At 40.5% G+C, this 104592-nt stretch overlaps 4 protein-coding genes across 12 annotated transcripts; all 4 read right to left on the bottom strand.

Annotated features, from left to right (window-relative positions):
* Window positions 1-7742: 7742 nt before the first annotated feature.
* Window positions 7743-23943, bottom strand: mybl2a (v-myb avian myeloblastosis viral oncogene homolog-like 2a). Of its 3 annotated transcripts, XM_084427971.1 has the most exons (9): window positions 23674-23859; window positions 22320-22391; window positions 20678-20763; window positions 20380-20482; window positions 16524-16595; window positions 16322-16414; window positions 14848-15068; window positions 11852-11999; window positions 7743-9947 (listed from the first exon to the last, which is right to left on the bottom strand). In XM_084427971.1, exons 3-9 carry the CDS (start codon window positions 20755-20757, stop codon window positions 8193-8195), a joined length of 2472 nt encoding a protein of 823 aa, XP_084284097.1. In that variant the 5' UTR covers window positions 20758-20763; window positions 22320-22391; window positions 23674-23859; the 3' UTR covers window positions 7743-8192. The 3 variants fall into 3 exon arrangements, with proteins under 3 accessions (XP_084284097.1, XP_084284098.1, XP_084284099.1); XM_084427972.1 differs by lacking the exon at window positions 20678-20763 and having other exon boundaries at window positions 23674-23943; XM_084427973.1 differs by lacking the exon at window positions 20678-20763 and having other exon boundaries at window positions 20380-20544; window positions 23674-23847.
* A 7724-nt stretch (window positions 23944-31667) lies between these two features.
* On the bottom strand, window positions 31668-40607 carry sgk2a (serum/glucocorticoid regulated kinase 2a). 3 transcript variants are annotated; one of them, XM_084429134.1, is made up of 13 exons: window positions 40415-40607; window positions 39565-39700; window positions 39425-39480; window positions 39208-39265; window positions 38918-39001; window positions 38380-38511; window positions 36863-36975; window positions 36744-36780; window positions 36565-36651; window positions 34427-34522; window positions 34176-34331; window positions 33999-34088; window positions 31668-32472 (listed from the first exon to the last, which is right to left on the bottom strand). In XM_084429134.1, exons 2-13 carry the CDS (start codon window positions 39580-39582, stop codon window positions 32311-32313), a joined length of 1089 nt encoding a protein of 362 aa, XP_084285260.1. In that variant the 5' UTR covers window positions 39583-39700; window positions 40415-40607; the 3' UTR covers window positions 31668-32310. The 3 variants fall into 3 exon arrangements, with proteins under 3 accessions (XP_084285260.1, XP_084285262.1, XP_084285261.1); XM_084429136.1 differs by having other exon boundaries at window positions 39565-39690; window positions 40415-40567; XM_084429135.1 differs by having other exon boundaries at window positions 39565-39795; window positions 40415-40556.
* Window positions 40608-44778: 4171 nt separating this feature from the next.
* On the bottom strand, window positions 44779-81944 carry l3mbtl1 (L3MBTL histone methyl-lysine binding protein 1). 2 transcript variants are annotated; one of them, XM_084429114.1, is made up of 23 exons: window positions 81897-81944; window positions 80402-80559; window positions 79918-80084; window positions 77962-78088; window positions 74422-74578; window positions 74166-74289; window positions 74022-74070; window positions 73426-73508; window positions 73086-73190; window positions 72857-72992; window positions 71986-72077; window positions 71742-71893; window positions 70856-70932; window positions 69172-69257; window positions 65423-65533; window positions 63259-63397; window positions 63060-63159; window positions 60946-61140; window positions 59189-59238; window positions 51367-51411; window positions 50717-50874; window positions 50010-50072; window positions 44779-45623 (listed from the first exon to the last, which is right to left on the bottom strand). In XM_084429114.1, the coding sequence occupies exons 1-23, from the start codon at window positions 81941-81943 to the stop codon at window positions 45489-45491; spliced, it is 2556 nt and encodes an 851-aa protein (XP_084285240.1). In that variant the 5' UTR covers window position 81944; the 3' UTR covers window positions 44779-45488. The 2 variants fall into 2 exon arrangements, with proteins under 2 accessions (XP_084285240.1, XP_084285241.1); XM_084429115.1 differs by lacking the exon at window positions 51367-51411.
* Window positions 81945-84293: 2349 nt separating this feature from the next.
* LOC311302960 (uncharacterized protein) lies at window positions 84294-90483 on the bottom strand. 4 transcript variants are annotated; one of them, XM_084429132.1, is made up of 6 exons: window positions 90270-90483; window positions 90031-90056; window positions 89447-89599; window positions 89244-89366; window positions 88278-88304; window positions 84294-85259 (listed from the first exon to the last, which is right to left on the bottom strand). In XM_084429132.1, exons 2-6 carry the CDS (start codon window positions 90035-90037, stop codon window positions 84439-84441), a joined length of 1131 nt encoding a protein of 376 aa, XP_084285258.1. In that variant the 5' UTR covers window positions 90038-90056; window positions 90270-90483; the 3' UTR covers window positions 84294-84438. The 4 variants fall into 4 exon arrangements, with proteins under 4 accessions (XP_084285258.1, XP_084285257.1, XP_084285259.1 ...); XM_084429131.1 differs by having other exon boundaries at window positions 90278-90464; XM_084429133.1 differs by lacking the exon at window positions 90031-90056 and having other exon boundaries at window positions 90278-90483.
* Window positions 90484-104592: the final 14109 nt, after the last annotated feature.

Genomic DNA, 104592 nt, shown 5'->3' with positions numbered 1-104592 from the left:
AATATCCCCAAATTCTGACTTTTTCTCCCCCAGAACTGCGGGTTTATATCCCCAAATTCTGACTTTTTCTCCCTCAGAATTGCGGGTTTATATCCCCAAATTCTGACTTTTTCTCCCTCAGAACTGCCGGTTTATATCCCCAAATTCTGACTTTTTCTCCCTCAGAACTGCCGGTTAATATCCCCAAATTCTGACTTTTTCCCCCTCAGAATTGCGGGTTTATATCCCCAAATTCGGACTTTTTCCCCCTCAGAATTGCCTGTTTATATCCCCAAATTCTGACTTTTTCTCCCCCAGAACTGCGGGTTTATATCCCCAAATTCTGACTTTTTCTCCCCAAGAATTGCGGGTTTATATCCCCAAATTCTGACTTTTTCTCCCTCAGAACTGCCGGTTAATATCCCCAAATTCTGACTTTTTCTCCCTCAGAACTGCCGGTTTATATCCCCAAATTCTGACTTTTTCTCCCTCAGAATTGCGGGTTTATATCCCCAAATTCTGACTTTTTCTCCCTCAGAACTGCCGGTTTATATCCCCAAATTCTGACTTTTTCTCCCTCAGAACTGCCGGTTAATATCCCCAAATTCGGACTTTTTCCCCTCAGAATTGCGGGTTTATATCCCCAAATTCGGACTTTTTCCCCCTCAGAATTGCCTGTTTATATCCCCAAATTCTGACTTTTTCTCCCTCAGAACTGCCGGTTTATATCCCCAAATTCTGACTTTTTCCCCCTCAGAATTGCGGGTTTATATCCCCAAATTCGGACTTTTTCTCCCCCAAAATTGCAGGTTTATATCCCCAAATTCGGACTTTTTCTCCCTCAGAACTGCCGGTTTATATCCCCAAATTCTGACTTTTTCTCCCTCAGAATTGCCGGTTTATATCCCCAAATTCTGACTTTTCCCCCCTCAGAATTGCGGGTTTATATCCCCAAATTCGGACTTTTTCCCCCTCAGAATTGCGGGTTAATATCCCCAAATTCGGACTTTTTCTCCCCCAAAATTGCGGGTTTATATCCCCAAATTCGGACTTTTTCTCCCTCAGAACTGCCGGTTTATATCCCCAAATTCTGACTTTTTCTCCCTCAGAATTGCCGGTTTATATCCCCAAATTCTGACTTTTCCCCCCTCAGAATTGCGGGTTTATATCCCCAAATTCGGACTTTTTCTCCCCCAAAATTGTGGGTTTATATCCCCAAATTCTGACTTTTTCCCCCTCAGAATTGCGGGTTTATATCCCCAAATTCGGACTTTTTCTCCCCCAAAATTGCGGGTTTATATCCCCAAATTCTGACTTTTTCTCCCTCAGAACTGCCGGTTTATATCCCCAAATTCTGACTTTTTCTCCCTCAGAATTGCGGGTTTATATCCCCAAATTCTGACTTTTTCTCCCTCAGAACTGCCGGTTTATATCCCCAAATTCGGACTTTTTCCCCCTCAGAATTGCGGGTTTATATCCCCAAATTCTGACTTTTTCTCCCTCAGAACTGCCGGTTTATATCCCCAAATTCGGACTTTTTCTCCCTCAGAATTGCGGGTTTATATCCCCAAATTCTGACTTTTTCTCCCTCAGAACTGCCGGTTTATATCCCCAAATTCTGACTTTTTCTCCCTCAGAACTGCCGGTTTATATCCCCAAATTCTGACTTTTTCCCCCTCAGAATTGCGGGTTTATATCCCCAAATTCGGACTTTTTCTCCCCCAAAATTGCGGGTTTATATCCCCAAATTCTGACTTTTTCTCCCTCAGAACTGCCGGTTTATATCCCCAAATTCTGACTTTTTCTCCCTCAGAATTGCCGGTTTATATCCCCAAATTCTGACCTTTTCTCCTCCAGAATTGCGGGTTTATATCCCCAAATTCTGACTTTTTCTCCCTCAGAATTGCCGGTTTATATCCCCAAATTCAGACTTTTTCTCCCCCAGAATTGCCGGTTTATATCCCCAAATTCAGACTTTTTCCCCCTCAGAATTGCGGGTTTATATCCCCAAATTCTGACCTTTTCTCCCCCAGAATTGCGGGTTTATATCCCCAAATTCTGACCTTTTCTCCCCCAGAACTGCGGGTTTATATCCCCAAATTCTGACTTTTTCTCCCTCAGAACTGCCGGTTTATATCCCCAAATTCTGACTTTTTCTCCCCTAGAACTGCGGGTTTATATCCCCAAATTCTGACTTTTTCTCCCCCAGAATTGCGGGTTTATATCCCCAAATTCTGACTTTTTCTCCCTCAGAACTGCCGGTTTATATCCCCAAATTCTGACTTTTTCTCCCTCAGAACTGCCGGTTTATATCCCCAAATTCTGACTTTTTCTCCCTCAGAATTGCGGGTTTATATCCCCAAATTCTGACTTTTTCTCCCTCAGAACTGCCGGTTTATATCCCCAAATTCTGACTTTTTCTCCCTCAGAACTGCCGGTTAATATCCCCAAATTCTGACTTTTTCCCCCTCAGAATTGCGGGTTTATATCCCCAAATTCGGACTTTTTCCCCCTCAGAATTGCCTGTTTATATCCCCAAATTCTGACTTTTTCTCCCCCAGAACTGCGGGTTTATATCCCCAAATTTTGACTTTTTCTCCCCAAGAATTGCGGGTTTATATCCCCAAATTCGGACTTTTTCTCCCTCAGAACTGCCGGTTAATATCCCCAAATTCTGACTTTTTCTCCCTCAGAACTGCCGGTTTATATCCCCAAATTCTGACTTTTTCTCCCTCAGAATTGCGGGTTTATATCCCCAAATTCTGACTTTTTCTCCCTCAGAACTGCCGGTTTATATCCCCAAATTCTGACTTTTTCTCCCTCAGAACTGCCGGTTAATATCCCCAAATTCTGACTTTTTCCCCCTCAGAATTGCGGGTTTATATCCCCAAATTCGGACTTTTTCCCCCTCAGAATTGCCTGTTTATATCCCCAAATTCTGACTTTTTCTCCCTCAGAACTGCCGGTTAATATCCCCAAATTCTGACTTTTTCCCCCTCAGAATTGCGGGTTTATATCCCCAAATTCTGACTTTTTCTCCCTCAGAACTGCCGGTTTATATCCCCAAATTCTGACTTTTTCCCCCTCAGAATTGCGGGTTTATATCCCCAAATTCGGACTTTTTCTCCCCCAAAATTGCGGGTTTATATCCCCAAATTCTGACTTTTTCTCCCTCAGAACTGCCGGTTTATATCCCCAAATTCTGACTTTTTCTCCCTCAGAATTGCCGGTTTATATCCCCAAATTCTGACTTTTCCCCCCTCAGAATTGCGGGTTTATATCCCCAAATTCGGACTTTTTCTCCCCCAAAATTGCGGGTTTATATCCCCAAATTCTGACTTTTTCCCCCTCAGAATTGCGGGTTTATATCCCCAAATTCTGACTTTTTCTCCCCCAGAATTGTGATATCATCTCGCAATTGCAAGAAAAAAGTCAGAATTGTGAGACAGGCCTAAAAATCCTTAAGCATACATAAAACGTTATAGTTTAAAGAGTAGGCTATTTCATGCTTTAACTGTAAAGCTATTATGCCCCTGTGAACTGCAAATGTGAATATTATGTAGATCTATAGTTTACATCAAACCCATGCTTTAATAGCAGAGTAATTCATCAGTCCAGACTGTGGCTTCGGCCATAACTGTGTGTGTTTATCTGCACAGGGCGACAGCATTCACTATCAACATGAAGACCATATTTTTTATATTACATTTCTGACATCTAAAGGCACAGCAAGAATTCTTTTCTGTTATCCCGTAGATTTTGACCATTTTCCACCACTTGTTTTGTTTTTTTTAAATGCATTTTTATAAGAACAACTCATAATTTACATACAGGAGTACATATAACCATACATGTCAGGGGGGAAACGAAGGAAGAAAAAAAAAGGCATTTTACAGAAAAAAAAAAAACTTTTGTAGTTTTCCTTGCTTTTAAGGTTTTACTTTTGGATATTGTTTCTAAATATATTTTAACATAAATTTCAAATTGTTCAGAATTTGGCTTTTTTTATTCCATTTGAATTTATGAATATAGCAATGGGCAAGTATAATAATTAAATCAAATATAAAGAAAATATTTGTATCACCATCAAATGAAAAACAGGGTAAACTCAATGAAAAATGTAATATGAAACCTCTTTCACTTCATTTGTGATGTAAATTTGACTAAAATCAAGATGTTTTTTTAAAAAGACGATCCCAGTGAGTAGTACCAGCAGTATACAGTCCAGTTAGACTGAAGAAGGGAACGCAAGAAAATATTATTACATCCAGAACTTGTGAAATCTTGCCCTGCAACTTAATACAAGTAAATTCTTCAACTGTTTGCAAAGAGCATTATTATTATTATATTCTAATCGCCTCTAAAGTTCCCTAGGAATTGCATGTAAAACCAAAGAATATTGGATCAAATGAAAAGTTACAAATATGAACAAATTCTGTATAATTGTATAAAACACCATCCTTTTTGATCAACTGTTTAACCCCAATAATTCCTTTTTCAAACCAGTTAAGAAATATATTGATTTGTTTCTAACCCTTATCTATTATTCCATATGGTACATTTATGGGGGGAAATTATGACATAAGAGTCCATGAAAGTAATGCTTGTTTGTGGAAACTTGCAAGTTTAATTGGTATTTTGTTGATATCATAATCACATTTCAGTATGAACTCTATACCACCTACTTTTTGAAATATGAAGTTAGGTACTGTATAACATACTTTTCAAAATGTAAAATAATTTTTGAGCCATTTTATTTTGAATATGTTAGAGATCTTAAAACCCAAAACATTGAATCCTCCTCCAATTTTTGACCTACAAATATTTTGAATCCTTAAAATAAAAGACTCCTTTGTGTATTAGTTTGTTGGACATTATAATATTAATAATAACAAAAATAAAAGAGTTTGCTGGTAATGTGTATAATAATTAAAAATACTTTTTTCCTTCAAGTTTATTGTTGCAATACCTTTCCATTTAAAAGCTCTCATAATAAATGTCAATGTATTATTAATTAATAATAAAAGTATTTTGACACATATAGGTTGTTCTGTCACTTAAGTTAACGACAAGTTGACAAATCCTGTGAACATTTACTTTTTTAATAAACTTTATTTGCATTAGTACAAGGTATACAACACAACAAATACAAAGACATTTCTCTTTTAGGACCAACATTCAGGAAAACCGATGGTTTTTATTTTATTTGAGGACTGATCCATGCATCTGTCAGTCAGCAGGTCTTGGCCAGCTCGGGCTTCCTTCAGTGTTTAACAGACTGAAGCCACTGGATCATCAGGTGTTGCTGCTCTCACAACCGTAATCACATAAAAGCTTTCTTGGCACTCGCTGGCTCAGCCTGTACAACTACTGTGTCCAGTTCAGTTACGGCTGAGCTGACCACAACACACTTTGCGACCGATTTTTCTCCTCTCAATGTGATGTGAATCTGAGAGAAACAACTTATTGGACGAGAACAAAATGTAGAGTGGACGTTGCAAACTAAATGGAGGCGGATCTTAAAGCAAGTTTGCAGTCAGTCATGGATCAAAGCTTTGCCAGTACACATTCTCAGATGAGAGACTGACGGCGTCTCCCATTGGATGCTCAAGCGGAGCGGAGGCGGCGCAGAAGAAGAGCTGGAGCAGAACACACACCGCGAGCTGAACCGCGACTCGCTGCCGCAAATACAGACGAGTGTCGGCCATTCTGCATGCTTTTAGGAGTTCTCCTTCAGCCACTGTTTCATTTATGATGGGCAGCAGTCAGCTGTGATGCCACTGTGTTCCTACTGTCCCACACATATGCACATAACATGCTGTGTTTATGTGAATATATATATATATATATATATATATATATATATAAAGGGCAGAATGCTCGAGCAAACCTGTTTTTTGTTGGCCATCACAGTTCGGGACAGGATCATTATAATTAGATAGGGCAAAAGAATAGGCGTGTTTGGCGTGCTGTCCAGCAGAGGAGTAAGGGGGCGTGTTTACTCAGGAGAGAGAGTGAGCCAATCGGCAGTAGGGGTGTGTGTTTACTCAGGAGAGTGAGCCAATCAGCAGAAGGGGCGTGTTTACTCAGGAGAGAGAGTGAGCCAATCAGCAGTAAGGGGCGTGTCCACTCAGGAGAGAGAGTGAGCCAATCAGCAGAAGGGGCGTTTACTCAGGAGAGAAAGTGAGCCAATCGGCAGTAGGGGGTGTTTACTCAGGAGAGAGTGAGCCAATCAGCAGTAGGGGGCGTTTACTCAGGAGAGAGTGAGCCAATCAGCAGTAGGGGGCGTTTACTCAGGAGAGCCAATCAGCAGTAGGGAGCGTGTCCACTCAGGAGAGAGAGTGAGCAAGAGGGAGATTTGAAGAAAGACTGTAGAAAGAGAGATGGCTGAGACATTACAAATAGGGATCTGCGCATCGACTAATTTGAGTCGTTTAAACAGAAGTTTTGTAAGAGACTAGTCTAAAAGTAAGAGACTTGTGTATATGTGATCTATTTGAGCACTTAATGTATGAATCAAACAGTCAAATCCCATGATAAATGCTGCACACTTGGCGAATAAAGCTCATTCTGATTCTGAAGCTGTTCTTTTCTAGACTGAAGTGAATAGGCGATGGACATGTGCGTGCGTCGGCTATCACACTTACATACATGTCCTGAACATGGTTATGCTCTGCTCTAGAGGAATTATGGCAGTTTGAAATGGCACAGCTCACATGAAACTTCTCCGTTTTATTTCTAATTCAAAATACTCACACACCTCGTTTATCTCGAGCGGCCATTTCTGTGCTCTCCGTGACTGACACGAAGAAAACGCATCTGAGGTAAAAAATAAATAAATAACTAAAATAAAAAGATTAGGCCCTGCCTCTTGAAGTATTATTTTTCCAAGTGTTTTATTTTAATGTGCTATTTAAAATGCTTTTAAATATAAATGTAGCAAAGTCCAAGGCGCAGGGAAGAAGGGGGAACCAGTGAACGGTAAATCATTTATTTATTTATAATAAATAAAACGAAAGTAAACAGCAGGTGCTTCACAGCCGCCACTACATCGCAACTCAAATGTCGACTATTGTTTTCAGTGTCGACAAGTAGCAGCTGTACCATTTAGTCGACTAGTCTTGCACATCCCAAAATTACACAAGATAAAAGCTCAGAGGAATATCACTGGAAGAAGAAGGTTATGATCAGGCAAGAGCTTTAGGGCCTGCGTTAATATTAGAAAAGCTTTCCAGCGCTGGAGAGATGTTAGACAGCGTTATTTTACTTGGCTTCAGCTATGGTAAAGGCACATCCACTCTTGCATTGTGTGTTTGTGCACTTTGGGGCCGGAGCAATAACAGGAGCAGGTGTGTGTGTGTGTGTGTTTGGCTTGATTTCAAACATCAATAATGTTTCTCAGAAATCGCTCACTGCAACTTTAACCAAATGTTCACACTTATTTCCACACAATGGGTGTCTTTAAGACAATCATGTGACTGACAGAATCATAAAGAGGTAGCCAGACGAAGCTTGCAACGCAAACTGATTTGATTGGAGTCTGACAGGCAGGTCATATATGTGACCCTGGATCAAAAACCAGTCATAAGTCGCACGGGTATATTTGTGGCAATAGCCAACAATACAGTGTATGGCTCAAAATTAAAATGATCGATTTTTCTTTTATGGCAAAAATCATTAGGATATAAAGTAAAGATCATGTTCCATGAAGATATTTAGTAAATATCCTACTGTAAATATATAAAACATTTATTTTTGTGAGTGAATGCAGCACAATCGCCAACATAAATGGACAACTTTAAAGGAGATTTTCTTTGCACCCTCAGATTCCAGATGTTCAAATAGTCGTATCTCTACCAAATATTGTCCTATCCTAACAAACCATACATCAATGGAAAGATTATTTATTCAGCTTTCAGGTTATGTATAAATCTCAATTTTAAAAAAATGTACCCATGTGACTGGTTTTGTGGTCCAGGGTCACATATAAGCAGATTATCCCTCATTCAGAATTATGTTAAACAACGATTTGACAACCAATGTAGTTCTAGATGTCAAAGGTTTCAAGATCATTCAAGTTTCAGGTTTATTGTCAGTGGCATGCTCATGGAAAGTCACTCAATTAAAAAAAATCCACTGAATCAAAAAAAAAAAAAAAAGGTACATTTTCTATCTGCCAGTTCCCAGTTCCTCCAAGGCAAACAGCTCAGACTTCACTCGGCTGCAGTCGTGCTGTGCTTCCTCAGATGCTCTCGGTACAGCAGAAGTCGCTCTGTCGTGTGCTGCGGTAGATGGCTCCTTCGGGCCCGCACAATGCAGCACGCCAGAGGAAACAGTCTCTTAAACCCCCCTGAAGATGCTGGGACGGCCAACCATTTGCGGCAAATGCTCTGCAGGCGAGGGAAGCGGGTCGCTTCTTTCCAGAAGGTTTGAACGGAAACATCTTCCTCGGACAAGAGCTCTGATAAATACTGAGTCAGCTCAGCGGACTGCACATCAACATGTTCTGGTCTATCACGTCCCATCTCTTTTGCGGCTTCACTCAGTGCTGACTCCACAACTAAAGAGGCACGGTGTTTGGAAGGCGTAAACAGTGTGCTAGTCTTGAATTTCTCTTTTCCACTGTCGAAGGGTTGAAGCTTGATTCGTGGGTCCAGAACTGTGGCTAGAATCAAATCTCTTCGCAAAATAAGAGGTTGGAAGTAAGAGCGCAGACCAGAACGGAGGGATGAGCAGAAAAGGCTGAACTTTGTGGTCTTGTTCTCAAGGGTTTTATCAAGTCCAATGATAGTAGGGATGATGAGGGACAAGGTGACGCCGTCTTCCTGAAGCGCTTGGACCACCTCTTCAAAAGGCTCCATTAACCCAACAAACTCCACGACTTGATCACGTGTAACATGAACCACAGGTGGACAAACGTGGCAGCAGTTCGCCTCTGTGTGGGCTTGATTCACGAGGGTCATCACCAAGTCCCACACTGATTCCTGCATTATTTCTCGGATGATGGTGATTGTGGAGTTCCAGGTGTAGCTGCTGGTGCTGAACGTGCCAGACAGCGAGAGCTTGCATTTCTTTGCGAGAACCTCAAGCCAGTAGGCGCTGCGTCGAAAAAAAGACACCACACTTTGCACCTCAAATAGTATACGCTCAACAACTCTGGACTTCTTTATCGCCTCCTTAATCATGCAATGCAGGAGGGTAGTAATACAATCCAGATGTTTGCTGGAAGATACCTCAGCTATAGAGAAATCATCTATGGTGGCCTGATCATCTAGAAAACTCAATAGTTCATCTTCATCGGGATCGTTCTTCTGTGCAGAATACATGATCTTGTGGTCACAGAAAAGATCGTGCGTAGCAATAGTGTTCTTGGCCTCATGGATGATGCTGTAACCAATGTTATGGGGGAAAAGCCCATAGCTTAGAAGAACGGATTCGATTTCTGCTCCGATCTGTGTTGTAAACTGTTTACACTGCAAATGGCGAAAAGCCACAGTTCGCCTGTGAACGTTCCAGTCGTCATCAAGAAAATGCATCTGAACGGCAAGAAGAGGTTCTGTATGTTCACCAGCCCAAATATCAGCAGTGATGTGAACAGTGTTACGGCCTCCGCTCGACGACACGCAGTTCCTGAGCTGCTGGATCAGCTGTGGCTTGATTGTCTTCTCCACAGCGTTATATAGTTGTGAAGCGATCGTGCGCTGCGAGAGCTGAGGGTGTTGAGGACCCACTGAAGTCATGAACCTACGAAACCCACAGCCTTCAGTGAAGTTTAGCGGTAGCATGTCCTCCGCAATCATTTGCAAAACATCATCTACAAACGCTTTATGTTGCGAGTCCACAATGGAAGGACTTCTGGAGAAAGAGGGTGAAGCTGAACACGGATAGAGGGCTGGACTTCTGGCCTTCTCTGACGCTTTCCTCTTCATCGGTTTCAGCCTGGGCAATGGCTCCGGTGTTCTTATGGACTGGGGATTACAATCAAACATTAAAATCACAAGTGCAGCCAAACACATTTACTTTTAATTTATCCCAATTACAATAGCCGCTTTTCCACTGTCTGGCCAAATCGTTCTGTTTGCTTAACCGTTCCCTTCCATGCCGATCCGGTCCAGTCGGTACGGATAGCTAAAACGGATGTAATGTAACGGAGCTCTTTGGACTGTAATTACAAATGCGTCAGTCGTTGCCTTGTTAACACAAGAGTTTTAACGGTCATCAGCATCGTAAATGCATTTTTAAACCTATGTATGTATATTTATAACACAATACTTAGTATTATATTACCTTTTGACATCTTTCTCTCTTCTGACTGCTGTTATCAATCGCTCTCTATTTTTTTTCCTTCTTTTTGAAAGTTGTGAAAACACTATTGTGGAGTTTTTCTTTTGCTATTTGAGCAAATGGTAACACAAAAAATATATTTAATGTATTCTCTCATTCATCGATATGGAATTTTACCCAACTATGACGACTTTCGCTTCTGAGAAACCCGGAAATGTGAAAAGGGTCTAACAAAACCTTGATTTTCACCACATAGGGACTTTAAAGGGTTAGTTCACCCAAAAATGAAAGTTCTGTCAGTAATTACTCTCCCTCATGTTGTTCCAACCCCGTAAGACTTTCGTTCATCTTCGGAACACAAGATATTTAAGATATTTCTGATGAAATCTGAGAGCTGGCTCACTCCTTCATAGGCTTCTAGGTAATCGATATCTGCTGCTGGGTAATCGATATCTGCCATCCCAGAAAGTTAGTAAAGACATCGTTAAAATAGTCCAAGTGACTACAGTGGCTCAACCTTAAGTTTATCAAGCGACGAGAATACTTTTTGTGCGCAAAGAATACTTTTTGTGAATAAACGAGTTTATTCAACTCTTGATTTTCTTCTGTGTTTCTCTGAGTGAGTTCACGTAGTTTAACAGCGCAGCGCTTCTGTGTTGTACAATAATGAGCCTACGTTCTGACGTACAACACAGAAGCGCTGCGCTGTTACACTACGTCAACAGCTTAGGAGAATGACATGGAAGAGAAGAGATTGTTGAATAAAGTCGCTATTTTGGGGTTTTTTTGCGCACAAAAAGTATTCTCGTCACTTGATATACTTAAGGTTGAGCCACTGTAGTCACTTGGACTATTTTAAACATTGTCTTTACTAATTTTTCTGGGCCGGCTGATATCGATTACCTAGAAGCCTATGCAGGAGTGAGACAGCTCTCAGATTTCATCAAAAATATCTTAATTTGTGTTCTGAAGATGAACGAAAGCCTTACGGGGTTGGAACAACATGAGGGAGAGTAATTACTGACAGAACTTTCATTTTTGGGTGAACTAACCCTTATATAAAGTATAAGCAGCATTCATATTTATTTGTAATTTATTAAATATTTATTAAAATAATTATAAACTATATATATATATATATATTATATATCGGCTTTATATCGGCCACCCTGCTCTCAAAGATATCGACCATCAAAAAACCTATATCGGTCGACCACTATGATCTTGCATGTGTGATGAAAACAGACATCCGGCATCTCCTCCTTTAATGCTTTCCTTTAACTGACTGCATAGTATCAAAAGCACTTAAAAAATAAACACAGATGTGTATGGTTATGGTAACTACAGAGCTACATAGTTTTAACATTTGTCAGTTTCTTCCAGTATCGTCGATAACCTGACTGCTGAAATCAACATCGGCCACTTGTGAAATATCATCGATATATACAATAACATCATCAGATCGCCTAGCCTGACTGACCACAGTAATTCAGTCTGACTAAACTAACACAAATGAAGAATTCTGCCAGATCTACTGCTAATCACACTGGATATTAACACAACAGTACAGGGTAAAGATACAGAATACCTTTTCATGACTTGTGGAAGCAGAGCTTTCTTTGAGCGTCAGGTAGATTCCAAGATCACTCAAGTCAACATCCTCCATCTTATAGACGCCCTTGTCCATCTTACGCTTTAAGGTTGAATACCAATGGTTCTTTATGGAGTTATCAGTCCTGTCAAACATTACCAGTAGGAAACTGAACTGAGTACAATGCCTTATGTTATAACAGTAATTACAAATAAAGATAAAATAGATGACAATACTATAAGCATACCTGCAAACTCAGAAGGTCTGAAAAAGGTGACACATTTTATAACCCCCATCTCCCCCCGCCCCCCAATTTAATTTTTTTTTTTTTACTCTTTTGGCATGGGCAAGCCTTTCAAGGGCCCGTTTTCTCTGTTTTGCCATGTGCCACTTTCGGGCCACACGAAAGGTGGTATCTCCTGGATAAAACATCTATTAACCTGTTAATATAATTGATTTTAAAGTTTGAACATGCAATACAGATACAGATTTAACTACTGTGATTTAAAAAATATCTTAAAATTAAATAAAACCACTTTTCCTAAAGTAGAACACAGTCTTCTTTTCAATTAATGATATATGCATTCTTTATAACTACTTGCATACATCATTCTTTATTCTTTCAAGCAGACATATTTAAATGAATTAAATATAATTAATCCTTATTAAAGCTATTAATAAGTAGTGAATGCTTTTCTTTTTCTTTTGTTGCTTGATCAATATTAAGGACACAGACCGCATGAGGTTTATTACCCACTGTCACTTTAAGACATCGGATCATTTCCAATGACATGCGGATCCAGAATTGCACTGATGCACATCCGAACTGTTTAAGACATAACCGACATATTTTATGTGAATACTCTCCAAAACGGACATTTAGACATAATGTTGTGTGTATTTGTCCATTCAGACACGAAACAGAGCTCAATTCAGTACTCGCGCGCTGTATAGGTGTCTATGGCTGCACGGTTCGGGTCGGGTGTGTGCGTGCGCACAGAAAGATGAGACATGAGACATGCAGCGCATGCCAACTCGTGTCCCGCTGGGTACATCAGCACGTTACAGTACAAATGTGCGCGTCTACTATCAGTTCTGAATGGATCGCTTCTAGGGCTGTGACGGTGGCAGTTTTTTACCACCGCGGTAGTAATGGACCCAAATACCGGCGGTGTTGCGGTGGTTGGGGGGGGGGGGGGTGTTTAAAAAAAAAAAAAGAAACAACACACTAAAGCCTGAAAAGCATTGAAATAAATATCAGTAAATACTGGTAACTTACATAATATAATAAATTTGAATCTATAAAAAAAAAAATAAAAAAAAACTTTCCACACAAAGGTGCGTGATAAAGCCTACCGCTCTGCGCTTTGAGAGGGATGTGGACACGAGCAGGAAAGAGACCATCGATCTCGTTTCTGATATCCTCATGTTTTCTACTTGTAAAAGGTATGAAGAGCGAATTTTATCTTCCACAAGGGCAAGGCATTTAAGCTGTTTGCGCGCTGCCAGAGAAAGCAAAACTAAAATCACCCGCGCGTGTGAAACGCGCTTTACAAAATTAACTTGACGCGCCTTACCAATTATCATATGTCTAACAAGCACAAACTGTGTTAAAAATAATTTGACTTACAAGTAAAAATGTTGGCTATCTGTATACAGCGTTTTTCTACTTTAACACAGTAAAGAATACGAAAATAATCGACCTAAAAGCGAACAAAGGAAGAAACGTTTAACGCGTCTTTGGGTGAGACGCGAGTGAAGATTTGGGAAAAGAAAAAAGAGATTCCATGCAGGGATGAGTCACGATTTTTGAATATTCGATTAGTTGATTTAATTATAGAATATCTAATGTTCTAATGTCTGTTGTGCGATCATTCTCTAAAATAAAATCTCCATGTTCTGGTGCTGATGCGGTGGTGACGAGTTCATGTAACCGGAGGGTGACGCAGTGCTGCAAATAACGCACATAACAGCTGTCACAAAGAGCCGGCAAAAGTAATGATTATGAACGTGTCAAATATAGCAAGAAGACATTTGAATTGTTTATTAATAAAGTGTTTTGTGTGTGTGTGTGTCAGTGTCGAGCTGCAAAGATGAAGTTGACGATGCTCACTCTTGCAGTGAACGCGCCTGAGAAATGCACACTTCATACGGAAAACATAATATGCTAGTCGGTTTATTTTCGTTTTGAATTGTTTTGTTTAAAAGTAGATAATTCAAGCTTTCTATAAGGAATAACTAATGGAATATTTTTAAATTCGCTAATAATCGGGTGACCAGATCGCAAACCAGAATTCAAAGCCGACAAAGCTTAAGTTTATGGGCTCATATAGGCTACAACTCTCTCATTCGTCATGAATTCAAACTTTTCCATGGCTGCGATATAACATTTAATTGCTAACCTATTATTTCTTTTGTAAACAAAGCTTTGTGTGTCATAATATTAATGTAAAACAGCATTCATATACAAAATTTTTTTTTAGGCAAAACACCGCCGGTACTACTCAGCCACCGCGGTGGCGCTTTACAACCGCGGTGGTGCGGTTGTCAAGTTTACCGGCACAGCCCTAATCGCTTCCCAAATCGTCACTATCTAACATTTTCGTATGTTATATCAAACAAATGTCAATAGATTTTCTATTGCTGATTTCTATGCTGATCTTACGTTAGCTGAGTAGCCGACAAGCTTACTTTCCATTATAACGTTAATGTTAAACATGTTCACTAACTTGAATTCATCCGCGGAAAAGCTGCAGCAAGCTGCCATAACGGCAGCTTGCTGCAGCTTTTCCGCGGATGAATTCAAGTGTTTTTGGCTTGACTGTTTTTGGCCAAATGACTCGCGTGATGACACTCTTCGGATCTACACGATTCACGTGGATGACATTTTTCCATTCAAAACGGCGATTTTCTCAACACTAACTATAACAATACATATATATATATTTAACAATACAAACAAGACTATTAAAAAAAAAAAAAAAAAAAATTACCTTCCAGGGAGAAACTTTGCAATTTGTGCCCAGCGAGATCCCAGAACACAATGGCATTTAACGATGAGAAGATCCTCGTCTGTTGTCCAGGGTGTCTTGATCACAGAAGGGTCGAGATGATTATGCCACCGCTCTCTGCACTGTTTGCCCCGCCGCCCTTTTAGGTGCTTTGCAATCGTGCTCCACTTCTTGTCACCAAACAAAGACACCAGCTGAATGAGCTACAGGAAGAGAAGACAACACAGTTAGACAAGCTTTTGACAAGATGATCCGTTTTCTAAACTGATGCCTTCAAGACCAGTACTTCTAAGAAAACAATGAGGATAACCATGAACGCTCCATGCATGTTGTGCAATGGTGTCTGATAAACACAGAAGCAAACTGTGCCACTCAATGCCATACAATTTAAAGGGATACTTCAAGATTTAGCATTAAGCTTTGTATTAGTAGAAAACCTGTAGTATTTTCGAATTACCGTGCTTTCCTCCCTCATATCCCCCTGAGACGAGAGATTTATGTATTTTTTGTCTGGAAAAAAATCCTCAGATGACGCAAAAAACGTAATTTTGCGTCATTGGAGGATTTTTTGGCCAGAGGCGAGACTACAGCCAGTAGGAGGGGCTGTCCCGCATGTGTTCAACCATAGAGGGTGGGATCTCACTCACAGAATGTACACATAGTGTCAGCCATCTTTTGGAAGCTAAGCTAACAGGCTCTTGTTCTGTGGAGAAAGCTGAGTAGTAGGGGTTACCATCCTCTTTTTCCCAGACATGTCCGGCCGTCGAGATCGTCCAAAATGTCCGAGATTCGGCTTTTGCTTTCTGCAGTCGCCATTCATTGTTTACATGCACACCTTTTGTTTCAGTCTAACTGAATTCATTCTGATTGGTGAATCTGAATGTAGTGTTTACATGAACGCTAAACAAGTGATCGGTTGATGTGCGTTTTAGCATTGCTAAGAAAATACCCGCTCCTCCGTGAGAGATACGAGACTCAGTAATCACGCCACCGGCCTCTCATCGTTCTCCCGCGGCCGTCAGCCTCGTCCTGCTCGCCACAGTAAACATGATGAATGGCGACTGTAGAACGCAAAAGCCGAATCCCGGACATTTTGGGCGATCTCGAAATCCCGGGCAGACTCGTCACGGAGACTCACTAGTAGCCTAGTCTTGTTGTTTAACTGCGCTCTCTTACCGGTAGGCGTGGCTTGGGAGTGGCCTCCTAGGGCAGCGAAGCAAGTGCATTCTGGGAGTTGTTGTCTTTCATCCACATAAGCCAAAAATACATTTTCTGGCTTTTCTTAATCTAGAAAGCTCCAAATTCAAAAATAATTTCACATTTCTTCTACATAAATGAGCCATTTTAAATACACATTCATCTTTCCAGAGGTGAAGTATCCCTATAAATATAGGGCAAGTGACACAAAACCGTGCCCTTTTGTCCAGCTCTGATAAATACCCCAAACAATGCTCACCCTTTCATCTTCTTCTTTGGTCCAGGCTCCTTTAACGAGCTCTGGGTCTAAGACAACGGTGAATCTGTTTTTACATTCCTGTGCCGAGCGCCCCTGCAATAATACACAATTCCAGAGTTACCACAATTTCTCAAATATGTACAGTCACAAATATCCACATAAACATTTGAATATTTATGAATTAACATTTTAGATCACTTGCCGGTAGGTAGCCTGCAATCAGTTCCCACTCCTCCCGTCCAAACCTCACCACAAGGGCTGCGAGACTTTCATCCTAAAAGTTAGCCATAAAACACAAACACTAAGATTTGTAGCACATTATAAGCAATATAACGATGGCATTACGAAAAAAAAAATCATAGTTTCAGGCAGTGTTGGGAGTAACGCATTACAAGTAACACTTTACGTTACGCAATCACATTACCTTTCCCAAGTAACTAGTTACTTTTTCAAATAAGTATTTCGTTTTCCCATTTATTGACATATTGAGAGAAATCGTGAGTGAGTGTTGAGGTGTTGTGTGCGTGAACATGATCAGATGGTTATTGTAGATCTGAGTTATTGTAGACTAAATGTGAGCATGCATTTACTCATCACACTTTCACAGAAACAAGATTTAGTATTCCTCAAATAAAATAAAAAAGTGAAATGCAAACTCAGAATATTACGTAAACCTGCAATAATTAAATGTTAAATTACACAAATATACTAAGTATTTAATCTCACTTTATTAACCAATGTCTTTGCTGCTGACCTTCGATGATCCAATTCAACAAAACTGATGAGTAAAGGCATGTTCACACCGGGACGAATTTCGCGCGCGATATTCGCCGACATTTAACGCCTCGTGACTAAACAAAGGGCGCCAATGTGAGTGTGCACACCGACGCGAAAAACGGCACGCGTAAAAGCGTCATTTAAAAAAAAACCGTCTCGGGTTTGGTTTTTTGGTTTGACGCGCCGCGTCAAAAACTATCTGACCAATGAGATTGCTGCTTTTGCTCACATGTCTAGAGCTTCTGAAGTTACAGTAAAACACAACTTGGGGGCGCTCAAACACAAAACGGTCTTGCCGAGCACACATATGTAACGGCGAAGAAGATATACGCCAAGTAGCGTCTACACTGCCGGGAAGAAATAAGACGAGGAAGATGCAAGGCAAGATGAATGTAGAGCTGCTGGTATCGTTGGTGTCGGAACATAAAGAACTATATGACAAACGCGACAGCGGAGTATTTCTGTTTTACATTAAGCGTCATCTAATGTCAGGGAATGAATTTGCATGTTAACTCGGCTCATCGTCAGCGAAAATCGCTTGGGTGTGAACACAAAAAACGCGTTGAAAACCGCTGGCGAATAACGTGCGCCGATATTCGCCCCGGTGTGTATGGCCCTTTAAAATGACTTTAATTAAACATCACATGTGTGTTTCATTTTGGGCTGTCACGATGTTAGATTTTTCACACCACGGTTATTGTGGCCAAAAGAATTCACGATATCGATATATCGCGATATCTATAGAATCTATGGGGGGGGGGTTATATAGTTTTATATAATCTATAGTTTTTCTTTTTTACCCAACAAACATAAGGATACTGATAAACACAAGGCACATGCATTTTTACTTCTTGCGTACTCAATCTATGGCAAATTTTTGTGAAGGAAGACAAGCATGTGAAGTTTATCTGGTTTCAAACTGAAGCCAAACACTGTCTGAAGGTTTCCTGAAGAACTGAAAAGCTCTTAAACTATTGTTGCACCAGCGCCAATTAAGTCATGCAGATAGCAGATTTGAATAAAAAAATCAAGTGCAAATACAAATACAAAAATAAGATGAGTAAAGAAAACGGGGTTCTTAATTTTAATAATCACCCTTTATTAAATATATGAACACAGAAACCCCCTGTTAACAGTTAATGTCACCTTTCCCATTCCATGATGACTAGTAAAATAATAGCCGCGTCGCGTCTATGACAACTCGAGGTATTGCACACCGGACACGCACTTTCTCAGTTTATGGCCAGCAATATCATTATGTTTAAGGACATTATGGAATTGAGATAATGTCTGTACTATGTTATGATTATACTGTACAATTAAATACAATAGTTGCTGAGTCTGTGATCTGAACACTTTTTTCTGCGCTCTGTGTCGCGGCAAGATTTTGAACACGGTCCTGAGCCGTTGCTGGGCGCCGCGGACAGACGCCGAATAGAACCGCGCTGTGCTTCTCGTCCGGTGTGTGTACACTCATACAGAATGTGTTCGAATTTTAAAGACGTGGCGCTGCGCTTCTCGTCCGGTGTGTGTACACTCATACAGAATGTGTTCGAATTTTAAAGACGTGGCGCTGCGCTTCTCGTCCGGTGTGCGACCATCTCTAAGGTCAAGGCTCGAAATTGCGACCATTTTGGTCGCATATGCTCCTGAAATTTAATCTGTGCGACCTAAAAATATATTTGGGAGCATTTGTGCGAGTGCAAATAATGGTTGTGGTGCGACCTGTTTTCATTTCTCTAAAAAACGTTTGTAAATTACTTCACAGTGTGTACCTTATGTGCGCTGATACGCGATGGCCGGACCGTCATTCTATCCAACGCTATATATATAACCAATCCCGGGGTTTTTCCTGCATTGATTTTCTTTGGCGGCCGCCAAAGCCTTTTGATCGGTGCGTGAGTGACTGCTGCGCTTGACGAGAGAAAGCCCCGGCCGCGCGCGCGCTGTCTTGCTCTCTCTCCCTCGCGCATATTAATCAAAATCATTTGACACGATAGAAAAAGGGTGGAAGACCGAAGTTTCACGTGGAGCATTCGGAGATTTTTTTTCTCCTAAATTACCGTGGAGTGTGAATTGTGCTAAAAAATAAACTACCGGGATAATCACACAACGCTTGCCGTATGCTACACGTCCACTAATGACACGTCCGATTCGCAAACTAATGACTCATTTGAACCGATTCACTTTAATGAATGGTTAAAACAACTGATCTGTCCAAAACACTCACGAGACGTCTGAATCGGTGTATAACAAATCGGTACCACTTTACAATAATGTTCCACTTATTAAATTCTAGTTAACACAGTTAACATGTACTATTAATAAACTGCACTTTGTTAATTTGTTAACCATTGTTAAAATGTTAATTTCAACATTTGGGCAACTAATAGCCTACATTATTGAATTTTTATTTTATTTTATTTGTTAACATAGTTAATGCACTGTGAAGTAACATTAATGAACAATGAACAGCTGTATTTTTTTTAACTAAGATTAACAAAGATTAATACAGCATATTAATAGCAATAGAGTGCCAAGTGCCAAGCAAAAAATGCAGGGACAGGTGTGTGGCAAACAAATCAGGTTCATCAGGTTCAATTATTAAGGCTTTTAATCAGCAGGATACGTCAAATATAACCATACTGTCTATGAATATAACACCGCATACACCATCGCCAAAGAAGAGCTTGCCTTCACTTAATTTATGTCAAATGACAAATCATGTGCCAATATCATCGGGGTGAGATGATATAGAGCCAGAAGACCAAATTTCAAATCTTGGCCACAGGATGAAATAAAATCTGTTAATATATAATTTGTAGTTGTGGTGCTCCTTAATTTTTGGTGGGTGCTCCTAAATTTTTGCTGGTGCTCCTAACTTTTTGAAGTTGGGAGCACCAGTGCTACCAAGTAAAAAAGTTAATTTCGAGCCCTGTCTAAGGTGCTGTTTTCTTTGAAGCCGAATAACTCTGTTGTTAATACTGGCGAGCTCAGCTTACTTTTTTCGGGTGTGGACAGAGTGTTTCACTCTAGCTGCGCGGGCGCGGACGAGCGCTGCGTCTAGAAAACGCCAATATCGCCAATACCGGTATATTGTATTGCTCTAAATTAACACAATGTCGATATTTCATACTTTGAATATCACGATTATCGTCAATACCGGTATATTGCGACACCCCTAGTTTCATTTTTAGTTTTTAATCACTGAAGTAATAATGTTGAACTTTCTTCTTGGCAGCACAATTAATTAATTAATGATTTAAAGTGCTTTAGCTCACCTCTTTTGAAGTCCATTTGCTCTTCAGTCGTTCGCTATCTTCATCAATATCAGACTCCAGATCAGTCACACACTTGGGGTTAAGACTTAACCCTTCCATTACACTACACACACAGAAATGAGAATCAGCACACCAAATCCTTGCTCTCTGCTTCCAGCTGTGTTTCTGTTGGAAAGTGTGAATTTGTCCAGTTCAGTTTCCTAGATTTGCAAACAGGATCCAGAAGTGCATTTAAATATTTCTTCATGCACCACTTGAGCTGAACTGGGATGTTGGGCAGCGATCGGCGGGACCTAACTCTGCAGGACAGTGAAGAACGCTGCTATACACTTCTGTCCACCCTTTAACAGACTGGGATGATGCATCTCCACAGGTCATGCAGATCTAGACAAAGGTTTTTATTTATTTAATACACATTTTTAATGCTATACTTTGTTTTAAATGTAAATGACAAAAAAACAAATTAACGTTTCTAAATATAACGGCTGAGGGAGTGACAGCAAATTTGACATCTTTCTCTGTTCTGACCAACGTTAATAATCTCTCTAGGGATGGGACGATTACCGGTTTCACTATAAACCACGATAAAATGTACTGACGGTTAGTATTATCATTTAAAATTTAATTATCATTAAAACCGTGTTTGATTATCGCGATTTTAATAACTCACTGTAAATCCTGTCCAGCCAGCAACAGTGTGAATGGAATGGCGGAAGGCAGTGGCCGTGCTCGGGAGATTTTTCAGCCTTTTAAGAGGACCAAATCTGAGGTGTGGTCATATTTTGGCTTTTTCTAAAGTCCTGAGTGAAACTTAATCGAGGATGGTCACTACAATAGGGGGGAAACACTTCAAATCTGCCCAGTCGTCTTGTGTGACCATCACACACTGTTTATAGCGAACGCAAGGCAAGTTAACTTTGACCTCAATACCAAAACTACGTCTGGGAAATAATTGGGCACAAAATGTTGTTTTGAGTTGAAATATTTTATCTCACTCACTTGAAATAAACGTGAAGCTTCCGCGAAGAAAAGTGTCTTTGAGCCAAAGACGAACGAACAAGTTCAAACAAGACTATTAAGAGGGACATTTAAGGGATAATAATGTATATCATTGTACACTTATTACATAGATTTTTTTTACCACATAATTACGGGGACATTTTGAATTGAGATTAATGTTTTAAATCTTACATGTTTATAAATGCATTTTGTACAGCGTACAAAACAATCGTCCAAAAACGGAGACGCAAGACGGAAAGTTGTATTTGAATGAAACGAGAGAGCTCGTCCGTTGCGATACATGGATGTGCGCTGTGTTGTAATGCGTTGCTATTGACGACGGTCATTATAAGGAAGGAAATGCCACAGAATATAATCTTGCTTAAAAAAGTGCATAGAGCTGCTTGTTTTATTTGTTGTTTGTTGAATTTCTAATATAAAACTGTTTTCAGTGTGAGCATCAGTTCTTTTTGAACACTTTCATCTCGTTTTAACAAAACCGTGATAATATTGATAATCACGATAATTTTGGTCACTATAATCGTGATATGAAATTTTCATACCGTCCCATCCCTAAATCTCTCTATATGTTTTCCTCTTTTGGAAAGTTGTGGAAACTATCACAAATTTTTTATTTTGCTATTGGAGCAAATGCAAATAATACAATTATATTTGCTGTCATCTCCCATTCACTGCTATAGAGGTTTCCCCAACTATGACGACTTCTTCCGCGCGACGGGAACCCCAGAAGTGTAAAAAGGGTCCGCACACAAACTGCTCCAATGAGAAGCGGGTGCAGAAAACTGAGTGATAAATGATAGGCATATTGTTTTTGCACAATTGAATGAAATATATGGTTTTGATAAGACATGCAAACAACTCGTTAGTGTAAAAGAACAGAAAGATACAATTAAGTTAAACAAAGAGAGGTTGCAACTTACCTTACTTTCCCTTTTAAACAGCTGCGCTTTTGAAGAATGACTCAAATGAATCGGCAGACTAGTATACTGGACCTAAACATTTGGAAAGAATCACTTTAGTACAATAAATAAAACTTTCCAACACTTATTTAACACCAGATAACACAGCCATTGCATGAAAATAATGATCAGCTTACGAATATAGGAACATTTTTCAATATCACTGCATCCAAGAGCACCAATACACTACCATTTATTCTAGATACAATTCATTTTGGTAGAATTAAACAATACTACTAGAAAGTAATGATAATAACTAATTCTCAGAGGGTTTTCTCTGGGGTTTACAGTATCACGCTGTTGAAGTTGCTATGGTGCGTTCATGTCCTCCTGGGAAGTCGAGTCACGTCTGTCGGAGTAAGATGGCGGTGTACCTTCTTTTAATTAACTACACAAAAATACTAAATGACGAACATAGAAATGTGCATCAGGTGTGTTTTGCTTTTATATGTTTTTAATTAATTTATGAAGCCACTTGTAAACTTAATCATTCCAATTAATATATTATAATGCTATCATATTCTGAGCAGGAAATTAGCTTACTTTGCTGTAAATAGAAAAGCGTGACAATATCACTGCTAAATACCTGTAAGTATTGTGGTATCCGCCATGTTTCTCACGGACACGCCCCCATTATCGTGAAGATCGGGGCTTATGGAAAATCCCGAGATTCCCACTCGTATTTACGACATTCAACTGGTAAATACGATTTTCCGACATGACTTCAACTCACCAGTTCGGTTCTTCTCGCCGCATTGCATTATGGGCACAACTACGACCGTTGGTGAACATTTTTGCATATTATGAATCAAAAAGATGCATAGATAATAAAAGACAACATGTATAGTAAATAAAATTGTTTTAGGACAATACGACAAAAGAAAACACACTAACGTTACACATAGAGTGAGCGGTTTCCGACAGAGAAACTTAACGTTAATGATTAGCATTTCTGGCTAACTTAGTTCTGAACCAAACTAACCGAAAAAAGTACCATTAACCTCACGCTGTAGTCGATGTTTTCGTTTATAATAATGCATAATTTAATATCAGTCTACTAAAGATCCCTCCTCTATAACACTGAAGTTGTTCTCGTATATTTCAGACACCAAAATAATCCGAGGAAACTTCGACAGTTGGTTCAACGGCTGCTAACACGAGCACTTCTGCTGACAGACTAACGTTAGGTGATCTGAGCATCAGTTTGTGGACAGAGACACTGGGTTGTCATTTCTTCGGATACAGTGGGAGAACATTTCCAGCAATTTTAACAGAACACTGACTTTTGTTGAAAACTGTTGTTTTACTTTCTTACCCACACGCTTGCCAGGACATATCTTCGCTGTTTTGCAGAAGTCTTAAATTTCTCCGATAGTTCAGGAGGCACCACACACTATTGTACGTGTAAGATATGTGTGTTTGTTATGAATAATCGTCTGCAGACTCTGTGTGTGCGCTTCTAACCTCCAACTGCTGCCTGAGCTGAGCTGAGCCCGCGCGCGCGGATCCTGTGTTCACGCGCGTCATGTGTGCGCTCAGCATTGCGCAGTTGCCCCGCACTCTAGCCTCTCCTCGCTCTCCTCACACCGCAGACACATGGGACTGCGTAGACAATACGCAGAAGAGGCTGTTCGCGAACGTTCATAGATATAAACACTAGATGTCGCCTTGTGGGTCTAAACATGCGTCAAAACCGCCGCCATCTTTGAACAGGGGTCTTGCCATAGGAAGTAGCTAGGTAACGCTGCTATCTCCGCCTATACTTCAATTTTATGGATGATACCGGACTTTTGTGCTGCGTATGGATGTTCACACGAACGAAATCTAAACCAGACAGCATGGGATTAGATTTACTCTGTGGATGGTAGTAGTCAAGTTGTTTTTTTATAAGTTCAGTGTACATTTCTCTGCTTGGAGGAAGAAAATGAACTGTGATTCTCGCACAGCTAATGAACTGTGAATATTCTTTAGATATTATTTGAAATAACTCTTGTGTTTAAAATGTACAATATGCAGGAGTTGATCCTCAATACCCACTTTTGGCTGTGATGTGCTGTGTTGTTCCTAACTTTTGATTTTTTACCGATTGTACTCAAACCTTTTAATGAAAAAAAAAAAAAAAAAAAAACTGTAAGTACAGTCCTAATAGTATGCTGGTCCTCTCCCTGTCAATCTTCAAACAGTACATCCATGATTATTATACATAGAATTCCGCAAATCTTATGTAGGTTTTGCACAAGGACAGTGGGCTCAAGGGCTTGTTTCTTTCCTTGCAAACTGGGGATGGAGGTGTGGAAGGACACTGAAATTTGTGAAAATGTCAACTGTTTAAATCCTTTCTTTAAAGTGAATTTCGTTTTGTATAAATTGTATCTTAATTTTAATAAATTTTATTCATCAACAAATTGCTTGTTGATATAATCATGGAGGCGTCCGCGCGGTCACTTACTTATTGCACGTTAACTGGAGCGCATCTCATCCTAACTTAACGAAACTCAGCCTATGCCTCACACAGACAAGAGAAATACATCAAATACACAAAGCTTAAATAGTCTTTAAACGAAATCATTTAAAACGAAAGAAAAAAGCTAGGCTACTCTCTGATTATGTAATCCATTATGTGCATTTCTCTCTCTAGGCGCGTTCACTACGGAGATGGCGATCGTCAACTTCATCTCTGCAGCCGAGTCGACACTGTCAGAAGTTTATTAATAAAAATCAATGCACGCGTCACCGGATTTACAAATGCACTTCTTGCTTGTTGCACGCACACATATTATGTCGAAATAACGAGATATTATGTTGAAATAACATTATTCTTAATAAAACATCTTTTAGAATATTTGATTGAATGCTGAATGTTGCGCTTGTTCAATTTAATAAAATTAAAAATTTAATTGTGATCATTAAAATAATTGAATATTAAATATTTAGTGGCCAAGTTTTGCTCATTTATATATGTATTATATAGCAATAGTTTATTCTAAGTTTACTCAAGTGGAAGAATGTGACTAATAAACGTAGGCCTACTAGCACTATGCATTATATTTTGAAAAAGAAGTAATTATCTTAATATCAAAACCTTAAATTTCCTCTGGACTCAATGATAAATACATGACTGACCGTTGGAACGAACCATAAAAACTAGAAAATCGCATTCATGACGATTTATGGTGATTTTATTTCCGTTAGACCTTTGCCTACATTGACGCTGATGCATTAAAGAGGAGGGGCTCCCCTGTTCCAAGATGGCGGCTCTATTGACGCATTCGTTCCAATGAACTGCCGTATACAAGGCGACATCTAGTGTTTATATCTATGGCGAACGTTAACTGCCGAAATCGGTACATGTAAATTCGATGACACAGAATTTACCTTAATTATAAGGCAAGACATCCCAGGTGTATAGGGTAAAAAAGCAAAAATGAACTAAATAAATATCATCGTTTTTCACCAGTTGATTGATTATATTAATAACTGCAAACATATTTGTATTACATGTTCTAAAAGTTTATTTTTAAATATGCAAACGAGGCGTTGTCTATTTTGCATACATTTCCAGAACAAAATTATGAACATTGGATAAAGTCAGATTCAAAATTCTTGTTTCATTTATATATATATATATATATATATATATATATATATATATATATATATATATATATATACAGTCAAAGGTTTTTAGAGGGAATTTGGGATTTTTCTCACTCCATAAATCAGAAAAAACTGTTAACAGCCAGAAATAAATACATTTCCACCCTTTTTTTTTAGGAATTAAATGTTGTACAAAATCAGGAAATTGTATATGAACAAACCCCTCTGTAAAAAAACCCCTTCAGAATATAGATAAGTATAAAACTGTAAAGTTTGGTGAATGAATTGCTTCTGAGGTGGGGATTTCTGGCTCAATGTAGGAGGAAAAACTCATTTAGGGAAAACGGCCTTCATAGATATATACTGTAATGAAAATCTACAGACGCAAATATATAAAGTGCTCTAAAAGATCCAGTTAAAGGTGTATTTTGGATGTTTTCTTTCTACTAGCCCAAAATCTCAAAATTGACAGATGAAAAACCACTGTTTTTGCCTGTAGTGTCTCACCTTACGTGCTTTATATCAGACACTGGAGTCTGGAGGACACAGTGATATAATTCTCTTAGTGTTTATACATTTATTCAAATTATTCAATTTTCCATATTCACCCATAATTATTATTAATTAGGCTATTAGATTATTTCATAAAGACTGGATGGAAAAGGGAGTTTGGGCTGTAATGCATTTAATGGATGAAGATGGTAATATGTTAAGTTTAAAATTTAGTTTGAATTGTTCAGACAATATTCTTTAGTTGTCAAAGCTATTCCTGTAGCTCTGAGAAATCTAATTAAAGGTATTTTATAATATTCTTCGGTAATACCAACACCTCTGGATTTGCTTATTGACAATTTGGATGATAAATGTAATATCAAGGTTTTGAGATAACTTATTACCAAATAATATTTCCCTCTTCCTGATAAAAGAAAAGTTGTATCTCCAAGGTTTTCAGAAGTTGACACTATCAAAGTTAGAACCAAATATTTGTCATTTCTTTTGTTATCTAAAATGAAAGAAGTACATTTCAAAACAATTATTGACATTTATCCATGTAATGAAATTCTAAGGTTTAATTTGGATAGTAATGTATGTACATTCTGTCAAAAAGATATTGAATATCATGGACATCTTTTTTTTTTTTTTTTTTTTTTTTACAATTGTACGATTGTTAAGTCCTTTTGGGACAGATTTGAAGACAAAAAATGTAATACCTGCCTTTGACAATCACATTGTTAAATTTGGTGTCCTTTTGGACAACAAAAATATAGAATTTTGTGTAATAAGTTCAAGTTCAAGACCTTTATTTGTCCCAGAGGGGCGATTAGTTTTGCTGCAGTAGCAAAGAAGTTAACATACAGTAGCCTACATGACAACAAAGCAACAACAAAAATATATGATAAAATACAAGATCAGATAAATGAATACCACACACATTTAAAATTTGAGTTCAGTATACCTTATGTGCAGACGTTACCTCTTTTTCACAGAGTTAAGCAGAGAGATAGCAGAGGGTACAAAGGAGAATTTATATCTATTTGTTTTGGCGGATGGCTGACTAAAGCGGGAACCAGAAGGCAGCATCGTAAATTCTGCATGCAGGGGGTGACAACTATCAGACATGATGGATTCAGCCTTTTTAAGTACATGTTGATTGTAAAAAAGTTTTGCCTATACACAAACGTAGATTTGTTAAAGTTTCTCCATGTTTTGAGGCAATTCAAAATGTTCACATTTTATTTCAATCCTTAAAACAATTAAAAAGGAGGAGTGCCTTAAAACTCTCTAAATTACTGGCAGTACATATGGATAAACTCCCCCTGAAATGTAATTTATTATGTTATAATGTACATGTTTTTGTATTTGTATTATTTATTATTATTTGTTGTTGTTGTTATGTTGTTTACGATATGCTGCTTGGTCTTATTATTAATGTGTTTAACAATGATAATATGTTAATGTTTGTTATTTTAAATGATTTAATAAAGTAAAAAAAGAGTTTTGTTGTACTGATATGGCTTATAGTGACGCCTAGAGGCGTGGATGCAGCATCACACACACAGAGGCGGGACCGGGGAGTGTTGTAACACCGGGCCAGTTGTCAAGTCAAGTAAAGTCACCTTTATTTATAGCGCTTTTTACAACACAGATTGTTTCAAAGCAGATTTACAGAGACAACAGGAAATGATTGCAGCAAAGATCGTTTTTGTCAATGTCCAGTTTAAGTTCAACGTTGATTCATTTCCATTGTAAAAATCATTATTTATTAATTTAGGGGCCGTTTACACGACACTGTTTTCAACTGAAAAACAGAAAACTTTAATGAAAATCTATAATAATACCTAACAATAATTTAACTGATTTGAATAATAGGAATGTATAATTTTCTATGTGCAGGGTTGGGGAGTAACGGGAATACTGGAGCCACTAGATGTCTGTATAGCCCTTTACATAAATATATATTCAGGCCTGTGTGTATATTTTGCAAATATTGTACACTGGACCAAATTCTTAATAAAAAAAAAAGTTTAATATTTTTTAAAAATTATATTTCTTATTGCTTGACTTTATTTATATACGTGACCTTGAAGTAATCCAAAAGTAATCAGTTACATTACTTTCATATTATAGTACTTGGATTACGTTACTGAATACTTTTTTTATGAAGTAATTTGTAACTGTAACGGAATACATTTTTAAAGTAACCCTCCCAAGCCTGTCTATGTTTAGGCTAGGCCAAAGAGATGTGTTTTTAGTCTAGCTTTGAACTGGCAGAGTGTGTCTGCTTCCCGGACAATGGTAGGAAGACTGTTCCAAAGTTTTGGTGCTAAATAGGAAAAGGATCTACCGCCAGCAGTCGATTATGATATTCTAGGTATTATCAACTGGCCGGAATTTTGAGATCGCAATAGACGCGTAACTATAATGCGTTAAGAGCTCACTCAAGTACTGCGGAGCTAAACCATGTAGTGCTTTGTAAGTAATCAGCAATATTTTAAAATGTATATTATGTTTAATAGGGACCCAATGCAGTGTTGACAGAACCGGGCTAATATGGTCATACTTCCTGGTTCTGGTAAGAACTCGAGCTGCTGCGTTTTGGACCAGCTGTAGATTATTCATTACAAACTAATAAAGTAATGTCTACACATAACAAAGGACATATTTTAGACCTTGTGATATCTAATGGATCTTTTGTGTCTCACTTGTCTACCATTGACTTGGGGTTGTCTGATCATCTGGCAATCTTTTTTTTGATATGCAAAGACCTGTTGCCAACATTGACAACTCCTTTCGTATTTTGACATCAGGAAGATCCGTTGACCCCATAACTTCTCTGTTCTTATTGATTCTTCATCAAGTAGTTTCTCTTCATCTGATCCTCTGGAGACAAAGGTTTCTTTGTTCAATTCTGTTCTCTTGTCTGGCCTGGACTTATTTGCTCCTCAAAAGTCAGGCACTGTTTCATTTGTACGTCCTGCTCCTTGGTATAATGAGGATTTGCGTATATGATGAAGTCATCTTGCCGTAAAATGGAGCGTCTCTCAGGTCTGACTGTTCATCAGCAAGCATGGAAAGACTGCTTACAAGAATATAAGGTTGGAATTACTTCTGCCAGATCTGATTATTTCTCTAAAATTATTAATGACAATCAAGGAAACTCAAGACAGCTTTTTAATTATTTTAACAAATTGCTGAATTGTAATACTGTTCACTGGTTACTGCTCCAGATCATCTTTGTAATAAGTGTCTGGATATTTTTGGCACCAAGGTTGATCATGTACGTAAAAGTTTCTGTGCTTCTACTTTATTGTCTTCTTCTGTTGAAATTATTCCTTATTTTTCTGGTATTATTTTTTCTAAATTCTGTCCACTTGACTCTTTTTCTCGTTTAGAGGAGGTTTCTCAAATGAAAGCAGCCACTTCTACTAGATCCCATCCGTCCTGGTCTGTTTCAGTCGTGTTTAGCTTCTCTGTGTCCTGAGCATTATAAATGACTCTCTGTGTACTGGGGTTGTCCCAACAGCTAAGCTGTGATTACCCCACTACCTAAAAAGACAAATTTTGACTATGAGAACCTTTCTAATTTTCATCCCATATCTAATCTCCCTTTTCTTGCCAAAATATTAAAGCGAGTTGTTGCTTCTTAGTTAATTTCTCATTTAATAATAATAATTAATAATAATTCGTTACATTTATATAGCGCTTTTTCTGAGACCTCAAAGCGCTTTACATATGGAAGGGGGGGATCTCCTCAACCACCACCAATGTGCAGCATCCACTTGGATGATGCGACGGCAGCCATATTGCGCCAGAACACCCACCACACACCAGCTTACTGGTGGAGAGGAGACAGTGATGAAGCCAATCAGTATATGGGGATGATTAGGAGGCCATGATGGACAGAGGCCAAGGGGCAGATTTGGCCAGGATGCCGGGGTTACACCCCTACTCTTTTTCGAAGGACATCCTGGGATTTTTAATGACCACAGAGAGTCAGGACCTCGGTTTTACGTCTCATCTGAAGGACGGTGCTCTTTTGGCAGTATAGTGTCCCCGTCACTACACTGGGGCATTAGGACCCACACAGACCACAGGGTGAGCACCCCCTACTGGCCTCACTAACACCTCTTCCAGCACCAACCTGGTTTTCCCAGGAGGTCTCCCATCCAGGTACTGACCAGGCTCAACCCTGCTTAGCTTCAGTGGGCAACCAGTCTTGGGCTACAGGGTGATATGGCTGCTGGCATTCATTTAACTGAAAAGGCTCTGCAATCTGGCTTTCGTAAAGTCCACAGTACAGAAACAGCTGTGGTCAAGGTCACTAATGATTTGTTAATTGCTTCAGATTCTGGCTGTCTTTCAATTTTGATCCTTCTTGATCTCAGTGCCGCTTTTGACACTGTAGATCATTCTGTTTTAATTACTCGTTTAGAAACTAGTCTCTGATACTGCTGTTAATTGGTTTATGTCCTACCCCAATGATCGTTAAGCAATTGGTTGCCATGGTTTTAGGTCTGAGGTTGATGTTGTACAATCTGGCGTCCCTCAGGGATCAGTCTTGGGCCCTTTGCTTTTTAACATCTATATTTTCCCACTTGGCCAGGTTCTGAGATCACTTGGTCTAAAATTAAATTTTTATGCAGACGATACTCAGATCTACATACATTTTAAACCTAAGGAAACTGTACCTGTTGATTTTCTTTCTAAATATATCTCTAAGATAAAAGAATGGACAACGCAACATTTCCAACTCACCGGAGTAGGTTGTAACAATGGGACTCTTTGTGTTTGACATTAACTCAGATAATCCGTGATAGTGTTGTACATGTCCAAGTGAGTTATATTTGTAGCAGACAAATGTAGCTACCATATCGTCACCTTCCTAAAATAATTGGCCAAGTCATTTTTTCAGGTTTCTCAGAAAACACAATATATCGACGATCGTCTTTCAGAGGTTGAGTAGATCTTCGTTCTTCTTGATGCAGCTGCCACCTTGAAAAGCTTGTAAAATTGCCTAAGTCTCATTGTCTTTTGACTTGGGCAAAATAAAACGGCCAACTTGACATTGGCCATTATACTACAGGGGTGGAACTGCATGATCTGTTAAACTGAGGATGTGGGTGATTTGTGCCAAAAAATTACACAAATCTCTCTCTCTCTCTCTCTCTCTCTATATATATATATTTGAATATATATTATAATTTATAATATAAATTTTAGCAAAGATTTTATTAAACTTTAAACGAAAACATGTAACAATATTAGCAATATATCTGTTTAGCTACAATGAGAAAAAAAATATATTCTGTATATTTCTCAGTGGTATTACACTTCTCAAGACATGTTAAGCATTAATACATGATTTCATAAAGCACAGTCATATAATGTTCACATTTATGGATCATTCATAATATAGATTTGATTATGTGACATTTTTAATAACAGCAGAAGAGTAAGTTTTGCACAAAATGTTCCAAAGCAAAACAGTTTTTTTCCCCCCATGCTCGTTTCAGTAATCAGATAAAGAACATTAGACGAGGACGTTGCCAACCTGCAGATCCACAATCCCTAAGAGACGAGCAAGATCAGAAATCTAGACTTTTACAGATTTTGCAACAAGCTGCTTTTCCAGTGGTGCAATCAACAAAAACATCTCCTGCAATGTTCCTTACACAACGAGCAAGAGTGCAACGCACACTGATGAAATATTCCCTTTTATTATGAATGCAAAATGAGCGAAACTCCTCATTCAACAGCTGCGATTCCTGCTTCACAGCTTTTACCCTGATTTCAGTGCAGTGTTTCTCCACAGTCGTCCAGAAACGTGCTCTCGATGAGCTGAAGGTGTCACCGGTCAGAGGAAGCCATCTTCCCCGGAGATGTAGGAGAAGCCGTTGAAGGCGCTGGAGCTGCTGGTGGCCAGGCTGGGCGTGGGCTCTGGCGTTCGGCCCACTGAGTTCGGCACCATCTCTCTGGTGAACTCTGGGTCAATGTGCTGAAGGTCTGCAGGGCCTCTCTGGAGAAACACGCCACATGGCTTTATACACAGATCGCCTTCAGTGCCAGACGGGACAGAACTGAATACGTACATAAAGTAAAGAGGTGCACTAAGGCCACGTGTCCACCAAAGCTTAGCTGTGGGCGCTTGAGAACGTGTTTTTTTTCAGTTGAGACGCTTTGCTTGCTGGTGAACGTGATTTCACCAAGTATCCGCAGAAGTGTTACTAGTATCTCATTTCACAGATAGTTTATTTCTGTGTTGTTTCTATATAAAAATGGCGATACAATGCAAAGTATTGGTGCGTTCATGTCCTCCTGGGAAGTTCGTATTTACGAGGTGGGAAGTCTTAGTCTGATCTTTCCCACTTTCGTCGGAGCAAGATGGCAGAGTACTTTTTCTTAATTAATTGCACAAAAATACAACAAGGTTCTTAAAATCTACTTCCAGAAAAAGAAGAACAAGGAACGTGCATCAGTGTGTTTTGCTTTTCTATGTTTCAATTAATTGGACTGTAAACTTTATTGTTATATTGTTATATTATAATGCTATCATATTCTGTGCAGGCAGTTAGCTCACTGTGCTGTAAATAGAAAAGTCTAGCAATATCACTGCTAAATACCTTCAAGTATTGTGGTATTCGCCATGTTTCTCACGGACACGCCCCCAACTTGTACAGATCGGGGCTTAAAGCTACACTGTGTAGGATTTTCTCCCATCTAGCGGTGAAATTGTTTATGACTACCAACTGAATATTACTTTCTAGCCCCTCCCATTCCGAGGGCGTTTTAACTCCTACGGTGGCCGTAATATTTCAAATCTGCCGGCAGTCATGAGTAATCTCCCCCTCGCATTCGTCACGGTGCCACTGAGTGTCAAAACGCGAAAGGCGAAGCTTGAATTTCCAGGTATGTCCCTCTTTGGCTAATGTATTTTCAAGATGGATGCGCAACATGGCTGCCGCCATTCGAGCGGCTCGCTCGTATGTATTCTAAATGCCAGATTCTACGCTTACGAGAATACTTAATTAGTTGGTTGAAGTGATTACACATTAATGAGAATGTATAATTTTGAAAGAACAAAGTGTTTTTTGCTAAAAATCAACTTAAAATATTACACAGTGTAGCTTTAAAGAAAACCTACTGATGACACTGTTCATGTGGCGTTCATAAATACGATCTTTACGGCATGACTCGAACGCGCCATATTTGCTCTGGCTCTTGTTTTAAATTATTTTGTTCTGTTTTTATGCTTGTTGTTGTCATCTGTTGACGTTGTACGAGGAGAACGTGGCGGTTGGCCGGTGTGGAATTTGCCCCGCTCCTCCTCTGCTGTGATTGGACGGCTGGGTAAAAAGTGACAGTGATGAGCGCTGCGTTTCGGCGACCGGTGAAAAACGATGAGTGGCGTTTTAAAAACGTGAAGCTCCCATTGAAAACAATTGTTGGAACAATATGCCAGCTGCGCTTTGGTGGACAAAATGCACTAATAATCTCTTTATTTGGTACCCAATAAAGACCCAGAGGGAGTTTGTAAGAGCCTACCACATTGGGGTTATACGGAGGCGTGATTCGCTTGTGGTAGAGGTCGTCCCAGTTTATGGGGGCAAAGAACAGATGATTTTTAATCTCCAACTGCAAGACAACAGTTGACACATTAACTGTGACTCTTGGCCTGATAAACAGTTTCACAATGACAAAGACATCCAGATGGTCTCTCACAAAATCTGCAATGGCTCCAATGCGCCGGTGCTGGTCTTTCTGCAGGAGTCCGTGGAGCAGGTGACACGAGGCCTCGGACTTCCCCGGGGGCAGGTGGAGTGGCTTATGCAGGATCGCATCGTACATCTCAGACACATCCCGGCTGTAGAATGGAGGCTGTTTGTCACAATAATCCAAAAAGAAATGTGATTATAATCCATTACGTTTGGGCTAAGCTAAAGTAAATATGTTGAGCCGATCAGTGAACTTACCAAGCTGTAGAGCATCTCATAGAGCACAGCTCCAAGACACCACCAGTCCACCGTACGGTCATACGGCTCTTTCCGGAGGACCTCAGGTGCCAGATACTAAGAGTGAGAGAATATCGCATGACTCTGGGTCACGTTAAAGTCCCTGTAAGGCAAGTCATTTCAGTTGGCGTCCATCTCTGAAATGCCTCTTTTAGGCAGCTGTTTCAGTCATGCTCCTATAGACCTTATTCACAGCAGCGCCATCTTTGATGATAAACGGGAATGAAAGCGAGGCTGTGAGCGATAGGCATTCATCTCTTCAGTGGGTTGTACTGTTATTTAATGTGTTTTTGGATTGTTCTGCTGACGAAACACTGCAAAAATATCTTTCATAGAAATTTCAGTAAAAAAAAAAAAAAAAAAAAACCCTAGACAACATGAGATCTAGAAAATTAGTGATCTGGGAGTTTTATACAGGTTTTTTTTTTACAGCGGATGCTTTTGAAAAGACAGTAAGTCTATCCCTCACAGCCTCGCTTTCATACCTGTCATGGCGTCGCTATGAATAAGGTCTGTCTCTTTGAATGGGGAAGCTGTTCACTAAGCTTATGATTAAATTTCATATTTGAAATCACTAATGAAATCAGACATCTGTTTCATACATTTTGTTTTGACGTGGCAGAGGTTAATTTTCACAACGAGTGAGAAAGGTTGACATTGAGCAACTGAATCTCCAACCTCCGGGGAATCATCCGTTTTAAACAAACCCTGAACAGAGGAGAGTTTTATGGCAAAAAGAGAAAGCGACAGAGCTCGTAATAAAAGAAAAATCAACACTGGCTTGGCTTTTCTGAGATGGTGAGAACTGAGGGATTTGAAATGCGGTAAAAGAGACGCTTGAGAGATGGCGTTTTTATTACTCAACAGCTGATAAAGGTATTTTATTGAACAGATAAATTGCAAATAAATGTAGATCTCTAACAGAGTTGATTGTAAAGCATTATTTATTGTGAAGGGTCATATTCATCCGCTCAGACACGCAGAGCTGAAGCACAACCAAACCAATATTCTCCCACAAAATGCATGTACTTTTGTTTTTAACTGCTAGTGGGCCAAAAGTTACATCGGCTACGTCTGAAACCTTACACAGCTGACTTGTTGCCTCACTCCCTTATAGGCAATGACTTTGCAGGCAGCGTTTGCACACAAAGGTTCCTCGCAAGACTGATTTCAGACAGACTTCTGAGGCAGCGTAACGGTTTAATGATCTACAGCAAAATAGAGCGAGCTTTGGTGATAACTAAGAGAATATTTTAATTACTACAATATAAATTTCTCGCTAGAAATGACATCAGAAGTGGGAAACGTTGGTCAAAAATGTACATTTACACACAAACTGACCAGGAAGGAACCGCAACTTTCAGACGCCATCTTTCTTTTTTTAGCTCAACTGTCACAGTATAGAAAGCACAGGATTGTGGGAAATCAAAGGCAGCGAAGGATACATCTACGCTGCCTTCAAAACTCAATCAGATCAAGGTATCTCAGGAGCTAACATTGGATTCGCGTTTGTACGTTTTCGGATGCAGCTTTTAAAGGGGTGGTTGATTATGATTTCACTTTTCTAACTTTAGTTAGCGTGTAATGTTGCTGTTTGAGCATAAACAACATCTGCAAAGTTACAACGCTCAAAGTTCAAAGCAAAGGGAGAGATTTGCTTTTAAAGAACTCGTTTTTTAAGGACTACAACAAACGGCTGGAAGGGACTACATGAGCTTCCTATCGGGTTAGTGACATCACCAACTATAGAATTTACATAAACCCCGCCCCCGGAACACGCAACAAAGGGGGTGAGTCCAAGTTGAGAAGAGGTGATAGGATTTGCTAACACACAAGCTGTTGAAGCTCCACCCCCTGTGCCGGGAGCAGCAGCTCATTTGCATTTAAAGGGACACACACATAAAACGACACGTTTTTGCTCACCCTCAAAAAGTGACAATTTTAACATGCTATATAAAAATATCTGTGGAGTATTTTGAGCTAAAACTTCACATACACACTCTGGGGACATCAGAGACTTATTTTACATCTTGCAAAAAGGGGCATTATACCACCCCTTTAACTCAGGATAAATAGGTGAGAACAATCTTGATTCATACCTCTGGAGTGCCGCAAAAAGTTGTGGTGGTTCCTTCTGGTTCTATGCCTTCTTTACACAAACCAAAATCTGTTAACACCACATGGCCCTGAAAGAGATGAGAAACAAAAATACACACTATCAAAATGTATTTACCATTGTGCATATGCTACGTGAATTCTAAATGCATATTCGTTTTACCTGGTAGTCTAATAGAATGTTTTCTGGCTTGAGATCTCTAGACGGGAGCATGAAGATATGAAAGTGAGGTCAGGCCAACTGTAAATGGGATTATAGTGAAAAGCGTCCCAGTTACTGACCTGTAAACTATATTGAGAGAGTGAAGGTATCCGATGGCACTGGCCACCTCAGCTGAGTAGAAGCGAGCTCGCGCCTCTGAGAAACAGCGCTCTCGCTGCAGGTGATAAAACAGCTGGAGGGCGACAAGAGAGGACCTGCTTTTAACACATTCAGGCCATTACGCTGCTCGTTTCCACCAGGGAAAAATCTGTTTACAGCTAAAGTTTGTCTGTAAACATAAGGGCATATCAAAATATGGTCATTTATAATGTTGTGCCAAATCCTACCCTCTGTCATACACTGCCAAAAATGCTTTTCTTACTTAGAGTTTATGGGCCCTATTTTAACGATCTGAAACGCAAGTATCAAGCGCGAAACGAAAGTAACTTTGTGGGCGGGTCTTGGGCGCTGTTGCTATTATACCGGCGGGATAAATGACTCTTGCGCCCGATGCAAATCTAAAATGTGTTGGTCTGAAGTAGCTTCATTATTCATAGGTGTGGTTTGGGCGTAACGTGAAATAAACCAATCAGAGCGACATCTCACATTCCCTTTAAGAGCAGGCGCGCTTGTTCCATGGCGGATTGCTATTATAACGGCGGATTTGCCAGACGCACGCCAGGAGCGGTTCACAGCCGAGGAGACCGGCGTTCTCGTCAGGGCCGTAAAACACAGAGAAGTGACATTGGGGACGGAGAAACACACCCAAATTAGCTTCGGTTAAACAGGCGTATAATAATTTGGGTAAATGTGTAAGCTAGATTTATGCCTATTTTTTCACATCTTCATGGACACAACAATGATTTCCCTCGTGTGTTAATATTTTTCTTTGTAATAATGTATGGGTTTCTAAAAATGAGAACTGCTGCGTCTGTGTGCAGATGAGATAAGCAAAGTGCATGCGCTACATTGATTATGGCCAAGCATGTGCCCTTAAAATAGCATATGAATAACATGCGCAACGCGCCACTGACTTTTGACTCGGTTTTTCCTGGTCAGTGGCGGAATTGTTTTCTGAAACTGCAAAATAGCACCAGGGAACGTTTGTGCCGGACCACAAACTGTTTTTTGTGCAAGCTGTTTGCGCTGAACCGCCCCCGGGAGCGCAAGTTCATTTTCTAATTTACCGACGTGCGTCTGTGGAGGGAAAAGTCCGCTGTGCGCGGGTGCAAAATAGGAATGATACATGCGTTGGTGTACAAAGTCTATTGCGCTGGGTGCAAGATAGGGCCCTGTGTCTTATTTCCAGTCCAAATATCAAAAAATTCTTTAAATCAAGAAGTATTCTCTAGACGAGTAAAAATCATTATCTTGTTTTCAGAAAACAATAAGTCAAAATTAAGTGAGTTTTTGCTTGAAAAAAGCAAAATAATCTGCTAATGGGGGATACAACATGATCTTGTTTTCTGTTTGAAATAAGATTATTTTGCTTACTCCATTGGCAGATTAACAAAGGTTTTTGTAATCCTGCCTTTTTTGTGTGTGTTGAGTTTTCCCCAAGTTTTAAATCACTATCAGTCATGCTTTCTTCCCATACCTCTCCACCATTGACATAATCCAGGACAAAATAAAGCTTCTCAGTGGTCTGAAAGGAGTAGTGCAGGCCGACCAGAAAAGGGTGTTTCAGACTCTTGAGCAGCACGTTCCTCTCCGCCATGATATTCTTTTGCTGTTGTACACAAGGCAGCGTTGACAGAGAATACACACAAGAGAATACACACATGAGCCGACACCACCCAGAAGACAAATGACAATGTTACAGCCTCAAGCCTTTCAATGACAATACAATGATATTCTGCGAGCAACTTTAACTGTGCTTGTGTGTTAGTGCACACTGGGATCGTTTTCCTTAATTATATTCCAACATCAGAACAAGTGGTAAATATTAGTCACTGCTGCAACTACTGTAGTAAATAAAAAGCCCGTCTTTTGGCCAGCAAGTACTGTAACAGATTAGCATGGTACAAAGGACAGAGTAAAAGGTAGATTAGATTAGATTCTATCATTATCAGAGCAATGAGGTTATATGGACAAACAAGCTAAAAAAAATATATATATATATATTATAAACAAACCTCTTTTTTCTTCAATATAACCTTCTTTTGCAGAACCTTCACTGCATAGAATTTTCCATCGGCTTTCAGTTTTGCTAAGAGCACCTGCAACCCACATGATATCTCAGATATAGTTTTGGATAAAATAGCATTTCTGTAACTTTTTTTTCTTGTAGGTCACTTATGCCCAGTGGAAAACAAAACACAACTTTCATCAAGGTAACCTTACTAGGCTTCCTTCTGAAGTGTTAATCATTTGTGAAGTCATAAAGTACACTGTTAATCAGATAGTGGCGTCGGACGCGCCTCACCTTCCCAAATGTTCCTTTACCAATCACAGCCAGAAAGTCAAAGTCAGTGGGTTTGGCACTGAAGCACACAAGACACGATAAATGTCAACAGTCTAGTTACGGCACTGCATCACAATCACTTTCTATGCACATAAATCCATTAACTGTGTTCATTTGCACATATGAAAGGTTTACAGGAATCTTTTGACATATGACTGATAAAACGGGGACATCTTACTGAGGATTGACAGACACACCCAGATTGACCTCGTCGGATGGAGACGATGTTAATGGCTGAAGGGGGACATTGAAATGTGTTAAACAGCATGGCTAATCTAGAACCTGAAGATGTAACGGCGAAGAATAAAAAGTTCTTACTGGATTATAATGAGCCATCTTCTGTTGCCGTAGAGTTTTCAGTGGAGAGTCTCACTCGCAGCCGTGACTGTCCTGAATGTAGAGATTTGATGTGTCCACCAGCACTGAGCTCTTATGCTGGTCCGACTGTACAAAACTGGATGTTCAGGTTTTGGTGACACAGACCCATGAAGGACGTTTGGTAACTCAGCATTAACGAGTTTACACAGTAAATACAGCTTTGCAATTCTCCTGCAAATTGGGACTATGAATAAACCCTGTGTTCGAAAAGGTCATCTCCACTTGTTAGTGTACAGGATTGACTAAATGTGTTGTTTGTTTGATAGACACAATGGAGTAAAGCAAAAAGATCACTTTGTAAGTGATAATCATAATCATTAAGTTATTCATGTTTTTATTCATCTTGTTCATCTTATTCATCTTGTTCATTGGATGGAAAATTATGACCTTTATTAATATTAATAATAATAATAATAACTCACATAATAATAAAAGTATATTATATGCAGTGACAAGCTGTTTGAATGCTATAGTTTCTAATAAGATAAAAAAAATATATATATATTTTACAGTGTCCTTGTTACATATGTTACATGTACTTACCATAGTAATAACAGTAAATTATGCATAATTACATGCAACTAACCCTCAACCAAATCCTAATCCTATCCTAACCCTATAGTAAGTACATGTAGTTCATTAATATTACTCAGTACTTAAATATATAATTACACTGTAACAATGACACCTTAAAATAAAGTGTAACCACAGAGTGTAAATATGTTGTCAGACAAAAACATGCATTTAAAATAATTTGTTAAAAATTAAACAGTTCTGAGAAGCAACTTACCTGTCAGCGTTAAATATATAGTTTATGAAGTTTTGCTGATAAAGTGTTGTTGAAGTGCATCATTTTCTGCCCATGTCTCAGAACCATCGCGTTACGCAGCTGTGTTTGGCTGAAGGCCCGGGTGAATGATCAACTCATGTGTGCATGACACTAGATATGAGAGCTCGAGCCCGCAGGACAGCAATGTGTGTGTGTGTGTGTGTGTGTGTGTGTAATTTGTTATGCTCTGGACAAAAATATGTCCCCAGAAATGACTTAAATCTGACAAAACTTCCATCTGGGGACATTCTCATTTGTAAAAACAATAAATAAAGTAGGCCTAAATAATCTTTTGTTTATGATTTTATTCTGAAAATGTAGAACTGTTTGGGTGTGGCTTTGGGTTAATCAGTATTTATTAACTGCATATAAAAACAATAGAAGATAATGTGTGTGTGTGTGCGTGTGTACAGGTTTGGCTATATTGCGAGGGCCGAATGTCTTCACAACTAAAATATGATGACCTTTTTAGGGATTAAACTTTATATTGTAATGATAAATTGATAATCAAAAATTAAGTTTCATCTGCGCTTCATTTAGCTCCCTTTGTTTGCCCTGTGTGTTTATACCTTGTGTTTTAGTTATTCCTGGTCGGTTCTCATTAATGTAGGGTGTCATTATTGTTCCTTAGTTTATTCTAGTCAAGTCAAGTCACCTTTAGTGATATAGCACTTTCTACAATACATATTGTTTCAAAGCAGCTTTACAGAGATAAGAGGAAAATAATGCAACAAAGTTTGTTTCTAGAAGAAAATAGCGTCACAGTCCAGCTTAAGGAAATTCAGTGATGGCTCATTTTTGTAGTAAAAAAGTTATTTAGTTCATTTGTATGCTCTGGAGAAAACAGTGATGTCATCGGCCAGCTCAGTTCAGTTCTCATATGATAATGTCAATGCAGGCAGATCAATATTATTGTTGAATATTAAATTAAATGTCCCCAACTAAGCCAATGGCGACAAAGGTGAACAAAGGCGTAAAAGGCGACAGTGGCAAGGAACCAAAACTCCACAAGCGTTTGTTCTGAGATTGTAAAGTTTAATAAAGACTGTTATTGTGATCTCCTTTATCTTCATTGTGCACTACAACCACACAATACGTGACAGAGGAACCGACCCAAACTAAATGGATTTACCAGCAGTTCGAGGATCACTCCACACACTTTTCATTGGTCAGGTTTCTGTCTCCACCCTGGCTCCTCACACCATCGGCTTCGACGTGGGCCCTTGCCCTGGCTTGGCTCCGCTGTGGGCCCTTGTCCTGGCTCTGCTCCGGGTCATCATCTGGCTCCTTCATCCATCGCCCCCTCCTTCCGCCTCCTTCTCCCATCTTCCATCTGTCTTCCTCTGCGCACTCCTCCAAACCCTCCACCCTCCCTCCGCTTTTGGACTGTATTAGCTACAGCACGATTGTTTAGATTATTTGTGCTTTAGTTTGGTTTTGTTGTGTTCCTGTTTGCCTGTTATCCCAATTCTAGATACTGTTCATGCCCTAGTTTGTTTCCATAGTTACTGATTAGTTTCACCTGCGTTTCATTTAGCTCCCTTTGTTTGCCCTGTGTATTTATACCCTGTGTTTTAGTTATTCCTGGTCAGTTCTCACTAATATATGGTGTCATTATTGTTCCTGAGTTTATTCTAGTGTTTGTCCTGAGTTTGTAAAGCTTAATAAAGACTGTTATTGTTATTTCCTTCATCTTGTGCTGCTATCACACAATATGTGATAGTTGGTGAAAGGGAGATAATATGATTGGCAGTCTGGAAACAGTAAAATCACATCTCAGTAGGAAATCAATTCCACCTTATTTTCTAAATATATCTCTGGAAATGTAAAATCAAAATTTGTGCACACATTTTCTCCATACAAAATTGAAATTAGATTGGTTAATGGTCTTAAGAGATCTATTAGAATAGTCTTAATAGTTTCTATTAGAGACAAGATGCAGGATAGATACACCTAGCAATAATTTATAGTCGTTGTCCCTGCGACCTAGTCTGGCAATCACCAGACCAAGCTCAGTCTTTTAAGATTGAACATTAGTCTGGAGCAGGGTTTCTCAAACTCGGTCCTGGAGGGCCACTGTCCTGCACAGTTTAGCTCCAACCCTGATCAAACACACCTAGCTGTGAGTTTCTAGTGATCCTGAAGACATTGATTAGCTTGTTCAGGTGTGTTTGATCAGGGTTGGAGCTAAACTGTGCAAGACAGTGGCCCTCCAGGACCGAGTTTGAGAAACCCTGGTCTGGAGAGTCTGCTCTGTATTTCTACCGCACAAGAGGCGTGATCAACGGGCATAGTTCAAATGACTCTGTACGCAATTGGATAGTCCTTCAACCAATCAGACCAACGATCCGGGTGACATACTTTGCAGCGAAAACTCCAGGCAGGAAACGTGTCAACAAACGTGTTGGTTCGTAGCATTGATCAGCGGTTTGCAGAAGCAGCAAAGGCATCGAGCGATTTTTGCAGGTTGTGCAAAACAACAACATGAAAGTGAGTGGTATTTACATCCACTCCAGCGAATTGTTTGCTAAACTAAAGAAGCCATTGAGCATCGTCGAGAGGTTAAAAGGAATTGGATTGGGTGTTAAACCCGCCAATAGCGCGCCAGGTGGATAAGCCAGTTTGTGATTGGTCCCCGCAAGATTTGTAATGGAAGCAGGATAGAAGAATGTACAGGTTTCCAGCCTGAGCTGCAGGACGAAATCAAATCGCCGGCGGATCGGGCTGGGTTTACCCAGTTTACCTGCGACCCAACAGGACACGCACTTCGGAGAACGGATGGATGGATGATCCCATGCTGCGATGATTCTCTTCATACTCCGGCCCCCTGTGGCACTACAACAGCACACTTCAGAAACTGAACTTTCTTTAAATACTAGAATGAAATATATGGAACACAATTGTGCTGCATGTTAGCTTGCTTATATTCCATTTGAACATGAAGTGCACATGTCATATAGTAACAAGAACATGACTAGTTCAGTCATGAAACTATAGATGGCACAGGCTGTTAGAAAGTTTACATGCAACCTGCTATAGCAAACACAACATTTAAACGTTTACTACAGTGCACTCTTTGCCTCCCTTTATGCAAATAGATTGTAACTAAAAATAAATTAGGCTATCTCTGTTTCCCAATCTGGCTTTATGAGAGGTAGGAATGTAGCAGATAATATTAGCCTTGTGTTGGATATATTAGATGAATCAGTCAACTAACTGTCATGCTTTGTGTGGAAGCGGTGCACGATAAAGATGAAGGAGATCAAAATAACAGTCTTTATTTAGCTTTACAATCTCAGAACAAACACTAGAATAAACTCAGGAACAATAATGACACCATATATTAAGAACCGAACACGAGTAACTACAACAAAGGTTATAAATACACAGGGCAAACAAACCAATCAGTAACTATGGAAACAAACTGTGTTCTGATTCAGGAACACTGGCAAACAGGACCAGAACACGACCAAACTAAAACACAAACAAACTGAACATAAATCTGACACCAGCTATTTTGTTTTAGACTTTTATAAGACCTTCGATAAGGTTGAACGTGTGTTTATGTATGAATCTTTGCATAGGGTGGGATTGGGTTCAACTTCATATTTCAAACATTTTATAAATATAAACATAAATAGCGATGTGTCTTTGGAGAATGGTGTTTCTCCCCGGTTTGTGATCCCCTTTTGGTTTTTGTTGGTTGCTGAGTCTCTCAATATTTTTTTATATCTCACAAGTGTAGATGTTCAGGGTATTTTAGTGGCAGAACACACTTTTATAATCAGTCATCTGGCACCTGTTTATTTAAAAGACGAGAAACCGGTTCCTGTTATTTTGGAAGCTTGAAATTTATTTTGAAATGCATCTGGCCTCTAGGTCAATCAAAACTAAAGTAATTTAATGCCTGTTGACAGACTTGATAAAGAACATATAGAAGATATTGAGTAAAAAAAAAAAGGTGTTAGATATTTGGGCATTTTAATAAGTAGCCTAAATCACCCACTAATGGAAGATTTTAGACCGTTGCTTATTGTCAGTATAATGTCTTTTGATGGAGCATCAAAATAAAGTGTTAGCAGATATTAAGCAGACAGTCTAATACTCTAAGTTACTCTAATACGTGAAGTTACAAAATTACTTAAAGTTAGTAGAAAGTGGACTATCAAAATTATCTTAGATGATGATCTTAGTATTTGTTTCCTGTTTTATTTGTCTGGCAGATGAAAATTGCAAATCAGTCGTTCAGAAATAGCACTACTCTTCTACAAGCAGCAATACTTCATGTATCATTCGCACACAAACACCACTAAACACAAGCAGAAACCAGACTTGAATTAAACATTTATTCATGTTGATGAACTGAACGACATTGTTACTCAACTGTACATTATTAAAATTTCCCATCAGAGAGAGAAACATAGATCACCTAAAACCTTCCACGGTTACTATTTACCCCTCGGGGTTTCCACTCATACAAAAATAACAACACTGACATGACAATCCAAACTCTGTAAAATAGCTCATTTAATCTCATTTAACACCACAATGTCAGTAGCACTTTGTTACTGAGGGCAAATATAGTTAACGGTCCCCAAACAATTGGTTAAGTTGGCTCAGATTGTCTAAAGGACAGCTCCCTCTGGTGGCTCCTCAGGTAAAGTGCATAAACATCATCGGGGCTCTAATAAAGGGGACAGTAGCACCAATCAACTGAAATCTGCCCTGATATTTCTCTGCACCAATTTCACTTCACATACTGAGAACAAATGTAGATTTCAGTTAACACTCCAAATACAAAATATCCTGCACGGTGTTTTCAGATCAGGTTGTTCTTTATCAGAACGTGTCATTTCGCTTTTGAAATAAAGCAGCATCGAAGCTCAGCTTGGCTGTACTGTTTCATGTTTAGTTCATCCTGCTCTGGTTTTCTCTCTCTCTCTCTAGTGGGTTCAGACGTTAAACACCAAACACGTGATTAGATGTCGGATTCTGAATGGATCGTTATGGCATGAGGAGCTTGAAGATGAGTTGTTCACTTCAGGCCTTCGTCTGTGCTCTTGAACACTAAAATGGCGTTGTGAATCTTCAGCGCTGGTCCTAGCTTTATATTCATGATCTTCACAATATCATTCTGGGTCAGAAGAAGGAAGGCCTCTCCATCGATCATCTGCAGAGAAAAGTGACGCTGTATCAGTGACCAGCTGGAACAAGAAACTTCAAACGACATGTTACACACACCACTCAATGATTTACCTGAAATCTTTGTATAAGTTCATAGTTTGGATTTTATTTCTTAAAATGTAATATGATATATAGAAACATTTTTCTAAGAAAATGTGAGTGGTGTTGGTGTTGTAGTGTGTTGGCTGGTTGCCAGGGTGTTGCTAAGCATAATTGCAATGCTGTCCAGAGTGTTGTGCTTCTTGCTAGGCTATTCTGCATCTAAATTCTATTATAAATTCTATTCTGTTCTATAATCAACATTGATCAGCAAATGTACGCATTCAAATTTGGCAAACTGAAGCTCAAGCATGCTTGTTGGCGAACCGATGAGGTTCATTCCTGTCATGCTTCAGCAAAAACCAATGAGATTTGTTCTCGCATATCAAACATCTATGGTCGAGCTTCCGTTGACCAAATAAGCGCTGCGGTGATGACATATTTTTGTAGGCCAACCCGTATGTCAGCATCACCCTGGTTTCCTTGACAAAAACCAATAGGATTTTTCCATTGGCTTTTGGATTATTGAAAAAAATAAGTTCTGTGAACAAAAAAAAAGATTCTTACATGTTTTGTCCATCGTGATAATCTTCACAATTGAAAAACTTTTATGAATTTTAAAGCATAAATACAAACTCTTTCAGTCTTTATTTTAAAACACTTTCCATGAAAGTTTGAGTTATAGTTTTCAAGAGCGTGATTATAAACACAACGATGGTGTGAAAGTGACTAGTGAGTAGATGAGTTTACCTGTTCCGTGTGATGATGATTAATGTCTCCGACAACATCTGTAGTGCTATTTAGCCACTTGTTAACAACCGCCTTTTTCAAGACAAGTAAAAGCTTTAATAACATCATGAGAGGGGTATTACTGATGCATTTTATGTTGTAGGAAAAAATATCTCGAGCTTGTGTTCACCACCGACTTTATTTTAGGCATTTAAACAAAAGCCCATCCAAAAAAAACAATTGACTTTGAGACGATGGAACCGGAAGTGCTAAAATGCAATTCGTTTCCCGGTTTTATAGCACTCTATTAGCGAGCTCTATGTATGTTAGTTTATCAATGTTAATATGTGCATAAAAGCCTAAATTAAATCTGTTCATCACATAAAGTAATTGTGTCTCTTCAGAAGATTTGGGTTTAACCGCTCGATTGACATTCTCTTTATGAATGTTTTGAAGCATCAGAGTTTTGGGTAAATAGACTTTTAATGGAGGGACAAAAATCTCTCAATTTTATTAAAGTCCCCCTGTAGTCAATCATATTATGCCTTAAATCTTTGATCACCAAAGTGACACATTTAAATGTTTTTTCCTTGAATAAAAATTCTTCATGCGTTAAAATAGCTTGAATGTAACTCTACACCCTTGCCTAATTCAGTATATGCGGAGGTTCTATGAATATGCAAATGAGCCCCGCCTCCACTCACTCACTCAGCTCAGAGATCCACTCGTTGTCGATCACACGTTGATCTGATTGGTTACAAGGTAGTTTGTAACGTCAGAAACACCAGCGATTTCAGACCGTGTTTTTGAGACTGTCTTTGGTTCACTGCAGTTTTAAGTTGCTGTCGACTTATGAATTTACACATGGTTTGTCTTAAAGCATATTAAAAACACCACATAGACACATAAACAACATTAAAAGCTTTATATCCACCACAGGTGTTTCAAATATAAACAAAAGTCTTGAACGACATGAGCGTGAGTAATGACAGAAGCATTTTCAACTATCCCTTTATCATCGTAAATCTAGCTTTTACATTTTTAAATTTTTTAAATGTAATGTACATTTATGTTTATATATTTTGCGTTTAATTACCTTGTCATTAAATTACAGAAAACCGGTCAATGCAAGAGTGTTTCTAATACAACGGCTGAAGGAGTGATAGCAAACTTTGTTCTCTTTCTCCCTTCTTCTGAGCAACGTCAGTCATCCTCATTTATATAGCGCTTTTAACAATGTAGATTGTTTCAAAGCAGCTTTACAGAGATAAACGTATAATTTATAGTAACAGAGATTGTTTTGGCTTTATAGCGATTCTTTAATAAAGTTATTTTTCAGCTAAAGTTATTTTTGATTGATTCGCTTCCGTCGCAACGATCATTTGTTATTAAATTAGGGGCCGCTAAGACGACACCATTCTCTCTGATGGCGTTCACATGCGCATTAAGAATTGGTTCTATAGTTATGTGCGTTTGAATATATGTGCGCAGGTTTGTAATTCCCTACATTAGAGGTAGTATAGCTGATGATAGTTGATAACAAATAACCATTCATTTAATTGTTTGAAGCACAATAAGGCTCTTCACCTTATTAGTTTCAAAGAAACAACAGTTTATCTTTACATAAGTTAATGTAACTCTTCCATAGCCACAGTCAACTTAATCACTTGTATTTTATGCATCTTATGCACTTTATTCCTTTATCATTCATGGTATTCATTTAGTAGTTATTAGTGGTGCTTGCCAAAGGCAAGGCATCACTATTGTTATTGCTCATACTTAAACACTTTGGCACGCTACTCCTCCCGTAACGTTTCTCGTAGACCCATGAATGAGGTGTCAAATCGACCGGTTTATTGAAGAGAGGTGTGCTATGTCTTTTATAAGCGATCGGGTGTACGATGTTCGTCCAGCGGGCGATAAATCGGCTGAAAAAAAGTCCCACAGACTTAACATTGGCACAAAATTTGTTCTTTGGATCAGAAGGTCATAGAGACTTGAGGTTGGGCACTTTTAACTCTGCCTATCAAGCAGCCAATAAGTAGTGACATAACAGCTTCAAGCCCTAGAAACCACTTCGGGCACCCTAGCAACCATAAAACAACATTTACAAGCCATATTTCAGCTCCAGAAAATTGTAGAAACATGGATTTGGGCTTTTTTGACTCAGACTGTCAACTAGTCTTTAAATATCATCCCATAAACTGTATAATCACTCCCTAGCAACCATATAAATAACCCTAGCGACCATACAAACACATGAATAAGCTTAAACTAATATCTTAGGACCAGATCATCGTACAGGGGGTGGGCTCTTTTGTTTTGGGTGATAACCAGTCTGTAAATATCACCATGGTAACTGTAGCCACACCCTAGCAACCATTTAGAGCCACCTAGCAACCATATTGCAACATATAGAAGCCATATTTCAGCTCCACAATATCGTACAGACATGGTTGTTGGCTCGTATGCAAACATCTACAACACCCTAGAAATTGAGTGCCGAGTTTTGACACTGCAAGCACCACTCACATTTTCTTCAGGAAATGTACATTCTAGCTGTGTTAGTTATTCTTGTTTACCTTTTGTTAATAAAATGTATTTTATTACACCTGTGTCTTCCTTGTGGAAGGAGCAATCTCACCAATCTTTCAGATAAATCAGACCAACTCTCTCCACTTTACATTAATTCTAAATGATTGAACGGCCTCCTGTTGGGAGTGTTCTCATACTGCCAAGGTAAAAGACCTCGACTGGTGCCTCAAACTAAGAAAGGGGGAAGGTGGTCATCTGATGAACTCATAACCACACCTTATGAGTGATCCAAAAAACACAACATCAGCAGTGACGTGAGTACCAATCACTACATTACTTAGCATCCTTGAATGGGCAAAAGTAAAATGACTACAAGAGGCAAGACCCTTGTTGACGGACCTTGGCCAGGACTCCCGGGAGCAGAGCTATCGGTGGAAACCCATACAGACGCAGCCTGGGCCACGTATGTGCCATGGCATCCAGGCCCAGGGGGTCTATGTGACTCAGAGAGAAGTAGAGGGGACATTGCGCTGTCTTTTGAGAGGCAAAGAGGTCCACCTCTACTTCTTAAAATATTTCCCACATCTGTTTGACTATCTTGCGAAGACAACATGCACCTAAAGTGGGACCCAAGGTGAGGAACCAGGGTCTGAGCCACATAGAAAGGGAACGAAGTCTGCAGTGCATAATCCTTATTTGTCTCTGATGCCCGTAAGGTTCATCCACAGATGCCTCTCTGCGGAGACGAAAGCTGACATAGATCAGCCGATTGCACAGGCCGATATTTATAGGCTTTAATGACATTCGCAGTATGTTTTTTTTTTTTTGTTAAAATAAATTCAATTTACATGATATAATACAGCTAAGAAGACAATCCATGTTTTTGATTAGAATAATGATATGATTATTTCAAATATTTCAAATGAGATAGATGTTGACATATTACTGATCTTTATTTTATTTCCACATGTGAATTGAACACATATTTTATGTAAATGTGTTCAATGTGTTGTGTTCGCAAGGGGGCGCTGAGTTAACACTATTTCATTATTAATAGAAATTTACTTACTTCATCTTTGAAAATTTGGGCCTGCTCCTCACAACCAATAAGATTATTAACAAATCCAAAGACCTGGAAATCAAACAGAGATATAAATGAATAGAGCCATAATTCTAGCGGCTTGTTTGTTTGCTGCGTCTAGACATCATTTTAATATCCTGAAGTTCAGAACTGTGCAGCTGTATTCTTGAGTTTTCAGCCTATCTTATTGCATGTTTTGTTCAGTGTTTTATTTTTCAATGTAAAATAAAGGAAAAACTTTACAATAAGGTTCATTAGTTAACATTAGTTAATGTATTAACTACCATGAACTAACCATGAACAATACATTTGCTATTGTATTTGTTAATCTTTTTTAATGTTAGTTAATAAAAATAAAGCTGTTCATTGTTTGTTCATGTTATTTCAAATGCATTAACTAATGTTAACAAGATTTTAATAAAGTGTTAGTAAATATTGAAATTAACATGAACAAATATTAATAAATGTTGTATGAGTGCAGTTCATTATTAGTTCATGCTAACTAATGAAGTTAACTAATGTTGACTAATGAACATTGTAACATGTTACCAAAATAAAAGTATTATAAACATATAAGTGATTTAGTGATATACAGAATAATAGTAACTGGACGTTATCTTGTACTCTAAAATGCACCCATTCATTTAACTTGTAAACCAAGGGATATCAACACAGTTGAATGAAGTGATTATTACCTCCTCTATAGTCCAGGAAGCTACTTGACTGGCATGAACTCCTGCAACACCAGGCAGTAGTTTACAGTGCTGCTCCCAGCAGAGAGACAGGGTTCGATCAGAGTTGGCAGTAAATGCCGTCATGAAGAGAGAAGGGTACATCCCTTCCGCCGTCATATCTGAAACGCAGACACAATCACCACATTTACATCTACATGACCATTTAAGGTCCATATTCTGGTGAGAGAATTTTTTCATTTTTAATCTTAAAAGAGGTTTACATACTTGACAGCAACTGAAATACTCCTTTTTGCATTGTCACTAGCTATGTTTCAATCCTCCTTTTTTATGCACATTGTGGGATAACGCAAAAAAAAAAAAAAAATGCTGGATTGAAATGCCAAGATGCACATAAAAAACATATGCGCTCAGTTGAGGCAGATAAATGTTTTATCTGATAAGAAAACATGCGCATAAACTACGATGGAAACACATTTACCGAATAAATTCCTCGATGCGCATCAAAATAGTGGTGTGACTTTGCGCGATGGGACGGCATAAGTGGACTAACCAGCGGACCGATCTCGCTGCGCAGCATCTGAAATGCTGTTTTTGGCCATTCTGAAATCCCTTAGCCAAAATCTGTCGTCAAAGTGGTTTGGTATAATTACCTCCCATAGCTGTCCTACATGACTGCGTTCCCAAACAGCAGGCATCTGAAAGCAATATAACATGACCGCGTTTATTGCGTTTCGTCTGCAAACTCTGAGGCGCAAGTCATTTATTATATACTGTACGACACAGTGGCTTCTCCTAATACAGCAAATTAAATTTTTCTTAGTGATATTTGGTCGCAGATTATCAGGAAGTGACGATTCTGTTACTTTGTCTCACTGGATGGAAGTGGTGCTATATTCGCAAATGTTTTATGCAATATTAAATTCGCACCTTTGGATGGAAACATACTGTAGCTGTTGACTATATTCTGTAATCTTTGTGATTTTGCACAGTAATTGACAGTATAAATCATTTAGTTTGGAAATTCTGAGTAAGTTTTCCTGGGCCAAAAATGATTACAGACACACAGCATCTGTCATATTATTAGTAAACATAAATATTGCATTAGTTGATTATGGTAATCTGGTTAACATGTTAACATGATACACTATATTGCCAAAAGTTTTGGGATGTCTGCCTTTACATGCACATGAACTTTAATGACATCCCATTACTAATCCGTAGCGTTTAATATGGAGTTGGCCCACCATTTGCAGCTATAACAGCTTCAACTCTTCTGGGAAGGCTTTCCACAAGGTTTAGGAGTGTGTTTATGGGAATTTTTTACCATTCTTCTAGAAGCGCATTTGTGAGATCAGGCACTGATGTTGGACGAGAAAGCCTGGCTCACAGTCTCAGCTCTAATTCATCCCAAAGCTGTTCTATCAGGTTGAGGTGCAGGCCAGTCAAGTTCCTCCACACCAAACTCGCTCATCCATGTCTTTATGGACCTTGCTTTGTGCACTGGTGAGTAGTCATGTTGGAACAGGAACATCCCCAAACGGTTCCCAGCATGAACTTGTCCAAAATGTCTTGGTATACTGAAGCACTAAGAGTTCCTTTCTCTGGAACTAAGGGGCCAAGCCCAACCGCTGAAAAACAACCCCACACCATAATCCCCCCTCCACCAAACTTTACACTTGGCACAATGCAGTCAGGCAAGTATCGTTCTCCTGGCAGACACCAAACCCAGACTCGTCCATGGGATTACTAGACAGAGAAGCGTGATTCATCACACCAGAGAACACGTCTCCACTGCTCTAGAGTCCAGTGGCGGCGTGCTTTAGACCACTGCATCCCACGCTTAACACCACTGCATCCCATGCATTACACCACTGCATCCCACGCTTTACACCACTGCATCCCATGCATTACACCATTGCATCCCACGCTTTACACCACTGCATCCCACGCTTTACACCACTGTATCTCATGCTTCAAACCACTGTATCTCACGCATCACACCACTGTTTCTCATGCTTCACACCACTGTATCTCACGCTTTACACCACTGCATCCCACGCTTTACTCCACTGCATCTCACGCTTTACACTACTGCATCCCACGCTTTGCAACACAGCATCCCATGCTTTACACAACTGCATCTGATGCTTTACACCACTGCATCCCACACTTTACACCACTGCATCCCACGCTTTACACCACTGCATCCCATGCTTTACACCACTGTATCTCACACTTTACCCCACTGCACCCGACGCTTTACACCATTGCATCCGACGCTTTACACCACTGCATCCCATGCTTTACACCACTGCATCCCACGCTTTACTCCACTGCATCTCACGCTTTACACTACTGCATCCCACGCTTTGCAACACAGCATCCCATGCTTTACACAACTGCATCTGATGCTTTACACCACTGCATCCCACACTTTACACCACTGCATCCCACGCTTTACACCACTGCATCCCACGCTTTACACCACTGTATCTCACACTTTACCCCACTGCACCCGACGCTTTACACCATTGCATCCGACGCTTTACACCACTGCATCCCATGCTTTACACCACTGCATCCCACGCTTTACACCACTGCATCCAACGCTTTACACCACTGCATCCCACGCTTTACACCACTGCATCCCACTTTTTACGCCCACTGCATGCCACACTTTACATTCCTGGATCACACGCTTTACACCACTGCATCCCACGCTTTACACCACTGCATCCCACGCTTTACACCACTGCATCCGACGCTTTACACCACTGCATCCCACGCTTTACACCACTGCATCCCACTTTTTACGCCCACTGCATCCCACACTTTACATTCCTGGATCTCACGCTTTACACTACTGCATCCCACGCTTTGCAACACAGCATCCCATGCTTTACACAACTGCATCTGATGCTTTACACCACTGCATCCCACACTTTACACCACTGCATCCCACGCTTTACACCACTGCATCCCACGCTTTACACCACTGTATCTCATACTTTACCCCACTGCACCCGACGCTTTACACCATTGCATCCGACGCTTTACACCACTGCATCCCATGCTTTACACCACTGCATCCCACGCTTTACACCACTGCATCCGACGCTTTACACCACTGCATCCCACGCTTTACACCACTGCATCCCACTTTTTACGCCCACTGCATGCCACACTTTACATTCCTGGATCACACGCTTTACACCACTGCATCCCACGCTTTACACCACTGCATCCCACGCTTTACACCACTGCATCCCACGCTTTACACCACTGCATCCCACGCTTTACACCACTGCATTCCACGTTTTACCCCACTGCATCCCACACTTTACATTCCTGGATCACACGCTTTACACCACTGCATCCCACGCTTTACACCACTGCATTCCACGTTTTACCCCACTGCATCCCACGCTTTACAGTACTTCTTCCCACGCTTTACACCACTGCATCCCACGCTTTACACCACTGCATCCCACACTTTACATCACTGCATCCCACGCTTTACACCACTTCATCCCACGCTTTACACCACGTCAGTGATGTCTGATGCTTTACACCACTGCATCCCACGCTTTGCACCACGTCAGTGATGTCTGATGCTTTACACCACTGCATCCCACGCTTTACACCACTGCATCCCACGCTTTACACCACTGCATCCCATGCTTTACACCACTGCATCCCACGTTTTACACCACTTCATCCTATGCTTTACACCACTGCATCCCACACTTTACATTCCTGGATCCCACGCTTTACACCACTGCATCCCACACTTTACACCACTGCATCCCACACTTTACCCCACTGCATCCTATGCTTTACACCACTGCATCCAACGATTTACACCTCTGCATCCCACGCTTTACACCACTGCATCTCACACTTTACCCCACTGCATCCCACACTTTACACCACTGCATCCTACGCTTTACACCAATGCATCCCACACTTTACACTACTGCATCCCACATTTTACCCCACTGCATCCCACACTTCACACCACTGTATCTCACGCTTCACACCACTGTATCTCACGCTTTACACCGCTGCATCCCACGCTTTACACTACTGTATCTCACGCTTCACACCACTGCATCCCATGCTTTACACCACTGCATCCCACGCTTTACTCCACTGCATCTCACGCTTTACACTACTGCATCCCACGCTTTGCAACACAGCATCCCATGCTTTACACAACTGCATCTGATGCTTTACACCACTGCATCCCACACTTTACACCACTGCATCCCACGCTTTACACCACTGCATCCCACGCTTTACACCACTGTATCTCACACTTTACCCCACTGCACCCGACGCTTTACACCATTGCATCCGACGCTTTACACCACTGCATCCCATGCTTTACACCACTGCATCCCACGCTTTACACCACTGCATCCAACGCTTTACACCACTGCATCCCACGCTTTACACCACTGCATCCCACTTTTTACGCCCACTGCATGCCACACTTTACATTCCTGGATCACACGCTTTACACCACTGCATCCCACGCTTTACACCACTGCATCCCACGCTTTACACCACTGCATCCGACGCTTTACACCACTGCATCCCACGCTTTACACCACTGCATCCCACTTTTTACGCCAACTGCATCCCACACTTTACATTCCTGGATCTCACGCTTTACACTACTGCATCCCACGCTTTGCAACACAGCATCCCATGCTTTACACAACTGCATCTGATGCTTTACACCACTGCATCCCACACTTTACACCACTGCATCCCACGCTTTACACCACTGCATCCCACGCTTTACACCACTGTATCTCACACTTTACCCCACTGCACCCAACGCTTTACACCATTGCATCCGACGCTTTACACCACTGCATCCCATGCTTTACACCACTGCATCCCACGCTTTACACCACTGCATCCGACGCTTTACACCACTGCATCCCACGCTTTACACCACTGCATCCCACTTTTTACGCCCACTGCATGCCACACTTTACATTCCTGGATCACACGCTTTACACCACTGCATCCCACGCTTTACACCACTGCATCCCACGCTTTACACCACTGCATCCCACGCTTTACACCACTGCATCCCACGCTTTACACCACTGCATTCCACGTTTTACCCCACTGCATCCCACACTTTACATTCCTGGATCACACGCTTTACACCACTGCATCCCACGCTTTACACCACTGCATTCCACGTTTTACCCCACTGCATCCCACGCTTTACAGTACTTCTTCCCACGCTTTACACCACTGCATCCCACGCTTTACACCACTGCATCCCACACTTTACATCACTGCATCCCACGCTTTACACCACTTCATCCCACGCTTTACACCACGTCAGTGATGTCTGATGCTTTACACCACTGCATCCCACGCTTTGCACCACGTCAGTGATGTCTGATGCTTTACACCACTGCATCCCACGCTTTACACCACTGCATCCCACGCTTTACACCACTGCATCCCATGCTTTACACCACTGCATCCCACGTTTTACACCACTTCATCCTATGCTTTACACCACTGCATCCCACACTTTACATTCCTGGATCCCACGCTTTACACCACTGCATCCCACACTTTACACCACTGCATCCCACACTTTACCCCACTGCATCCTATGCTTTACACCACTGCATCCAACGATTTACACCTCTGCATCCCACGCTTTACACCACTGCATCTCACACTTTACCCCACTGCATCCCACACTTTACACCACTGCATCCTACGCTTTACACCAATGCATCCCACACTTTACACTACTGCATCCCACATTTTACCCCACTGCATCCCACACTTCACACCACTGTATCTCACGCTTCACACCACTGTATCTCACGCTTTACACCGCTGCATCCCACGCTTTACACTAACTGTATCTCACGCTTCACACCACTGCATCCGACGCTTTACACCACTGCATACCATGCTTTACACCACTGCATCCCACGCTTTACACCACTGCATCCCACGCTTTACACCACTGCCTTCCACGTTTTACACCACTGCATCCCACGCTTTACACCACTTCATCCCACGCTTTACACCACTGCATCCCACACTTTACATTCCTGTATCCCACGCTTTACACCACTGCATCCCACACTTTACCCCACTGCATCCCACGCTTTACACCAATGCATCCCACGCTTTACACCAATGCATCCCACGCTTTACACCACTGCATCCCACGCTTTACACTAGGGATGTCCCGATCAGGTTTTTTTGCCCTCGAGTCCGAGTCCGAGTCATTTGATTTTGAGTATCTGCCGATACCGAGTCCCGATCCGATACTTAATACATAAAAAAAAGAATAAAGAAGAGCTAAAAAAACAGATCCAGGATGTTCCTTATTTAATTCACCTTATTTTAATTGCATTGATGATATCTGTTGTGTTTTAAACAGTCAATCAAATGACCAACAGCAATTTAAAAAGAAAACAAATCACTTCTGTGAGGTAGCACAAACAGAGCACTTCTGTGAGGTAGCTTGAACAATCAAGTAATAAATAAATTCTTCACTTTTGGACTTTAGTGCAACAGTAAATATAAAAAAAGTCTAATATATAAACAAATAGCACCTCAACTTAAAATACCCGGCAGGCATGTAAACAAATAAAAAATAAAAGTGCTACAGTGTTTGCAAAGCCAGTAATGTGCTTTTAGGAACTGCACTCCTAACTCTTACACCGGTTTCACACTGCTAGCAGAGTGTGCAGTGCGTATTTTTTTCGCCGCCCATGTTAATTAAACCAGGCTTTAGAGCATTCACACCGCGCGCAGAGGTGGCGCGGCAGTGCGTATAGCAGAGCAGAGCAGGAGTGCCGCGATCGTTTCGGCGCCGAGTCTATCTTTGCTGCGCCGCTTTTGCTGAATTAAAGTGACAATATTGATCATGGCCAAAATACACCGCAGTTTTATCCCAAAAGTGCATTGATGATATCTGTTGTGTTTTAAACAGTCAATCAAATGACCAACAGCAATTTAAAAAGAAAACAAATGTCCAAAAATAAACTTGTTGCCATAACAATAAAAACAAAGATGAACCAAAAGTTATATAAATGAAATTATTAATAAAATAAGCTTCTTGACAAGTCTTTTCTCTTAAATGTATTTGAAAACGAAATAAAGCAATGCCAACTTATCCATTATAGAGTACTCTGTCTGTAGCCTACACAACCCGCGGTTCAACCGCGTGTGACAAATGCTGCCATGTGAAAGCAAAACGCGCGTGTCCTGCTCCTGCTCACCATACACACTGCTCCTGCGCTGCTTATGCTCTGCTAATGCGTGCAGTGTGAAAACGGCGTAACTCTGTGCCACCGCATAACTATATATGTGTTAAAAAAATAATGAGAATATATATACATATATATCCGAGTCCTGATCGGGAGGTAACGTCCGATTCCGATCGAGTCTGAAAACACGTGATCGGGCCCGATTTCCGATCACGAGATCAGATCGGGACATCCCTACTTTACACCACTGCATCCCACGCTTTACACCACTGCATCCCACGCTTTACACCACTGCATCCCATGCATTACACCATTGCATCCCACGCTTTACACCACTGCATCCCACGCTTTACACCACTGCATCCCACGCTTTACACCACTGCATCCCACGCTTTACACCACTGCATCCCACGCTTTACACTACTGCATCCCATGCTTTACACCACTGCATCCCACGCTTTGCATTGCACTTGGTGATGTAAGGCTTGGCTGCAGCTGCTCGGCCGTGGAAACCCACTACATGAAGCTCTACGCACTATTCTTGTGCTAATCTGAAGGCCACATGAAGTTTGGAGGTCTGTAGCTATTGACTCTGCAGAAAGTTGGCGACTTCTGCACACTGTGAGCCTCAGCATGAGCTGACCCCGCTCTGTGATTTTACGACAAGTCACCTTCATTTATATAGCGCTTTTAACAATATGAATTGTTAAATTCATGGCCTACCACCATGGCCTACCTACCTACCACACGTGGCCAACAACTTTTTGGCTGAGTTGCTGTTGTTCCCAATTGCTACCACTTTGTTATAATACCACTAACCGTGGTAACATAAATATTGTTGACCATGGAATATTTATTAGTGAGGAAATTTCATGAATGGACTTATTGCACAGGTGGCAACCTATATGAGACCCATTCCTATCTGAGACCCATTCTTTTATAAATGTTTGTAGAAGCACCTGCATGCCTAGGTGCTTGATTTTATACAACTGTGGCCATGGAAGTGATTGGAACACCTAAATTCAATGATTTGGAAGAGTGTCCCAATACTTTTGTCAATATAGTGTATACACATTATTGGAATATGACTACTATTATAGGAAATTTACTCGTGCATTTAAACACAGTAACTGATAAAAAATAAAAACATTTGAAAATTTTCAACTTTCAAATAAAGAAAATGTAAGAAAGTAAAACTCACTCTGACAATTTCTTTGCTGACTTTTACGATATTTAGGGGGGCGACCGATCCTGCGGAGAGGAAAGAAAGGTGACTTTTAATTTAATGTTTATATAACCGCAATATTGTTAATTTTACAAATATGCAATTCACTGCAAAAAAAAAAAATGCTTTTCTTACTAAGTATGTTTGTCTTGTTTCCAGTCCAAATATCTAAAAATTCTTAAATCAAGATGCATTTACTAGCCAAGTAAAATGACATAAGATATTATGTCTTGTTTTCTGAAAAAAAAATTCAATAATAACAATAATCTAAATGAAGTGAAAACAAGCAAAATTATCTGCCAATAGGGTACCAAAAAATAATAATCTTGCTTCCGTTCGAATTAAGATTATTTTTCTTACCCCATTGTCAGATAAGTTTGCTTGTTTTATGCAGAAACTCACTTTATTATTATTATTATTATTATTTTTTTTTTTACAAAAATAATACAACAAATCAAATAATATCTCATTTTACTTATGTACTTTTACATATTTGGACTGGAAACAAGACAAAAATACTTGTGGCAAGCAGGGCGGGGCCGAGAGCTGTGGGAACGGAGCGAGTAATGATCAAAGGAGGAGTGATGACAGTGAAGGATGAGAGAGGACCAGGGGCCTGTACCATGAAGCCGGTTTAGGTGGCTAGCCAGGTGTGTTTCAGTTTAGTTTGCACCAACCCTGGGTTTTAGGCACCATGAAAGTGGTTTGGCTTTTAGCAGAGTTCATCGCCATAGTAACTCACACTCCACGGCTAACCTGGTCCGGGGAAGATTATGTTCCACATAAGAGGTTGCAAACTGAACTTGGACCAATCAGCTGTGAGTAAAGTGACACATGTCTGATGCGATAAAGTCACTCCACCTGTTTCTACTCCAAATTAAAGGTCACTACATAGCAAATGGCTTTTAGTATTTGTATGTAATTTGTATGATTTAGATATTATTTATGTGATTATTATACCGTTAATCACATGTGTACAATTTTAGTTCATCAATTATTATTACGCAGAGTTTAAATGAATAAATATGTAAAGGTAATATAAATACGCTTTAGAATCAATAGATGAAGCTATAAAATGACTACATGTGAGCTTAAATGTTAAATTCTCTCTATACCTTTATCAACTGTATAAACTAACTTCACAACTTTTACTTGCACTGATATACAGTAGTGAGACTTTTTCTTTTAGTTGTCCACTTTCATAGACAGCTATTTAATTCTTGCTGTGTAAATTTGTTTAAATTCTTAATATTTTAATACTTTTATTTAAATAAGTGAATTGCGCTGCTTCTCGCAGTTTCACTCTTTCTCAGCACGTGATTGGCTGTTCGCTACTGATGTCACACCTAAACTCCTAAACTCAGGATCAAAGCCTGAGTTGACAGAGAAAGTTGATGATCAGCATCATGGTATCAACAAAGGCTGGTTGGATTGGTTTGGTTTTGTCAATTCGAAACTAATCCTGCAACCCTGAGTTTGTTCAACTACCATCATGGTAAGGCCCCCGGTCTGGACAATTTATGTTATGTTTTTATTATGTTTATGTGCGGCAGTCGTCCTTGAGGGGCTGCTGCTTTACTTTCGTTTTGTTGTTTGTTTATTTTGATATTAAAGTTCCGATGAACGTTCGCCGGTGAGCTGAGCTTTAACTTTGTTACAATACTAAGTAAGAAAAGCCTTTTTTTTTGCAGTGATATACTTGATTAACACAACAAATGTGAATATTGTCTTGCCTGCCGTGATATCGTGATTTTTTTGCTCTTTGGCCGAAGACCAGCAGGTTACGCCTGGATCCTTCTGTATCAGAGAGATCCGCCTTGAGTCGGCCCTGGTTCCTCTCAGCCAACGGACAGCCAGATAAACAGTGATGCGCTGTAAAACGCCCGGTCACATGACCTGACCCATCACATCCCGGAGTAGGGCACTTTCTGTTTGACAAACAACGGGTCTGTTCTCAAATCTGCAGTCATTTGTTTTTAATAAACTGTCCCTCAACTGCAAGACAATTTAAAGGATTAATTCACACCAGAATTAAAATTTCCTGATAATTTACTCACCCCCACGTCATCCAAGATGTTCATGTCTTTCTTTCTTCAGTCGAAAAGAAATTAAGGTTTTTGAGGAAAACATTCCAGGATTTTTCTCCATATAGTGACTTCAATGGGGTCCAACGGGATGAAGGTCCAAATGTGAGTTTCAGTGCAGCTTCAAAGTCTCGACACAATCCCAGACGAGGAATAAGGGCCCTATTTTAACGATCTGAAACGCAAGTGTCAAAGCGCAAAGCGCAAGTAACTTTGTGGGCGGGTCTTGGCGCTGTTGCTATTTTCCCGGCGGGATAAATGACTCTTGCGCCAGGCGCAAATCTAAAATGGGTTGGTCTGAAGTAGCTTCTTTATTCATAGGTGTGGTTTGGGCGTAACGTGAAATAAACCAATCAGAGCGTCAGCTCACATTCCCTTTAAGAGCAGGCGCGCTTGTTCTAAAGCGGATTCCTATTATAACGGCGGATTTGCCAGGCGCGCGCCAGGAGCGGTTCACAGCCAAGGAGAGCAACACTCTCGTCAGGGACGTTGGGGATGGAGAAACCCACCCAAATTAACTTCGGTTAAAAAGGCGTATGATAATTTGGGTAAATGTGTAAGCTAGATGTATGCTTTTATAATAAATTGTCTATCTATCTATCTATCTATCTATCTATCTATCTATCTATCTATCTATCTATCTATCTATCTATCTATCTATCTATCTATCTATCATAATAATGTATGATTTGCAAAAATGAAAACTGCTGCTTCTGTGTAGATGAGAGAGTGTATGCGCGTTGTGCACATGCTACATTGATTATGGCCAAGCATGCGCCCTTAAAATAGCATATGAATAACATGCGCAACGCGCCACTGACTTTAAACTGTTTTTTCCTGGTTAGTGGCGCAATTGTTTTCTAAACCTGCAAAATAGCATGAAGGAACGTTTGCGCCGAAACACGCCTCCTTTTTTGCGCTGAACCGCCCAGGGAGCGCAAGTTCTTTCCCTAGTTTAACGACGTGCTTCTGTGGAGGGAAAAGCGCGCTTTGCGCGGGTGCAAAATAGGAATGATACATGCGTCAGTGTACAAAGTCAATTGCGCTGGGTGCAAGATAGGGCCCTAAGAGTCTTATCTAGTGAAACGATCGGCCATTTTCTAAAAATAAAAATAAAAAATATATATACTTTTTGACCACAAATGCTCGTCTTGCACTAGCTCTGTGATGCGCCACACATTACATAATCATGTTGAAAGGTAGTACCGACCTAGTGTTTACAAAGCCAACATGCAAAGACTAAATCAAACACCATTTACAAAAATTTTTTAATAAATAAAAGGTAAAACAAAGATGTTGGACGATTTTGAAGTTGGAGGAGAAAATGAGATTCGCCTCACCGTATATTTTTTAACCGCAACACGCCTGACCATTCAACATGATCACGTAATGCGTGAAGTCATGGACGTGCAAAACGAGCAATTGTGGTTAAAAAGTATATAGATGTTTATTTTTGTTAGAAAATGACCGATAGTTTGTCTAGATAAGACTCTTATTCCTCATCTGGGATCGTGTCGAGACTTTGAAGCTGCACTGAAACTCACATTTGGACCTTCAACCCGTTGGACCCCATTGAAGTCACTATATGGAGAAAAATCCTGGAATGGTTTCCTCAAAAACCAAGACATGAACATCTTGGATGACGTGGGGGAGAGGAAATTATCAGGAAATGTTTCATTCTGAAGTGAACTAATCCTTCAGAAGACAAAACACAAATTGACAATTTGGGTCTTTTGCACTGTAAGGGCACATGAAGGAATGACCTGTGGTGGAAGCTGTATTTGGAGGGGTTGCGTGGCTGAGGCAGACTTTTATAAGACAAGGAGAAGTTGGGCTGTCGGGCTGTCAGGGTCTCCCTGGGACCTAAAAGACACATATTACTCTGAATTGACAGAGTATTTGGTACATGAGCACATACGAGTCAGATGATTGAGGAAAGAGATTGATCTGGAGGAATCTCACCAGGTTTCTGGGTGATGGGTTGGCAGGGTGGAGGTTTGAGGGGGTGTCCTGTGCTTTCACACCAGCCTGCAGGGTGGACGTCCGGATGGTCTGAGTCCATCCACTCGTCATACAAGTGGCTCCAACCATCAAAATGAATCTGAGGACAACAGATGAGGCTAACACACCTTCACAAGGACACGTCACTCGACCACATTCATCCATGCACCACTGAAATGCTCTGATAACATTTTTGTCTCGTAAAGGGTGATTCTGTGAGCCTGCTTTTCTTTGGATGTCTTTGCTGGATGTGTTTTTTCTAATTATGTTAATTTCAAACTAATAGGGCCCTACTTTAACGATCTGAAACGCAAGTATCAAGCGCGAAACGCAAGTAACTTTGTGGGCGGGTCTCGGGCGCTGTTGCTATTATACCGGCGGGATAAATGACTCTTGCACCCGACGCAAATCTAAAATGGGTTGGTCTGAAGTAGCTTCATTATTCATAGGTGTGGTTTGGGCGTAACGTGAAATAAACCAATCAGAGCATCATCTCACATTCCCTTTAAGAGCAGGCGTGCTTGTTACATGGCGGTTTGCTATTATAACGGCGGATTTGCCAGGCGCACGCCAGGAGCGGTTCACAGCCGAGGAGACCAACATTCTCGCCAGGGCCGTAAAACACAGAGAAGTGACATTGGGGATGGAGAAACCCACCCAAATTAGCTTCGGTTAAACAGGCGTATAATAACTTGGGTAAATGTGTAAGCTAGATTTATGCCTATTTTTTCACATCTTCATGGACACAACAATGATTTCCCTCGTGTGTTAATATTTTTCCTTGTAATTATGTATGGTTTTCTAAAAATGAGAACTGCTGCGTCTGTGTGCAGATGAGAAAAGCAAAGTGTACATTGTGCACACGCTACATTTATTATGGCCAAGCATGCGCCCTTAAAATAGCATCTGAACGCGCCACTGAAAACACGCCACTGACTTTAGACTAGGTTTTTCCTGGTCTGTGGCGGAATTGTTTTCTGAAACTGCAAAATAGCACCAGGGAATGTTTGCGCCGGAACACGCCTCCTCTTTTCGCTGAACCGCCCCCGGGAGCGCAAGTTCATTTCCTAATTTACAGACGTGCAGACAATCAACCTTGCACTGATTGTTTACTGTTTAATGGAAGTTACACACATAATTTGCGCAAAGCCTCATGGAGGAGCGTAGGAAAAAGGTGGATATATTCTCTGGAAACATGTCCTACTATTGTACTCAATTTTGCCTCTTAAAAAATCTTGTGTAGAGAATGTGTAATATTTCTGATGTAAAACAAGGTAATAATAAAGATATTCTGCGGTGTGATTCAGTGAGTGAGTTGTTAGCTTGAGCACCACTATAAATGAATGTCATGTGGCATCACATACTCTGTTAGCGCAAATGTTACAATTTGTTGGTGTGTGGATAGACAATGCTTCAGCAAAAGTTATTTACTCTTTTAACTTATATTTTTCATACTTTAAATAGTCGTTTGGTTTACATAAATTGCCATTTAAAAGTCAAGGGCCAGTAAGATTTCTTTTGGAAATAAATGTCTTCTTTTTATTCAGCAAGGATGCATTCATGACAGTAAAGACATTTATAATGTTAAAAAATATTTCTTTTTCAAATAAATGCTGTTCTTTGGAACTTTCTATTTATCAAAGAATCATGGGAAAAAATATGGTTTCCACAAAAATATGAAGCAGCACGACTGTTTTCAACATTGATAATAATCATAAATGTTTCTTGAGCATCAAATCATCATATTAGAAGGATTTCTAAAGGATTATGTGACACTGAAGACTGGAGTAATGATGCTGAAAATACAGCTTTGATCACAGGAATACATTTCATTATCCTATATAATCACTTAGAAGATTGTTATTTTATTGTAATAATATTTCACAGTTTTTTACCGTATTTCTGATCAAATAAATGCCGCATTGATGAGCAAAAATACTTCTTTTACAATCGCTAAAACATCTTACTGACAACCAAACTTCTCAACGGGACAGTGTGTTTCTACTGGGTTTTTTATGAGACATTAAATGAAAAAAAGATAATGTCCTCGATTAACTTTAGTTATTTGATTAAAGCAGCATAGTTGTAAGCTGGCGTTTATCTACACAAGCAGTTTCTCACACACCTTTATTCTGTAAGTGTCCACTTCCTCCACCGTAGCCACACGGATCAGGCCCGGACACCTCTTATCCACCGCCTCCAGCTTCATCTGCAACTGGAAGCTGTGGGAAGGACGCTACGCAAACATACAAGAGGAGTCATCTTTCCAATGCAGTCCTAAGTCTGGCTTTATTTTGCTGAAGGAAATGGTTTAAATACAGTTATTAGTGTACTTTGTAACAGAATACGATAGTTTCAATCAGACAAATTTTTATATTTCATCAAGTCTGACTAACCTAACAATTAAAGGGGTCATGACATAGAGTTTTTCCTCGAGGTTCACTGTGTCGAGGGGGGCGTGGTTCAGTGAGGAGAGAGAGAGTGAGTGAAACAAATTCTGAAAATCAAAATCAAATTTGTGTGACTGGAAACCCAAGTGCTGCAGTGAAAGAGTTTATTTATTTTTATTTGCGCAGAGCGCAACCTGTTGTTTGTGATTTCTTTGAATTACTTTAATAAAACGCACAAGTTTCAGTCAGCTGACCCCGTCCTCTTCCTTCCTCACACTGAAATCATCACACTGGTGCCGAAACCCGTGAGGAAGAAGATCCGCCGCCGCTATCATGCAATCCCCGTCAGGTTCGCCCTTTGCAGAGGTCATTCAGCCGCTCGCGGGACTACATCAAGAACATCATCAGGCGCTGCTGGACATGCTGGACATGAGGGACGACCAGGTCCTGTGAGCTGTTCCGGAGCTGGATGGACTGGGAGGTTCGGGCCGTGGAAACACCATCTGTCCCGGCCCCGCCCACTCACGTGCCCCTCAACAAAATGGGTCCGCAGGACGACCCGGAGGCCTTCCTTGACCTCTTTAAAAGGTCCGCCGAGGCATGTGGGTGGGCTTGATTGAACTGGCCGGTGCGCCTCATTCCATTACTGTCCGGAGAGGCGCAGATAGCTGCACAGCAGCTGCCAGTTCAGAACCTCATGGTGTACGACGACCTGAGATGAGCCATCCTTCAACGGGTCGGCCTTACCCCGGAGCAACACCGCCAGTGCTTCGGGAAAAATGGCCGACCCTTTGTGATGGCTCAACAGCTCCGGGTTGCCTGCCGCAGATGACTGATGGCCGAGGGAAGCAACGTTGAGAAAATTATCAACAAAGTAGTGCTGGAGTAGTTTATTGCACGGCTGCCAAAGAAGACCGCGCAATGGGTCCAGTGCCACCGCCCAACATCGCTGGACCAGGCCATCCAACTGGCGGAGGACCAGATGGTGGCGTGCCCCGGGGTCGGCAAAACTCTACCTTCTGTCTCTCTCTCTCTCCCCCTTCCCTTCTCTCTCCCTCTCCATTTAGGCCGGTTCCTGCACTAAGAACCCGAGGGCAGTTCCCATCTCCTGGTCGGCCCAAATGGAGGAGTGGGCCAGCACACGAACTGTTGGCTGGGCCGAGAGCGCTGCCGAGAGGGGCTGGATTGGGCCAGTCGAGTCCAACCTCAGTTCCGGTTCCTCCGCTCTCCCCATGCCAATTCCTTGACCCGCTTCCTGCCACTAGAGCGGCGGGGAAGTCTGGGCCGGCCTGTTGGCGTTGCAGGGACCCAGGACACTTTGCAGATCGGTGTCTGATGATGGAGGTCGGGACACTGATCCGGGTTCCGGACACCCCACAGGCTGCCCCCGATCAAGCTAGGTTGTACCAAATACCCATGAGTATTAAGGGGGGTACCTATCCGGCTTTGTGGATTCAGGATGCAACCAAACCTCTATCCATCAAAGCCTGATATAACCGGAGGCATTGGATAAGAGCTGCATGGTTAAGGTGCGGTGTGTGCTTGGGGACACTCTGTCAGTTCAAAGCTAGATTAAAGACACATCTCTTTGACCTAGCATTCACATAATACATTATAGACTTCTATAATTCAATGTTAGGCTGCATAGATTAGATCAGCCGGAACCGAGAACACTTCCCATAAATCCTGATGTACTCGTTACATCATAAGAAGAATGGCATCTATGCTAATTTTAGTGTCTTTGCTTATCCCGAGGTTTTCCCACAGCCTGCCGGATCCAGGCCGTATCCAGATCTGATGAAGGACCTTCGCCTGGACCCGATGACAACGCAGTGCTGAAGTGCCAACTAGTCTCTCCCTATGGAGGATCCCTTTACCACTATACAGATAAAGCGTTGTCGGCAAAATTCGTTTCGCGTACCTTCCCCGAAGTGACAAAATAAAATAAAATTCTGTATCAAAATTTATAAGGAAAGACCAGTACTTTGTTTAGGCTTGGTTTGTAGGGAATTCCAAACCTGCGCACATATATTCAAACGCACATAACTATAGAACCAATTCTTAATGCGCATGTGAACGCTATCAGCGTTTCTCACAGGTTCGTGTTTAAAGTCTGTGTAGAGAGAATGGTGTCGTCTTAGCGGCCCCTAATTTAATAACAAATGATCGTTGCGACGGAAGCGAATCAATCAAAAATAACTTTAGCTGGAAAATAACTTTATTAAAGAACCGCTATAAAGCCAAAACAATCTCTGTTACCTTAAATTATACGTTTATCTCTGTAAAGCTGCTTTGAAGCAATCTACATTGTTAAAGGCGCTATATAAATGAAGATGACTTGACTTGACTTGACCAATCGAAGTGCAGTAATGGAAATGCGTTCAAGACACATCTGGCCAACGAGTGATGTGGATGCTGTCACGTGACTGCATTTTGGTTTGTTTTATCAACTCATAAACTGATTCGGACCAGAGCGATCAGTGTGGTGTGAAAAGGAACCAAAACACCTGAAAAATGCTACAGAGTTTCATTTTCCGTCCATTGGTCCGGACCAAATGAACCGAACTACAGATGTGAAAGCACCCTCAGTCAGCTGACCCCGTCTTCTTTCTTCCTCACATGTGAATCATCACATTCACAAAAGGAGAATAAAAAAAAAAAATGTCCCACTTGCGCTTGTCCATGTACTGTATTGGCAGTGGATAGTGACCAGCATCAAGCTTTAAAAAAAGTATCACAGAATGATCTCAAGCAACACATGTCGTATATTCCACATGTTCTGGAGGTATAAGATAAAACAAACCAGAAATGTAATGTATTGTTTAATGTAAATCCTGACCTTGGCCTTGGGATCTTGAGTGCCACACTGAAGCTGGGAACCCTAGTTGTTTCTGCTCCATATGTGAGAAACATTGGTTTTGCTTTGTTTCACAGAACCAAGATAAGCTGTTATTGTTATGTTAGCTATTGTAACAGGACAGTTTTGAGTGTCATTGAAGCATTATTTTGCTTCGCTTCAGCTATGATAAAAAGACATCCACTCTTGCATTGCGTGTTCGTGTTTTTTTTGGGGAGGAGCAATGACAGGGAGGGGTGTGTGTGTTTGGCTCGATTCTATCAACTATCAACATCATTTCTCAGAAATCGCTCACTGCACCTGTAAGTGACTGAATGGCAGTGGGCGGGGCTTATGGTGCGATGATGTCGCTGTCTTGCTCTGGAGGCAGCCATATGCAAATGCATTTGCCCGTATGACGTCACAGATCAAGCAACGTCAAAACGAGCTGTTTATGGAGCTTGACTAAATAAATCCTTTGTTTATAATGAGGAAGACGTTTTAAACTGTTTTAAAGACCTCTTACATGTCAAAAGTGCAAGGCAAACCTGATTTCTCATGTCATGACCCCTTTCATTTATTGACTGACATAGATGAAAACCAAAGATCATTTGATACTCTTTTAAAGGATTGAGAGATTTAACACACCACTCTGAATGCTTCAGCAGCGACCGCCGTTGAGCCTGTCTCCTCCAAATATCTCTCCCACGAGAACCTGTCAGGGTCAGGATAATCTGCCGGGAGAAGAACACATTGAGCCAGTGTTAGAATAGAATAGAATAGAATCGGGCATTTATATAGCGCTTTCATATGTACTACTGTACACCCAAAGCGCTTTACAATCATGTCAGGGGATCTCTCCTCAACCACCACCAGTGTGTAGCATCCACTTGGATGATGCGACGGCAGCCACAGTACAACGGCGCCAGTGCGCTCACCACACACCAGCTATAGGTGGAGAGAGGAGAGAGAGTGATAGAGCCAATTCAATGTAAGGGGATTATTAGGAGGCCATGATTGGTAAGGGCCAATGGTGTGTGGCCATGACACCGGGGTTACACCCCTACTCTTTACGAGAAATGCCATGGGATTTTTAATGACCACAGAGAGTCAGGACCTCGGTTTAACGTCTCATCCGAAGGACGGTGCTCTTTGACTGTATAGTGTCCCCGTAACTACACTGGGGCGTTAGGACCCACACAGACCACAGGGTGAGCACCCCCTGCTGGCCTCACTAACACCTCTTCCAGCAGCAACCTGGTTTTCTCAGGAGGTCTCCCATCCAGATACTAACCAGGCTCAGCCCTGCTTAGCTTCAGTGGGCAACCAGTCTTGGGCTACAGGGAGATATGGCTGCTGGCTCAGTGTTATATACAAAGACTTGAGTATTACAGGTTGAAAGATTGGGGTCGGTAAGATTTGTTATGTTTATGAAAGAAGTCTCTTATGCTTATCAAGGCTGCATTTATTTGATCAAACAAACAGTAAAAACATTACTATTGTGAAACAAATTGTACATCCCTAACCCCAACACTGAGACATTTATGTAGCTTACATAATTTTCTGCCTTTTTGTAACAAAGTAAAGTTATTCATTTATATCTCACAATGTATCTCCGCAGAAACATTTACAATTTTCCAGAAATCTACTTAAGTGGAGTCACAAAGTGTTTCTCCTTTGCCTGTAGGGGTATCCAGACTCAGTATGAATATGATGGGTGTGATGTATATGATGGGTGTAATGGATATGATGGGTATGATGGATATGATGGGTGTGATGGATATGATGGGTGTGATGGATATGATGGATATGATGGGTGTGATAGATATGATGGGTATGATGGATATGATGGGTGTGATGGATATGATGGGTGTGATGGATATGGTGGATATGATGGATATGATGGGTATGATGGATATAATGGATATGGTGGATATGATGGGTATGATGGATATGATGGGTGTGATGGGTATGGTGGATATGATGGGTGTGATGGGTATGATGGATATGATGGGTATGATGGGTGTGATGGGTATGATGGATATGATGGGTATGATGGGTGTGATGGATATAATGTTGTGATGGGTATGATGGGTATGATGGATATGATGGATATGATGGGTATGATGGATATGATGGGTATGATGGGTATGATGGATATGATGGGTATGATGGGTATGATGGATATGATGGATATGATGGGTATGATGGATATGATGGGTATGATGGGTATGATGGGTATGATGGATATGATGGGTATGATGGATATGATGGGTATGATGGATATGATGGGTATGATGGGTGTGATGGGCGTGATGTCTATGTGAGTTACCCTGCGGGGGTGTCAGGGGAAGGCTTCTCTCGTGACACCAGCCAGTGGGATGAATGTACGGGCTGCGGGCATCACACCTACGACATGAGAAAACTCAAAATATTACAACTTAATTTCGAACAACAAACCTCTTCATTTTACACAGGACTATCATATCTTGGGCCCTATCATACACCCGGCACAATGCGGCACCAGGCGTGACGCAAGTGTTTTTTTTTTGTTTCAGCCTGACGCAGTTATCATTTTCACGTCCTGCACCACGTTGTTTAAATAGCAAATACATTTGTGCCCATCTGTTCCCCCATGGGCTGCTGGTCTGAAAACGAATGTGTTCGGGCCCATTGTTGATGCGTTGCTATTTTAAGGAAACTGAAATAGACTAGACCAGGTTTTTGTTGGTCAATAGCTCAAAGTCAATAGCACAGTATTATTTTTTGGGGTTATTTAAAGAGCGCGTTAGTTATGTGTGCCTATAGGCGGGTCCACAACACACTTTGTCCCGTAGATGGTCTGCTTGTGCTTTAACCTCGCGCACGAGCAGATCCGTTTCCTCGCTAGAGAAGCGTTCAGTCTTTCCGCTTGCAAATTCCTCCATGTAAATAGCGAATCCGCCATGGCTCGAGCACAACTGGCTTTTAATGGGAATGGGAGATGAGACTCAGATTGGTTTATTGCACGTTACGCCCAAAACACACCCATTACTAATTGAGAGAATAGAGACAACCCTTTTAGACCATGCGCCGGGTGCGCCGACCATTTTCCCCGTCGTTAAACTAGCAAAAGTGGATTCGGACACGCCATAAGTGCACTTGTGCCGTGCGATTTAGACCATGAGCTTAGATTGGTAAAATAGGGCCCAAAGACTTGAGGAGTCGTTGTAACTCACCAGTAGTCATACGTGTCATCCCAGTTATCAAAATGAACCAGAAAACGGTTGCCCACTTTGTCTGTTACTGTTGCAACACAGATGAGAGAGGGATTCATGCGGTCGACAGCCTCCAACTTCATCCCCACCTCAAACCCACAGTCTGTCTCAGACTGCACAATGAGAAAACAAGGCCTTTGTTCAGACCATTGTTTGTTTTGTGGGGAATTGCAATAAAGATTCAATCAATGGTTTTATGACTTACTTTGATTGAGCTAGAAAACAACTCTTTCGGTGCGGCTTGTGATCTGGTGATTTTTAGGTAGTTGGACCAAGAAAACTCTTCTTCTTTACATCCTGAAAGGGAAGAGTGTTGAATGGTAGTAAAGTTAAAGAACCTTTACACAAACTATAACATATGAGAATTTACAATATAATTGTATGTTAGTAGATTAGAATTCTAATTGGAAATAGATAGCAATTGAGATACATCATAGATCTTCTTTTTTTTTTTTATCGATAATTTAATCGATAATTTAATTTTTTAATAGATCTTCTTTTTAACATAGATCTTCTTTTTTTTTTTACTTCAAGTGTCACAGTGATTTTCCCACAATTAAAGGATTTTTAAGGGTTTTTCTTGACATGGTAAAATCAATGTAACCTGACAGCAATATTCAATAAATATCATTATTAATACACAGAAACCTTTTAAGGCAAATAATATAGTTTATTAGCCAACTGTAGGTGATACTGTAGAAAAGTTACTTGTGATATTAAAGGGTTAGTTCACCCAAAAATGAAAATTACCCCTTGCTTTACTCACCCTCAAGCCTTCCTAGGTGTATATGACTTTCATATTTCGGATGAACACAATCGGAGATATATTAAAACATACCCTGGCTCTTCCAAGCTTTATAATGGCAGTGAATGGAGGATGAGATTTTGAACTTCTGAAAGAAGATAGTCATATACACCTAGGATGGCTTGAGGGTGAGTAAACCATGGGGTAATTTTCATTTTTGGGTGAACTATCCCTTTAATACAATTAAATACAGAATTTGGTCACTTGTGTGTGTGTATCACCTATTTGACCTATTTTTCTCACCCGAACAGATTTCAAATTTATAATTCACCTTTTGGTGTGTATAACTTGTGTCCTGTGCTCTCACACCATCCAGCTGGGTGAATATCAGGGCAGTTGGCGTTGACCCAGAAGTCATGGCAGTCGGAATAGCCATCAAAATGAAGGCGTAATCTGAAGCCACACACCTAGAGACAAGCATTTCAAGAGAGTGACTTTCTCCACATTGATTATAGTTATAACAGTCAGAAAGTCAAATGTGAAGAGCCGTCACGATGTACCTCAGCCACCGTCAGGACGAAATACATAGAGGGATGCTGGGGGTCAATGCCTTCTAACTTCATACCCTGTCGAAAGTTGTTCTTAATCATGGGAACCCTTTGGGTCTAGAGCGGTTACATGGATAAATATTAATATTGAAAAAAGAAGAAAAATCCATAACTGAACTATGAACTGTTTGTAATCTCTACTCTGTATTGAAATAAATCAAATGAATATTCTGTGCTATGATAACACATCACAGCTACATCATAAAAATGTAATTGAAGGAAGGAGTTTTAGATTAAAATCACTAGCAAAGAGGCATTCTTCCCTTCCTGAGGTGAAATAAAGAAGTCAAACCTCCTGGAAGAGTCTGGCTGGAGCGGCCACAGCTTTCTGTTGCTCTAGGTACTGCGGCCAGGACCACAACTCCAGTTTAGCCTCTGTCATACCCACAGACAGGTGTTACACATTCACATTAGCAAAGCACACTGTTCTGATGTCATCTCATTATGAGTTCTTATGTGTATGTAAAGTATTTTTAAAGTATTTTTCTTTTGGGATAGACACTGATACAAACAATATCAATATGCATGCAAATCCCTGGTTTATACAAACATTTCACAAGCATAATAATTACACCACATTTTAAACATTTGTACATCTCTAATGTTGTAAGCATATGTAAAGGCAAGCTTACATTTTGGAAGCTGTCCATGCATTGGTATCGTTCATATCAGCGTCTATCACTTTACAATCGAATACCTGCAAATACTAATGAGATTGCATTGGTTAGGAACACAAAACCTGCATTTCTGCAGTTTGGGCAACATCATTGAAGCAGTGATTGACATTTGTGTGGATGCACAGTGCAAGTGTGTGAAATCTAACTTTCGATTTAATTTGTGATGATTTCATGAAGTAATACTGTGTTTTCTAGGAGTGTGATTAAGTACCTGCTTTGTTGTGTCTGCCATCAATTTTTAAAGCCTCAATTTTTTCCTCCTTTAATGACAAAAGTGCATTTCCTTGCATTAGAAAACTCCATATCCAAAAATACACATCAAACACAGCAATTAAATTAATTGAAAGAACTGCACCATTGGTTCAGCATCAGACTCCTCCTCTGATGGGCTGTTGTATTCTCTCCTCTTTCTCTTCTTCATAGGCTTCAACATGTCATGCTCATGATAGGCCACCTGTGCTTCTTCAATTCCTGCAAGACTAAAGCATCCATACAGAATTTGCAACAAGTACAAGACTTTTCAGAATACAAGAAATCTCACACAAATAACACACACTGTATTTGTATATTGCATGAGGAGAATAGATGTGTAAGTCTAGAAGTTCATTTACTTTTTAGAGATTGGTTCTCCATGTAGGTAAGTCTGTTTGGCCGATATCTCACTGCACTTGCTATGAACTGGATTGTCTTGAACTTCCATATGTCCTCTCTGAAGTCTGTCAGCCTCCACAAAGACAGCTGGCCTGCTATTCCCACCTGCTGAGACGCCTGGAATAAAACATTACTGTTTGAGATGGTGCCATTGGAAAGACAAGATTTGACACGTTAGATTTATACTGATTACAGGCTCCTGAATTATCTTTTTCACACCTGCCAATTAAACAGTGTCAATGGTCACAAAATGATTCTGAACTTGTCATTGAACTGCTGTTCTTCCAGCACGAGTTTAACTGTAATCAAGCTTACATCCACTTTTTGCACTGTTCTGTTATCAACAATGTTTTAAAAAAGTTTGCGAAATTAGCTGACTCCAACCTGTTTTTTACCGATAAAAAGGTGTGCGAAGTGTAATTTTGTGTACATACTCTAGACCCAGCACTTTTAGAAAACTACAGACTGGTATCTCTTTTTCCATTCAATGCAAAAGCAAGTCCTGTTCAGCCAAGTCTCTGCCTTTCTCACACAGAACAACCTCCTGGACAACAACCAGACTGGCTTCAAACACGGTCACTCAACTGAGACTGCTCTGCTCTCGGCCACTGAAGCTCTGAGATTGGCAAGAGCAGCTTCTAAATCCTCAGTTCTCATCTTGCTGAATCTGTCTACTGCTTTTTAGAGTTAACCACCAGATCCTCCTGTCAATCTTCAAGACGAAGGGCATAAGTCGCAACATCTAGCTACTGGGGTGCATCAGAGCTCAGTGCTGGGCCCACTTCTCTTCTCTATCTTTATGTCATCACGAGGCTCTGTCATTCAGAAACATGGATTTACCTTTCACTGCTATGCTGACGACACACAACTCTACCTCTCATTCCATCCAGATGATGCTGATCCCTGCTCACATCTCAGCCTGCCTGACAGACATTTCTTGCTGGATGAAGGACCATCACCATCAACTCAACTCAACCGTGCCAAGACAGAGCTGCTTGTGGTTTCGGCCAACCCAACACTACACCACAACTTCTCCATTCAGTTGGGTTCATCAACCATAACTCCTTCCAAGACAGCCAGGAACCTTGGAGCTGTGATTGATGATCACCTAAACTTCACAAACCACATTGCTAGAACTGCCCGATCCTGCAGATTTGTCTATAACAATAGGAAGATTGGGCCCTTCCTATCGGAGCTACACAACTACATTGTAGCAAACCTAAGGGACCCTTTTTAGTAGCCTATCTTGGTGTCACAATGTTTTCTACAACAGTTATATCTACATATACGTCTACATATAACACACAGAGATACAATGTATTGGATATGAAAAAATATGAAAAAAATTCCAGGCTACAACATATTAAAAGCATAAATGCATTTACACCAGATGTGAAGTCAACGCAAACAGGTTCCCAGGCATACAACTGCCTTAAGGAGTTTACTTTAAACAGTTTTATCATTAGAGGGTCTTCTTTCTGGCTCTAGAAGAGGAGAATCATCAGGGCTGGACTGAGGCTAAACTTCAGCCCGCCACACATTTTCCCATTTATGGTTTGCTGGGGTAAGCCCTTTAAATTGGAATAAATAAACAAATTAATGAATAAATAAAGGACAGGAAAAAAAAAAAAGCTATTTTTGAATATACTACAAATGTGTTTAACAATATTAATTGTTGATTAATAATATTGCAAGGCCCGCAATTATTGTATTGATTTTTTTGCAGTTAAAGTTTATTAGAACGGAACATATGCAGAGAAGAAAAAAAAGCTTCATCCTGAAAAGTTACCATAGTTTCCACAGTTCTTGCATAGGATCAAGAACTTGCTTAGAGTTTAACTGTAAGATCATGACAGAGAGCAAACCAAGCTCCTCATTACCATGGTTTTATGATTTCTATATTACTAATAGCAAACTATGATATTCGTAATGAAAAACATCTTATACACTATAAAACAACCTTTATAAAAGAAACTTGTTTGCCCTTATATTACTCAATATTTAATGTAAGGCTAATAATAGTAACAATAAATACCACAATGTAATTTTCTACAGCTTTAGTAACTGCATGGTCATTTTTATAGTGGTGGCGCGGTGTGTACTGAAACGCTTTTAAAATTACAGTTTACCTCATGTTGCACTTGTCTCGAATTCAAACGAGTTAAGCGACTTGTGTTGTTTATCGCTTCAATAGAGTGGCGAAAGTGCCAAGCGAGTTCGTCAGTGCTGTGCCTGAGTGCTGGATGCGCACACGGTTTAACCGTTTCAACCGTTTCAAGAAGAAAGCCCCCCCTGTCTAGGCGCTGCCAAGTATGTTTGTGTCAAGGCATTCCTTGGTCCAGTTGTTTGATAAGTGAGAGATTATACTGTATATACAGTACTAAAAGTCTTAGGCTTTAAGTCAGTTACCTATATCTTTTGCTGTAGTGTGTCAGTAGGAAATATCAGTTTACATTTCCAAACATTCTTTTTGCCATTAGGCCTAATTGTAATAATCCAGTGAGATTTGTGTATGCACAAGGAGTCTGACGACAGCCGGTATGATCTGATCTCACCATCATCGAGTCTGTCTGTGATTACATGAAGAAACAGAAGAAACTGAGACAGACTAAATCCAGAAGAACTGCGGGAACGTCTCCGAGACGCTTGAAGAAACCTTCCTGCAAAGCTTCCTGAAAAACTATGCGCAAGTGTACCTGGACAAAAGCCGTTTTAAACGCAAAGGGTCGTTACACCATATATTGATTTGAATTAGTTAATAGAAGTTAAATCATAAATAAATTCAATTTGTGATTTGATTTTTGAAAGCATTCTCACTTTACAGCATTTTAACACAAGTGCCAGTACTTTTCACAGCACTGTAGCTCTGCAGGAAGGTTTCTTCAAGCATCTCGGAGACGTTCCCGCAGTTCTTCTGGATTTAGTCTGTCTCAGTTTCTTCTGTTTCTTCATGTCTAGGATATTTTATTCTGTTGCACGATGACGGCACGGGTTGATATTTGGTTGACCAGTCAGTGGAAATGGACATTTTGTTCCAGCCCACATGTGAAAACGAATAATCAAACTGTTTTTCCATTTACTACCCCTGAACCTAAAAACGATAAAAACTCAAATCAATCCCAGATCTTGTGAAAAAAATAAATAAAGGTGCAGTTGTATAGTTTCCGCTTATTTCATGTCAAATTGAAAAACAAACTAACAAAGTGTACACAGGACCATTTTGATGTGCTGAAAAAACAAACAAAAAATCCTTGGATGGAAACTTGTGTGTTTGGTTGTGGGTCCTAATAAAGAGACTAGCCAACTGTTAAGTAACTAAATTTTATATATTTGTCAAACTCAATTTGTATTCATTTTTGGCTCCTTGATAGTGTTAGTTATGGGGCCTGACTGACTATACTTCCATTTATAAAAATCTACAATTGACAGCCAGACTTCAAAACATCATAAAGCCATGAGCTAAAGATGTAATAATCCAGAGGCATCTAATGAATAATTACCTGATTTTTCACCCTGTTTGAGCTCCATATCAGCTGATTTTGTCTGAACTCCTCCGGTGGTCAGGTTAGCAGAGCCTATTTTCCCTTCACTGATCACTTCCAGCGAACCAGTATCACTAACACATAGCTGCAAAAAGTAGAATAGTGTTACTGTTATTCAGTAATAAAAAGTAATATACAGTGCCTTCAGGAAGCATTCGACACACTAAATGATTATGTGAATATAAAGTAAAAATAATATTTTTTCCACTCTAGTGATAAAAACAAAAGACTAGCCATCACTGAAATTCTTCAACTGGTGAGAACGTGACCTCCAGATTATTCTTTATCATTCTTCTGGATCTGTCTGCAGCTTTTGACAATTTAAATCACAAGATCTACCCTCTCCACACTGGTCATCATGGGAACGGTACTCCACTGGCTTGATACTAGGACAGACAGATTCTTCAGGGTATCTTGGAGGCGAACAGTGTCTAAATCAGTTTGGCTAACCTATGGGGTGCCTCAGGGTCCAGTGTTTAGCCCCCTCCCATTTCTCAATATACTCAAAATCACAGGGCCCTATTATCCAAGCACATGGATTCACTGTTATGGTAACAACACACCTCTGCATGCCTGGTAGGAAGAACATCATCTTCAGCTCACTCTTTTTATAATGCCATCCATTTCAGTCAAGTCAACAAAATTCATGTGCCTTGTTATCATAAACAAATGTTGGTGCTTTTCACTTTATTTAAATAATCCCTTTTGATTTAACACCATTGTATCAGGTTTCTTGTTCAAACATGATTGCTTTATGTTAAACTGACTTAAAATGGTTACTCTTTGGCTTAACTTGGTGTTTTCATGTTGAAAGAACATGTTCCAATTAAGTAAACCGGATTTCCACTTCCCATCATGCTTTGTACAGGGCTGGAGAGGGAGAGTAAATGTTGAAATAAACTGTTATTTTCTGCATGTTTAGCAAGATGAGCAAACAGGGAGACTTACTATTGTTGTGGTATTTAAAAGAGTCTCTGTTATGTCAATGTTTTTTGGGGGGAGGTCCATTGTGGTGAAGTGTCGAGTGTGTGTTTGGGTGGAGGACCTGCTAACAAGAATTCAAGTTGCTTAAAATCAACAACAATGGGAATGCCATGGATGTAACCAGTACTATCTTCTAGTTGTCGACACCTAAACCGTGAGTAAATGAAATCTATACTTAGCTATAATTTTTCACATTTGATTTATTGTTTTAGTATCAGATTTTAATCATTTAGGAGGTCATTTCATGGGCATTTGACTTATCATTTGAGATCTGTTAGAAAAAACCTTCCATTTTAATGCATTCTTAGTCTGAAATGCTTACGTTGCAGCAGTCCTCTTTTGTAAGTTCCTTTGCATAACATCATCTGCTAAATTAATTCATGTATTTAGACATCTATTAAATTTGATTAGAAATTAAAAAGCTCTGTACTCTGTAAGTGTTCACTCTGAGTTTGATGCTGTTTCACAATTATCTTCAGCAATAAATATCTTCATTTCAAATAAATATCATTGATTTTGTCACATGTGGAGAAAATGTTGTAATCTGATCCGACTAGCTCTTCGTTCTGACAACAAAGGGTTGTGTTTAGCACAAGAAACATACAGACCAGCATACATCACCTTTACTATTAAGCTCAGATGTGGCTGCTTTGCACTTCAGGGCTGGTTTTTGAACATGAATAACTCAAAAGCTTGTTGCCGTCAAGATCAACATGGATGGATTTCTCTCCAAGCTTAATGACATTTTGTGTACTGGCATTACACAAAGGCTACTAGAAAGGCCCTGCAAGACCAGTTATGAGATGCCTTCACACACTGTGGTAAACCAGAAGATCCTCCAAGATGCTGATCAGCACGTCACTTCAAACCCTTGAGGACATGACCCTCAAACTGACTGAAGACAGCTTTCCGGAGTCTTAAAACACTCACCTTCAGATTGCTCCCAGGGAGGATCGCGACTCCCTCCTTCCAGCCCAGAACATGGACAATAGTCCCTCCAACCGGAGCAGGAAGTGATGCGGCCTCCAGTTCACTGCCTTTAATCGCCCTGATTGCATTTTGAGGCAGCTCCACTTTTGGCAACGAATGAGCAGAAGCTATGAGGAAAAGAAAATTGCTCTAAAAGTAGGCCTGAAAATAGATTTTATGTTCATGCCAGTTTCATCTACAATGTTTAACTCTTTTATTTGGAGTTCTAAACAACAGTTTAGTAAGATTTAATTCTGTCAATCAAACTGCAAGAAAATATAAACAGCGGATCAATTCTCAAGCTCAAACCCTCTACCCTTGGACAGCCAAATTTGTTTACTTTTTTAGTCGTGTTTTAAAAGAGAAAACATATTCAAAACAGTATTTTTTTAAAGTTTTAGATAGCTTTAATGTCATTAATCAATTATGTTAATGATCTAAGTACCTGGGAAAATGATAGCGGTAGTATCGTGGGGTTTGAGGCGATGCGAGGAACTGTCGGTGTGAGCGTGAGGGACGCTGCTTTCAGGAGGAGCGTCAGCGTCGTGTGGCGGGACGTCCAGCTCTGCTTTGGCACTCATAGCAAGACTCTCCTCAGTACCACTAACCAGAGAGAAATAAGGACATCATTTAGTTATTTAGCAACAGTATGTAGGGTATGCAGTGTTCGGTAAGTTACTCTAAAAAAAAAACCCAATCAATTATCTTCAACGGTGTAATTAGATTACTGTACTAATTACTCTCTCTAAAATTGCATTACTCACTAATTACATCAAAATCCCATATTCATCTGAAGTATATGAAACAGCTCTTTTAATTCTTTCAAATAAATAATATAAAATTGCATAAATTATTCTTGAACTGACCAAAGTAATTAAAGGGAGAAGGTTAGATTAAAAACATACATTTTAACATTAGATGTTAAACTTTGATGTTAAATCCACTATTATTTTATATAGAATTATTATATGTCTTTGCAGTATTTAATGCAATTGCATCAGAAGTAACTCATTAAATTACAGAAAAATTAAGAGTAATCCATTACTTTCCTTTTTCCAAGGGAAACGTATTTAAATTACTGTTATTAATTACTTAGTTTAAAAAATAAAAAAATTACAAATGATATTAATAGTTATGGTTAAAATGCTGCAGTTTATCAGAAGTTTTAATAGGAATACGATGAGTCATTTAAAATGATATTTCTGTCATTTCTTCACAAAAGTGAAACATGATAACAAAGATGAAGTACAATGATGCTCAGCCAAATTGATGCACAAAACAATTAACTGATGGTTATTATGATAGAGATGCATAATCCATAATCTGACAGTGTTGATCATGCATAATTCATAATGGTGGTGATGATGATGATGAAGCATAAGTGATGGTGTTAATGCTCAACACATAAACCGATGGTGATGATGATGAAGGGGATGATTATAGGCATAATGCATAAATTGATGGTGATGATGCTCAAACCATAAAGAGATAGTGGTAGGGATGTGATGGAATAATAAATTCCCATTCAAAAAGCATAATTTCCAGCGCATCCTCTCAGCTCCCAAAATAGTCTTGACTCCAGCAGTGTAAAATGGCGCTGTGGTCAGTGAACTAAAGTAGGAGAACCATTGAACCATTCATTACTCCATCCCGATCTCGACTGAAACACTGCTTTATGAGGAGCATCCGATCCCCGAGCGTTTAGGAGGAAAAGACAGACGCCTTGAAATAGTGTTTTAATTCCATGGCAACCTCAGCTTAATTGCTAATTATAAGGGGTTATTTAATCATTTTATTAAGGAAAATGCGATAAAACGCGCGTCATTATAAGTGTCCATATATGTATGCCAAGCAACATTTTTATATTTCGATCGTGTCTTAATAGCATGACTTGAATTGTGCGTAATGTGAAGGCGATAAGATAATGAATTTATTCTCACCAGTGCTGGTCTTGCTCGGGAGGAATATGATCTGCGCATGCGCGCATCATAAGCGCACAATCCTCTGATGTTTGAAAGTGTTGCATTCTACACCATTTCACACGCGATAGTGCGTGTGTGTGTGTGTCACATCTCTAGTGCTGATTCTACTCAACACTAATCTAAAAACATCTTTAAAACATTTTATCTTTTTGTAAAGGATTAGTTAAAAACAAAACAAAACCCGTTTGCCTTATACAGTCAAACCAAAATATATTCTACAGCTTCAACATTTCTCGTTTATTCGTTATAGTTTTGAAAATGGTAATAAAATATGACAAGATCAGTTGATATTTGACTGGTTTTGTCCATCCTTCTGTTAGACTGTCTCACAGATGAATTATGTTGAATATCTGTCAGTTGTTAAATTTAACTACACAATTAGATAATACCAATTTAGGTCAAACAAGTACCAACTAACTCTTCATTTTGTTCAGTCTGTGTGTAAAAAGGTTGAAGTAGCAATTAAAGAAAAAACACTTCAGCAAAACATGGTTAAGTCAAAGTGTCTGAATAATTTTTGGTCCCAAATTTGTATAGTTTACTGGTAGTCACTGTATGAAGAATATTTGGGTATAATATGTCACAGTTTACTTTATTTTGCTCTCCTCACTTACATACATGAACTATAGTGTCCTGCACACACTAGTTAAAAAAAGAAAAAAAATAAGAATTCTGGATCTGGTGACGAATTTTTGGTTTGACTGTATGTAATTAATAACATTACAAAAGACAGACTTTGCAACCGGTTTAGTAAATTCCTGAAATATATTAAAATATATATATTTAAATATACATAAAAGTAAATAAATAACCTTCACTGTCACTGAATTACCATATAACAGTCATGATTTCTTGTTTTAATTAGGTGATTGTTACCTAGAAGTGGAAAAGTAAAATATCTTCAGACATCACGTGAGTGAGAAACAAAGTTAAATCGACACAACTTAAATGTCCTCTTAGCGGAAGTTAATTCGTGATCCGTTCGAATTCTTGAACTTACGTGAACCAGAAGAATATACTGCATAACCTTGAGCATCCACTGAGCCTGTACTCCTTAAATGTCTTTATTATAGACTTTGCTGTCCAAATATAGATAAACATGCAAAGTAAAATCTTAATACTGAACATCATGTACATATAGTAGTGTAAAACCTGACCAAACATAACCAGGGCATTTATAAACTCACCAAAGTTCAGTGCATCTTTGCTTTGTAGAAATCGCTCGTTAGATCTGTCGCATGAGATTATGTCACGTAATGCTCAGGATTTACAAGGCCTAGATTTGAAGTGTACTGATATTGTTATTGGACTTGGCCTTGAAAGTATGACCACACATTTCGCTCACACAAACTGTGCGTAATCAGATTTAAATGTCATTAGGGTTTTAAATCTCATAAAAACCTTTTTAACCACAAAAATAACATATATTAAAGGGATAGTTCACCAAAAAAATGAAAAATAGCCCATGATTTACTCACCCTGAAGCCATCCTAGGTGTATATGACATTCTTCTTTCAGACGAACACAATCAGAGATAAAGGGTATATTTTTTTGGAAGTCCATCAGAGCACATCTATCCATCATCATAAAAGTGCTTGAAACAGCTCTGCAGGGGTTAATAAAGGCCTTCTGAAGTGAAGCGATGCGTTCGTGTAAGAAAAATATCCATATTTAAAACTTTATCGACTAAAATAACAGGCAGACGTCCGTACGCAAGTCGACTCACGCCACAAGAGTCACAATTGATGATGATATATGACGTAGATGTAGGAGTAGCCTAAGCTTTGATGCCTCTCACTGTTCAAACACACAGAGCTGGGCAACCGCGTTCTTCATTACGTAGTGTGTCAAGTTCAAGTGTTAAGGTCCTTGCACACTGAGGCCGAAATTCGCATCCGAAATTTCCGCGCGTTAAAAAGACCTCACGTTATGTCAATCACGAATACGGAAAAACGCATGCGAAAATGTCGGACTCAGTGCAAGGACCTTTACTCTTGTGGCGTGAGTCGACTTGTGTACGGCCGTCTGCCGGAAGATAGTTATTTTAGTCGATAAAGATTTAAATATGGATATTTTTCTTACACCAACGCATCACTTTGCATCAGAAGGCTGTTATTAACCCCCAGGAGTTGTATGGATTACTTTTATGATGGATAGATGCACTTTTATGATGGATAGATGCACTTTTATGATGGATAGATGCACTTTTATGATGGATAGATGCACTTTGATGGACTTCCAAAAACAAAAACCCATTCACTCCCATTATAAAGCTTGGAAGATACAAGCCATCATATAGTCATATACACCTAGCATGGCTTCAGGGTGAGTAAATCATGGGCTAATTTTCATTTTTGGGTGAACTATCCCTTTAAGAAAATGAGTGTAGCAACATCATAAACAAGAACACAGTACAAGAGTTTGTACGAACCAACCGTAACAAAATACGAGGGTATTGCCAGTGCTTTTATTGGCTGAAGACACAGAGACTGTCGTGACACTAGCAGATGTCCTCCCCCTCCTCTGGACACAGTTTAACCCCGTCCTCCTCCTCCAGCACCTCCACACCATCAGCGCTCATACCCAGGGCATTTCCCAACAGCTCGGGACGCTCCTGGAACAGCCACCACATGGACAAACACTTGTGTACGCAGCGGCTTCTCCTGAATTCACATAGACACTTCCAGCTGCCAGACCTGGTGTCGAACGAGACGCGCGTCCTCCCAAACTGACACCATTTGTCCTTAAAGCCGGTGTACACGGAGAAGTACACGCATCTCTCGGAGAGCTCGTGCTCCCCCCAAAAAACAGGGTACACGCAATCGACCCCGTCCAAATCCGCCCTGGTGTGTATCTCCTGGCACTGCTGTGTGTGTGGGCTGGACAGCAGGTGTCTGCGGGTCATGTCCTCCAGAGAGCGCACACACAGCGGAGGAGGGGGGGTGTAGGGTCGAGCGTGGCTCGTTCTCATCAGGTGACGGCACTCTCGCCCTGGGTTTCCTCTCTGCGCCTGCGCTTTCATGAAATCCCAGCATTCCTCCAGCTCACAGAGCAGAATCTGTAAGGAGAAGGACTTTCGGACGTGAACGGGCACTCGTGGTCCGTGCGGGTCCTTGGGTGTGACGTAGATGGCGTTTTTGGCATCTACACATAACATGGGCTGCTGGTCCTGGCAGTGCTGGAGCCTCTCGTGCCGCCTCAGGTTCGATGTGGTGGTGAAGTGGACTCCACACTTCTGGCACGATGACTTGTTCCCTGTTGTCCCGTCGTCAGTGTCTGTTTGCAGGGTCTCCAACAGGACTGTTGTGGGTTGTAGCTCAACTGGAAAAGGGGAAAATGGGTTAGACCAGGGGTGTTTCGTTAGACAAATCCTGCTTCTGGAGGGACAATGGGTCTCATTCACTAATAACTGCTTGGATTATTTTGTATTTGTACGCACAGGAGAACTTCTCACCAAAAATCTCCGCCTAATTCACAATATGATGTTTTATTAACAAGGTTCGGGAGGAGCACGTTCAGATAATTAACACAGGTGGAGAGCACTCAGCAATCAATGGTAAGAGGTGTATATATACACTCAGCAGTCTCACCTCATTCCATTGACAGTTTTTGCAGCATCCCTCCACCACCCCTTCTCCACGCTTCTAGTCTTAAACACTTACATACGGGGGGAGTACTCTGGGTTCGGGCCGAACTCCGAGCTCGGAGCCCTCCCTCCGGACAGCACGCCAAATATGCATTAAACTCTACCCCTTCAAATTATATGTAAGTGTGAACTCGTGAAACGTTCGTACGCACGTGAATTTGTTCTTAAAGGGGTCATTGGATGCCCATTTTCCACAAGTTGGTGTGATTCTGTAGGGTCTTCATGTAATGTTTGTAACATACTTTGGTTAAAGTTCCTCAATGGTTGTGCAAAACAACACCCTTTTACCTCCTCAAAAACAGCTCTGATCACAGCGACCCGTTTCAGTGCATGTCTCTTTAAATGCTAATGAGCAACTGCTCATCACCCTCCCCCCTCCCGGCACAGAGCGGATGAATCCAATGTTTGGAGGAGAATGTGAGGCTGTCAGTCGTGTGGATACTGGCATTCGCAATCGCAGATTCTACTTTTTGGAAGTATGACCAACATAAGATTTTTCACCGGAAAATGTCGTCTGAACAAGTAACATCCACTTTTGTTCTGATCAACTAAGGGGAAAAAAGCATTGCAGTAAATCGCGCTGATTAAATCTAACGATCGCTTATCATATCATGTCAAACCGTGCAAATTATACTTTGTTCTCAAATTGTTAATGTTAACAACATCAGCATTGCGTGACTACATTTAATGCCCTTCCGATATTATCCTTGTTTTCGCATGAGCCGGTTGCAGTCTCTTTTTTTCTGTAGCCACTCCGAAGTCTTTCGCGTTTTACAACGGGTGAATCTCCAGTTGGTGATTGTCGTTTGAACCTTTCTGGATCCGCCATCAAATTGATAAGTTTAATTATATCCAGTGCTGTGAGAAAAGGCTATAAATCTCCACCTCAACATCCTCACACTCATCGCCGACTAGCCGAGACTCTGCTTTATGTGGACAGATGTGACGTAATGACGCAAAGACATGCTCGAATTTCCCGCGGAAATCCACCAGTACCACTGGAGTTAAAAACATTATTACAAGCTTACAGTTCTGAATCGAGCTACGCCAAGCAGAGAGTGTTGAACACCAGCTGGTTATGCACTCGCTCAAATGTATTTGGGATAATTTTTAATCCAAAAAAGTTAAAGACTGCAGCTTTAACATGATTATAAGACTGTACGGAGAAAGTGCTTTTTGCGTACGTGTGGTTTCAGTTGTTCCTATATTTTATTCCGTAAATTTAGAATAAATTTGATTACGAAATTTTTGGTGAATCGTGATTTGTTCTTAAAATCGTTCGTACGCACATTTCACGCACAGATTTGTGCGTCCGTACACTTAAGTGTCCTGTGACCTGGTTAAAACGGCTTATTTCTCTGGATTTAAACATTCTTGGAAACATTTGGGATAATATAAGTACACAAATAAACAAAATATATAACACTGTTGTAGTGGTTTTTGGATATTTTGATACAGTGTGCCTTTAACCGCGTGTCTCCCACAGGAAGCGACCGCGCAGCAACAGCTCGAGTCTCTACACCGGACGCCACAAGGAAGCCGCTGCTAATCCATTTGTTCAGAAGCTGCTTGAGCGCTTGAAGTTCATCAGAAATAGAGCGGATCATTAGTTTACAGTTGGGGATGTGTCTTGTCGCACAGCATCACTGATTATAATGGGTTCAGTTGTCTTTTGTCAGATCGCACCGCTCGCGTCCGGTGTGGTGGACACTGTGTAAGCTGCGCTCATTCACATTAGTCAAATGTCACAGGCAAAAAAAGGTCCATTGTGGCAATGTATGAAGCAATAGAAGTCACTTTCTGTGACAGCAGCTTTCTGTTGCAGCTTCAAACGCACTGAATTTGCATGTGAATTTGCATTAAACCTGAATCTGTGTGGGAAACTTGTAATCTCTAATCTAAATAACTTCCCCTTCCTCTTGCATCTCTTCTCTTCTCTGATGACGAGGGCGGGGCTACCTGTCACTCACATCAGATCAGCCAATAGCAAACCACAACAGTCCAATCAATTCCCCGTGGACAAAATCAAGCCCCGCCCACATTTGTTCTTCCAGAGCCCGTTTCAAACGGATATACGGCACAATTGACCGTTCGCAAAGACCCGCCCCCTTCAGTTACCGTCGCTATGTCCGACAAGCCACAAGCGCTCTCCCGACACACATGTTCTCACGCAGTGAAAAATACATCGCGGAGCAGAGAGGACACAGACAACACGCCAACAGACAGGATAGACCAAAATAAACAAAATTTAAACAATAAATAGCGTTTTGTGGCTCTTTAATGTGTCGTGAAAATGCGCCTCAGTTAAAGCTGCTCGTGAACCGATCATCTCATCTTCTAGTTCATATTGATAGCATCAAATAAACATGAATGAACATCAGAAGGAATGTTGTTTTAACCACGGAAAGACGTCAGTACACACCGTTTCTCAAGTTCAAATCATCCAACGTTAATCTACTAACTCTCCTGACCGATTTGTCGGACAAAAATGGCGGATTCGGCGGATTATGATAGGTCAGATCGCCTGTCAATCAAACTCCCTGCGAAGGGTCAATTAAGAAGAAAAGACTTCCGCTCAATGCCGACTTTTAGTCACTACTGAACGACAGTAGCAGTTGCTGTGGTTTTGGAAACAGCCATTAATTCAATCAATGGATAAACGTAACTGAAAATGATTAAATGCCATTTCTCACCTGTGGATTTGTCTGTCATCTCAACACCTGCAATTGCATGAAACAGATCAGAATTGAAGCATGTTAATAACTGCAGACTTATTACTCTTATTACAAAGAAATGACAAAAACAAAGCTCAGTCACAATCAAGGGAGTTATAGTTATACACAGTCAAACCAAACATTATTCAGACACCAGGTATAATTTTTTTTATATCTTTTTACAAGTGTGTGCAGGACACTATAGTTAATTTATGTAAGCAAGGAGAGCAAAATAAAGCAAACTGTGACATATTATACCCAAAAATTCTTCATACAGTGACTACCAGTAACATTTATAAAAATTTGGGACCAAAAATTATTCCGACACTTTGACTTGACCATGTTTTGCTGAAGAGTTTTTCATTGCTAATGCTCTTTTTACACACAGACTGAACAAAATGAAGCATTGCTTGGTGATTGGTTGAGCTAAACTGGTATTATCTAATTGTGTAGTTAAATTTAACAGCTGACAGATATTCAACATAACTCATCTGTGAGACAGTCTAACAGAAGATGGACAAAACCAGTGAAATATCAACTGATCTCGTCATATTTTATTACCATTTTCTAAACTATAGCGAATAAACTGTGATAATGTGAGAAATGTCTGAATACATGTTGGTTTGACTGTATATTGAAGGAAAAATATCCTTTCAGTGTACATTTGAACTCAATTCAATAATGTTTAAACACATCCCAGAATGCAATGATAGCAACAGCGAACCGAGCTGGAATCTAGACAGAGATGGCCAGTGTAGTTGATCAACTTAAATCTTAAAAAGTTTGCTTTTATTCTATAATAGGGACAATAATGATAAACAAGTAGATCCAAACTTATGAAAACAAAATAGATGATTTTCAATCATACAATATATCGAGTAAAAGGGCAGTAATTCCACTCCTATAACATAATTCAATACGAAATGTATTTAAATAGGCACAAACCATGGTTGGTAATATGGATTTTGTAATCCTTTGTCCTTTGCAGTATTTTCATGCACATTGGGCAATGCCAGTGGCTCCGGCCATGGCCTCCGTCAGCACAGTAACAGGGGATGGAGAACTTCCCTGTCACAAACAACAGACAGCGTTAGAGCTGCAGAACGTCATCTCTGCGCAACACAACACCTGAGGAAATGCTCAATTACCAATGCCAGAGTCTTTATAGTATATAGCGAATCTGAGATGTCTTTTTTTGAGGTGATGTTTAGATGCAGTAACTGGATTCCTACAGTAGAGACAGTCAAGGTCCTTCATCACACTGAAAAGCTCCTCTTCATCAACAAACACAAAGATTCTCTCTGTGAACAAAAAGAGGGACAAAAACAACATGAAATGCAAGCTTTAAAGGACTGCATATGGATGGAGTTTCCCACAAGTTGCTTAAGATAATAAAGAAACTGTGTTGCATTAATAATATGTCTATTTCTTTTTGCTGCCGTTTCCTCATTTACCATCCAAATGAACTTATCTTTTTAAAACAATGCAGTAGCTTTAAAATTTCACGTTTGAGGCAAGACTGCGGTTTACTAAAGTAATGTTAACCAGCTTAGGAAATTCTTGAGAGAACCAATGGAAAATTTTCCTTCATATGCATTGCATGCTCATCCTTTGCTTGTAAATACAAACATAAGAGCTTCATAATACATGTTTTGAATCTGAATATAATTACAGTCAATCTTATGAACCATCATCTTATTATAGAAGTTTTTATTAAATGCATTACACTCACCTGTCATGACTATTTACTTCCAGAGCCTAAAATATATACATATAAAATAGAATTAATAGCAAACACCAAACACTATCCAATTGTAATTTAATTAAAGATTGTGAAAGCTTCTTACAGTTCATTTAAAATTAATACATTTATTTTACAGTAGGAACAATAACTATGGCATTTCAGTGTAAACTATGGTTACCATGGTGATTCTGCTAAGGTAATAACCAGTTTAACACACAAAGACATACCTACTGACCTGCCACAAACAGATGGTGTGGATGTACCGCAGTCAAATCTCTGCCCGTTCTCTCGATACACACTACAGTCTATAAAGATCATATCACACCTTCAAGCGGACCAATCGATCGCGGTTTAAAAAGCTGTTTATTAATAAAATAAAAATACAAGATGGCTGAGCTGCTTGCTTTGCGCACATGTATGACGCCAGATCACGTGGTCGTCGCATTTTGAAAGACGTAGAGCTGTCAACACCATGGATGGACATAATAAATACATTTTAAAAACGGTTAATATTGTTTGTACAGTGCCTATTTTGTATGTAAATTTGTCTATTTGTCTATTAAAAAATACATATTATTTAACATGTCTGGTCAACACTGCTGTAAACTACACCATCTGCTGATTGCCCCGGATTTTTAAATGTTAATAAAACTATTTGTTCTTTATCTCAAAAAGACATTGTTACCAGAGGGTTGTTCCATAAAACAAGATTAGAATACAAGCCAGGCTTATTTTGGTTAGTCAGACTTATTGTCGGTGGATTCTGTTTCATAAAGCAAACTTAAAATAGTTCAAACTCAGTTACCCTGGCAACTTATGCTGGGAAACTAGCCTGGTCCAGGGCAGGCTAACTGTCAGGCTAAGCCTCAGTTGTTACACAGATCCTCTAACACTGACCTACAAGAACACAATGATATTACCACTGACACTCTCTCATACTATTACTGGACTTTCTTAACCACTATTAGTCCAAAAATAAATACACAGTATTCAGAAAATCAACTTTAGGGCTACAATGATAAATTAGACAATATAGACCTAGATAGATTAATGTCATCTCATTGTGCCACTTTTTTAACGTATTGTGTTCATAGAGTGAGCCTTTTTCACTGATTGTTTACAGATAGATAGATAGATAGATAGATAGATAGATAGATAGATAGATAGATAGATAGATAGATAGATAGATAGATAGATAGATACTACAGGTTTTTTTTTTTTACTGGCTGAATGATTTGTGCCCAAGATTTAACTAGATTGTTTTAAAGATTTATGAATACATTTCTCTCAGGTTTGTTTGGCAGCTGTAGTACATGTTTACGATTAGAAGAACATTCGAACACAATCTAAAAAAAAAAAAAAGCTTTTTAAAGCTGAAGTTAAAATCACAAAATTAAAAATAAATAATTACAAAATCACAGACTACATTTTAACTGGTAAGATGAATCTGAGCTTAGTAATTGACAGTATATTAGCCTACATTTAAAAATTCTAAATAAGGCACATCTAATGTCCAAATAACAAATATTTTAGCATATATATATATATATATATATATATGCTAAAATATTTGTTATTTGGACATTAGATGTGCCTTATTTAGAATTTTTAAATGTAGGCTAATATACTGTCAATTACTAAGCTCAGATTCATCTTACCAGTATATATATATATATATATAATATATATATATATATATATATATATTATGTACTTTATTATGTCTTTCAATTCAAATTTAACACAATTATACAAATGGGCAGTTCCTTTAAAGACATCATATTTTCCCCCAATAAATTTTCCTTCTTTTTCCTTCTACTTTTTTTTCTTTTGTGATAATACCCACCAACACATAGCCTAAAAAACACATAATTAGAACAATAACCAAAAAGTACATAGTTAGACACTTTTACATATGATTTAAGGGGAAAAAGACAAAAAACAATAAAAAAATATTAAATTTAACATTCACATATTTATATGAAACTCTTATAATGACACATAAGTAATATTATTTAAATATCAAATATTCAATATTAAATAAGTCAATAAATAAAATAACAAATAACTAGAAATAAAAGGGAGGGAGGGTTATATAAAAATGTAATTAATGTAGGCTATATATTCCTTTATTTTATGGAATATTCTTTGATTTTAGAGTTGCACATATCTTTTCAAAATGTATACATTTGCTCTTAATTTCATGTTATCTTCTCCATAATGTACTTTAGAAACTAAATCTACTCATTTAAAACTGGGGATTCTTGCTTTCTCCAAAAAATGATTGCATTAAAAGCTGTAATTCTCAGCATTCTAAATAAGTATACATCATCTTTATTAAATAGCATAGGTCCTGTACCCAAAACTATATTTTGTATCTTAATATATTTAGTTTCTTAAAACAAATCTTCCCTGAATTAGGCTACTTCTGTTCGCTAGAAGTTCACTGCAACTTATCCAACATCCTAAAGATAAATTATTATAATTAGAAGATATTTCTGGTGTTATAAAATATCGCATATTAATTTTCCAAGCAAAATGTATATTTTAGTCTGAATTGTTGCGCTCCTATGGCGCGCATGCGCGCAGCAGCGCTCGTTCAATATGAAGATTATCAGCAAAATGGGTATATATGCATGACTTTCTAACATTTACAGATGGAGAATATAACTGTAAAATGTAAGTTTTGCACTGAGGGGGAAAAAACATGTCACAAACGCATAAAACAGCACAAAATATACGCTGTTTGATGGTGGATCGATTTGATCCACGATCGACCTCTAGGGCTGCTTCAGAAACGCGTGCACACGCAATTATCTAGATAAACCTGGATCAAATTAGTGAGATTGCGTGAACTTCAATTACCTTTTATGGAACCACTTTAGCCCCAACTTTTGGAGTTTAATCCCCGCTTTTCTAAGTGTCTTTTATGGAACAACCCTCAGGCCAAACTGTGTTGTTTATTATGGAAGGCCACCTGGGGCCTGTTTCAATAAGGAGGTTCAACCAACTCTGAGTTAAAACTTGAACTCTGAGTTGACTTACCCTGATATGGGAAACTCTGAGTTTTTGGTTACAGAACAGCTGAAATGAGTTAGTTCAATCAACTCTGAGTTGACTGACTCTGAGTTAAGCGCGTGCACCACAACTATAAAAAGCCATTATCAATGGAGCGCAGATATTATGAGTCACCATGGCAACAGCGGCAGACAAAAAGAGGTCTTCATATTTCTCACCAGGGGGGCAGGGTTTTCTATTATTTTGAAGGTACCCCCGGGCGCCGCCATTGGCTAGCGGACCCCCACCTGCTGTTAGCATCCCATTGACTCCCATTCATTTTGGCGTCACTTTGACAGCGAATAACTTCACATCTGAGGCGTTTAAAGACTCCATTTGTCCATTATTTATTTCTAAAGAAACACGAAAATGTATAAAAGGCTCCATTACCTTGTAGCTTCCGTTATAGAAGCAATTTTTGTACAATTAGGCTAACGATTGCGTCATAACCACACGACTCTCTGTCGCACAGTAGAGAGATTACCGTAGGGACAGGAGGAGAAGCTCGCGGGCAATCGGGGGGACGTGGAGGCAAAATGACAAAATAATGAATCAGAATACATAGCAAAAGTTTCTCCTGCTCCTAGCTCATGGACACCTCCTGCTCACACTCTCCGTCTCTGCAAGTTTCGGAAGGGAATGATTTAGATTTCTCTTGGCACAGCTACTAGAAGACAGACGGGTTGCTCACGTCACATCTACGTCGTCAAGCTCAGTTTGAGTCTGCGCAGTACGCTCGACCCCCAGGAAGTAAGAGCTTCTATTTGACTTCACTTGTCTCCGTTGAATCCAATGGGGTCGCTGTGTCCAGTTTATATACTGTCTATGTTTCTCACCAGCAGAACTGGATGAGCTTCTGCAAGCATATGGAGAGTACGAACATTATTTTGTTTATAAGTTATAAGTTTACATTTTAATTACTGTTATACAGTGATGGGTGTAATTAATTACCAAGTAATCTAAATACTGTAATTTAATTAAAGGGATTACTCTTAATTCTTCTGTAATTTAAAGTAAAATCTGATGTAATTGTATTAGACTATAGAACAATTCTATAAACAAGGCTATTTAACATACATTTTTAAAAGGTATATTTTTAATGTAACCTTCTCCCTCTACACACTTTGGTCAATTCAAGAATAATTCATGCAATTGTATATTTGAAAGTATTAAAAGTGCAGTTTCTTGTCTCTCCTTGTATTGTTCAAGTGTTTAAGGTTGACATGGGATTTAGTAATTAGTAATAAGTAGACCAATAATTTCTAAACATAGTCATTATTACATTAATCTAATTACACTGTTGAAGATGTCATTTGTAGTATACAAGTAACTTACCCAACTGTTATAATATCAGAGGTGAAACTGGAAGAACAGTATGTTATTCAACCTAATTTTAATTTTCACGTAGGTGCAATCCTGCAGGCATTAGAAGAACATGGCAGCAGCTGAAAATGAAATATAAAAACATAATTCAATCAGGTAAGGCTTGAGCATATCATGGGTGTAGGCCTGACTTTACAAACATTTGACATATTAAATAACTAAATAGCATCCAGTGTCTAGCATTTTTGGCTGAGGGAATTCCTGGAGGGACTTCAGAGCCAGTCACTCCCGAAGATCCAAGGGCCTTCATAAAATGTAAGAGGTTTACATATGTGTTATTTTTTATATAGGCTATTTTTTTATATTTCCATATATTTTACTTTGGGTTAGGTTTTTTGTTGGTCCCAATAGACTCTGATGGTAATATCTGTCTTTTGGAGCCTCCTGTCCCAACAGAACCCCAGGCAGTCGTAAGTAGCCACTCAATACACCAGAAATTATGACAAATAGTGTTATAAAGTGCACTAACCAAATGCTCATCACATGGTGATAAAGAGTTTCTGCTGCCACAGAGAGGCCTACAGAGGTAATGTTAATATTATGTGTCTACACATTAAACAATCTACACATTCTGATTATTTCACATTTTATGTGGAGTAGCCTATAGAATCTAAGTTTAAATCTAAGTATAAACGGGTATTCTTATCTCTCCCTCCGCCCCAGAGTGTGGAAGAACAGCAGGAGGACGGTCCATCAACTTCTGTTGCACAGATCAACACAGTTCAGTGATTCTCAGTAAATGCCAGTTTAATTCTGTAGAATTTGTTTAGAACTATTATGTAACTCTAATCTACTACTGTATTTTCAGTTGCCAGTTAAGGAGTTATATAGACTTCATCTTATATAAAAAAAATAAATAAAAAAACAGCAGTAAAAATAGCAATCTTTTATTTTTTAATAAAAGATTAATTTTATTAATAAAAAGGTACTGAAAGAATGAATAAGGTGTTTAAACACTGCTTCCTCTTTAAAAAATGGGAGGAGACCGAAAGAAACTCTGGGTTTACCGAAGAAAACCTGCTCCCGACCAGGTTAGGTTCACAGGGTAAGTCACCATGGTAACTGACTCTGAGTATAAGTTACCTCTCTTTCTGAAACAGGCTTGACTTACTCTGCTTTCTCAGGTTTAACATACCTCCCATTCTGAAACAGAAAACTCAAGAGTTTCCCTCATTTCAGGGTTAACATACTCAGAGTTTTCACTTAACCTCCTTTCTGAAACAGGCCCCTGGACTTTACCAAACAAATATTTATTGGTAAATAAAGTTAAGGAAATAAGTTTTAACATCTCACACAGAGACTACCCAGTAAATACATTTCTTGTTCAATTTTAAAAGGATATTGATTTGATCTGTTCTTTTTGCAATACATTGGCTGAAACCTTGTTTCATTCATTTTGCCATTGCGCTCATGTTAGGAAATTTTGGAAAGATTATTTGTAATTGATAACATTGACTCCACCACCTTTTCTTTGTGCTTAGAAAATGTTATATTTGGTTTTACTAATATCCCCTCAAATAAAAGGAAAGAATACAATATTAATTAATTAATCTACTGGTGGATGGCTGCAGACTTACTACAACTTCCTCCCATCTCCCGACTGCATCTCTGGAGCTCAGCCACAGTGATCTTTGGGTTCTTCTTCACCTCTCTCACCAAGGCTCTTCTCCCCCGATAGCTCAGTTTGGCCGGACGGCCAGCTCTAGGAAGGGTTCTGGTCGTCCCAAACGTCTTCCATTTAAGGATTATGGAGGCCACTGTGCTCTTAGGAACCTTAAGTGCAGCAGACATTTTTTTGTAACCTTGGCCAGATCTGTGCCTTGCCACAATTCTGTCTCTGAGCTCTTCAGGCAGTTCCTTTGACCTTTTAAGGGGAATTTAAGGGGGTCTGAATACTTTCCGTACCCACTGTATATATATATATATATATATATATATATATCAAGACTATTTTTCATTCACATAATAAGAAAGCAATTAAACTGTTTCTGTTTGTGAGTCCTTTAATAATGTTTAGCCTAGCTGTGTGTTTTCTATGTTTATGTTTATGTTTATGTATATGTACCCTATTGTTGCAGTTCTGACTGTAAATTGACTTTGTTTGTTTGAAGTTTAAAAGAAATATACCACCTGTTGACTGCATGTTTCCCAGTTCAAAAATAACAATGTGTTCTGCTGTCTATATTGAGCTGTAGACTGAAGTCCAGTTGCTGTCCGAAAGCAACACCTGCTGGTCAAGATGGTCTCGGTTTCATTCAAAAACAGCCAAACATGCTGTGAGCTGTAAAATGTACAACAAAACAAAAGTGAACGGGCAACAACGAGGGTGAGTTAGCTGTTATTACTCTGGTTCAAGTTCATTCATTCATTCATGTCTTTATGTTGTTATATTTCCCCTCAGTAACCATTTCTTGTGCCTCCCCTGATTGTTTTACTCGTGTCTAGCTCTTTGGTAAGTCTGTGTATTCATACTTGTGCTGCTGCCTAAGTCTAGTTCCTGCTATTCAAAATAGTATGTGTCATTCTGGTGAAAAATGTCCCAGGGCTGCAGATGGTTATTACTGGACAATTTCAGCAAACATGATTTAATGCTAAACAGTGAACGTTAAAGAAAACACTACGAAAAAAGTTTCGAAAATGAAAAAAATATATTAAGACTAGAGTCTTGAAATAAAAATACATGTTTTACCAAGTTCCGGATTAAGTTTGAGGATGATTCTAACAAAACTATTTTCTGCAAGCTTTTTTTCAAGGTAAAAAAAAAAAAAAAAAAAGTATTTTACTTTTCCTAATTCACAATGTATGTACACTGCAACAGCAAAACCTGTAAGTCAAAAATACATGTTTAATTTGTTTAGAGTCAATGTGCGATACCAAAACAGGAGCACATGGAGATGCCAAACACCACTATGCCAGCCGCCTCGATCTGGCTGTGCAGGTCCATTCAGAAAAACTTGTAAATACTTTGATTCCTACAACTAGTGTAGATGTAATGGAGACACTGTATTACAACTAAAAAGAGGTTTGAGTCCACTAAAATCCAGGTACAAGACTTTTTACTGTTCCATTTCATTTGCACACTGAACATGGGTTTGAGCTCTTATATTTTCAAATACCTTTCACTCAAAGAAAGAAACTCAAAGAGTGGTTCAAATAAATATAATTTTAAACAGGATGGGATTGGGTTTTGGGGTCTTCATATTCACAAAAGGCCCAACAGTAAGTTCCGGGGAGCCCTCATAGTCAAAGAGTCTTGTTTAAAGGGTTAGTTGAAATGAAAATTCTGTCAGTAATTAGGGGAAAGTGGGGTGAGTTGTGCCAGTTTTTACTCAAAGTGACTGTAAAGTGAGGCCATGGCAGTAATGCCTTCAACTTAAGGATGTACATATATTTCAGGATGTGGTGCATCCCTGAGAACAATAACTTTGGATCTGAAATAAATTGTTTCAGAAATATAGCTTTTGGGAAAAAAGTGGTCTCATGGCACAACTTGCCCCTGGTGCGGGGGAAGTTGTGCCTTTGGGGGAATACATTGGGGTAAATTGTGCCAGTGATTTCTGAAGTAAAACAGAACATTTTAATGTTATGAACCGTAATGCTATATGAAAGCAAGATACATTCAATACAAAATTACTAATTTAAGGTTTATTTAGATATTGTCACCCTGGAATACCATAGCATGTGTTTTTCCTACTATGGTCAATTGCATAGGGATTTTGTGTTGAACATAACTCTGGATCACAGTGTCATAGAGACAAGGGGGCGGGCTCATTTTACTCAGACGACCAATCAGTCTCTCAGGATCATTGTGAAGCTATCAAGCTACGCCCTAGCAACCATTTAGAGCACCATAGCAACACAATATATGATATTTGTGAATCATTTCAGGCAAAAAGGCTTTGGCAAATAGATGCCTGTTGACATAGCGCTGTCTGTCAATTATGTAACATACAGTATAAGAATAAAGTGACTAGGTCTAAACATCCTATTGTGACATAGGCCAATTAAAAACGGAATAAAACTTCTCTTTAATAACATAGTGCAAACTCAAAACTGAAATCAGTGTTAGCTAAATTAAACAAATAGCAGGCAGGCCTAAGTCAAACAATGATGAGGCATGCCCATCTCCTCACTTCTCAAGATTATCCCTTGTGAGTATGTAGGTCTAAGTGGTCTGGATCTGGCACAACTTAACCCAGGCCCTTTGGCACAAATCACCCCAGACCCACACTCTCACCACACACCAGCTATAGGTGGAGACAGAGCGCACACCACACACCAGCTATAGGTGGAGACAGAGCGCTCACCACACACCATCTATAGGTGGAGACAGTGCTCTCACCACACACCAGCTATAGGTGGAGACAGAGCGCTCACCACACACCAGCTATAGGTGGAGACAGAGCGCACACCACACACCATCTATAGGTGGAGACAGAGCGCTCACCACACACCAGCTATAGGTGGAGACAGAGCGCTCACCACACACCATCTATAGGTGGAGACAGTGCTCTCACCACACACCAGCTATAGGTGGAGACAGAGCGCTCACCACACACCAGCTATAGGTGGAGACAGAGCGCACACCACACACCATCTATAGGTGGAGACAGTGCTCTCACCACACACCAGCTATAGGTGGAGACAGAGCGCTCACCACACACCAGCTATAGGTGGAGACAGTGCTCTCAACTCACACCAGCTATAGGTGAAGACAGAGCGCTCACCACACACCAGCTATAGGTGGAGACAGTGCTCTCAACTCACACCAACTATAGGTGGAGACAGAGCGCTCACCACACACCAGCTATAGTTGGAGACAGAGCGCTCACCACACACCAGCTCTCACCACACACCAGCTATAGGTGGAGACAGTGCTCTCACCACACACCAGCTATAGGTGCAGACAAAGCTCTCAACACACACCAGCTATAGGTGCAGACAGTGCTCTCACCACACAACAGCTATAGGTGGAGACAGTGCTCTCAGCACACACCAGCTTTAGGTGAAGACAGAACGCTCACCACACACCAGCTATAGGTGGAGACAGTGCTCTCACCACACACCAGCTATAGGTGGAGATAGTGCTCCCACTACACACCAGCTATAGGTGGAGACAGTGCTCTCACCACACACCAGCTATAGGTGGAGACAAAGCTCTCAACACACACCAGCTATAGGTGGAGACAGTGCTCTCACCACACACCAGCTATAGGTGGAGACAGTGCTCTCACCACACACCAGCTATAGGTGGAGACAGTGCTCTCACCACACACCAGCTTTAGGTGGAGACAAAGTTCTCACCTCACACCAGCTCTGGGTGAAGACAGAGCGCTCACCACACACCAGCTATAGGTGGAGAGAGTGCGCTCACCACACACCAGCTATAGGTGGAGACAGTGCTCTCACCACACACCAGCTTTAGGTCAAGACAGAACGCTCACCACACACACCAGCTATGGGTGGAGACAGAGCACTCACCACACATCAGCTATAGGTGGAGACAGAGCTCTCACCACAAACCATCTATAGGTGGAGACAGAGCACTCACCACACACCAGCTATAGGTGGAGAAAAAGCTCTCAACACACACCAGCTATAGGTGGAGACAGTGCTCTCACCACACACCAGCTTTAGGTGAAGACAGAGCGCTCACCACACACCAGCTATAGGTGGAGACAGAGCGCTCACCACACACCAGCTATAGGTGGAGACAGAGCGCTCACCACACACCAGCTATAGGTGGAGACAGTGCTCTCAGCACACACCAGCTTTAGGTGAAGACAGAACGCTCACCACACACCAGCTATAGGTGGAGACAGTGCTCTCACCACACACCAGCTATAGGTGGAGATAGTGCTCCCACTACACACCAGCTATAGGTGGAGACAGTGCTCTCACCACACACCAGCTATAGGTGGAGACAAAGCTCTCAACACACACCAGCTATAGGTGGAGACAGTGCTCTCACCACACACCAGCTATAGGTGGAGACAGTGCTCTCACCACACACCAGCTATAGGTGGAGACAGTGCTCTCACCACACACCAGCTTTAGGTGGAGACAAAGTTTTCACCTCACACCAGCTCTGGGTGAAGACAGAGCGCTCACCACACACCAGCTATAGGTGGAGAGAGTGCGCTCACCACACACCAGCTATAGGTGGAGACAGTGCTCTCACCACACACCAGCTTTAGGTCAAGACAGAACGCTCACCACACACACCAGCTATGGGTGGAGACAGAGCACTCACCACACATCAGCTATAGGTGGAGACAGAGCTCTCACCACAAACCATCTATAGGTGGAGACAGAGCACTCACCACACACCAGCTATAGGTGGAGACAAAGCTCTCAACACACACCAGCTATAGGTGGAGACAGTGCTCTCACCACACACCAGCTATAGGTGGAGACAGTGCTCTCACCACACACCAGCTATAGGTGGAGACAGTGCTCTCACCACACACCAGCTTTAGGTGGAGACAAAGCTCTCACCTCACACCAGCTCTGGGTGAAGACAGAGCGCTCACCACACACCAGCTATAGGTGGAGACAGTGCTCTCAGCACACACCAGCTTTAGGTGAAGACAGAACGCTCACCACACACCAGCTATAGGTGGAGACAGTGCTCTCACCACACACCAGCTATAGGTGGAGATAGTGCTCCCACTACACACCAGCTATAGGTGGAGACAGTGCTCTCACCACACACCAGCTATAGGTGGAGACAGAGCGCTCACCACACACCAGCTATAGGTGGAGACAGAGCGCTCACCACACACCAGCTATAGGTGGAGACAGTGCTCTCAGCACACACCAGCTTTAGGTGAAGACAGAACGCTCACCACACACCAGCTATAGGTGGAGACAGTGCTCTCACCACACACCAGCTATAGGTGGAGATAGTGCTCCCACTACACACCAGCTATAGGTGGAGACAGTGCTCTCACCACACACCAGCTATAGGTGGAGACAAAGCTCTCAACACACACCAGCTATAGGTGGAGACAGTGCTCTCACCACACACCAGCTATAGGTGGAGACAGTGCTCTCACCACACACCAGCTATAGGTGGAGACAGTGCTCTCACCACACACCAGCTTTAGGTGGAGACAAAGTTTTCACCTCACACCAGCTCTGGGTGAAGACAGAGCGCTCACCACACACCAGCTATAGGTGGAGAGAGTGCGCTCACCACACACCAGCTATAGGTGGAGACAGTGCTCTCACCACACACCAGCTTTAGGTCAAGACAGAACGCTCACCACACACACCAGCTATGGGTGGAGACAGAGCACTCACCACACATCAGCTATAGGTGGAGACAGAGCTCTCACCACAAACCATCTATAGGTGGAGACAGAGCACTCACCACACACCAGCTATAGGTGGAGACAAAGCTCTCAACACACACCAGCTATAGGTGGAGACAGTGCTCTCACCACACACCAGCTATAGGTGGAGACAGTGCTCTCACCACACACCAGCTATAGGTGGAGACAGTGCTCTCACCACACACCAGCTTTAGGTGGAGACAAAGCTCTCACCTCACACCAGCTCTGGGTGAAGACAGAGCGCTCACCACACACCAGCTATAGGTGGAGACAGTGCTCTCAGCACACACCAGCTTTAGGTGAAGACAGAACGCTCACCACACACCAGCTATAGGTGGAGACAGTGCTCTCACCACACACCAGCTATAGGTGGAGATAGTGCTCCCACTACACACCAGCTATAGGTGGAGACAGTGCTCTCACCACACACCAGCTATAGGTGGAGACAAAGCTCTCAACACACACCAGCTATAGGTGGAGACAGTGCTCTCACCACACACCAGCTATAGGTGGAGACAGTGCTCTCACCACACACCAGCTATAGGTGGAGACAGTGCTCTCACCACACACCAGCTTTAGGTGGAGACAAAGTTCTCACCTCACACCAGCTCTGGGTGAAGACAGAGCGCTCACCACACACCAGCTATAGGTGGAGAGAGTGCGCTCACCACACACCAGCTATAGGTGGAGACAGTGCTCTCACCACACACCAGCTTTAGGTCAAGACAGAACGCTCACCACACACACCAGCTATGGGTGGAGACAGAGCACTCACCACACATCAGCTATAGGTGGAGACAGAGCTCTCACCACAAACCATCTATAGGTGGAGACAGAGCACTCACCACACACCAGCTATAGGTGGAGAAAAAGCTCTCAACACACACCAGCTATAGGTGGAGACAGTGCTCTCACCACACACCAGCTTTAGGTGAAGACAGAGCGCTCACCACACACCAGCTATAGGTGGAGACAGAGCGCTCACCACACACCAGCTATAGGTGGAGACAGAGCGCTCACCACACACCAGCTATAGGTGGAGACAGTGCTCTCAGCACACACCAGCTTTAGGTGAAGACAGAACGCTCACCACATACCAGCTATAGGTGGAGACAGTGCTCTCACCACACACCAGCTATAGGTGGAGATAGTGCTCCCACTACACACCAGCTATAGGTGGAGACAGTGCTCTCACCACACACCAGCTATAGGTGGAGACAAAGCTCTCAACACACACCAGCTATAGGTGGAGACAGTGCTCTCACCACACACCAGCTATAGGTGGAGACAGTGCTCTCACCACACACCAGCTATAGGTGGAGACAGTGCTCTCACCACACACCAGCTTTAGGTGGAGACAAAGCTCTCACCTCACACCAGCTCTGGGTGAAGACAGAGCGCTCACCACACACCAGCTATAGGTGGAGACAGTGCGCTCACCACACACCAGCTATAGGTGGAGACAGTGCTCTCACCACACACCAGCTTTAGGTCAAGACAGAACGCTCACCACACACACCAGCTATGGGTGGAGACAGAGCACTCACCACACATCAGCTATAGGTGGAGACAGAGCTCTCACCACAAACCATCTATAGGTGGAGACAGAGCACTCACCACACACCAGCTATAGGTGGAGAAAAAGCTCTCAACACACACCAGCTATAGGTGGAGACAGTGCTCTCACCACACACCAGCTTTAGGTGAAGACAGAGCGCTCACCACACACCAGCTATAGGTGGAGACAGAGCGCTCACCACACACCAGCTATAGGTGGAGACAGAGCGCTCACCACACACCAGCAATAGGTGGAGACAGTGCTCTCAGCACACACCAGCTTTAGGTGAAGACAGAACGCTCACCACACACCAGCTATAGGTGGAGACAGTGCTCTCACCACACACCAGCTTTAGGTGGAGACAAAGCTCTCACCTCACACCAGCTCTGGGTGAAGACAGAGCGCTCACCACACACCAGCTATAGGTGGAGACAGTGCGCTCACCACACACCAGCTATAGGTGGAGACAGAGCGCTCACCACACACCAGCAATAGGTGGAGACAGTGCTCTCAGCACACACCAGCTTTAGGTGAAGACAGAACGCTCACCACACACCAGCTATAGGTGGAGACAGTGCTCTCACCACACACCAGCTTTAGGTGGAGACAAAGCTCTCACCTCACACCAGCTCTGGGTGAAGACAGAGCGCTCACCACACACCAGCTATAGGTGGAGACAGTGCGCTCACCACACACCAGCTATAGGTGGAGACAGTGCTCTCACCACACACCAGCTTTAGGTCAAGACAGAACGCTCACCACACACACCAGCTATGGGTGGAGACAGAGCACTCACCACACATCAGCTATAGGTGGAGACAGAGCTCTCACCACAAACCATCTATAGGTGGAGACAAAGCTCTCACCACACACCAGCATTAGGTGAAGACAGAACGCTCAACACACACCAGCTATAGGTGGAGACAGTGCGCTCACCACACACCAGCTATAGGTGGAGACAGAGCGCTCACCACACACCAGCTATAGGCGGAGATAGTGCTCTCACCACACACCAGCTATAGGTGGAGACAGAGCGCTCACCACACACCAGCTATGGGTGGAGACAGTGCTCTCACCACACACCAGCTATAGGTGGAGACAGTGCACTCAACACACACCAGCTATAGGTGGAGACAGAGCGCTCACCACACACCAGCTATAGGTGGAGACAGTGCTCACACCACTCACCAGCTATCGGTGGAGACAGAGCGCTCA

Source organism: Rutilus rutilus (assembly GCF_951802725.1).
Source record: "Rutilus rutilus genome assembly, chromosome: 13".
NCBI lineage: Eukaryota > Metazoa > Chordata > Actinopteri > Cypriniformes > Leuciscidae > Rutilus > Rutilus rutilus.
Note: the sequence above shows the minus strand (reverse complement) of the source record. Positions and strands in the feature narration are given on the sequence as shown.

Excerpts from the sequence above, each read along its gene's own strand:
- mybl2a (XM_084427971.1), bottom strand. The coding sequence starts at position 20,757 with ATGACCTGTGGAGATGCATCATCCCAGTCTGTTAAAGGGTGGACAGAA. Across the intron at positions 20,483-20,677 it reads GTTCTTCACTGTCCTGCAGA|TGTAATGGAAGGGTTAAGTC; the intron begins GTTAGGTCCCGC and ends CTGTGTGTGTAG. Across the intron at positions 12,000-14,847 it reads GCAAAGTTTCTCCCTGGAAG|GACTGATAACTCCATAAAGA; the intron begins GTAATTTTTTTT and ends AATGTTTGACAG.
- sgk2a (XM_084429134.1), bottom strand. Across the intron at positions 39,002-39,207 it reads GTAAAGGAACATTTGGGAAG|GTGCTCTTAGCAAAACTGAA; the intron begins GTGAGGCGCGTC and ends TGTGGGTTGCAG. Across the intron at positions 34,332-34,426 it reads ATGAGATGCTCTACAGCTTG|CCTCCATTCTACAGCCGGGA; the intron begins GTAAGTTCACTG and ends TGTGACAAACAG.
- l3mbtl1 (XM_084429114.1), bottom strand. The coding sequence starts at position 81,943 with ATGCGCGCATGCGCAGATCATATTCCTCCCGAGCAAGACCAGCACTG. Across the intron at positions 74,290-74,421 it reads GGAGAACCAATCTCTAAAAA|TCTTGCAGGAATTGAAGAAG; the intron begins GTAAATGAACTT and ends TGGATGCTTTAG. Across the intron at positions 63,398-65,422 it reads TGGACACTTACAGAATAAAG|ATTCATTTTGATGGTTGGAG; the intron begins GTGTGTGAGAAA and ends TGTTGTCCTCAG.
- LOC311302960 (XM_084429130.1), bottom strand. The coding sequence starts at position 90,360 with ATGATCTTTATAGACTGTAGTGTGTATCGAGAGAACGGGCAGAGATTT. Across the intron at positions 88,305-89,243 it reads AATCCATATTACCAACCATG|GTGTTGAGATGACAGACAAA; the intron begins GTTTGTGCCTAT and ends ATGCAATTGCAG. Across the intron at positions 85,260-88,277 it reads GATGACAGACAAATCCACAG|TTGAGCTACAACCCACAACA; the intron begins GTGAGAAATGGC and ends CCCCTTTTCCAG.